The sequence below is a fragment of the Cervus canadensis genome, chromosome X, assembly GCF_019320065.1.
Source record: "Cervus canadensis isolate Bull #8, Minnesota chromosome X, ASM1932006v1, whole genome shotgun sequence".
NCBI lineage: Eukaryota > Metazoa > Chordata > Mammalia > Artiodactyla > Cervidae > Cervus > Cervus canadensis.
This window is the reverse complement of record NC_057419.1, coordinates 119,153,475-119,264,662: the sequence shown is the minus strand read 5'-3', so window position 1 is coordinate 119,264,662 and position 111,188 is coordinate 119,153,475. Positions and strand designations below refer to the sequence as shown.

Genomic DNA, 111,188 nt, shown 5'->3' with positions numbered 1-111,188 from the left:
CTGCCCTTTCATCTATACAACAGCTGTTTGAAGTTGATTGCTTCCCCATCCCAACCCTCTAAGCCAGGTATTGCAGATGTGAATACTCCCTAGGTTGACAAGGATGCCCCTGTAGATCGCCTGCATTTAATCAACCCTAACTCTCCAGCTGTTGTGTATATGATGCCCCTCCCAGATGCCCTCTGCATCCTCTTCACCCCCCTTTGTTTCAAGGTGGCCCTGTGGTACCCCAACCAGGATAGGGTGACAATTCTCTCACCTTCTTGTTCAGAAACTCTATATCAGAGGCACTTGAACCTAGTGGTTAGTAGCACGGACCTTGAACCCAGACCAAGCCTGTGTTTAAGTCAGCTCCATTACTTCCTAGCTGTGTTGGCGTACACAGTTTGCTGAACCCCTCTGAGTCTTGGCTTCTTCCCTGGAAATGAGGATAACAGCAGTGGCTGCTTTATAGGGTTGTTGTAGAGCCCACTGCCTGCCACATAGTGTTCTTATTTTCAACTGGATGCATGTGGGTGTCAGGGAGAGGTGAGAATCAGAATCATTTGGGAAGTTTTCCAAATTTAGGTATCGCTTATCTAAACTCTTACTCTCTCACAGCAGGATTGTACCCATTTGCAGAGTGACGGATGCGTTCATACATGTCTGGGTCGCACCAGCCACAAATATTCCAACCATGATCATCTAGCAAATTAGAATCTCTTGGGATGAGGTGCAAGTGGGGGGCTGTTCTTTGTGAATGCAGTCTACAATGACCTTAGTGTCTATGGGAGCCCTGGATCTGCCCTATGAAGATCTCACTATTTGTAGAATACTCCCCCTACCCCACAACACACACACACACACACACACACAATACTCCTGCCCCACCTATTATACTATACATATCTTTGCTATAATAACCCCAATTTAAACTGCTTACCCTGGTTGGGGATGGCGGGGCCTGTGGTGGCATTAAATGTTTTGGAAGTGCCTCCTGTTGTGCTTGGCAAAGAACAGTGCTGGGCAGATGTAAGCGGGCCGCCCCTACCTGGGATGGAAGCTCCCAGGTGCAAGGGACCCTGAGAGCTACTATCGCACATCTGCTCAGAATGCCTGGCACAAAGCTCTGGGCAGAGAGCTCCATCCTGGGTCCTGTTTGCCAGCCCATTATCAAGTTGGAGGTGGCCTTGTTCCCTGAACTACTGACCTGGATCGCTTTTTCAACTGACGGCTTTGTGTACCTGGAACAGAAACTATAAAATACAAATGTGTTGCCCGGAAGGCAACACCTATTAAAAACGTGTTTAGGGCCCATTAGCCAGCTGGGGCCTGACCTAATGGGACCGGGGCCAGGGCAGTCTGCTGGGACTAACGTTCCGAGAAGGCAAGTGCGGAGGAGGGAGCCCAGGACCCCCTGAGTGGACACAGCGGACCAGAAGAGAGAGATCTGAAAAGAAGCCAGAGGGAAAGGGCTGAAAACCCCTCTCCCTTCTGTGCCGGGGGCGGGTCGCCCCGCTGTACTTCTCTCGAGGTCCTTTCACCCCCTCCCCCACTCCTCTGCCTTCTCCGGGCCTCGATGAGGCGGTCGCGGCGCCCAGCGCCGGGCTGAGGTGGCTGCCTTTGAAGACTCTGCGGTTAGTGTGTGAGCTCGGCTCGCGGCCCGGGCTGAGCAAACAGGAAGCCTGCACATCCTGCGCGGGCCCGGGACGCGCGCTCGCGGCGCGGGCCGGGAAGGTTGGGCCAGCGGCTCCTCCCCGGCTGCTCCGCTCCGGCCGCCCGAGCCCCAGGTGCCCCAAGCCCCGCAGCCGCGGGTCCCGCGTCCGGCGCCCCCGATCGCCGTCCCCCAAGGCCCGCCGAGTCCCCCACACTGCGCACCGCGGCTCGGCAGTTCCCGCGGCCCGGGGTCGACCTGGGAGGGACTTTAGGGCTGGAAAGCGCAGGCCCCGGGGAGGGTAGGCGAAGGAGTGCGAGCTGGGGGTGCTGGTCTTTTTGCGAGTCTACCGGGAAGGCTGAGTAGGAGGGAGCCAAAGAAGTATGCTTTCAGCTTGGGGGGGGAAGGACCTAGGCTTTCCTGAGCTCACCCCCACCGATGGATGGTGGGAGGGCATAGGGCAGGCTGGAGAGTAGGGGGAGGAAGTCAACAGAACATCTTGGGAACAACCTCGGATTTCACAAGTGCCCCGTAATGGAAAGCTTTAAAAGGGGCACATCTTTCCCCCCAAGGATTCCCCTTCTGAAAATGTATCCTAAGGAAAAAATAAATAAATATTTCCTTTAAGGATGTACGATGAAGAGTCAAAATATCAAGCCAACATAAATTCATCTGTAGAGGCCTGGTGAAATATTCGTGGTGCATTATGCCTGGGTTTCCCGGCGGCCATTACAAATCACCTCTAGCAGAACGTGCATAGCACCAGAAAAATCTTGATACTGTGGTCAGCTTGACAAGCAGATACCAATGCATTGTGTGAAGTGGGACTTGAACTTTTGAAAATTTAAAAACAACTTTATTTAGGTATAATTGAACTACAACAAGTTGCACTTTTGAAAAGTATACAGTTTGTTGAGTTTTTACATTTGTATACAAGGATGAACCATCTCCACGACCAAGAATGTGAACTATCCATCACCCCCCAAAGCATCCTTGGGTCCTTCCTGATCTCTCCCTTCTTCCCCAACCTCCCAAACCACTAATCTGCTTTCTATGCAAATTGTACTGCAGAGAGAGAGAGAGAAAACAGAAAAGGATATTTGAACTTTGTTCTTTTTGTTTATCCTTCTTTTCTAAATTGTATATGATGCATATGAATCGCTTTTGTGATAAGATTTTCATTAACGTTATTAAAATGTCTGCCACCAAAGACCCACAAAGTGAACATTCTAAACTTAGCACATAGACGTTCGAGAAATGCCTGCCAAAAGGGACGTTTGTTGGTGGTGTGGACTGACTTGCAATTGCTTTTTTTTTTTCGTGATGATGACTTGGTGGTGATAAATATAAGTGGTGATGGCCAAGGGATGTTGACTCTGGGTGTGACTGCTCTGATGAGGATGGCTGGAGGTGTGCCGGTGGTGGTGGGGATGACAGCTGCAGGGTGATGATGAGGGAGGGTATGTAGCTCTAGGAGTTACGGTTGTAGGGGTGAGGGCATCACTGGGCACGACTGGCTCTAGTGATAGTGTCTGGAAGGGTGGTAGCTAAGAGGATGATAGCTGCATGGGTGACAGTGGCAGTCGGGAGGCAGATACAGACAGATGACCCAGGTATGTTGACGGCAGGGATGAGAGCCCAGAGGTGTTGGCTGCAGGAAAGTGGTCATGGTAGTAGAGGTGATGGTCGTATGGGGAAGAGTGTCATGGGGATGACTGGTTGTAATGTCTGTAAGGGTAATAGCTGAAAGGATAACGGTTGTGATAGTCACAGAGGCAGTGATGATAACTGTAGGGGTAATGGCTGTGGTTGTTCTAGCAATAATGGCTGTAGATGTACTGACGGCAGTGGGGATGACTTCAGGGCTGATCTGTAAGGTGATGGCTGTAGATAGGAGTGATGACTCTAGGGTGATGGTAGAGGTTGTGATCGCAGTGATGATCTTGGTGATACAAGGTGACTGGGAGCATTGGCCCAACACCAGCAGAGAGATGGTCCCACTTCCAGTATCTGGATTCTGGTCAGTGAGATAAAAGGCTTGAGTAGGCTGTATAACATCAGGTTGATTGGCCGAAGGACTGGCAAGGATTGCCATGAGATGGCAGGGTAGGGACTTTTCTCTGCTTGTTCAACCCAAAAGCCGTCTGCATCAGAATCTCTGGAGACTGAAGCTGGGACTTCCTTCCTCCCCAGGGGCCGGCAGGGGCTGCGATTGCTGTAAGAGTAGGTCACGTGACGGGGCTTCCTGTATGCCGCTGCCGCCGGGTGTCCATGGCCCGCACCCCCAAGCTGCCAGTGCGGCAGTCAGAGTGGCAGCCACAGGCTCAGTCCATGCCGTGCCCCCTGGACGGTACTGGCGAGGCTGAGCAAGAGGCCTCCGCGTCTCGACACCTAGGAGAGCAGGCACGGAGTATCACCAGGATAGAGGACCATGTTGCGCCGTAAGCCCTCCAACGCCAGCGAGAAGGAGCCTACTCAGAAGAAAAAGGTGAGGAGCATCTTTGGGAATTGTTGCTTCCTTCCCTCTGCTCTCTCAGCCCATCCTCTCCAGAACCCACAGAAGTGGGAAGAGCCAAAGACCTTCTGTTGAGTCTGTAGGTGAGGACCATTTTCCCAAGGGCATGGGACTAGTAACAGAAATCCAGGAGAGACTTCCCAAATTGTAGAGAAACAGATTTATAGAATACACTCTCGGAAGCCTTGAGTTGCAGGATTCAACCCTACCATGGTAAGAGACTTAAAATTGGGGACTAGAATCCTAGACTAGAATTTAAGAATTACAGAATACAATTCTCAAGTTGAAGCCTAAGACTGTATTTAGCATAGTCTCTCCCCTACAGCAGTCCCTCGCGAGTCTGCCTCTCAGGAGCCATCTCACTCACAGGGCTCCGCTGGGCTGCCCAGCCAGGAGCCATGATGCTCCCAGAGCCCTCGCCCTTTGGGCCTAGCCTGAGCTTGGCCATCTTCATTCAGCTTTGTTGTAGCTCCTGGGGGCCCATAGGAGAGGGGGCCACCTGAAGATGCAGCCCAGATTTCCAGATTCAGGGAAAGGGCCTCCAAACCTGCAGTGGGTTGCAGGGGGCATGCAGGTTCTTCCAAGCCGGGGAGAAATTATTTGTGAAGAATGAGAAATGAAGCTGCTGAGATGAGGCGTGGGAGTGAGGACTGAGGGGGAAAAATTCTGTGGGCGGGGAGTGGGCATATTTTAAAGGCCAGGAAGAAAAGCAGCTGCTCATCTTCCTGGAGTTTTGAGGCCAGCCTAGAAGATTCCTTGAAGGCTCTGCCACATTTAGGTTTCTTTAGTTGAATTTGAGGATTTCTAGACTTCAATCTTGGACTCAATTGTCAGATTCTCCCCAACTATCAGCAGGTACATCCCACACACCCAGCAGGATCCTAAGACCATCCCAACTAGGCCTGAAGCAGGTCGGAGAGGCTCGGCATAGCCACAGGCCAAGGTCTAGGGCCTCCAGGCCTCCATGGTGCCCTGCTGCTTTCCCCTGGAGCCTAGCCCAGGTGCTCCGTGGGGGAGCCCCTTTGTCAGAGGAGCGGCTCCCAGGCAGAGACCGAACCAGCTGAGAAGCCGAGCCTCAGGGCACTGGGGTGTATATCCTGCTCCCCCTCAAGTCCTGGGGTGGCTGCCACTTCCGGCTGTATTCTCCCCCACCCCAGCCGCTTCGCTGAGGTTGCAGTGGAGGTGGGTGGGTGGGAAAGAGAGTCACCACTCTTCACACAGGCTCTGTCACCCCTGTCCAAGCCCTACACGCCGCCAGCCCTGGCAGACTAACCTGGCAGACTTGCCATTGGCTGACCCTCCTCAGCGAGTGGGTCCACTTCCCCTTGCTTTTGGGCTGATGGGGGTGGGAAACAGAGACCGCCCGAGACACTGCTGGGCCTCAAACCACAGGGGAGCTGAGTGGAGAAAAGAGTCTGAGAAAGAGCTGACACTTCCACACAGGCAGCCTGTGCCGCCTCAGGTGGAGGTGCCTGGAGGCTCACAGGAGCCAGAAGTCCCGTTTTTCCTCCCCACTTCCATCATCCAGATTCTGGGTTTGGTGGGTTTCTGGGATTTCCCACAGGCCTCTCCCAGGAGAGTCCAGGCTGTCACAGCCCTCTGAGGGCCATGTCCCCTAGGGCAACATCGGCCTGGCAAACACCGCCTCAGCCCAGCAGAGCCTGGGCCAGCCCCAAGAGCCACTCTCCCAGCCGCATCCCCTGGAAGCACTCTTAGACAAGCCAGCTTTCCAGAAGGTGGGCACAGCAGCTTCCCCAGGCCAGGAGGCAGCGGCATAGCTCCAGCTCTGTGACTTGGGCACGTCCCTGCCGCTCAGAAGCCAAGGCGACGTGGTGGAGGGAATAGCGCAAAGGCTAGTGTGGAGAAAGTGAAGGATGTGCTGGGGACCTTGATAAAGAGGGATAGGTCCTGACCTCCCCACCTCAGGAGGTTGAATGGATCACCTGTACATACAGTACATGCGAGTACAACAGTACATGCGAGTGTGCTATCACATGTGTGCCTGTGCACACGAAGGGGTGCACGCTGAAGCCGTGGGTGGGGGCAGAGAGCCCACTGCCAAAAACAAGCCTCTGCCCCAGCCCTGAAGTGGAGAAAACAAGACCTCGTAGCTCACCAGATGCTGGGCGCTATGCTGTACACTCATCTCTTAGCTCGTTGGCTCTTCACAACAGCCTTGTGAGGTGGGGGCCAGTGTTGTTTTTACTTTGCGGCCAAGGCGCAGAGAGGTGAAGTGACTTACTCAAGGACATACAGCTAGGAAGCTGGGAGTGAAGCAGGGAGTGAAGCAGGGAGTGAAGCCAAGATCTGTCAGTGTCCAGAGTCTTAACCCCTTCTCCCTCTACTCTTGTCTCCCTACTGATCTCAAAAGCACTGGAGAAGTCTGATGAGCATAAAAGACTCAACCTATCAGCAGAAGGGCTCTGCAGGGCGGGCCCAGATGGCTATGGACTGAGTGACCTTCCAAGGAGCCCCGAGCAGAGTCAGGAACAAATCTTCCAGGGTAGTGGGGTCAGGATGTATGTGTCATGAAGGACTGAGGAGATGCCCAGGTTGAGGGAGGAGGGAGGTTGGGGGAGGCAATACCCACTGGCTGTCTTTTGGAGACTCTTGCCTCCATCAAAGCATCTCTTTGCACTCTCTCTGATCTGTTGGAATGTAGGCAGTGGAAAGGAGTTTGACCTAGGACCTGCCTCCCCTAAGGATAGTCCTACCCCATCGCACACCTACTCTTCACTACATCCCAGACCTGCCACCAGGGAAAATGGAGAGGAATCAAGGCTCCCAACTGAGGGGTCACTTGTCCACTCCTTCCAGTCTCTCCCTGCCTCTCTCTTCCGCAATCCTGGCACATTACTTTTGCTGGCTTCCTTCCTACAGCACACCTTGGTGTGCCACCTCCCACCCCTGCCACTAGCATGCACTTCATATGTCCCATGGCTCCTCATTGCCCACAGGCTAACACCATGGCTGGCAAGGGCCTTCCGTGGCCTTTTCTGCTCCACCATTCACCCCATGCACTGGCGTACCCAACATTCCATCATCACTCTTGACCAAACCCTTCCCAGCTGCACCTGGAGCAATCCTGGATCCCCAGGACAGCCCATCTTAAACATGCCTCCTGGAGCCCTTCTCCCTCCATGCTCCCACCTACTCTCCTCGTAGCTTCTTCCAAATCCCACCTGCAATCGTCATTACCCTTAATCCACTTCTGTATGAGGGGGCAACTTCATGAGCTCTGAGCACAGAAACAAGCAGAAGCTTCCAGACTCGCAGACATGGGTTTTACACTGGCCTCCACCTACTGTGTCACTCCATCTAGGATGCTTCATTTCTCCCAGTCTCAGTGTCCCCAGCTGGAAAGAGTGGGTGTAAGACGGGGCTGCAGGGAGGCTGAAGTGAGTGGACACACACACAGTGCTTGGCAAGGCACCAGGCATAGGGGAGGTGCTCGACCTCTCGTTACTGGATCCCACACATGCACAGGCCAGTGTCCAGAGCCCAGAGGGTGCTCAGTATGTGACCGGTACGCTGAAGGAGCAGAGAGCATAGCAGCAGAGACACCTGGGATGGGGTTGGGGGGATACTGGAAAGCTGCGCTTGCTTAGAAAGCTGGGAAGAAGATGCCAGGCCCAGCAGGGTGAGGCTCTGAGGGGGCGATGGGGGAAGCTTCCTGCAGGGGGGCGGCACCTTTAAAACTAGATTTGAAAATCCTTTTTATTGAAGTATAATATCCATACAAAGAAGTGTGTACATCACAAACGTAACACTCGACGGATTTCTGTAAAGTGAACATCACCATGTAGGCAGCCCCTGGATCACACGGAACACTTCCAGCACTCCAGAAGTTTCCCTCATGCCCCTGCCAGTCACTGCATGCCCCCTTTCCCCCAAAGGTAACCAACCACTCTCCTGACTTCCAACTGCATGGATTAGTTTTGAACTTTCTGTACAGGGAACCATATAGTGTACCCTGGTGGCAGGTCCCTTCTGCCCAACAGTGTAGCTCTGAGCGTCACCATATTGCTGGGGAGAGTTGCACGAAGTTCATTGCCGTGTGCTATCCCCTGCTACAGTTCACAGGTCCTCCCTACAGCTGATGAGCGTTTGAGCTGTTTCCAGTTAAACTGGGTTTTGAAGGATGGGAAAAGCTACGGTTGATTGTAGGGAAGGTGAGGGGTAGGAGCCGTGAGGAGCTGCCGTGTCCCATGCTCACCCCTCTCCGCCTCACAACAACCCAGTGAGATGGGTGCTGTGATCTTCATTTCACCCAGGAGGAAACAGAAGCCCAGAGAAGTTGAGAAATTCACCCAGCTTTACACAGCTGCTCCATGGCAGAAGCAAGATGTGAACTCTTGCCAGCTGACGCCAAATAAAGAGACTGAGGTTTGGGGAAGATAAAGAAACTTACCGAAGGTCACACTCAGCAACGTGTGACGCCCAAACAGTAGTTCTTTCCGAGAGGCCCACATACTCCCCTTAGACATGAAAATGGGGCTTACAAAAAAAAAAAGAAAGAAAGAAAATGGGGCTTACAGTGTACGGTACCACCTCCTGCCCAGGACCCCCAGGAAGGCCTCATTCTAAAGGGAGGCCAGGCAGAAGATCCAAAAGGGCTCAAGGATTTCCACTCATACCTGGGTAGGAGATCACTTCAAACTCACTGAAAGGCATTCAGGATATTTGGGGCGCTCCTGAGTTTAGAGGTAGTCCCCTGAAGAATTTTTCTAGTCCTTTCTGTGTACCCAGGCCAGGGTTGAGGAGCAGCCGGCCAGGCACACGTTCCAGCGCGGTCCCCATGGGCCTTTTAGATTGTTTTTTCCCATTTCGAGCTAAAGCTGGGACAGAGGTCCCAGGAGCCAAAAGCCGCCCTCCCAGCCACCCCCAAACCCCGACGACGGCAGATTAATGACAGGAAAAGGAAAGAACTGCAATTAGAGGGCAGCCTGGCGGTCAGCTTACTCTTCTTCAACAAAGCCCACTTCCGGCCCCACGCCTTCCCTGCTGCGGGCTTTCCAGGCTCACTGGTCCCTGGGGCTTCAGGGGCGACTCTCAGCCTCCTGGTCTGCAGACCAGACTCGGGCTTGGTGAAGGGAAAGCCACAATAGGCCTGATCGGCCTAAATATAGGCGCCCAGCCTACCCTCCTTGGGCCCAGGCCAGCCTGGTGCCCACCCTCTCTCTGTTCCCTCTTTTCCAGGCAATAAGAGGAGGAAGTTATCCAGGCAGCTGCATCCTAGCTATACAAGAGGGGGGAAATGAATGGAAGGTGGAGGAGAGAAAGGGAGAATGAGGGAGAAAAAGAGGAAAGAATAGTGGGTAGGGAAAACCAGGGAAGGAAGATGGAGGAGATGCATGGGAATAGGAGCGGTCACCCCACCGCCATGCCCTGTACCACTCAGTCCCCTTTCCCAGCTCCCCAGCATCACATGCAAGGGGCTTTCTCCCTAAGGGTGCAGGCACCTCACCCAGGAGGCCTTCATGGTGGTGGTATCTGCTTGACCTGACCGCTGACTTGGTTTCTGGTCTGCTAGCTTGCTGTGACCTCTTGGAAGATGTGACCGCAGCTTCTGATTACCGACTTGCTCTTGGTCAAGGCCAAGGGAACTGAAGTGTTCCACTGTAGTCCCTGGAAGCGGGGGACAGATTGTGTGTATGGGGGGGTGTGATACTGCCCCTGCCCTGGGGGATTGTCACTGGACCCCCCTTTCGTAGGAAAGAGGATGTGAAACTTTCAACTTTGTGCAGGTTTGGGGCTTCGGTTCCTCAAGCCCTTATCTCTGGTGTCTGCAGCCGACCCCACTCTATCTGTCTGGCCATCTGTGAACCCTGGTTCCTGTGTGCACCTCTGGTCTTGACTGTTGATCTTGATTCGGGTTCAGCCTCCCCTTCTTGTGTCTCAAGTCGGCTCTCCTTACCTGGCCCCACTTTCTCCTGCTATCTCACCATGTGCATGCATGTGCAGTTAAGAAAGCTCATTTCCTGAAAACAGGCTTATCAGCGCTGTTGACTGAAAAAAAAAAGCATAACCTAAAAGTTGAGAATTATGGTTTATTGAGTGGACTTTCTGAGGACTTGGGGGGATGTTGGGGAATGGGGGGAGCCTCTCAGTTCCGAAGGACTGCTCCCAAGAGGTAAGGGAGGAGCCAGAATACAAAGGAGTTTTGTAACAAAGATCAGGTAGTCAGAATATCAAAAGACTACTGTTAGTTAAAGGAAACTAGACAACCCAAGTAAATAAATTTAGCACTTCTCTGTGTTATGGGAAGATGCAAGAGTCTGTGCTTATTGAAATCATTCCCTTGCTATGCAAAGATAAGGGCCAGTATTGTGTTCTTTCCCATCCTGTGTCCCCTCAGGGAGCATCATCAGTGGTGGCCGAAGGGGCTAAGGGCCTGGCAGCCGGCAGCCAATCTCCATCCTGGTGCCTTCAGGCTCACCATGGGGTGACTGATGGTTGGATGACCACTGCATCCTTTGTTTGCTGATGCAGGGGAGATGGGCGACAGTTTACATTCACAGCACAAACAATAGGTTGAGCCTTGGACAGAGGAGCCTGGTGGGCTACAGTCCATAGGGGTCCCATGGGGGTCACAATGAATCGGACAGGACTTAGTGACTAAACAACAAATCTGAACACTGGCAAGTGCGTAGATTAGCCAGCTCATTAGCAGCTGAGATTAAAAGCAGAGATGAAGACAGAAAATGGCAGCGTTCTTTTACTATGTTAGAAACAATCATTGGTGTCCCAAACCTTCTCTCATTCAGTCTGTACCATGGCTTTCTAGAACTCGTAATGCCAAGTCTTACTGGCCCTTGGATGGGACACCGATGTGTCACGGCCCTCTTTCTTCTTGGGACACTGATGTGTCAGGCTGGAGGCCCCAGTGTGTTTCCCACGATCAGTCACAGGAAACCACGCCTGGGGAAGAGAGAGCCTGGAGGCCGGGCTGCGGGGTTTTGGAGGGTTTGCTCTACTATATGAATAGAGGTGATGCTGTTGTACATGAGGAGGTAGGTCTCCAGTAGTAGACACGCATTTCCTCAGACACATTTAGTCTTTTACTACAGGGTTGTGGGGACCAGAATGAAGGTACTGGTAGAACAGTGGGCTCAGCCTGTGGACCGGGTTGAGGCTCCTGAGGTGAGGAGCCTGCTTCAGGGGCCCACTCACTGCTGACGAGCAGGATGAGGACTTGCAGCGTCACCTCCTCAGCGCTGGGCCCAGCCCTGGGTTACACGCGCTGTGTTGGGAGCAAGAACAGCTCTGTGCTCCTTACAGATCACAATTGTAATGCAACACAATTTAACTCCTGGCAACACCTCTGCTTCTCCCAGCTCTCCCTTCAGCGCTCCAGCAGCTTCAAAGATTTTGCCAAATCCAAACCCAGCTCCCCTGTGGTGAGCGAGAAGGAATTTAATCTGGATGATAATGTGAGTTTCAGAGCCTCCTTGGGGGATCTGGCTGCGGGCCCTGGGTTGGGGAGTGGAGGGGAGGAAGGGAGGAAGGGAGGAAAGGGAAAGAGGATTTTAGGATTGTGGAGGCAAAGTCTTTTTAAATACAATGGGCCTACCTCCGCACCCACCAAAATTCTGGGCCCTAAAGCTTCACCTGCATTCTTTTCATTTGCAAATTGACAATTTAAATATGAATAAATAGGGCCAAGGATAGGTCTGGGGCTAAAATAAGGATGGGGACCTCTCCTTCCCACCCCTCCAGGGTCTACCTGGACCCCAGGGCCTCCTTCTGCTCCCAAGTCATGGACCCAGACATGGCCACCTGGGTTCCCAAATCTCCACATTTCTTGTCACAGATTCCAGAAGATGAGTCAGGTGTGCCAACCCCAGAGGATGCCGAGAAGAGCGGCAAGAAGCTGGGGAAAAAGTGGAGGGCAGTGATTTCCCGAACCATGAACAGGAAGACGGGCAAGAAGATGGTGAAGGCCCTGTCAGAGGAGATGGTGAGGCCTGGGACCCAGGGACACCGCGGGTAGGGGGGGCCACAAGGACAAGCAGCGGTCTAGTAGGGGGTGAGCATGGCTGTCAGGAGAGCCGCTCCCTGGGCACACTGCCTGGCCCTATACAAGCAGGAAGGTCACCATGGGAAGGGAGCTCCCCCAGTCAAGCAGGAAGGCATGGTCCTGAGGGAGCAGGAGTGGGGTCTGAGGAGGGATGAAGGTCTGGGAAACAAAGCTTCCTCGGGAGACAGGCCTGAGGAGATGAGTTAGTGTGGGGCATATTCATCCACCACGAAGTTTTACTTGAAACGAGCCACTGGGATTGGGAAGGCTTGATTCAAAGAAGCTCGAAGAAAGAAAATTGAGAAGGCTGGCCTTGGGGAGGGGGTTTGGGGTAGAATACATTTATGTATAGCTGAGTCACTTTGCTGTCCACCTCAAACGATCACAACATTGTTAATTGGCTATATTCCAACACAAAATAAAAAGACTTAAAAAAAAAAAAAAAAAAAGGCTGGCCTTGGCCCAGGGAGGGAAGGCAAGACAGACAGCTGTGGGGCAGGCACATCCAAGTAGCTGAGGTCACACCAGGCGTCTGCTTTGCTCCTGGCTCTCGGAGGAGACACCCCGGCAGCAGTGTGCTGGAGTTAGCTCCCGCTCGCGGACTCCTGCCAGCTCAAGACAGCAGTTGCTCAAAGTTTCAGTAATTTCATGAGCCAGGTGTGAGATACAAGTGAGCCAGGTGTGAGATACAAGCATTATTGAAAATTAATTTATACCAACTTAGAATTAAATCAATTATTTTAAGAAGAAATAGAGTAAAGTCAGTTTTCAAAATTCACTTCCTAACTCTTGTCCTACCTTTCACTGTGCTCTGTGCCCTTATCCCAGTGGCTGGTGGGTGCAAATAGCCAATGCTGCTGCTCATGCTGGCTTCCCTGGTGGCGCAGTGGTAAAGATTCTGTCTGCCAATGCAGGAGTCATAGGAGATGCGGGTTCGATCCCTGGGTCAGGAAGAACCCCTGGAGAAGGGCATGGCAACCCACTCCAGTATTCTTGCCTTGGCTATCCCGTGGACAGAGGAGCCTGGTAGGTTACAGTCCATGGGGTCACAAAGAGTTTCACATGACTGAGAATGCATGCACGCGGCTCATTTAGGGCCCACCACGGCGGTAGATCTGTTGGCCACTGTGGGAAGTATTTGCAACACAGAAGCTGGCAACCCCTACAACTCAGGGCTTTTATTCCCACTCAGTCACTAGTGAAAGAGTTATAACTGCACTGAGGACTGGGGAGGTCCAAGAGCTGTGGAGTCAGGCTGACTGGGCTGTGAGTTCCTGCATGGCCTTGGGAACGTTCCTCCATGACTTCTCACCTGTCAGCTTGGGAGGACCAAGCACCTGTCCTCGAGTGAGGATGACCTGAAATCCTCTGTGTCGCACACAGGAACATAGTTAAAAGTAGTGAGTCTCTTCAGCACTGTGACCTGCCTGGCTATGCGCTAGTAATACCTCTGAGTTCAGACTCCAGCACCGAGACTTTTTCTGTGTGTACATGGGCACTTCAGGCTGACACGGCACATTCACATGGCACCAAGGGAGCCTCATTCCATGGGCAGAGCAAGCACTCTCAATCCCACTTCACAGAAGAGGAAACTAGGGCCCAGAGGGTGCCCTGCAGCCTTGCAAGAGGCATGGTTGGGGTGGCAGCCAGACCCCAGCTCTCCCGGGAGCCCCAGCTCACTTCCTCTGCACTGGGGGTGGCCCCATGGGCACCACAACTGAGGCTACTCAGGGCTTCCTGCCTCTCCTCCCCTCCAGGGAGATACTCTGGAGGAGGGCTCAGCATCCCCGACGTCTCCAGACTGCAGCCTGGACAGCCCCGGCCCTGAGAAGATGGCGCTGGCTTTTTCTGAGCAGGAGGAGCGGGAGCTCCCAGCTCTCAGCCGCCAGGCATCCACAGGTGAGTGTGGGAGGTGGGGGCACACTTGCTGACCCTGGAGTAAAGGACAGGGTGAACACCATACAGGTGACTGTCTGGGAGGGAGTAGTTAGAGAAATGAATCTTTCCTGTTAATCTGCTGGGACCTTTCCCAGTCTCTTAAAATTAAATCTTCCTAACAATCTCATGTGGAGAAGGCAATGGCACCCCACTCCAATACTCTTGCCTGGAAAATCCCATGGACGAAGGAGCCCAGTAGGCTGCAGTCCATGGGGTCGCTAAGAGTCGGACACAACTGAGCGACTTCATTTTCACTTTTCACTTTCATGCATTGGAGAAGGCAATGGCAACCCATTCCAGTGTTCTTGCCTGGAGAATCCTAGGGACAGGGGAGCCTGGTAGGCTGCTGTCTATGGGGTCGCACAGAGTCGGACACGACTGAAGCGACTTAGCAGCAGCAGCAATGATCTCATGGGGCAGTACTATTATTATCCCCACTTCGTTGATGTGAAAACTGAGGCTCAGGCAAGTTAAGTGACTTGCCCAAGGTGACCCAGTCTTGAATTTAGTTCTGACCTCCAGGAGCCTCCACTAACTGGAAGAACCTTATTGCCCTCTTGGTCTAGGCCTCCCCCACCTTCCAAGGGGAGCTAGAGGCTATGGGCTCCCTGGGCCTCTGACATCCCAGGCCGGGGGTCAGGGTATTGGCTCTCCTGCTGTGAAGACTCCACCTTCTGGACACGAGCCCTTGGTTTGCTGGGCCAGGGGCTCCACTTGGCATCTTCTAGATGTCCCTGGAGCTGGACAGGAGCTTTCAGCAGCCCTGCCTGGACAAGGTTCTGCAGGCTGTGGGCTGCAGACCTACAGAGGCACTGCCTTTCTCACCCTTATGATTAGTTCCAAGTTCTCTGATGTTTCTCTTGCTCCAAAGACACCTCCTTACCCCCACTAAAAGTCACTTCTGCCATTCATCCTGCCCTTCTCAGAAAGAATCTGAGTTTCCATGTGATGATGTAGCTAGACACCGAGTCTTACTAAGTAGACAAAGAAAAAATGTTGGTGCACGCCGTGGCTTCTTGGTGGGAGGTGACTTCCAGGAACCCTGGAGTGGGAGTCGGGAAGCCTAGAGTCTAATAGACCCAGGGCTGCCAATTATAAGGTGAGACACCTTGGGCAGTTCACTTAGCCTGTCTGGTCTCAGTTTTCCTCATCTGCTCATTGGGCTGTTGGAAGAGTTGGTTTCTAGAGACCGTCCCAATTTGCCCAGTCTTTGATCCTCTTATGGTCAACTATTTTCCTGCCTGGGGCCCCTGAAGCTATGCTCGTTAGGGTGGCGGAGAGGTTGGCTCAGAATCACTTCTGCAGTGTGAGACTTCTTGGAGCTCAGTTTTCTTCCCTTGGGATTTCTAGCCAGACCCCCTGGAAGGTACCAGCTGGGCACTGCCCCAGCTGTCCTAGGGACAAAGATGACCTTCCTCCCCACCCCATTTCCTGCAGGCAGTGAACTCTGCAGCCCCAGCTCAGGTCCTGGAAACCTTGGGGAGGAATCGACTGCACCGCAGTACACGGGCCCCTTCTGTGGCCGGGCACGAGTGCACACCGACTTCACTCCCAGCCCCTATGACCGTGACTCTTTGAAACTGCAGGTAGGTTAGCATTCAGGCCTCTGCTGAGCCTGACAGGCTGTACCCATACAGGAGGCTGCAATGAGCCAGGGTAAGGTGGTGTCAGCAAGAGGTCAAGGGGCCTCCTCATCCTCCATCCGTTCTACTCTCCTTTCCTCCCACAGAAAGGAGACGTGATCCAGATCATTGAAAAGCCGCCCGTGGGCACATGGCTGGGTCTGCTCAACGGCAGGCTGGGCTCTTTCAAGTTCATCTACGTGGATGTGCTGCCCGAGGAGGCTGTGGGACCTGCCCGCCCCAGCCGCCGACAGAGCAAGGGCAAGAGGCCCAAGCCCAAGACTCTGCATGAGCTGCTGGAGCGCATCGGCCTTGAGGTTTGAATGGGGGCCTGTGCGCATGTCTAGGAGCAAGGGATGGGGGCCAGGGCAAGTCAGTTCCAGTTGGAGAGATGGGTTCTCGGTGGGGGTGGCTGGTAAGTGACCTGCCTCTGCCCACAGGAGCACACATCCACCCTGCTGCTCAACGGCTACCAGACGCTGGAGGATTTCAAAGAGCTACGGGAAACACACCTCAATGAGCTGAACATCATGGACCCGCAGCATCGGGCCAAGCTGCTCACGGCTGCCGAGCTGCTGCTGGACTACGACAGTGAGTGGGCTTAGGAGTGGGGGGTGGGGGGTGGGGGGCGGGGAGGCCTGTCCCAGTCCTGCCCTGGTGCCCCTCTGCAGTGGGCAGGCACTTTCTACACTTGAATTCCCATCTCTGGGCAGAGCTTATGAGGAGAAGGGGTTTTAGGCCAGTTGAGTTTTCTCGACCTCTACAACATCCTGTGAGATCAAAGGGAGAGACTTGGGGCCAGAAGAGGTGAGGCACAGACTCCAGGCCTCAGCGTCGGGTAATGATGGGGCCAGGATGCAAGAGCAGGCTTCCTGGCTACTAGCTCAGTGCTTAAAACGTTTGCACTCCTGGACAGGAGAGCTGGCCTGGACAGTACTCGGGGCAGGGGGAGGGTGGTGGTTGGCCCCCAAAGGGAGAGACAGCCTCCAGTGGGCTTCCCAGGGTCTCTACCCACAAGGGACCCCTGGGATTTCTGAAGCCCCCTCGCCACTAAAGCCTGAGCAACCCCCCCAAATTCCTCTTCCTCCCTGGCCTCTGGCAGCTGGCAGCGAGGAGGCAGAAGAGGGCATGGAGAGTGGCCAGGAGCCAGCGGTGAGCACAGTGGCAGAGCCCAAGGTGGACATCCCACGCGACTCTGGCTGCTTCGAGGGCTCCGAGAGTGGGCGTGATGAGGCAGAGCTGGCGGGCACCGAGGAGCAACTGCATGGCCTCTCCCTGTCTGGGGCCCCTTGAGGCCGGAGCGGGGATGGACCTGGCCTCCCGTGGTGGCCCTAGGCCGGAGGACTGGCACTGATCCCTGCCCTGCTCCCCCAGGGGCCCCTAGGGCAGCAGAGGCTGGTCGGGCCTTACAGATGCAACTGGAGTGCATGACAGGCCACACGAGCCTGGCCGCCTCCCTCCACCAGCTACTGACAGCACAGCTCTTCCAGCTGTGGCCAAGGCAAGGAGAGGGGGACCAAGAGGCCACAAAGGCCTCCAAACTCTCCTTGCCTCCACATCATTTTCCTTTGTTGTGATGATCCTGAAAAGGGGGCCAAGCCAGTGGTTCAGGTCCAATCTCAACACCCTGGGAAAGGTGACCATTGCAAAGGACTCTTAACTGATCACAGATGAATCCAGATTCTCAAAGGTTTGAAGAAAGCCACATGTATCTTTCCTACTTTCCTTCACCTTAATTTTCTTACAGGTTTAGCCACTAAATCATTGTGCCACTTGAACCGAGTGCTTTCTTCAGTCTCGGTCTAGGATGGGTCAGGATGAGAATGTATAGTTTCTGAGGGCCTTGCTAATCTGACATTCTGTGATGGTTAAATGTCTGCTGTCCTGTTACTATGGCCCAGGACACCAGTGGGGTTTACTAAGAGGGCTGGAGGGGCTTTGGGCTCCCAAATGAAATGGCTCCAGCTCATCCGTTCCATACCTTCCCATATAACTCAAGCCAAGCTGCAACTGCCCCAGCTTAAGTCAATGCCCACACCCCAATAAGCACCCTCCCAGGCCCTCAAATGACACTTCCCCAAGGCTGAGCCAGACCTGGCTTCCAAGGACAGACTGGCCCCTCAGAGGTCCGGGCCCAGATTTGGCCTCTCACTTGGGTCCTTACAAGCAAAGAAAGCACAAAGCTTAATATTGTGGAGTCTGCTACTCCACCTTTACTCTGCTAAAGGTTTTGATGGACCTTGAGCTCCAGAAGGGAGAGAGTGTCTGTTGGTAGGGGGCCTCCCTTGACCCCAGTACCAAGTTTGTGCCCAGAATTCCCAGAGTAACTTTCCCAGGGCCCAGCTGGCCTGAGAGCAAACACCATGTCTTGAACTGTATGCAAAGCAGACACACTTGGACCCAGAACCAGAAACTCTGGTAGAAGCCATCTTGGGGGGATGGTTTCAGTGTAAATATGAGGGAGGTGGGAGGGGGGTGCTTCCAAGGTGCCTCAGTGGTAAAGAATCTGCCTACCAATGCAGGAGACACGGGTTTTGGTCCCTGGGTTGGGAAGATCCCCTGGAGAAGGAAATGGCAACCCACTCCAGTATTCTTGCCTGGAAAAGTCCATGGACAGAGGAGTCTGGCGGGCTGAAGTCCATGGGATTACATGACTGAGCATGTGTGCACAAGGGTGGAGGGAAATGGGTTGGTAGCAATAAAGTGGTAGAACTAAATTACTGTCTCCTGCTGTCTTTCCTATGGAGGAGGTGGGAAGGTAAGGGGCAGGGTGTCGGGGGATGGAACAGATCAGTCTCTTTCAAAGCTGGACTCAGCAGAATTTCCTTCACTGTCAGGGCCATCTGTCCCTGCCCCAAAGATGCTCATGCCCTTGATCCTGCTGATGGCTAACCAACCCTCCTCAGAGCCCAGGCTCCTGTGGCCACCAGCCTTGCTCAGGTCTGAGGGTGGGGGGCAATAGCTCTCCTTCCTAGAACTATTCATTCCCCACCCCCAGTGACTGAGGAGTCTGTCCTGGGGGCTGTCCAGGGTCCAAGAGGGGGAGACTGGCAGTCAGCATGGCCTTTTCTCCAAGGTCACCTCTTCTCGGGTCCTACCATGTACCCACTGAAGCTCCACTGTCCCCTGGGAGGTGGACTGGAGAATAGGACCCTTGGCTTTGCTTCTCCAAATTTAACTGCTTTAGGGATGGCAAACTGGAATGTGAGCTCCCACCAGAGTGAGGATGAGGCCACTCTGCTTCCATGCTTTGTTCCCAGCCACATTCATCCAACTACTGTGAGTGGCTGGGCAGCCCAAATGGCCTCACCGCCCGAGGGGTACTGAATAGTTGCTGTCATTTCGAAAGCAACACGGGCTTTGCATGCATCCTCATGCTATCCCCTCCCTCTGAGGGGATATCTTCCATCATCTTCCCAATTTACAGAGGAAACAGGTTGAGTGGGAAACCCAACAAGCTTTCAAAGCCTCACCAGCCCTCCAGAGGGCAGTCTATCCTCTGTGATGTGCCTCTGACATCCTTTGACCCAGCCATTCCCTTCCTAGGATTCCAAAGAGCCACATGAGTGCCACAGATATATGGACAAAGATATTCATGACAGCTTCATGTAAAAAATTGGAAACAATGCAAATGGGGAATTAGTTAGATATATTATGGTTCATTCATTACATCATTAAACACAGTGTTGTAGAAAAATATTTAATGACACAGGAAAAATCTTTGTGATTTTTTATTGTTTAACTTGAAATGCTAAAATTATACAAATAACGTACAAACGTTCTTGTAAAAGAAGTCTGTGCAATATCATGGGGGGAAAGTGAGTAATAAACCTTATTTATAGAGTGATTCCATTTTTATTTATGAAAAGGAAATACACACAAGAATAAAGACCAGAAAAATCTGCACCAAATGGTTAACCAGTGGTGATCTTGTGAGGAGGGTGGGTGGGATTAGGGGAGTGAGCAAGAGAGTATTCACCTAATACATTCTTGTCTTATTTGAATTTCAAAACAATGATTTTTGTATCTATAAAAAAGGACCAATATTTTAATTTTTGAAAACAATGGAACTAACAGGCCTAAGCCTCCAATTTAGGGTAGCAGCAAGTCGTTGCCCTGCTGCCTTTCTTTGCAGGCTTTTGGAAAGATGGGGAGTGGGGGTGAATAAGACCCAAAGTACTTAAAATCCACATACACCAAGGGGAGCCTATCAGAGGAGAGTCTTACAGTTTTCAAACCCCCTATTAACTCCCATCTGGGGAAAGGAAAACTTCAGAAAAAGAGGAATGACTGAGAACATGATGTTTTGAAATCTTGCCCCGCCCTGGAGTGGGGGATGGGAAGATGTCTCACAGCTACTGGGCTTCAGTTTGGTCTGTAAGCCGAATATAGGCTGAAAGTAGGTAGTTGTGCAAGGGCTCCAATGATCATCAGATTTAGGGAGCGGGCCGTGAAGAAGGGCAATGAGGAAATGTAGACTACAGGCCAGGGCCTGTGGGGGAGAAAGGCAGTGCACCTCTGTAGGTCTGCAGCCCACAACCTGCAGCCCCTTGTCCAGGCAGGGCTGCTGGAAGCTCCTGTCCAGCCCCAGGGACATCTAGAAGATGTCAAGTGGAGCCCCGGGCCCAGCAAACCAAGGGCTGGTGTCTAGGAGGCGGAGTCTTCACAGCTGGAGAGCAGATACCCCAGCCCAGGATGTCAAAGGCCAAGGGAACCATAGCCTCTAGCTCCCCTTGGAAGGTGGGGGAGGCCTAGGCCAAGAGGGCAATGGGGTTCTTCCAGCCAGAGGAGGCTCTTCTAGGGCAGAACGGAGAGTACTAGTAGTTAGCAGCTCTGGCCAACCTGACTTCAAGTCTTGGGTCTCTTACTCATTAGCTGGATCATCCTGGACAAATTGTTAAACCTCCTTGAACCTTACTTTCCACATCAGTACAGTGGGGATAATAGTACTAGCCCCCATGATGGGGCTGTTATATAGATTGAATGAAGTAGTGTATGCAAAATACTTGGCATAGTGTTGCACACAAAATTAATGCACAATGAATGATATCATGTCACCATCCTGTGACCTCCATTTCACTCCCTTTAAGGCCCATCTCTCCTTGGACCCCTAGTTAGTGCAGTGACCCAGAGCAAAGGCTTTGGAGTTACTTAAGTGTCTTCAAATCCTGGCTCCACCACTTACTAGTTAGTTACACAATTTGAGGTAATTACATACACATACATTTCTTTTCTATAAAATAAGAATAATGATCTATATTGTGATAAATATATCAAGTGAACATTTTATACACCTTAAACTCACACAATGCTACGTGTTAATTAAAACTCAAATTTAAAATAATTTAAAATAAATAAAAATTAAATTTAACAAAAAAAGTGAGCTAATAATACCTACCTCTTGGGGTTGGCAGAGAAAGAAATGAGATAGTGTATAAAGTTCCTGGCACATAGTGACAATAAATCGTGGAGTTTTAGTTTTTTTGTAACCATCAAGGTACTGAGCTCAAGAATGGGCACAAAGGCCATGCTGACATGTGCTTGTCTGCAGGCTAACTGCTGTAGCTCAGAGACAAGCTATCTCGAAGCTTCCAGAGGGTGCTAGCATTCAGGGTAGGGGGTTCCAGCTCTGGTGTGTGGAGAGGCTGGTGACGGGAGAAAGTCCACCTGGGAAGCCCGGGGCAACCCTTGCGGTGCCCAGCCCATAGGAAGATGATTAGCCCTGGGTACCAGCCTTACTTTAGGCAACTCCCTTGGACGTCCATGTGCTGCCAGAAAGAAGTGGATAAAAGCCAGATTCAAAAAGAAAGACCATCAAGTCCAGCCAGCTCCTCCTTAGTTGAGGATTAGAGGCTGAACAGCTAGGGGAAGCAGGCGGGGGTATCAGCACGTTCCTCCTAAACCATCTCCCCTGTCACTCGCCACCTCTCTTTCCCAAGGTAGGTCCTGATCAGCTACCCCCCACCCCCACAACAGCTCTTGCCTCCACAAATTCCCTCTTTTGTCCCTGCCCAGACCCTAGAGCAAGGTAGTCTGACACTGGCCCCAGCTGCTGTTTCTGACTCTCACTCACAGGAACCCTGCCAAGGCTTTTCACAGAAGTGGAGGCCTCAGTGGAGCCATGGGAGACCACGGGCAATAAAACCAAGCTAACAGAGGTCTGTTAAGGGAAAAACGGGTCCTGATCACGGTAGTCTCAGTGAGGTTCACCGCCTTCCCACCAGCCTCCCAGGCAGGAAATTCAGGATGAGGTATGAGGTTTCCCAGCTGGGGAAAAGAAGTGGCTCTCCCACCCCGCCTTCACAATAAAGGCTACCTTCACTTCTCACACAACGTCAGCCACATTCTATGTTGCTTGGCCAACAAACAACACAATCAAGTGGGAAGGAACTGCCTCCCCTGTAGACCCAGCCGACACTCCTCCTCCAGGAAGGCCCTAAATAAACGCAATTCTATAGCACTTGATATGGAGACTTCACCTTTTCCTATAACTTCACAGTTACCAATATAGCATTTGTATACCACTGCCTCTGGGACCTGCCAGGGATAGCGTCAGAAAGGGCCCGGGGCAATGGCCCTCACAAAGGGACAGGCGATTTGACTGTGGGAACCCGACTAGGCAACTTCCTGACTTTCTGTGCTAAAGAAACCCCACCATCAGTTCAACCTAAGTGCAGGTGTCTGAAGAGAGATTTAAGAGATTTAAGTTTTAAAAAAAAAACCCAACAACTACCCCCAGACCAGCTCGACTATATATAGTCAGCCCTCTGTCTGCCTAAAATGGAGAGATCATTGGTAAAATTCATCCAAAATGGCAAAAAAAAATCCTAAAATCATTGCTGCTTCTCAACTCTCAAGAGAATGGGGTCAACAATGCAATCTCACTCAAAGTTAGCCCTAGAATGTGGTCAGTTTTCAATAAGTATTTATTGAATGTTAAATAAAGGAAAGGCTCATTTCATTTCAGTGACACTTGGAATTATTCAAACCGCTTTCTCTGTCTACACCTGCTCGACTGAGGGGTAGGGGGTTATGTTGGAAAACTCTCTGGACTGGGACTGAGGACATCTGGATTCTGGTTTACCAGTAACTGTCCGTGTGACCTTAGATAAGTCATGGTACTTTCGGCTGAGAGAGAGAGGGCACACAAAAGTGAGCACAAGCAATATGAACTACAATGATTGATTTGTGTTTTCCTTTCAGGAATGTCATGGACAGAGGCCAGGTTTTATGACAACCATGTCTCTAGTTGGGGCACAAAACTACCACCCACGCAGGCAAGTTGGAATGGTCAGATAGCTGAAGACAGGCAGTGGCTGGCAGAAAAGGTAGTTGTGGGGGGGCTTGAAGAAAGTGAAGAGACATAGAATGTTAGGGTGGTAAATCTATGCTGTATTCCAGAGTTGTAAAGACACTTTTAACTCAAGGCTCCGTTACTTCCTGGCCTATGGTGGAGGATGAGCTCCAAGCTTCCATTTATTAATGACAACCCAGTCCAGTACTCTTGCCTGGAGAACCCCATGGGCAGAGAAACCTGGTGGGCTACAGTTCAAAGAGTCACAAAAGAGTCGGACACGACTTAGTGACTAAACAACAAGAAAAACCCCTAATGGCAGAAGAAAGATAAACAAAGGACTTAGCCAATTCACAGAATAAAAATGGCAAGAAACATAAGGCAGAGGGGAGGTGCAGAAAATGTTTTACCTCATTATTAACGGAAGAAATAAGAATTAGGAAATGAAGGCATGGAGATACCAGTTAATAACTAGCTATCAGATGATCAAATGTTTAAATAAGGTGTGTTGAAGGAGGCTCTCTGATACAGAGGTGGTAGGACAAACTGGGTCAGCCTTTCTGTAAAGTAATTTGGCCATATTTATCAACAGCCATTGGAGGAGGAAATGGCAACTCACTCCAGTATTCTTGCCGGAAAAATCCCATGGACAGAGAACTCTGGCAGGCTACAGTTCATGGGGTCACAAAGAGTTGGACACAACTAAAGTGACTGAGCATAGCACACATCAGGAGCCATCAAACTCAGTTAATTCCACCTTTAGGAATTTATCCTAAAGAAATAATCACAGATATGCCCATATATAAGGAAGTTCATCATAGCAATATTTATAATAAGGAAAAATTGGAGATGCCTAAAAAATGTCTGATAATAGGGGAAAGATTATATATATATTATATTATGGAGTCATTAAGAAACATTTTCAAATAATTTATAATGGTATGAAAAATACTAAGTAAAAAAAGCTGGATTACAAAACTATATTGATAGTTGAATTCCAGTTATGTTCAAAAATATGTATGTATATATATATATAAATATGCACAAGAAAAAAGACCAGAAAGAAATAAACCAAAACATTAACAGTGATTAATATACTTGGTGATAACTTTATGAGTGATTTTTTTCAATCCTCTTACATTCCTGTGCTTTCAAAATTTCAACATGTGTTACTTTTAAAATTTAAAAAGCACATTAAAGGTATAAGGGGATGAGGGGCATTGTTGATTTTCTAAATTTTCCAAATATGTAGAGGTAGAAAGGGACCTTTGAGACAATCTAGTTCAGGGGTTTTCAACCCTCCCTTGGTATATATAATATTTTGTAATATACCCTTAGCCTGAAATGCATTTCATAGTTAATATAAACTGCTTATACACATAATTTCCAGAATAGCAATATAATACACTAACTATAGTATAAAGAAGAAACAAAAGGAAAGTCATTTAGAATCAGATAACTACACTTCAGATGCAAATGCCTGCATAAGACTATACTAAAAGATCTAATAGTCCAATGCTTCCACTATACATTCAGATTCACTGCAAATGCAAGTGCTACAAAGGAAGACTAAATATTGGAGATTTAAAAAACCATGAATGGCACTCCTGTTGGTGACCTGATTTTCAAAAGACACAACTCTTGGTAAATTTCTGAATAAAATAAAGGACCATCTTTACTCAATTTACACAATTGCTGCATTACTGGAAATTCAGTGTATAATATTAAAGCTGTAAAAATATGTTTTGTGTTTATTTGTGTAATGATTAGGCCCAGATAGTTGTACTAGGTTTTTCTACCTATACTGATGTCCTATAGGGCATCTGACGGTTTACAGAAGATTTCTAGTTCCCATTTCCCTTTCATATTTATCCAAAATATGAAATCCACAATGACTCCCTTTTTAGGGAGTAGGCCTTACATCCTTTAAAGCTAATGATATTTGCAGTTGTAGCCTTTGAAACTATTTCTAAAGCATATTGCCAAAGAACAGCAAGCAATTCCTAGAATGTGTTCTCAAAAGTGACACAAATGCTTTTTGAATCATTGGAAGCACTGGTCTTCTTTAGTAGCACCAAGGCACAAGAGAAAATTATTTAAAAAAAAAAACAACATTTACTGTGATCCCTTGGTGATTTTCCCTAGCCCAGCCCCAAGCTTCAGAGGTATAAAGTGAACTGAGCTGGAAGAAAAGGACTAACAGGGCCAGGCCTTGGGGAGAGGGAGGGGAGCTAGGTTGCTAGGTTACCGCTTGAGCCAATCCAAGTGGTCCCAGAGGGGCACCAGACACAGTACAGGTCCCTCTCTCTGCCCCACTAGGCTGAGGGCCCTCTAAAAGGGAGGGGGTCAAAAGGTGGTGGAGGGGTCTGGTCATTCACACTAGGCACAAGTAAAGAAATGAGGCAGAAGCACAAAGAAACAGACATCCCTCTATTTCTACAACTATTCAGGTCTCCTTCATTAATTGGCTTCCCCCCGAAAGAAGGATTTCTTTATTAAGAAAAACCAGAGAGTGAAAATCCCACCATACACACACAACACACACACACGCACACACACACACACATTTGTAGGCTCACACAAAAGTGCTGAGATTTACATATTAAATTGCATTTAAGTTAGAAAACAGATTTAAAAACAAAATTATTTTTCCCTCAACAAGGTAACGAGATTCATTCAGCAAGAAAAAGGGACTTATGGGTAAAGGCAGGAAGGTCAGGACAGGAAGAATGGAGTTTAGCTGCTATAGATTTAGAACCTACTGCTGCCACTGGTGAAAAAAGCAAAGTGGGAGATGGTGTTCTCATCTAGGGCGAAGGGGGCCCCAGGGCCAAAGGGACATGAAAAATAAAAAGGCCCGAAAGAGTCAAATTCCACCAGCCCCCAGAGGTTTTGGATTCATTCCAACCATCCCGGCCTGGGGAAGTGAGGAACATAGGAACTTAAGGAATGGGGAGGAAGGGGAGAGGTGGAAAGAATGTCAGCCATTGAAAAGAGTAAACAATTTAAAGCCTATTCCCCTGGGAAGGACCAATTCATCAATCTCCACTCTGATCAGAACTCAGACTAGGAACAGTCCCAGCTGGTGCATGGTATGAATGGACAGATCTTCAGGCCAAGGTCTTAAATATAGAAGATTTATAAAGGAAAAGAACAAGGGCAGGGAGTAGGGAAAACCAGAAGCTTTAAAAAAATCATTTCATACTAGTGATAAGGGGTTTCCATTTTGACCCTTCACCACAGGAAAAGACAGCTTCTCTAATGGACCCAAGGGTCAACAGAAGAGTGGCTGAGGTAAATTGGAGGAGGAGAGAAGACATGGGCTGAGACAAGATGGGCTGAGAACTGACTAAAAACAGTTTCATCTGAGTGGCAAGCTAACTGAAAAAAATCTAGTATCTTCCCAACTTTCCAGGCTTGGCTTTATTTTGAACTGACTAAAATCTAACTACAAGGACAAAACCGAGAGAGCCAGAAAAAGAATGGGAAAGCAGAGGCAGATAGGACAGGAATCAGAGTCGGTCACAGTCCCAGTCTCTCTGTCTCTCCAAGGACTGCTAACCTCAAACCCTGCTACAAGGAAAATAGGAAGACAGAGAAAAATCTGGGAGCAGTCAAGTTTCATTACTTTTGATTAACTGGGGAGAATGAAACAGGAATTGGTAAGGAATTTTGATTAGAGACCATTTAAAAAGAAATATATACCATCACTCGTAAAAGATCACTAACAAAATATTTCCGGGGGCAGGGGGCTGATGAGCCTGCTTTAATAACCAAGATTCATCTGCAATTAAAACCATCCATCTGCATAAAAACAATATCCTAATAAAGAACTTGTTCTGTTACTTTAATATAACCCTTGACCCTCCCAATCTTTCTAACACTGTCCATGGCCTTGAAAGGCTTTTCTTCATAGTTCAGAATAAGGTAAACTTCAACCCAGAGTGTAAAAGAGATCAGTGGAGAGTTTGGGAGCAATCTCTCCAACCCAAGGGTCCCCTGGAAAAGGGAAGTATGGGTAGTAGTAACAAGCAACCCCTTCAACCCCCACCCCTCAACACCGCCACACAAAGATACTTACACCCCACAGTGGTTCCTGAAGTGGAAGGGGAAGGAGGAGGCAGGCAGTTTGCATTAGACACAGTTTAATCACCTTCAAATAGATTAAAAGTTCTGGTTTACACTCCCCCCCTCCCCAGAAGTCATCCAGACAGGACCCTGGCTTAGAAAGAGAAAAACACAGGTGCTCTAGGAAATATAGCCACATATAATACATAAATTTTCTTCCCTGAAATAGAGCAGGTCCTGAGCAGAGCTGACTGGGGGCCACAACCCACCCCCAGGGTGAAGCGACTCTGGGACTCTGCCGGTGGAAGTGCTGGAAGAGTGGGGCCTGGAGGAAGCCCCTGGTGTGGTTACCAAGCCCGAGATGGGCCAAGGCCTTGGAGTGGGTTACCCGGGAGGGCAGCAGTGCGGGGCTTTCCCTCCTCGCTCAGCCGAGGCCTAATGGAAGTACTTGTTATCCTCTTTTTTGTATTATTTTTTTTTTCTGTTTTGAGGGGATACAGGGGGAGAGGAGAGGAGAGGAGAGCCTCTCTGTGCCTTGGTTTCCCCATTTGTGCATACAGGGCCTCTACAGGCCTCACACAGGGAGTCTGAGGGGGTAGTGTTTAAGTGAGCACTCAGGCTTCCTCTGAGGAAAAGGAACCACCAAAGTGCAGACTTTTATTACTGCCGTTCCTGCTCCCAACGGGAACAAGAGTCAAAAGGAAAGCAAATTAAAAGGGGCTAGTGAGAGAGGAGGAGAGATGAGACAGAGAGTGCGAGGGACCATGCCGTTGGCATCTCATAAGTTCTTATTGAGAATGGCACAGGTAGTAAAAAGTTTCTGGGTAGTCTACAAGAAATGTAAATTGTTATCTATACTGCAACTACTTACATATATCTCACGGGAAAAGAGTGGGGCTTAGGTGTTAAGAGAGTGGACAGGGGACAAAGGAGAAGCTACACGAATAAATACAACAACTGGAAGCTACCTGCCCCGTTCCTGAAAGGATTTGCTGGCAATGTTGGCACTTTGGAGCCGTGAGAATCCTCCAACCCTACTCTCCATCCTCCTCCATTCTGAAGGCCTCGAGAATCCAGGTAGAATGCCCTGGCCAGCAGTCTCTGTGACTGCCTCTGGACTCGTGACATGCAGCAACTTGAGGGGATTTGAGCCAGTCTCAAGGAACTTTACCCCAGGATTGGGCCAGTGACCCCAAGCAAGAGAGCTGGGATCTGGAGGGAAGAGAGGGGAGTCCAAAGAGACTCCGTGGCTGAGGCCATGGAAAACCAGTGCCAGGGCCCAAGGGACCCATTTGTCCAGTTACCAGAGGTGACTGACATCTTCTGCGACTGCTTAGAGTCCAGAAATTAAAAAAGCTTGCAGCAAGAAAATGCCAGTTTACAACAGGGTGAATAAAGACCAAAGAAAAACAGTGAGAGGAACAGCTTACTCTCTCTCTGTCTCAGGTTTACCTTCTCCCCTTAAATCTCTCACAGCCCTAATCAAACACAAAAGTCTCTTCCATAATAGGCTACTTCTCAGCTTCCATCACCTCCTGTGGGGGCTCTGGGGGCTCTGGGGGTGGCATCTCTTCAGGAGTGCTGGTGTCCTCTGGCATCTCATTGCTTAGATGGTCTATTGGAGCCTGAGAAGGAAAAGATATCAAAGTCAATACAAAGGTCTCCCACAGAATCCAAGTGGAGATAATCCATTGACACTGAACTCATCCTCTGAACCCATTAACCACACTGATGGCTAGAGATATGCTCCCACCAGCCCGAAACTCTGAACCAAAACTAGACTATTGCCTTCTCAACAGAAGGCAATTGAAGTCTGAGTTCTACTCTTAACTGCCTGTTGTGGACAGATGTTTCCATTATTATTCATGATAATAATAAACAGGACCACAAATAATTACACAGATCACCTTCCCTCTTTCACAACAGAATATTATAACATACATGTCTCACAAGGTCTGACACAGTGGCTCTCAATCTTCTTTGGGCCCTAATAGGTGGCTCACTAGAACAGTGATTCTAAACCAAAGAGGGTAGGGTGGCTAAATCTTCAGATGGTATATCTGCTTTAAAAATATCTCCTGAATGATACAGTTAGGGAAGTCTCCAAAATAATTTCATTTATATTATGTGAAAGTGAAAGTCTCTCAGTCGTGTCCAACTCTTCGTGACTTCATGGACTGTAGCCCGCCAGGCTCCTCTGTCCATGGAATTCTCCAGGAAAGAATACTGGAGTGGGTAGCCATTCCCTTCTCCAGGGGATCTTCTGAACCCAGGGATCAAACCCAGGTCTCCCGCAGGGCACGCGGATTCTTTATGACCTGAGCCACCAGGGAAGCCCATTTATATTATAATAACATCAAAAAGAATAAAATACTTATGAATAAGGGTAACAAAAGAAATATAAAACTTATACTCTGGAAACTACAAAACATTGTTGAAAGAAATTTTAAAAGACCTACATAAATGAGATTAAAGCCCATATTATTGGCTCAGAAGACTTAATCATGTTAGGATGATAATATTCTCCAAATTACTTCCCTGGTGGCTCAGACGGTAAAGCGGCTGTCTACAACACGGGAGACCTGGGTTCGATCCCTGGGTCAGGAAGATTCCCTGGAGAAGGAAATGGCAACCCACTCCAGTACTCTTGCCTAGAAAATCCCATGGATGGAGGAACCTGGTGCAGACTACTGTCCATGGGGTTGCAAAGAGTCGGACATGACTGAGTGATTCAATACAATCCCCATCAAAATTTCAGCTGGTACATCTGCAGAAATTGAAAAGTTGATTCTAGGAGTCATATGGAACCACAACCAAAACAATTAAATAAAGAATAAATTTGGAGGACTCACACTTCATAAATTCAAAACTTACTACAATGCTACTGTAACCCAGATAGTGCGATATTGGCATAGGAATAAACTTATTGATCAGTGGAATAGGACTGAAAGTCCAGAAACAGATTCTCACATTTATGATCAACTGATTTTTGACAAGGGTACCACAACAATTCAACAGAGTAAGGATAATCTTCAACAAACTGTGCCAAGACAACTGGATATCCATATGCAAAATAAAGAACTTGAACCCTCTACCTCATACAATATACAAAATAACTCAAAATGGATCAAAGACCTAAATATAAGAGCTAAAACTATAAAACTCTTAGAAGAAAACAGAGTATAAATCTTCATGACCTTGGATTAGGCAATGGTTTCTTAGATCTGACAATGCAAGCGCAAGCAAAAACAACAACCAAAATAGATAAATTAGACTACACAAAACTGAAATCTTTTGTGCTTGAAAGGATACCCTCAAGTGAAAAGACAATATATAAAATGGGAGAATCTTTGCAAATCAAATCTCTAAGGGATTTACATACAGAATAAAGAACACTTACAACTCAACAATTAAAAAAACCCAAACAATCCAATTTAAAAATGGACAAAGGATCTGAATAGACACTTCTTCAAAGAAGAAGATACACAACTGGCCAATAAACTCATGAAAAGATGCTCAATATCATTATGCATCAGGAAAATGCAAATCAAAACTACCATGATATATGGCTGCACACACACAAGGATGGCTAGAATCAAAATGGTGGATGATAATAACAAGTGTTGCCCAAAATATGGAGAAACTGGAACCCTCATATGCAACTGGTGGGGGTGAGAAAATGGTACAGCCACTCTGGAAAACAGTACAGCCGTTCCTCAAAAGGTTAAACATAAAATTATTATATGACCCAGTAATTTCAATTTCATGCATATAGCCAAGAGAAATGAAAACATATGTCCATGTAAAAACTTGCATACACATGTTAATTTCAGCATTATTCATAATAACCAAAAGGTGGAAACAATCTAAATGTCTATCAATTGATGAACGTATAAGTAATATGTGGTCTATCCATATAATGGAATATTATCCAGCCATATAAAGGAAAAAAGTAATGCCACAAGCTACAACATGGATGAACCTTGAAAATACAATCCTAAATGAAAGAGGCCAGTCACAAAAGACCACATATAATACGACTGCATTTACATGAAATATACTGAACAAACAAGTCTACAGGAAAAGAAAACAGATTAACAGTTGCCTAGGGATGGGGCTGAGGGAACTAGGGGGAAAGGAACAGTGACTGCTAATGGGTACAGGGTTTTGGGGGGGGAGGGAAAGGCAATGAAAATGTTTTAAAATTGATAGCTGTGATGATAGCACAATTCTGTGAATATATTACAAACCAGTGAATCCTACATTTTTAACTGAGATTTTATGGTATCTGAATCATATCTCAATAGAGCTACTATTTAAAAAGAAAGTTCAACTAATAACTTTTTAGGAACATATGTTATTAAAGCATATCTGAGCAGCATAGCTGGGAGAGTTTCCATAACACCTGCATATTCCAGAGAAGAAGCCCCCTTCTATCAAGGTAACCACACCACTAACTCCAACCCACTCCCCTGACCACTATCATTGCTCCTATAGCATTTTATTCTTCCCTCATCAAGACACTTGTCATTGTACCAATAGCCTGTTTTATTGTCTCTCATCCCCACTACACAATGAGGTCTGTAAGAGCAGGGACATCGCGTGCCTTGTTCATTGGTGTATCCTTAGCACACTGGCTGGCACAAAATGTTGGAGAAACGACTAGATCTTAATCTATGTCAAGGGCAAGAATATCTTAAGAAAATGTCAGCACAGAAGCAGACACAGGGAAGCTGGAGTGATTGGACACAAAATTGCCTAATTATATCGCTAAGGTATAAATTTAGCCTATACCCTCTACCACAGAATCAGTCTTAAAGTCTAAAAGCTTTAAAAAAAAAAGTCAGGAACACTTACTGGGCCCTGAGGCAAAAGGCTGGTACTCGCCTCTTGAGTACTGGGGGGTCGACTTCCGCTTTCCTCCAGTGGCAAAATACCCCTTCGATCCAGCACACTGAAGGAGATAGCAGAGTTAACAAAACACTTTGCATCCACCTGTCCATCCACCCACATCTGCTTTCTGTGTGCCCTTTGGCAGTCTAGCCTGATCCAAGCACACACCTCCTGCCTTCCATTCACTTCTTTCTTCCACAAATCATAGAATACCACATTAACAAAGGAATAAACAGATGAAATAAGAATGAAAGGTCATTCCTTCAAAACAACCAGCCTGTGGTCTATGGTCCATGTAGATATGGCACCCAGGGACAATCCCTGGGAAGCCCTCTTTTGACACCAAGAGGCCATGTTCAGAAGAACGCATCAGACCAGGTGACAGGATTGGGTCTAACTGCTTGTCCCAAGAGTTCCAGAACCTTCCAGCCCTTTGAGTACCTGGGGGGCAAGGGGCCACACAGCACTTCACAGCAGTTCTTCACAATGTTGCCATGGCTATAGGGATTCTGGACACGATTCTTCCCTGTCCATGAGCCTTTGATCTGAAAGATAAAAGCCAAGGCTTACATTAAACATTATGTTGAAGAAATACATAGAGCATGGGAAGATGGAAAAGTTCTAGAGATGGATGTTAGCAGTGGTTGCACAACACTGTCAATGCACTAATGCCACTGAATTGTACACTTAAAAATGGCTTAAGGTGGTGCATTTTATGCTACATGTCTTTTACCACAATAGAAAAAAAAAGAAATATATGCATAGCCATGGAAAAGTATTCACAATAGAGTTGAAAATGCAGATACCTGAGCGTTATATATTATTTCCATTTAAAAATACATAATATTCATGTCAATGTATGGCAAAACCACAATATTGTAAAGTAATTAGCCTCCAATAAAAATAAATAAAATTTTTAAAAAAAGAAAAAAAAGAAATCCAGACTGAAAAAAAAACATAATATACTCACATAAACAAACATGGGAACAAGTCTAGACAAGTCTAGAAGACTACAGATCATACCATAACAATGGTGAGGCCTAGGAGGTAAAATTACAGGGACTTATTTGCTATTATTTGTTTATCTTTAGTTTCTGATTTTCTACAATAAATATGGATTAATCAGTAACTTTTTAAAAGCAAGGATGTAGGGATTTCCCTGCTGGTCCAGTGGCTAAGACTATGAGCTCTCAATGCAGGGGGCCCAGGTTCATTCCCTGGTCAGGGAACTAGATCCCACATGCCACAACTAAAAGATTTCATGTGCCGCAACTAAGACCCTGTGCAGCTAAATAAGTTAAATAAATAAAAATAAATATTTAAAAAAAAATAAAATAAAAGCAAGGATGCAATTCAATGCAACTGTCCCTCTCCATTCCAAACCCAGTTAGTTAACTTTTAAGGATGTATGAACATCTGAAGACCTGTGCCTACCCAACCATTCAGTCTCTTCTTCCTCATTCCCTATGGGCATTCAGCTCCCAAAAAAGCAGTCTGCTTGTTCTTCTACACACCTGGTTTAACCATCTCCCACACCTGGCTTCTGCCTGCCTCAACCTCCCAGACCCTGGAGACAGTTCTCTAGCAGGTAATTAGAGAATAGGCTTTTGGTAGAAGAATATGTGATGAGGAGAGGAAAAGCTGACTCACATCTTCATTGGTTGTCTGGTTGAGAGCCACAAGGAAAGTGTGGAATCCAGTCAGTCCCACGACGGACCAGAGCGTGAAGAAGCAAATGAGTACTTCTAGAACAGTGAGGTGTTGTTAAGGAATGTTGAAGAAGCCACACCAGGGGATTTAATGCCTCGGCCCATGCTCATGGCACCAATCACACCATCTTTACCCCTTGGAACATACATCACAAATATATATCCACTTATAACAATGGATGAATTCTAAACTCACTGGCTCTATCCCTCATGAAAAGTAACAGACTCCTGTACACATTACAAGGAGCTCTCTAACAGATTTAGTGTATTTAGATGTTTGTCTGTTTATTCATCACTGGCTCTTTGAAAGGGACATTTAGGAGGGGTCCAAAGCAAAACAACGATGGTCATCTCTGCCACCAGAAAACAAACTCTATAAACAAAAAATTGGTGGGAAAAAAAACCAGAATGTGATTTCTAGAAATCCCAGTTGAATCTCCTTCTCAAAAATGTAACTGCTGTACAAAATAAGCCTTAGCTGTAACAGGAAGGTGGGACTTCTAGTGACACAAGAGGTCTATTGAGAGCAAAGTACAGCCCACTAGAGAAGGCAGGGCTGAGCCTGGGATCAGAAGGACTTGGGAGGGAAGCAGTGGAGGCAAGGGTGAAAAAAAGACCTCCCTTTCAGCCCCAGCCATTTTCCATTCTGGTTGCTACCACTAAGACTACATTTTTCAATTTTAGACATTGGCAGTCTCTGACGTCTGAAAAATGAGATGGTGGAGAACTGCAGACAGAAAGCACGCTGAAAAGTAGTTTAAGAGGGCTGCACAGGGACCTACTGCCAGGGGAGGATATGTTCCAGGAGTTTCTTTCAATGTCTCCAGGAAGCCAATTTTCAAGGATTCTGTGAAATTGGGAGGAGGAGTAGAAAGATTAGTAACTTCAGTAAAAAATACCCACATACTCTAGTGCCTACTCACTTTCTTCCCCCCCTCCCCCCATCCTTGTTACAAGCTGGCAAGAGATAAGCCCTCATTCAGGTAAGGGACTCACCTACAAGTTGGTGCTCTCTTGACTAAAGGGTTCACCTTTCCAACGCAGGACCCAATACTGGACTAGAGAGTCAGCCACAAGCCCAGCATCTGGCTCCCCTCCCTTCTCCCTAACCTCCAGCTATGGGCATGGAGGGGGAAATGCATTCATAGGTGAAAGAAACCAGGAATATCCAAGAAAAATCCTCTCTTCACCAATCTATATCCCTCCACTGTCCAAAACCCAGCTTAGCACTCATCTCTTCCCAGGGAGCTACCCTGAGAAAGACCACTCCTTTAACTCCACATCCTGTCTGTCCTTGGGTTATTGGATGTGTGGGGATGTGTGCATGTGCAGACGTGCACAAGTGTGTGTTTTCTATCTTCCAAAGCAGACCATGAGCCACTAAGACATTTCTCTGGTATAACCCCTTCTACCACGTGACACCAAGCAGGTCTTATGAGGCAGAAGAGAGGACACATACACCAAAAATACATCCCCAGCCTTTGGGATCACCTGGGACATGCCAGGTACTCTAGGGACAAACCAGTAATTATGGTCCCAATACCCAGCAGAGGGCCACTGAGAAGGCCAACATGCTCAGTAAATCCTGAGGTTTGGAGCTCTGCTCAGGAGCAGACAGTAGTGCTCACTTATAACTGGTCCTAAGGTGCCTTTGCAATGGGAAAGTCCCCCCAGGATATGGAACCACTCCCCTAAGCTGTCCTCAAGTCTTCTCCCCCCACCCACCCTTCCAACAGACACTACCCTGTATACTCACTGAGGGCCACATAGACGATGTTGAAGGCGAAGACATAGATCGTGAGGAGGGAGAGAGATAGGATGAAGAGGTAGAAGTAGCGGTAGTTCCTCTTTCCAACACAATTCCCCACCCAGGGGCAGTGATGGTCGAAGCGCTCTGTGGGAGAAAGAGACAGTCCAGTGCCAAAGCCTCCAAAACGAAGCACAACATCCACCATCCACTTCATACCTAATTCCCAGACCCCTAGGATCCTTGCGTACTGCAACTGTAAAATACTGGTTTTTATTTTTTGCAATGTTTTCACAGCCATCTCCTTCGATCCCCACAACCACCCTGGAAGATGGGCAAAAGAAGATAATCTTTTCTCCATTTTACAGATAAGGAAACTGGGATACTGAGGGGTTAAGTGATCTGTCTCACTGTCAGTTAACAGCACAGAGCTCGTTTTTCCAAAGAAAAGTCTTAGTATATGAGTCTACTAAGTGCAGGAAGAATAAATCAGTATAAATAGCCAAGGGAATTTTGAAAAATGAGTAGTGTGGTTTTTCTTAAAACTCCAGTTAGTAAAAAATTATACACCTTAAACGGTGTGGCATAGCTTAATGGAATGGAAATCGCCCAGAAATAGAATATATAAAAATCTTCTGTCTGGGAAAGGCAGTGCTACAAAACCAGTGGTGAAAGTGAAAGCGATGAAAGACAGTACCATTCCATAAACAATTGGTTACTTGACTGAAAATAAGGTTCAATCTTTTTCCATCACGCTATTTATCAAAAATAATTCTAGATGAATTAAAGAGTTAAATGTAAAAACAAAGTGAAACCTTAAAAAAAACAAAAATACTAGGTGAACATTTGTCTCCTGAATGGAGAAGGGCTTTCTAAGCATAAAAGTAATAGGAAAAAACACAGATGACAAAGAAATGGTTTAACTTCATACACTTTAAAAAATATTTCCTATATGTTAAAAATGCTATCAGGAAAATTAAAGAGGAAGAAAACCCAACAGGAATATATTTGAATTTTGTAACTTAGTGTATTAAAAGTCCTTATAAATCAATAATTAAATACAAATACTCCTTCAAGAAAATAGTCAAAAAGCAAAACAGTTAATAATACCACATTAACATATATTTAGTCATAAGCCAGTGCAATACTAATACAACAATAAGAAAGTTTTTGCCTATCAAAATAAGGATATATAAAATAATATTCAATGCTAGTGAAAACAGGGTAAAATGTATAATATACTGTTTGTGGAACTACAAATTGATAGAACCTTTCTGGAAAGCAATTTGGGCATATGTATCAAGAGCCTTAATAATGTTCACCTCCCTTTGGCAGAATAAATCTATTTTCAGTAATTTCTCATAAGGAACTAGAGAAGAGCACAGGAATTTAGGGTCAATACTTTTTCATTAAATTTTTTATTGTGGTAAAATATATAAAACATACAATTTGCCATTTTAACCTATTTTAAGTGTAAAATTTACTGGCATTAATTACATTCACAGTGTTGTGCAACCATCACAACTACTTATTTCCAAAAATTTTCATCACCCCTAAACAGAAACTCTGTACTCATTAAGTAGTAACTTTCCATTTTCCCCTTCTCCCAGCCCCTGGTAACCTCTAATCTTCTTTCGATCTCTATGAATTTGCTTATTCTAGATATTTCACTTAAGTGGAATCATATAATATATGGCCTTTTGCGTCTGACTTCTCTCACTCAGCATGTTTTCAAGACTCATCCATGTTGTAGCATGTATCAACACTTCATTCCTCCTTATGACTGAAAATATTCCATATGGCTATACCACATTTTTGCTTATCTGTTCATTTGTTGAGGGACACTTGGATTGCCTCCATCTTTTGGCTATTGTGAACACTGATGTACAAATATGTTTGAGTTTCTGTTTTTCAATTCTTTTTGGTATTGCTACGGACAGAATTGTGTCATCCCCCCCTCCCTAAAATTCAGATGTTGAAGCCCTAAGCTCCAGTGTGACTGTATTTGGAGATATGGCCTCTAAGGAGATAACTAAAGTTAAATGAGATCATAAGGGTGGGGCCCTAATCCAATAAAACTGGTAGCCTTATAAGAAAAGGAAGCGATACCAGAAGTATGTGAGCACAGAGAAAAGGCCAGGTGAGGACACAGCCAGAAGGTGGCCGCCTGCAATCCTCACCAGAAATCCACCAGTTGGCTCTGTGATTTTGGACCACTAACACCCAGCACTATGACAGAATTAATTTCTGTTATTTAAGTTACTCAGTCTGTGGTATTCTATTATGGCAGCCCAAGCACACTAATACAGGTATATATCCAGGAGTGGAATTGTTGAGCCATATAATTGTAACTTTTTGAAGAACTGCCAAAGTATTCTTCACAGTGGCAGCACCATTTTACATTCCCACCAGAAAAGTATGAAGGTTCCAATTTCACCACATCCCTAAACTTAATAATTTTGATTAATGTGTTATAATAATAAATGAAATAGGATTGTGAATAATATATACTGATAGCAGATTGCCTAAATAGACTAGAATATAGCCATATGATGGATTATGCAGTCATTAAAATAACATATTCCAGGACTTCCCTGGTGGTCCAGTGGTTAAGACACTGCCTTCCAGTGCAGGGATGTGATGTGGGTTCAGTCCCTAGTTGGGGAACTAAGATCCCACAGGCCATGCAGTGAAGCCAAAATAATAACAATAATATATTCAAAAAATATTTATTAAAGATGTAGAAAAATGCTCAGGATATAACATTAAGTGACAAAGGCAGGACTAAAAACTCTATCATGTATGATCCAATTTTACAAATGAGAGAAAGACTAGAAGGAAATACAAGAAAATGGAGAGTGAGTTTGGGATTAAGTTTTATTTACACCTGTACTTTCCATCTTTTCTATAATGAATGTGTATTATTTTAATGAATCAAAAAACCCCACAAAGAATAAAATACATCATTTTTAAAGCACAATGAGCTGTGTACCCGTCAAAAAAATAAGTGTTAAGAATGGTGCATCTCCTAATTAAAGGGCTGCAGTATCTTTTCAGAAAAAGGAATAAAGATAGCCTTACTTTAAACAAACCTGCCAATAAAAAACATTGGAAAATACATATTTATACAGATATATTTTTACTATATTAAAATCACACTTTTTTTTAATAATACAACTAGTACATGCTCATTGTAGAAAACTTGAAAATAATTTTTTTCTAATGAAGGAAACAAAATCCCTTATAACCCCACAACCTATAATAGACAGTAAGCATTCTGGAGTACTTCCATGCATAATTCTTTATATATACTTATATTTTTTCAATGGGTAACTGAGATCACACTATAAATGTAGCCTATCTTCTATTTTATTTCATTCCTCTCTCTAGGATGAGCTTTTCCCATAGACAGAAGTCTACAGTATGAAAGTCCCACAATTTATTTGACCATCTATCTACTGGTGAACAATAAGGCTCTTTCCAATTTTTCATTATTATAATAATCTGGAGGTAAATATGTCCATACCTAAATCTTTTACCACATTCCTAATTACTTTTCTTAGGATAGATCCCTAGAAAGCAAGTTAGTGGCATCAAAGAGTATACATGTTCTAAGGCGTGAATCTTACTAGGTTGCCTTCCAAAAAGTTTGTTCCAATTTATACTCTCACCAGTGTAGGACGAAGCATTATCAAGTTATCCTTGATGAATTTCTAGATTTAAAAAGATCTTGTTTTAATTTTTTTCTTTGATGTTGAGTAGAGATGAACACTTTTTTCAGGTTAACTAAGTAATTGCATTTCCGGTTTTATCTGCTGTCCATATTTCTACTGAAATATTGGGGGTTTTTCTTAAAAAAATCAACTTGCATGAGCTCTTTATGTTTAAGAATATTAATAAGGAGAGGAAATTCTTTCCGAAAACCGTCACATCAGACTTTCTTGAAGTATCAAGTTTCCTGGTTCACTTAAAATGTTTCAATTTATAAAAATCCTTTTACCATTTAAAGTAAGATACATCTTCCCACCCTTAATCTAAAAAGAACTGGCTGATAAGAGGAAAGCAATGTACTCAGGCATACTCCGTGGCGCATGCAGAGAATGCTGGAAGAATTGATAATATTGATAATTGATAATATTAGATATTAATAATATAAGGAACTGCACACACCTGCCTTTCAACAGACTATTTACTGTCTGTTTTCGATCTTTCCCAGGGCTCAGCATACACTAGGCAGTGATTACAATTAAGTCACATATATATGCAGACAGAAGCACAGACCCCTATATTATGCACACATACACCTGCCACACTTGAAGCAGAAGCAGAGAAAGAACAAATGAGGATTTTGGAATTAGACCCTTTCCAGCTTCATACAAACATACACAAAGGTGCTTCACCTATTTCCTCATCTGTAAAATGGGGATAATATCTATCTTATGGTGTTTTTATAAGTCTTAAATGAGAGAAAGGGAAAGCACTTAGCACAGTGCCTAATATATACGAGAAATTCGATCAGTGCTAGCAACTTCTTTCTTCTTGGGAACACCACTTCTTATTTAGCCCTTCCTTCCTCGATGCTGCCCTCCAGTGGACTAGGATTCTCCTCCCCCTCTGTAAGGTGGGTTCCACTTGAAACAGATTCAGCAGAGGAAAACTCAGATTTGACAAACAGGTAAAGTTTATCTCTTCATTTACAAGAGGTCTTTTTTTAAAATTTTTAGACTAGAGGATATTTAAATTATGATCTGATCTACAGAAGTACAGTTGATTTACAACTGTTCAGAAGCTTGTTTCCTATCTCAAGTTTCTTAACTAAATCTAGCTCATTTTCTATCTAAATCTATCTTCCCATCCCCACTGATTTTTCCTGAGAAAAACCACTCTGATCCTCTTCAACTCAGCCTTTTCCCCAGGCAAAGCCCCTTTGGTTTTACTCACCCACACAGTTGTCACAGATGCTGCAATGAGAGGCCCGGGGAGGCCGGAAGATCTTGCATGTATAACAGTATTTCAGTTTCACAATCTGGTTGTTTATCTGGAAATTCTTGATACGAGGGGGTGGTCGCTGGCCTTGGGGCACTGCACCATTGGTAGCTTCTGTAGATCAGTAAAGACAGGTAATATCATCTCTCCAAGAGCAATGAGAATAATCAAAGGTTCCCTAGGCCCACTGTCATCTCCAGACTAGACTCTCAACATCACAAGAGTATCTTCCCAAAACTCCACTGAGTGCCATGCAATTATTTTGTTTACATGTTAAAAAGTGTTTCTTCAAGCTTTTTGGCTGATAACAAAGAAAAACATTCATATAAGAAGAAATAAAAATGGCTAAAAAATATATGAAATGAAAACATCCAACTTTACCTATAACCAAAGAAATAAATAATTAACACAAAGTTACCATTTTCACTTTCTATATTAACAAATATTAGAAAGAAAAATACTCAGTGTTGGCAAGGATGGGGAGGAGGTACCAGTAAGCAATATGGCAATGACTACCAAAATTTTAAATGTGTATACTTTTGACCCAGCAATTCAACCTCTAGGAACTTACCAAATTACAAAGAGATATACAAATGATGTTAATGCAGAGTATTTGTCACAGAACTCCCTTTTAATAGTGAAAGACTGAAAATAACATCAATATCATAGTAGTAGATTGGTTAAGTAAATTATGATACACACATGGGATGAAATATTATGTAGCCATTTTAAATGATGTATGCATTTTAAATGACACAGGAAAATGTTCACAACATACTGAAAAATGAAAATGTATGCTAAAAAGAAACAGGTATAAAGGATTTTATCTTGCAAAAGTAAATATATGCATGAAAAAACTGGCAATATTTAGAATCATAAAAACAATTATTTAAAAATACATGCTTATTGCAAAAAAATTTGAAAAAACAGAAAATACAAATAGATAAGAAAAATCACTGAAAATCTCTCAACTCAGGGATCTTTATGCATTTTGGTGTATTTCCCTCTATTCAACAGATAAACATTCATAATTTTTTAAATTTGAGATTATATTATAGATACAATTTTATACCTTGTATTTTTCACTTAACATTATACAATGGGCATTTTTCCACAGTTGTCTTTTTCTGAAAACATCATTATCTATATTGTATCATATGCATGTACTGCAATTATTTTAACCAATCCATGTTATTGGGCGTTTAAGCTGTCTCTGGAATTTTGCTATTTAAATGATGTTGTATGCAAAAACTTAAAACATTAAAGACAAAGCTTGTTCCCTTTGATCTCCACCCTAATCACAATCTCCTCCTTTTCCTCAAGAATATGCTTACGAGTTAAAATTTATTGCTAAAGCATAAAGAAAAAAAGGAAAACCTGTTGAAGTCTGCGCAGTAATACATTAAGTTGCTGTCATTAAAATAGCTAGGAAAAAGAAAAAAAAAATGATGCATTAAAAATCCTTCTACGAGCTGGCCGGTTAGCTCAGTTGGTTAGAGCGTGGTGCTAATAAAAATCCTTCTACGATTATTTGTGTACATCCCAGATTATTTCCTTTAGCTAATCCTGAGAGAAGTGAAATTACTGAGTCAAAGGGTAAGAACCCTTAAAGCTCATGTCACTTATTGCCAAACTGCCTCCCAGACAGATTGTATCAATTTAATGCATGCCCACCCATCTGTAGCATGTGAGAGTGCCTATCTCATTGCACCCTTGCTGTGCAGGGTAATTCTAAAAACAGATTTTTTTCAATTCACTTTGATTTTAAAAATATCTGCCATATGGAACTTTTTTCCTTTTTTTGCAGAGTGGGGTGGATGCTGTGAAATCAAACAATAACAGTGTGACATAAGTCTTAAAAGAATGGGGAGAGCTATTCATTAGAGGATGATATAAGTACCAGCATGTCACCTTAACATTCCTCTGCAGGTGCTTTGCATGAAGGCACCTGGGAGACAGAGTTCATGGCTCACCCTCCCCGTGAGGCGGGCTACTATGCAAGGGGACCACATGTCTTCTTCTCTCCCCTACCCAGCCCCCACCCACCGCATACCTAGTACAGGGCCAAATATAAGTTGACAAAAACTTGTTAACATAAACCTATGTATGAACTCAAGAATACACTCTACTATTGAGAGAAACATGCTAAATGCAGAGGTAACAACCTGACAGCTCAAGACTGGGCCCTGGGCCCAGCAATCTGGCAAAACAGAGCTAACCTTGCTAACCGTCTGCTGTGAGAGGCAAGATCACGTCAAAGTACTGCCTTGACCTTCAGTTTCTCCACATGTGAATGAAAAGAGGATGATAAAAGAATAACCCAGAGAGAGCAAACCCTACACTCACAACTGTCCCTTCCTATCTTGCTGCTAACTAGCCCAGGTCTTCCCCAACTCCAGTTGTGCCAACAAACCCCACCTGTTTCCTTCCCACAGCTCCCACCCTCACTGCATCCCTAAGTAGTCTGAGCGCAGATGTGCGCAAACCTATGTCCCCTTAGCACAACTAAAACAGGCTGAAATTTTTTGAAAAGAAATCCACTAAGAAGCAAGATAAACACAGTTAAATAAACAAAAGAAATACAAAAGCTGGAAGCTTTCCAAGCAAGAATATCTAATCAAAACATTGCACATCTTAAACTTACACAATGTCACATGTCAATTATATCTCAATAAAACTGCGGGGGGGAAGAAGCCAACTAGAACTGGGAGAAAACATTTCCTTGACAACAGCACGCATATAAACATTAGGAATAAACTCAGGATGAGAAGTACAGAAACTAAATTAAAAACAATAAAAATTGTATCAAAGGGTACAAAATTCAGTCTGAAAATACAGAAAAATATACTATCCTCTTGGAGAGGCATATAATATTTATACAAATATAAGTTCTCTCAAAAATAAGATATAAATGCAATATAATACCTATTAGAACTCTAACATGTTTGCATCTTTTTAATTAAATAAAATAATATTATTATTAATAAAATCCCAACAAATAAGCAACAATAACAACAAAGCACCTGAAGGAACTAAAGGCTAACCATGGATTGGTGCTCCATTGCCACAGCTTTTAGTCTTAGAAGTCCTGGGTCCCTTTCTTCTACTCTACGTGACTTGGATGCTGACTCTAGCTACTTGAGTATCAGACTTGAGAACAACTTAGGCAGGCACCAACTGCTATTGGATCTGGTGGGCTCCCAGTCTCTCTGAGTACTGGCATCAGAGCCTTCTTTTGCAGTGTGAGCTCCTAGGATATCCCCTCCTCGAGTTCTGGAATGTTCTGTTTCAATTCATGAAGGCACCCTGGCTAGCTCCTGGTTAGTACAGCACTTCATCTCTGTCCCAAAGAGCCCTACCCTGAGCTGCAGACTGCACTGTGATGAGCTTGTAACTACTTCCTTTACCATTTCTAGAATTCTCAATGGTTCCTGGCACCATAAATGTCCCCTTTCATCCTGTGTTTCCCTAAAGCAGGAATTCTTAGTTAGAAACCTGTGCGAGTGCTTCAAAAGATCTATGAAGTCCTGAAATTATATCCAGGGACTTCCCTGGTGGTCCAGTGGTTAAGACTCTGAGCTCCCAATGCAGGGGGCCCAGGTTCAATTCCTGGTCAGGGAACTAGATCCCACATGCCGAAAACTAAAAAGATCTTCCGTGCCACAACTAAGACCCAGCACAGCCAAATAAATAAATAAAAATAAATATTAAAAAATTGTATGTGTATGATGCATATAAGAATATTTTTATGACGAGAAGGTTTATAGTTTTCATTCAAAAATATCAAATGAATTGATGACCCCCAAAAAGTTTTTATCTTTTTAATTGAAAATAAAATCCTCTGGGAAAAAGTGTAGCAGGACCTTGGTAAGAAATCCTTCCTGAAATGCAACCCAAAAGAGGGAAGAATGAAGTTCACATTCTTTACTGAGTGGTAATGATCTCAGATTCAGGATCTCTGGGGGAAAAGACTGGAAGTGAGTGTTAATCTGCAACTATAATTATGATTCCACTCCCTTACCAATCAAAGCCACTCATTGTACAGCATCTTGCCAGCTGGTCAGAAAACCCACCTATCTCCATTTCAATGAAAGCTGCTTCATCTGGTAGGGCCCGAGGGATCACTCCAGGATCACTGAAGCTGGTCCTCAGCAGGGTCGCCATGGAGAACAGGAATAGCATGGCAGCGAACACAGGGATGGCAGGAGACAGCTGAACAGCCAGGTAGCGGCATCTGCAGAAAGCAGACAATTGAACACTTGGTTATTCCTACCCAATACTGACCTCGAATTATTACCAGTATGTCACTCTGGTCTCCACAACAAAATCACAGTACTTCAAGGGCAGGGACATATTGTTTACTTTTCTCAAATTACCAAAACCTCCTAACATATGGTTCTGCACATACTAGGAGCTCAACAAATACATCATTGATTGATGCTACCTATAATATACAGGAGATAGTTTAAGGGATCTCTGATACCCCCAAGCCCAGTCCCTCCCATCAGCCTGCTGGGAGCCACATTTCCTATGCACTTCAGCAAAGGCTCATACCTGTTAAGGTCCGGCATGTAACTGAACCTGGATTGTAAGCACCACAGGTTGCTCTCACTCTGGGAGTGTCTAGAGCTTTTTGTACTTACTCATCTGACATTGGGCCTGAGCTCAAGGAGGGGGAAGAAAAGATAAGGACCGGCCATGAAGCAGAGTCCCAGTGTCAAACAGATGGTATGTCCAGCGTGTTCAAAGGCCACTGAAAAGCTTCAGAGATGCTGCCTGACTCTGCAACATCCACTCACTCCTCTTCCTTCCTCAATTAGCTCAGCCAGTAGGTGACCAGTGACCATAAGCAAGTGAATAAGAAAACTGTATCTCTTTAGCACCCCTTCTCAATATCATATTTCTTCCCCTCTTTCCCCTTAACTCACCTGGAAGGCCATTCCTCTCCCTCTCTGGATATCCCAGCTCTACTGGCCTTTCAGATCCAAAGCCAGCAATGCCATCATTGTCACCATTACAACCACAACTTATTGAGCACACACCATATGCACTTGGCTCTTCAGATGCACTGTAGCATCCATTTCTCACACTACATCTGTGATAGCTGAAGCATCTGAGATTTAGTGAGGTCTTGCCTCTTCCAAAGGCCTATCCTAAACTGCACTGTTTTTCACTACGTTGACTTCATCTCCCCCAATTAAACTTCCAAAGAGCAAGAACCTTGCCTTTTAGGAGTGGGAACGCCTGGGTTTAAATTCCGGCTCTACCAGCTCCTAGTTGGGGTAACTGAGTTAACTTCTGTCTCCTTACCTATGAAATGAAGATGATAATAGTAGTATTTCATAGGGTGGTTGTGTGACTCAAAAGCATGAATATAAATAAAATGCTTCGAACTGCTCTTGACACATAGTAAATGCTAAGTAAATGTCAGCTATTAGCATTATCATCATGGATCTCTATCTCCCTGAGCCTAATACAAGTATGGGAACAAAGAAGCTATCAACAAATACTTGTCCAGTTGAACTGAATATCAAACCAAATAAATGGGAATGTGTGATGAGAGTTATCACTGACCTATTTTTATTCTCCTTCTCCTGATGCATATTTCCTCCTTCAACACAGAAATCTTGTCTTGGAAGCTAACTATAAGTAGATGAACAAGGACCAGAGGGAGAGTGAAGAAAGTAAGCTAAGGAAAAAGGCTTACCTCATCATCATGGGGATTAATTAAGCACGCCGCTGTCCACTCGGAGTAGACCTTTAACCCCAGGCTGTACCTTCACTGCACGTTTGGAACAATCCCCATGAGATCCTTCTCCTGCCTCCCTGCCACACACTCAACTGCATAGCGGGTGGGAACCAACCGTACTGCTTGGCTGAGCAATTTGCCATGAAGGTGAACATACGGAGTGAATTTGCAAACGATTTCTGTGGCTTTTTGTTTGCTTGCCTGCTCGTTTGTTTTTTAACAAAATCCTTGCTCTCAGCTTGCTTTTGTATGATTTTCTTTCTTCTCCTAAAATCCAAGGGTAGGGTCTGGCTAACTGAGTTCAGGGTAATGAGGGTCCTTGCATAGCACGAGCTTGTGGATTTACCCTCTTTTCCACTGCTCCCCTTCACTAGTACAGATAATCAAGAAGTGAATTCAGAAAAGTCATCAGCACTCATCAGGGACCCAAAAGGACACAGGAGAAACACAAGGCTCCATCTCTGAGACAAGCCAAGTGAAATTACCACACTGGCAGAAAATAGCCATCTTCCTCATCACTGCCCATCTCTAAAATCACTCTTGAAAACAAAGAAGTGACATCTCCAGAATTCAGACTGCCCTGGGTGTATCATTGCCAATGAAAAGCCTTAGAAAAATCAGAGCCATCTGATTGGCCACCAAAGGGAGTTTAAACTGTTTTATTCGAGGGAAAAGATACAGAGAGAATAGAACACAAACACACACATTAATGATGCCCCCACACCCTGAAGGACCGAGCTTAACTAAAGTCTCATTTCAACACCTGCTTGTTGATCGGACAAAGGACAACTTAGATTTGAATTATGCTTCACCATCCAGGATAAAGGTCTCTGTAATCTCCACACAGAATATCTTCTGCACCTGCTAAAACAATCCACTCTGTGTGTCAACAAGTACACAACAGGCCCATTGTATTGTTCTTCGGAGACAAGGCTACTGGCAGCCAGTAGTGAGCCAGTTGTCACTAGTGAGTGGGTGTGACTGGGAAGGCAGATGTGGGACCAGCAGGCCTTTCTACCCAGAATAAGAGGAAATAAGAAAGCCAGAGGCTAAGACCACCACAAACTACAACCCATCTGTCTGCCTTTAATACCCACCTGGGTTAGTCCCATAATTGCAGTAAGCTAGCGATCTCTCTTAAATAGGAATAAGCTATGCAAAGATTTGGTGGTAATTCCCAGTATCAACCTCAAAAGTCAGGAGTATCCTCAAACATCACTAATTTGTCCTAGAGAAAGACTGGATCTATCATCCACAAATATAAACTGTCTTTGAAACCCTGTGGTACTTTCTATCTATATTGATATGGATAATGATATCCATACACTTCTTGAAACAGAACTCTCCTTTGTCTTCAGAATACCAGGCAGTTAGAAGTGACTTTTCTCCCTTGTGAATTTTATAAATGCAACTATGTCCCCACCAAATCTCCATTTCTGCCACCTGCAGAGACATCATCACTTTAAGCCATCTTCTTTCAACCTCTTGATCGGCTTCAGGCTTCCACAGCTGGACTACATGACAGGACTCCCATATGTCTCATGGGCCACATGATGGTACTGACCAGCAGTAACCAGCAGTGCCAGGCTGGGCTGGTGTGCCATATCCCATCCCCCATCTCTAGCACACCAGAGTTCATTGGAAGGACAATCATAACAACATAGACTTCAATTCACACAAAAAACTTCAAAAGAGATTCATGAGTGGAAGTTGTAAGAAACCAGACAGATTCCACGACAGGGCTGCCTCACAGACCAGCAGTGTGCACTAGTGGTCTGTACTCTGATTCTGTCTCCCTAATGGTTTACTTGCTATGTTTTTTGCTGCTGTTCTTTTATCAGCACAATCAGCCAACAAGTATTTATGGGTCTAACAAATGAAGAACAAGAGAAATGGAACTTAATTTTGTTGGGGAAACATAACTAACATATGAAACAGCTAAATAAGATAAGACCAATAATCAAGTGTATGGATGGTGAGTCAGACTCTAAGGACTGTAAGTGGTCAGAGAAGAGCTCTCTTGGGAATCTGGGGGCTGCTTGAAACTGCTCCCATAGCAGTCATTAAGGGTGGCTTTAAGGAAGCTTGGCACAGCAGGAAGTTCCAAGGATTAGAGCTTCACAATGGCCCTTGAGCCCACATAACAGAAATAAGCCTTTGCTGTAAGTCCTCCCTGACAGGGGCAGCCATCTGTCCTTATACATATGTTCTATCTCTAGAGCACAGTAAACATGTAGAGCCACCCATAGGACCAGTTCAACATTCTTGCTGATGACATTCAGAGTTTGCTAAGAGGGACAAAGTTTCCTTGGACACTAAAAACATAATTTAATAACAGCTTCAAGATTTACTGCTATGTGAAGGTCAGAGTTTTGAAAATGTATAACCCTGTTTTGCTCCAGCAGCAATGGGAAAATTAAGCAAACAAGGACATTTTCAATTCTGAGGCAATGAGCCATCCTCTCACTGAGGAAGGCCAAAATATCTATAGAGGCAAACCTAAGTAGTTGCCAAATTTCAGTTGTAATAATAAATTTCACATTTCAATTATAACAAATATAACCAATTTCAAAAATAACAAGTAACAAATTTCAACTGTAATATCTTTCTGATAAAGAACTTAGAACAGTTCCCTGCTACCTACTATATGAAGCCCCCACCTCCTCAGGCCAGTATTCTGAGGCCCTCCTTTAACTGGCCTTATCTAGTCATCATCATAGGTTCTTTCTTGCCTCTTCCTTGCTCCATTCCAGACACATCTTCCTCATTAACCTGAATGCATTAGCCTCTTGCTACCGCAGGAGGAGGCATAAAGGGTCTTTTTTGTTGTTAAACACAATACCAGCTCTGGCATCTCTGAGGAGGAAGATTTAAGACTCCTTTCCCTCAATAAACATCTCAACTGTTGTCCGCATGCTAGGGACACCCCTGTCCTTTGTGCTCACTTTTCCCAAAGTAAACGATCATTATACTCAACTAAGACATTCTCAAAAGATGGGAGTTACGTTCAGTGGAGACTGACGGTGTGAACCTCATCACCACAAAACGTAGTAAAGGCCAAAAACACACAGATGAATTCTGAATGACAGAAGCATAAAGAATTGTTAAAGGGAAACACATTGTTCAGGAGACATAGCCCAATCCTTCTCCAGGAGACATGCTTTATCAGGAAGTTGAGTTTGGCTAAGTACTGAAACAGATTGATATCAAAGAGGCAACTGCCTTTCTAAAACTGTCTTTGGTTGGCAGAGTCACAGAATAGGGCTAGATAAGCACAAGACTGAACCTCCACAGGGCAATTCTTCAGAGAATACTCTCTTGATTAGAGATCATGATAAAGTCACTTTTGCTCTTTCTAATCTCACCTAAGGAATTCAGGAACCTGGACTTTGTCACTATAGACAGGGATATTCCTCCATGTCAGAGTTTGGCCTTGGTCTACCTAGCCCTGTGTCTCCTCAAACCTGGTAACTTTGTTATCAGACTGCCTCTTCCCTTCTGTCTGACCATGGGGACACGGTGCCCCTTTCATCACCATCACCCACAGAGTAACATGGTAAGGAGCACACATTGCCTAATATTTCTCGGAGCTGTCCTCATCTTGGAAGCAGGGACTAGGAGCAGCAACAGGGGTGATGATCCCTTGTAACGCAAAAGCTTACTCTCTTAAGTTCACACTTAAAGGAAGGAGTTCCTTGTTCCTGCAAGGCTACCAGAATGCCATACTAGAATACAGTCAGTTTTCCACAAACATGCCTTCATTTTCTAGTGAGTGAAATCACTCAGTCGTGTTTGCCTCTTTGCAACCCCATGGACTGTAGGCTACCAGGGTCCTCTGTCCATGGGGATTTTCCAGGCAAGAATACTGGAGTGGGTTGCCATTTCCTTCTCCAGGGGACCTTCCCAACCCAGGGATTGAACCTGGGTCTCCAGCATTGTGGGCAGATGCTTTACCATCTGAGCCAGTAGAAGCATGAGTTAAGGATGCCAAGGTAACCTAGAATCCACTAAGGCAACACAAACACCAGCTAGCAAGACCCCAGAGTATGCCAGCCCAGCATTTGGCACTATGCACAGCTTTAGTAATCTGCATGTCTTCAGGATTCCGTACTCAAAAGGTAACAATGAGATGAAAGGTAGTGTCGTATAAAGGCACTGGCTGACCGATTGACCTTGATGAAATCTATTTCTGTAGACCTGGTTTGATCACTCGCAAAAGGATGGGGATGGTCTCCAAGGCCCCTTTCAGACCTATCATTCTATGATTCTGTGAGTCAAGACTGCTACATTTTAAGTGCATCCAGAATGTATCGATTCAGCTACATTTATTGATCACACACTCTAGTAAGGCCTAGTAGAAGACACTGTGGGGGCCACACACACACAGGATAGTCCCTGACCCTGAAAGAACACAAACTGTAATATCCACAGAATTAAAAAAATATAAAAATGTCATGTAATTATGTGTTAAATGACTGGTATGTACAATTAGTCCTATGAATGCAGAAATTACTAGAAAAATTTCAGGAAGGAAGACTCAAGAAGGGACTTGAAAAAGAGGTAGAGTCTGAATAGGCTAGAAGTGGGACAATTACTAAGCAGTGCTACAAAGCTTTTTTCAGTTCATCCAATTCAATGACTCCTCTGTACATCAGAAGCACCCAGGAGGGTCAGTCCAACAGGGTTTGATAATGCCTTGATACGATTTCCGCTAGATATGGCACAGTGAGGCATAAGCACTGATCACAGCAGTAAACGCCTTCCTACTTCAGGGGTCAAGAGTCACACAATCATTCATGCCACAAGAGACCTTGACCCCAGTAGTGATCTGGTCACACAGTTAAAAGAGAAAGCTAGGAAGCCACTTTCAGAACACAGTGCACTTGGTCTTTTCCCCAAGCTTTATCAGAAAGTTGAATTTGACTAAATACCACAATAGCCTTTCGGTAGTTGGACAGTTCACAGGTTGTCGGTGTCAGTCCGCTATAGTGTCCTGACATTCCTGGCCAAGCTGTTGGTTATGTGTTCATCACACAAGCTGGACAGAGTTTGGGCAGAAAGGACGGAGAATGCTTCATGTGCTTAAAGCTCACATTTCCTAAATACCTCATCCTAAGAATACATTAGGAAATTCCTCTTTTTTTTTCTAACTAGAATACTCTTGATTAAAGTATAGCTGATTTACAATGTTGTGTTAATTTCTGCTGTACAGCAAAGTGATTCCATTATATATACATTCTTTTCCATTACGATTAATTCCAGGGTATTGAATACAGTTCCCTGTACTATATAGTAGGACCTTGTTGTTTATCCATTCTATATGTAATAGCTTACATCTGCTAACCCCAACCTCCTACTCCATTCTTTCCCCAACCCCATCCCCCATGACAACCACAAGTCTTTTCTCTATGTCCCTGAGCCTGTTTCTGTTTTGTAGATAGGTTCATTTGTGTCACATTTTAGAGTATATATATATAAGTGATATCATATGGTATTTGTCTTTCTCTTTCTGACTTACTTCACTTAGTATGATAATCTCTACTTGCAAGGAAATTCTTTTTTTAAGCACTGTACAATGTATACTCTGCTTCTAAATTCAAATACATTTACTATAGATACAATAGATACAATTACATTTAAAATACAGCTATCTACTGGTAATCTTCTATCCTCTCCTTTTCTATGTGTGTATTAGAATCTCCCAGACAGACACAAGAGTTATATAGAATTTCAGACTCTCAGAGCTGCTAGAGGCTTAGTGATAATCTAGCCCTATTTCCCATCCGGGGCAGGAATTCACTCTGTGACAGCAGCTCTGAGAGATGGCTACCCAGCTTCTTTGGAAACACTTCTAAAAATACAGAGCTAATGAGCACCTGTATGGACCACCTTTTCTCATTTTATGTAGTTAACCTACTGTCTGTCCACTGAAAAATCACAGGTCCCTCCTTTGAGAAATCTAAACATGTAAAAGCGAAATCCAAAAATAAAAATAAAAAGATGTCCACTGACACTACTAACACTGCATGTTTTTCATCAAGGGGCGCCCACACGCCTGACCAGATTTCTCAAGCCATCTGGCCGACCCAGGGCTGTGCCACAGGGGGTTATAAATCACCTCTCACTCATTCCTCCACACCTGCTGCAAGCAGGACCCTGTTACTAAAATGCAGGTCCAGATGTGCCTCAAGATCTGAACTTTCTTCCTCAAGGCCAAAATGCAGCAGCCAGAGAATGTACAGTCTATGCTCCTAGACAATTTAAACATGAAAAGAGACAGTCCTTTGTCACTGCTGGTTCAGACACCCTCAACTGCCTGAAAGCAGGGGACTAACCAGGTGAATTCCTGAGGTCTCCGTAAGTTCTCATACTAGCAAAGGAGCCCATATTCTGCCCCCAAACCCTATCCTCCACCGTGTGGTGGACAGTAAATTATAGACCCCAAAGAAAAAGGTCGACCAGAAAGAGACTTCATTCCTCAGAGGCAGGCTGGTGTCCTCTGTACAGCCTGTCAGTGGCTAGGCTCAAGGCAGCCGCCACCTAGAGTGCCCATGTGTCTACATTTGACAGACAGATGCATACATGTGCACACATATATGCACACACACATACACGCTCACAAACACAGATTCCACCATTCTTAGTAAGGATTCATTGTCGGGGCCCTCTCCCCTTTGGTCAGATGTAAACTTCCCCATTCCACTTCTCAGCTAACACTTTTACTTCCTTCTCCCTTCCCCCTTTCCTACTCCCTCCCCCAGCCCTACCCTCAAAACTATTTACTCTAACACACACACAGCTGGAACCCAAGGCAGTTTACAAACAACCTCACCCTTCATATTTGAGGGCAAAGCGCAAGAAATAACTTGGGGGAAAAAAGTCATCTCACCAGAAAACCCAACCTGCCTCTGTCAAACAGTAACTTGGTTAATTATAAGCTTCATCCCATAGGCAGTTTTCTTCAGAGGCCTTCAGGGTCGAAGGGAACACATCCAAATCATACTCTGTCTGGCTCCCAGATACAAAAAGGGCCAAATGCCAGTAGCTCCAAATTTCAACTTGCCTTGGCCAGTCAAACCAGAGAGTTCCTGGGCCCAGAATTACCAGCTCACTCAGGGCCTGGAAACAAATCTCATCTCTGTTTTGAATGGTTTCAACCACAAAAATTTAGCCCCGAGTTGGGGAGGGGAGAGAGGCAAAAAAAGCTAGTGATTTAGCAGAGGATGGAGTGAGGATGACAGAAAGCAGAGTTCAGCTCTGCATTTCCATAAACAAGCAAGGAAGGAACAAAGCTAACTTGGAGACAAGAGTGAGGAGTGGGGAAATATTTTTTTAAATGTTATGCTTATGCCTGCCCGCTTGCACACGCTCACTTATACCACATAAAGTATACACACACACACACACACACAGAGTTTCAGCTATGAAACTCTGACTGGAAAGCAGCTAAGAAGCCATGATCAACTTGTCTGATTTTGCCAAATATTTTATAACTTGGTAGCAGCAGCAGCAAAAAAAGTGCCTTTGACAAAAAGGTCCTCTGACCTTACTTTCCTGGCCCTGTTATAAACTACATCCCCCTCCTTCCCCTGCTGTTACTCAAGCCATTTGCACTTATCCCAAAGTCTGGCAAACCAGCCCCCCAAAAATCACTCTTGATGCACTGGGAAAGCCTGAAGCCCTTACAGAAGAAAGACAAAAATGAGCCCCCAAAGATCAGAGCTGATTTTAATTATCCACAAAGGCAAGCCAAGAAGCCCCCTCCTCCATCCCATGGCCACGCCCCCTGAGGGGAGTTCCATTTCCAGGTCACTGGAGTGCATGAACTGTGGCAGGTTCATATTAGGTGTGGCTCACAGTCTACAAACACATCTCTTGGTTCCTTCAAGGCCTTCCTCATAATAATCCCAAACCAATTAGCATTGCTCTCATCCCTGGAGTGTACCACATTCTCAGCATACCCAGGAGTCCTGCCACAGTAGCCAACTGGTCACCTCCCTAGAGCAGTGATCAACACAGATTTCAAACTGCCTCTAGTACTAGCTGTTACATCACAGAAAAAATAACTCCAAGGCTGGTTTCAGGCACACACAGAATAGAGAGTTGTTTATGTTGAGTGATTTTGACTGAAAGAAAGAGCAACTCACATTTAATAAGCACATATGTGCCACACACGCAGCTAGACTGTGGCACAGCTGAGGCTGGAACCAATCTGCAGGTTCCCAATTCCTTTGGCTTTTCAATTTAACAGCTAGCTGAGAGCTGAGCCCTAAGGAAATAGGACCCAGAATAACAGAATAGGTGAGTATCATGGGGTGGAGTTACGACTACAGGGAGTGCTCCTAGGCTCAGGAGGGGTGGAGAAGAGGCAATCTGTCACTAACCACCTAAGTAGACCACTGAAAAGGGGAGGGGAGTGATGAAGATGAATTCTTTTATTTTCTAAGTGTTCCAGGGGTGGCCCCAAATCAGTGCTATAAAATTGGTTATCAAACATCTTGGTCTTTTTTTTTTTTTCTTTTTTTTTTTCTTTTTTTACCTCCACCACCACCACCCAAACAACAGTTACATCTTGGTCTTTTAAGGAGGCACATACAAAGCAATGAATTCAGTTGACATGATCTACAGACACTGCTCAAGAGGACAGTGACAACCATCCAAGGACTAGCCACAAACTCCCCAGAAAGAAGGTTCTTCCCCTGGACCCAAAATAACCATAATCAGGCAACAATACTCAATGGAAACTCACTCGAAGGCGAAGAAGAGTGTACATGTCCCCAGGATGAGGAAGAGGGTCAAATAGAAGATGCCCTTTTGCCGGGCCATCATGACGCGGCCATCACAGCAGAAGGTGTTCCTGCCTGGGAGTTTCTCCCATTTCCGTGTCACCTTCTTTCTCACCACCATCACAGACATGATTGGAATTCCTGGTCCAAAATGGGTTTGTGATTATAAGAGGGAAGAAACAGAAGCTGAGCCCAGCTTCGAAATCACGTTGTGTGCTATTGCTGCCACTGGGTCAAACATCATCAGAAGTCCAATTTCTAGCCCTAAGGAAAAACACAAAAAGAAAAAAAATGAGGCAGGAACAAGAGAATGCAGTTCAATCTTCCTTTCCCAGAGGCAGATGAGCACTGCCTCAAGGGTTGAGAGTGAAGAAATGGAAGAGTTTATTTCCAATCTGTCTTTGTCCCCTAAAAGAAGAAAAGGTTAAAGATTCTCAAAAAGAGAAAGAGGCTAGTATATCTTAAATATATCCCTTTACTTCCAGTATAATACTGATGATTTGATTAGCACAGAACTAGGAACTAGAAGAGATTTTATAGGTGACAGCCCCAATTACTTTGTTTTGGAAATAAGTAAACTGAAGACTGAAGGGGGGAAATCACTTCTCTGGGTCACAAAGCCATGAAGCTAAGCCAAAAAAACAGGTCTGCTGACTTTCAGTCCAGGGCGCTCTCCACTATACCATACTGTTGTATAATCATCATGAAGAAGACTCTAAAAATAATAGTGGAATTTCTATCCTTACGGGCCATTCCCTCCCCTCCTCCACTTCTTCACCTTCTTTCTTCAATCAGCCACTGGAATCTGAATCACACGAGGGAACAAGTCATCCTTTGGGAGAGCTAGGAGGTTTTGGACACTGTACACAAACCCAGGTTGTATTTACTCAAAACAGATTTCCCCTAATCAAACCCTCCTAACTTCCTGAGTCTGGGAAATGAACCAACTTTTCCGGCCTAGCCTAACATTTGTGGGAATCTTAATGAAACCACATCACAGACCTGTAGGTGAAAGGCTGACTTAAGCCAGAGAGATTGTTATATGGCTGGGAGGAGGAGGGGCCCGACAGGGGGTGGGGGGTGGCAGCAGTTAAGAGAAGTCATAAGGGTGCTTTCTGGGACATTTTAGAAGTACCATCTCCACTTAGCATCCTGAATCCCCAGGCCCAGCCTTTCTCACCGCTGTCACCCGTCTCCTCTCAGGTGTGGTGCTGTGGCCTCTATTTACCGATACCACATGCCTCACGCTGGCAAGAAAGAGGCGGAAACCTGCAGCCCGACTGACTGATGAGAAATAACCAACTGGGCTGGAGAGGGCAACGGTCCAAAGAGAGACTAGGAGCTGAGCAGGGAAAGGAGAAGGTGGAAGGCTTGGGAAAGGGGAGGGGGCATCGGAGGTGCAGGGAACACTTCCTTTGTGTAAAACTAACCTGGATAACAATCTTCTCCTGATAAACCGCCCCAGCGGGAGGAGAGACCAGGAAGGGGAGCCGGGCCTGGGAGAACAAAGATCAAAATCCGTCGAGAACCAGCGACCAGCCCAGCGGCCCGGGGCCCGAGGCCCGAGTCCCGAGTCCCGGACGGGCGGCGGGCGCGGCCTCGAGAGGCCCGCCCAGCCTCAGCCACGCCGCCGACCACCGCCCCGGGCAGGATGGGACGCGCGCCACCTCCGCACGCTCGTACACACTCACACACGCCCCGCCACGTGTAGTCACCCCCGGCCAGGGGCTCGGCAATCGCCGAGCCGAGAAGGGCAGAGCAGGCTCCGCGCGTCCCGGTGCAGCCGAGGGGGCTGCAACCCACCACGCGGCCGAGCCCCAGAGACCCCCACCCCCACCCACCCCCTTGTTACCTGAACCCCGGAGAGCGAACTCGGCCGGGAACGGAAGCCAGGAAGTGCACTGTCCCAGGGGACCGCGTCGGCCGCCAGAGGTGGCAGCGGCTTTTCCCCAGCCCGGAGGCTGCCTCCTCCTGACAAGGGGCCCCAATGGTCGGGGCCCTAAACCAGCTGTGGCAACCGCCCACCGCTGGCCGAATGGAACGCTCCTCACGTCACCAGGTCGTTCCAGTAGTTGCTAGCCCTCTATTGGCTGATCCGCCTCGGCGCCTCCGCCCCTGCCACCCCTGCCCCGAGCTACCATTGGCTGCGCATAACGCCACTCGACGATGCCCCCGCCCCATTCCCCCACCCATCTCCCCGCTTCGTGCCCACCTGCCAAGCCTTTGCCAGCCTCCCTTTGGGGTCTGAGCACCGATGTGTGAAGTGTCGCTTTCTATTAATATAGTTCCGCAGGGACTGGGATGAAGCGTGGTGTCAATGGGACTAGGAGGAACGGGGGACCTGCCGCCCCCCACCCTCCCCGCCACACATACCATGAGACGCTGAAGGAATCCTGGCTCACAGATCCCGGTGCTCACCCCAAACTGGGTCCTCCTTGGGCCTCTCCAGCCTTACTTACATGAAATCAATTGCGACTTGGGATTTTACTCTGTACCCGCGTAAAAATAAGTCCTCTGCCTCCCAAGTCCTATTCACGAGGTAGGGGTCCCACCTCTGTTCCAGTCGCCCTGGCCTGCATCTCTGGCTTTAGGAACAAAACAGATGTAAAAAGGAACTTGAAAGGGATAACTGTCCCCAAGAAGGTAGAATCATTTTGCAGTAAACAAAAAATTGACGCTGAAACTCTGCTGACAGGACATAAATTCTTTCAGGGAGGTGATGAAGTAAAGATTGCTTCAAAAGCTTGTAAATGACTATTAGATTTGAAGAGCTTGTGATAATGAGGTGCTGAGTGGGGCTCAGAGGGGAGCGGCAGAAACTCGACCCACCAACCACATTGATTCTATCTTTCTGCCACCTCTCTGACAGGGCAGTTAATTACCACAATGAGCCACTGCTACTGCTCTGAGTGAGTCGCATCCTTTAGCATAAGATTGGAGTGGGGAAAACAGTTGAAAACCACGGCATCGATATTCTACAACAGACTTTAAAAGACACTGGGTCTGTTTCCGCTAGTGTGGCTCTTGGCTTCCAAATATAAGGGGAAATATGAGAGAGGGTGGAAGGTGGTCTTTCCTTACCTGTCACACCGTCGGGGAGAGCGCCCAGACTGCCAGCTATTTTCCTAATCTTGAATAAAGTTTCTCTGGGGTGAAGGTATTTGCAATGAATACAAAAGAGACTGTCAAAGCTCTTCCCAAGGCAGTATTTTTTTGTGTTAGTTGAAGGACCACGTGCCTGGTCAAGAACTATTTCTCCTTTTATGGGATTTGGGTCCTGTGTGCTATGAAGCAAAATTCTACCTAATGATAGTTACATTTGACACATTCATGGTACCCTTCAATCAAAAATTTTAAGGGATTAAAAAATCACTAGGTAATTCTCTTATGAGAGATGTGTTATAATTCATTTGTAGGAGAAAGTACATCTTTATAAAGCTTTTATTGTTCCCCAGCACTCATGCTGATTATAATCATCGGTGTAGTTTTTATGAACCGTGTGATCAGTATCATTGCCTCCAGTTCTCCCCTTTAAATCCTGGAGGCTGCTGGTATTGCATTCACTTGGTATGGAAAGGAGAGGAACAGCCCATCAGGCCCTGGGTTCCCAAGCCTGTGTGTACCAGAGGCCTTTAGGAGTCTCACAGTCACCCCAGTTGTCATCCTCCCAATTGGGGAGTGGACAAAAATAAACCTCCACAGCACCCAAACGTCTCAGGTATAGGTAAAGTCCTGGGAGTCCTGGAATGAGTCACAGCAACACATTCCTGAGCTCTGCCCCTCCCTGCTCTGGGTCACATTCCCTCTGGGATTATCAAGTGACTGTATAGGTCAGGCTTGCTTTATTACAATCTGTTATCATATGTGCTCACCTCTGAAAGAAAAATAAGGAAAATGGATATGAACAAACACTCCATACCAATTCCTTCTATATCATTACATCGTTTCATGTTATCCCCAAGGTGTTAATACATATCCCTAACTACAGTGTGACTATAAATGAAGATTGTTTTCTCTTTTTCTCTTTTCCACAAACGTCTAGACTTTAGGCATCCAGAGGGGTGTTGGCTTCTTTGAAGCTGAGTTGCAGTCACATGGTGAGCACTCGAAACGGCATGGAATAAAGGTGTAGGCCTCCATTGTGTGGTCACACACATTCTGGTGTGCTTTTTTAAAAATACCTGTCTCCATATTGACAGTTCCTGCGTGTGTTCATGGTGTGGAGGTGTCAACGGCCTCAGATCCTGAGTGCTTCCATGGAGTTGCAGCTTGCCTCTTAGTGTTGCTCCAGACATCTCTCCTGTGAACACCCAGAGACCCCTTCAGTACTGTATCCAAAACAGATCCCCAAACTTAGTTCCCATCCTGCATTTAAGCTCTTGTTGGCCCCATTTTTGTTTTTTTGTCTGTTTACTTTAGCTTCAACCCTTTCAGGCCGCCTTGCCCTCCTACCCGTATCCCTTCCCAGCTCACCCACCTGGCCTGCTCTCTTCTCCTTACTTTCTGGCTATAAATAAACATGTATTTGTAGAATGAATTGATGAACAAAGGAAAGAACCACAGGCATCCTGTCCACAGGGACCAACTTAGTGTTCTTAAGCAATAGCTATTTCCCTGGGGGCTGGGCTGCTCTCCCTGATGCAGAAGAGGCAAGATGGTATGCATAGTAGAAAGCTCCAAAGCTTTTTTTTTTTTTAACTGGAAAAACATCTGTTTTAAAGCCAAGTAGGTGTGATTCTAATCATTATTATATATGACATAATCCACACAAAGAAAGGCCAAGCATCTTAATTTTGTTCAGTACTTAGGCTTGATGTTGTCCTAGGAAAAACAGTGATAATTCAATGACTGTGTTACACATATAACTAAAAAGTCCCCTTCTGCTTTATAGCCAGATGGACTTAGGTTCAAATCCTGACTTTGCTACTGAGGAGCTCGTGTAAATTATGTCAAGTAATTTCTCATTTCTGAGTCGATTTCCTCAGCTATAAAACAGAACTAATGCCTACTTCAGAGTTATAAAGGGAGTGGGAGATGATGTGTGCTAAATGTCTGGCATATAGGAGAAACACAATCAATGATGTATGTTCTAATCTTATCTGTAGGTAACTGCCATTTCCCACCTCCCTCCTTTATCTGCACTGATGACTGGGGGTAGAACTGTAAGAAGAAACAGACCCATTCTTCACTTTGTCGAACCCTTGTCATCCATGTGCTGTGTGTTTACAGACCCTCTAAATCTGTCACTTGAAATTAATCCATCTCTGACTGGCCCCTTGGCTTCCCAATCCCCGGGGAACCTTACTACTGCTTGGGAAAAGCTTGGGCTATAATCTTGGTTTAGTAGAGTGGCTGTTCTGTAGCACCATCATCTCCAGTGAATCCTCAATATTGCCTGAATATTTTGTGTTTCAATAAGTAAGAGACCACTGGTATCTCTGTCATTACACACCTTCTGTGTTTCACATCACTGTGTTGGGATTGTTGGCTCCTATCAGAGACTGAGAAGCACCTTTAAGATGCCACCATGTGAAAACCAAACATTTTACAAATAGGTAATATTTGTATAACAAATACAATACAAAAAGTCCAGTAAAAACTGCCTGGGTGCCAGGAAGATCCTATCACAATGCAACTAAACTGCTCAAACCCAGTCTCTGCTCCTGCCTCTGATGCCTGTCTGCTCTTGCTGGTTTTGAATTTTATTTCATCTCTAGATTTTGGATCTTTGACTCCACCCAGAATGATTTTAGATGCTGGGCCAGAGCCCTCAACACTAATCCTAAGACTTCTTGTTGTTGTTTAGTTGCTCACTCGTGTCCCACTCTTTGTGACCCCGTGGACTGTAGCCCACCAGGCTCCTCTGCCTGGAGGATTTCCCAGGCAAGAATACTGGAGTGGGTAGCCATTCCCTTGTCTAGGGGATCTTCCCAACCCAGGGATCAAATCCATGTCCCCTGCATTGGCAGGCTGATTCTTTACTGCTGAGCCCCCTTTCACTAAACTGGAGTCATAATCACATCAATGGAGACCATTTATTAAGGACCTCCTCTGAGCCAAAGATTGTGCTAGGTGTTCACAGCTTAGGTCCCTAGATTATGGTCTAAACTTGATGTCTAAGTGAGAGCATCTGATACAAACCCAGCACAGCCCTAGCCTCCTGCTCTGCCCAGCCCTCTCATTCCACGAGCTGACCTCAAGGGATTGTGTTAGCCCAAAACTATAAACTGGTTTATGGTCAATCATTAAATTGTGGCAAGCACCCACAGTTTGCTCAGCCTGTACCAGGCACAACGGGAAATACCAAAGAACTAAACGACATGATCCCAGGCCCTGAAGAACTTTGAGTATTCTAAGGGAGAACAGAGTAGCTCATGTGAAGTCATTAAAGATAAACATGAAACAGGGCAGAGTCCAATTCTCAACCATGCACCACAGTTTCCAACCTTTTAAGGAGAGCTTGCCTCAGAAGGGTGTACCCTCTCAAATACTGTTGATAGAAGCATAAATTGGAAAAATCTTTCAGTAGGGCTGTTCAATAGTGTCTCTTAATATTTTCATATTGTATAACCATTGACCCAACAATCCTACTTCTATTAAGAAATACTAGCACATGTGTTCAAAGATATATGTACAAAGACATTCACTATAAGATTGCTTGTCAATGAAAAAAAAAAAAAAAGATTGCTTGTCAATGAAATAGTTAGCAGCAACCAAAAGTTAATTAACTGTATACACAAGAAAGAGGAGACTATCATCTTCCTGTAGGTATATATATATATATTTCAATAACAATTTTTACATTAAAAAATTAAGCATCTGCTGACTAGCAAGAATGCCCAATATATATTAAGTTTAAAAACCAAGTATCTAAACTTTTCCAAAATACAAACTTTGTAAAATAAAAAACTCATTTTGTATGTGTATGGCTTTATATATCATATGTATAGTTTTTAAAGTCTGGAAGGATATTTACTGAACAGTGGTTGTCCCTGGCAAGTGGGAGTGGTGAACAAACTTTTAAGTTTTACTTTATACATGTCTTTCATGTCTGAATTAGTTACAAAAGAAAGATTTATATTATAAGGCTGTATACCTCTCATTCAATATGGCAGAAAGACCACATGCATTTATATCCACTCTCTCCTAAGACACTATTATAATTATAATAAAGGGATTGAAAAGGCATAAGCTCATAACAAAGAAGAGAAGGACTCAGATGACACTGTATTTTACAAATGTTTGGAAGACAGAAATTGGAGGAAAGGATATTGACTGAATACACGCTGATTTGGAACCAAGGAGTCCAGAAAAACACCATAGATAACAGAAAAAGAGGCATCCAGGGAAAAGGGAAGTTGGAAAAAGAGATAATATGGTTAAGAGCTAGGAAAATTTAGGATACAATAAAACCATAGAAGGTAAGAAATAATCCAAAAACAGGCAATGAAGAAATCCAAGAAAAACAAAATCTGTACAAGAAGTCATGGATCAAATGTGAAGAATCAGATAGAATTAACACAGAAAGTGGGAATCTAGATGAATAGAATTTATTCTGAGCACTAGACAAAATGAGAAAGCTGGAGAATAGAGATATGGTAAAGACAGCACATGTTTAGTCAACTCACAGCAAAAAAAAAAAAAAATGGGGGCAATAAAAAATTCAACAAAAATACAAAACTGTTTATAAATGTCATTTTCCAATAATGATGACCAACTAGAGCATGGAGTGATATAGAATAATTGATGGAAGTTGTAACATGAAAATATAATCAAGGCCCATTTCTTAGCTTTACACTGAAAAGTATACAATCGTAATGATACAAACACTATCTTTATTGCTTTTCAACCTTTGGAATCCAATCTAGAGACAATCACAGGAAACAATTATAATGACAAAATGTAAGATAAATGTTAACAAATAATTTAAAAGCATAGTATACAGAAATTGGAAAGTAGACAAATTTAGGGGAGGTGGAAGGATGCATAGAGGCACTAATATTCTAATTTTAGAAAGTGTAGAATCAAGAGATATTATCTATAGATGATGGAACAAGAAATATTTATGTGTCTTATATAAAGGCACAAAGATAACCAAAAAAGATATGTGAACATCAAAGATACACACTAAAATGGTTGTCAGTTGAGAGGGGAACTAAATAAAGGAACTCAAAAGAGTGATGCATTAGGAGAAAAGAGAGAAGTGGTTGCTGCAGTTTAAGTGAGTTGTGTGTGTGCTTGGTCACTCAGTTGTGTCAGACTCTGCGCAACCCCATGGACTGTAGCCCGCCAGGCTCCTCTGTCCATGGGGATTCTCCAGGCAAGAGTACTGGAGTGGGTTACCGTGCCCTCCTCCAGGGCATCTTCCCAACCCAGGGATCAAACCCAGGTCTCCTGCATTGCAGGCGGATTCTTTACCATCTGAGCCACCAGGGAAGCCCATAAGTGAGCTAAATTCCCATTTGTTAGACCAGGAAGTCACTAGATAGATGATGTCTAGAGCTGGTAAATCAAAGAAAGGCATATCACTAAGAGAAAATGGATTACACCCCCCTTACTGATCTCTCTGCTTTCACCCTTGTCTCCTTTTAGTCTATTTAATGCAGCAGCTAAAGAGGCTCTTTTAAAAGTTAACTCAGCCCTTGCCAGCTGCAGCTTGTCCAATGGCTTCCCATCTGTGAAATAACAGAAAAATTTGTATTGGTATCTGTCTCCCAGTTCCTGGCAAAGACTTCATAAAACTCATGTAAATTCCTAAGTGGTAAGAACACTAGGAACATCTTTCATTTTAATATTTGGCTTTTGACCTCAGTTCCTGACACAGAGCTCCTGAAACCCTTGTCATTTCCTGGGTGATAGGAATGTCTTTTGCTCTAATGAGGCAAATCTGGGGGGCTCCTGGAGGAAGACTGGTCACCAAAAAGACCACATCATGATTAGAAACTTGGGGTTTTCGGCATCACCTCCCATTCTCTTGAGAAAGGAGAAGGGCTGAAATTGGAGTTAGTAATCAATCATGCCTATGTGATCGGTATCTTTTATCACATACTTGTATAATAAACTGGTAAACATAAGGAACATGAGTTGTAACTGCTAGAACAGTTCTGTGAGCCGCTCTAGCAAATTAATTGAACCCAAGGAGAGGGTCATAGGAACCTCAGATTTACAACCCATCAGACAGAAGGAGCGGAGAAGGCTATGACAACCCACTCCAGTACTCTTGCCTGGAAAATCCCATGGACAGAGGAGCCTGGTGGGCTGCAGTCTATGGGGTCGTGAAGAGTCGGACACAACTGAGCAACTTCACTTTCACTTTTCACTTTCATGCATTGGAGAAGGAAATGGCAACCCACTCCAGTGTTCTTGCCTGGAGAATCCCGGGGATGGGGAGCCTGGTGGGCTGCCGTCTAAGGGGTCGCACAGGGTCGGACACGACTGAAGTGACTTAGCAGCAGCAGCGGCAGACAGAAGGAGAGGTGACAACCTGGACTCGCCATCTGAATTTGGCGGGGGAGGGCGGCAGTTTTGCGGGACTGAGCCCTTAACCTGCGGGATCTGATGCTCTCTCCAGGTAGAAAGTGTGGTCTTGAGTTCATGGGTAGGACTCCCAGACAATGGCACAGAGCATTGCTCATTGTAGGGAGACCCACATGCACACAACTGGTGTCAGAAATGTTGTGAGTGTGGCAATCATGTGACAAATAAAGGAGAAACACAGGGAGGGAAAAGGTTTTTCTAACTCACCATCTCACTTGGAACAAAAGCCAGTCATTACACAGGCTTGCGAGACCTCACCCAGCCATCTGTCTCAGCACTCCCCAAGCCCTGCATCTCCTGCTACACCCCTTGCTGGTGCTGTGTCAGCTCTCTCTGCCATTCCTTGAGCTAACTGGACATGTCCTCCTGCAGGACCCTTTTGTACCAGCTCTTCTGTCTGCTCTTTCCCTAGATATTTGCATTTGTTGTTTGTTCAGTCACTCAGCTGTGTCTGACTCTTTGCGACCCCATGGACTGTAGCTCGCCAGGTTCCTCTTGTCCATGGCATTTCCCAGGCAAGAATACTGGAGTGGGTATTCTTCAGATACTTGCCTGGCCTAATCTTTTACTTTCTTCAGGTCCTTATTCAAATGTCCCCTTCTCAGAGAGATTTTCCCTGCCTAAACTATTTGAAATTGCAGACTCTGCCTCTAAGAGCTCCCTAGCTCCTTTTCCTGCTTTATTTTTCTCCACAACAATTACTGTCATTTAACATACTGTATATCTTAATTATCTTGTTTATTGTTGCTCTCTGCCACCAAAATGTAAAGTCAATAAGAGCAGGGAGTTTTGTGTTTTGTTCACTGCTCTATCCCAGGTACTGAGAACAGTGACTGGCACACAGAAGGTGCTTGGTATGGACTCAGTTGCATGCTCCCAAAATTTACATGTTGGACTCCCAAACTCCACTGTTTCAGAATGTAACCATATTTAAGGACTGAAATTCTGAAGCTCCAGTACTTTGGCCACCTGATGCGAAGAGCTGACTCATTGGAAAAGACCCTGGTACTGGGAAAGATTGAAGGCAGGAGGAGGGGGCGACAGAGGATGAGATGGTTGGATGACATCACCGACTCAATGGACATGAGTTTGAGCAAGCTCCGGGAGTCGGTGATGGACAGGGAGGCCTGGTGTGCTGCAGTCCATGGGGTCGCAAAGAGTCAGACATGACTTAGTGACTGAACAACAACAGTATTTGAAAATAAGGTCTTTAAAGATGTGATCACATTAAAACAAGGCTGTTGGAAGAGTCCTAATCCAAGATGACTGGTATCCTTATAAGAAGAGGAAGAGTCACCAGAGGTGCACATGCACAGAGGAACAATCCCATGAAGAGGCAGCAAGAGGGTGGCCATTTTTAAGCCAAGGAGAGAGGCCTGGAACGTATCTTTCCCAAGTGGCCCTCAGAGGAAACCAAGCTTTCTGGAACCTTGATCTTGGACCTCCAGGCTCCAGAACTGTGAGAGAACAAATTTCGGCTGATTAAGCCTCCCAGTCTGTGGTATGTTGTTATACCAGCACTATTGCAGTGTTCGATAAATATGCAGTTTGAGTGAATGGATAAACAGGCTGATGGATACAACAGGAGCATTAGAAAAACTCAAACCAGAAAGAGTTAGAGTGGTAACCGTCAGAGGACAGGACCACAGGGAGGGAGGAGTGTGGCAGGAGATAGTTGCATTTTATTATAAGGAAGTCCTTTGGCACTACTTCATTTTTGTCCACGTGAATGTATTACTTTGATAAACATTTATAAATGGTAATTTTTAAAAGGGGGTTTTTACAGAACAACAAAAAATGATGTTAAGTTCATGAGGCTTTATATTATCAGGTCCCCACTGGTGATGATTTTGCCCCAGGGGACATTTGTCAATGTCAAGACATTTTTAGTTGTCACAAGTGGGGGTGGGGTGCTACTGACATCAACTGGGCCGAGGCCTGGGACACTGCCAAACATCTTACGATACAAGGGACAGTGCCTCCTAACAGGATTATTCCCCCCAGAGTGCCAAGAGTGCTGACAATGAGAAACTGATTACATAAATGTGTGGGTGATAGATCCATAACAAGTTATTAAGGAAAGTTATGGCTGCTAAGGAAATAGAATTAACCTCAACAATGTTAATAGAAATAACCAGTAGAAGAACGTACTGGGGGGAAACTACCATACTATTCTACAATCTATTCTTTGATACCTCTGTGAGAGAAAAATTCTGGACTGAATGATGGCAGTGCTAGGAACATGGAGGGCTTAGTAACTATAGAGGGACTGACTGACCTCTGCCCATAGATCCTCATATAAAACTTCACTACAAACAAACACAAATGGCCATTCATCCTATATTTCCTCACTCTCACTGCACTGCCTTGTCCAGCCAGTTCAATCCATCTTCTCAGCTCTTCACAAATCACCATTCAACATTTCCTTCTTTCTTTTATCCCAAACTCCAATCTCAAGATTTCCCCCAGACCACAACTCTTGCTGGAATGCCTTTTCTGCACCTTCGAGGCAAGTTTCTCCCTTCTGTCATTTACACAGCACCTCTCTGATGACACCTCCTCCATCCCTTGGAAAAGAGTGAACAATCTCTGACTGAGTCCACACTGCATAAAAACAGAAGCTGCTCAACAGCTAGCAAAAGCATCTACTTGTTCACATACATAACTAAGTAAATATTTAATATATGAATCTGTTAGCTGTTTCTGTTGCTGTGTATTTCTGATAAATGCATCTGTGTTAGTGTTATGTCCAGTTAGAAGTAGTTTGGACAAATGTGATCTGCTTTGAGTGTATGGTTTCCCAGGAGGGATATGAGAAGGAGCACGGGCAGTCACCATTCCATGCTACTACTTAGAGCATCACTTTCCACCTCAAAGCACAACATTTTCATGCTGCCAGGTACTGAATGCCAGCTAGAGAAGGGGAAAGATCTGTTTCACCATCAATGCACTGTGAAAGATCTATAAAAGGAAACACAAGAGGCTGGTAACAGTGCTTGCCTTCAGGGGTAGAAACCGGAGAACTTGTATAAGGGTGGGAATTTTCAGTATACACTCTCTTACTGCTTTGGAATTTTGCTCCATGTGCATATATTACCTATACAGAAATTTTAATTAATTTTTACATCAATATACTGTACAAAACTACAATACTTGGATCTCAAGCCAAAACTCTACCCAGCCACAAATGGATATAAAATTATCCCATCTTTTATATTCAGAACTGAAGTATTATGTATATATTCAGACAACCTGTTAGACTGAATCCCACACCGAGAAAAAAACTAAAAAGAAATTAATGTCTGCAAAGATATGTTCCCTGTTGATATGATTTTTCTTTAAATTGCCCTGAAATAGGCAGAAGAAAATTGTCTGTAGTAAACTATAATGTTCATCTACCTCACTAAAAAGCATTAATTTTAAGGATATTTAGAGGTCTGAAAAAACGCAGTGACAAAATTTTAATTACATTTTAATAATATGTAATTGATTGGCCAGGAGCTTTTAGCACTCTGTGTTGGTTATAGATGACAAGAGAAGGCCATTCTATCCAGGAATAAATAGTCTCTGCCTTGTTTTAATTAGGATATAATAATGATAGAGACCAAATCCCTTGGGATGAGAGAATGCTTTATTGAGAACTTCATTTCCTGAAAATTTCCACATTACCCAGGGACTGCAAAACCAAACGTCTCAAGTTAAAAACGAAACAAAATAGAAACGTCCCTTGTCCAAACTGAGCCTCTAGTATGAAGATATACTCCTTTTTTTATCTGACTTCTAAGATCCTTCTGGATTTAAGAATGTCTACCAGATCTCTGGCCATCCAAGGTAAATAGTCTTTACTATTCTGATGTATCTTCCCCTGGAAACTCCAGGAAATTGACTTTCATTCCCACTGAGGAACCTCTTCCCCACTGGCAACTCCTATCACATCTTGCTTCTAACCCCTGAAATCTTTTGCATACAAGGTAAACTGAAGATTAATTTTCAAAAGGTGATATGAGTGTGTTTTTGAAAAAAAAGAATACTGGAGTGTGCTTCTTAACTTCTCTTCTAAATGGGGAAGGAATCAGGCCAAGCTGAATCAGCTGAATCAGGCTATCTAACTACCTGGAGTGATTCAGTCTATCTCTGCCCTTCTACTCTCTGTGTTTCTGTTCTGGGTTGAATAATATCCCATTAGTTACTATATTTATCTCTAGAAATTTGATCTCTGCTATTCTAAAATTTAAAAAGGTATCTCTTCACTCTTACAAAGTCTGTTCCTACATAACAGTTTAATTGGTTGTACATGTCACTCTGGCATGTTCGTCTGCTCAGCCTGCCATAACAAAATACAGAGACTAGGTTGTTTAAACACAGAAATTTATTTTCTTACAATTCTAGAGGCTAGAAGTCCCAGATCAAGGTGCCAGCTTGATTAGGTTCCTGGTGAGAGCTCTCTTCCTGACTTGCAGACAGCTGTCTCCTTGCTGTGTGCTTACGTGGTCTTTTCCTCTCTGGCTTGCAGAAAGAGAAAGAAAGAGAGGTGCAGGGGCAGGGAGAGATCTGGTCTTTCTTCCTCTTCTTATAAGGATGCTAGTCCCATTAGACTAGAGCCCCACCCTTATGACCTCACTTAACCTTTATTACCTCCTTAGAGACCCTGTCTCCAAACATAGTCACAGTGAAGGTTAGGGCTTCAACATGTGAACTGAGGGACTTCTCTGGTGGTTCAGTGGTAAAAATTTGTCTGCCAATGCAGGGCATATGGGTTCAATCCCTGATCCGGTAAGATTCCACATGCCATGGGGCAACTAAACCCACGTGCTACAACTGCTGAGCCTGTGCCGTAAAGCCTGGGAGCTGAAAAGAGAGGCCATGGCAATGAGAAGCCCAAACACTGCAACTAGAGAGTAGCTCCCACTCACCATGACTGGAGAAAGTCTGTGCAGGAATGAAGACCCAGTGCAGCCATAAATAAATAAATAATTAATTTTTTAAAATGTGTGAATTGAGTTGGAGGGACACAATTCAGATCTTAACAACTAGTTTAACACTAAAACAGACTGCTTCGTATTTTAGGAAATTATCAGTTTATTGGAGATATTATAGGGAATATGTATCCACCTTGTTTAGTTGCTCAGTTGTGTCCAACTCTTTGAGACCCCGTGAACTGCAGCACGCCAGGCTTCCCTGTCCTTCACCATCTCCTGGAGCTTGCTCAAACTCATGTCCATTGAGTTGGTGATACCATCCAACCAGCTTATCCTCTCTAGTCCCCTTTTCCTCCTGCCTTCAATCTTTCCCAGCACCAGGGTCTTTTCCGGTGAGTTGGCCCTTCACATCAGGTGGCCAAAGTATTAGAGCTTCAGCTTCAGCATCAGTTCTTCCAATGAATATTCAGGGTTGTGTATTCAATGTATCTACCTACATATATACACACATTGAGACCATTACAACTGGCCAAGAGGCAAAGTGAACAAATTGTTTTGGAATTGGTCAAGATGGTGCATAGAATACATTTAGAAAAGGAAGAATAAGGATGTTAGGGAAGAATGGAAAAAGTCATCTGGTAGAATAAGAAAGGAGGAGGGGCAGCAACTATACTGGCAATCTTTAACCAGGGGAGTGTTGAGCTGCTAGCAAAGCCTTGCATCAAAGCAAACAAATTCCACAGGACTGAATAAACTGCTTTGAGTACACAGTCTTCCCAATATTCACAGGGGCAAAGCTCTGGCTGGCAGGCTGGACTATGAACATTGGCCTAACCTGTCTCATCCTGATTGCAGGCTCACGGAAGAACAGCAACTGTGTCCTTTTAACTCACTTTCTCCAGCATTATTGGGCAAAAAAGGCATTTAAATGCTTTCAATGGTGATGATTATAGAGAAAAATGGAATATAAATGGCTACTGACATGTTTCATTGTAACAACTTTTATAACCCCATTATTAAGGAGATGAATATCTTCATATTCCTAAATAAGAGGTAATCACATGTCTAAAGGCTCTTCGCCCCTCACTTATTTTGTTAAAATGCTATTCTCATTTATTTTCCATCTTTTCCCCTGGTTGTGCATTAGTTACTATGGAAACATTGGGATGCTATAGTTGAGCATATCAACATTCCCAAGTTCTGTTAAAGTATGAAGCCAATTTACATCAAGGTTATTGGGAGAGGGAGTTATTGCTGAGGGTTATAAATGAATGCAAGACAGAATGAAATGTGTGGCACTATCAGATAAACACGGTCCTCACTTAGCATCACAGAAGGGGTAAGGCTCATCTCCTTGGCCCACTCTGTGTACAGAAATCCAACTGTAGTTATCAATGAGGTTGTCTAGGTCCATCGGTGTTGCTATAACAAAATATCATAAACTGAGGGACTTTTAAACAACCAACACTTATTTCTGACAGTTCTGGAGGTTGGGAAATCCAAGACAGGGAGGCAGTATATCCAGTGTCTGGTGGGAACCTGCTTCCTTGACAGTTAACATCTTTTCACTGCATTCTCACATGGTGGAAGGGGTGAGGGAGCTCTCTGGAGTGTCTTTCATAAGGGTACTAATACTTTTGTTTGTTTGTTTGTTTGTGCCACATGGCTTTCAGAATCTTAGTTCCCCAAACAGGGATGGAACAGGGATCGAACCCCAGCCACAGCAGTGAAAGCAGTCCTAACCAGTGGACCGCCAAGGAATTCTCTAGGGAACTAATCTTATTCATGATGGCACCCACCCAATGACTTAAGCACCTCCCAAAGGTCCCATCTCCTAATATCATCACCTTGGGGGTTAGGTTCCAACATATGCATTTGTGGGGGACACAAACATTCAGTCTATAGCAGAGATCTACAAAGCGAAGATATTTAACAGTAGCATGGGTTCTTTTCTTTGTTTGCTTTAAATATCATGTATTTGTAAACATTTTGCAATTTGTTTCATTTCCACTTTAATCCAAGAGTTCTTAGACAAGTCATTTTAAGTTTCCAAGTGGTCAGATTTTTTTTTTTTGCTATAGTTTTACAGTTAATTCTCTTTTTAACTTTATTGTGGTAAGGAACTTTGACCACGTGTGTGTGTGTGTGTGTGTGTGTGTGTGTGTACCTAACTATACATTCTCAACCACAATGCACCACATATGATTAAAACTGAGTTTATCATTTTCTCTGGAACTAGATACTCCTCCATTTTCCTTATCTCAGTTGTAATGCCACATGCATCCAATCACTCAAGACAAGAAATCTGCAAATCACCTTTGCCTCCCCTCCTCCCTTATTCACTAAATTAAATCAATCACCAAGCCCTGCAAATCTTATCTCCTAAAAATTCTTCACATTTGTCCCCTCCTCTATATTCTTCTTTGACATTACCTATTACATAATGCAATGAAAGACGAAGATTAAGTTCACTTCCACCACTCCCACTTCCCATCCATCTTTGCAATATAATTTTCACATTATTATTATTTCCTCTAATGATTATCTTTTTTACTTTAAATAATATACTTAAACATATATTTCTCATTTGACTGAACCAGAGGTATCTCCCTCCCTCACTGCACTTTGCAAGATAAAGGCATTAGTCTCCCTTAGTTCCCTCTACTTCTTTCACTCTTATCTCTCAATCTATGTCCATTCTCTTACACCTCTATTTTCACACGTGTCCAAGCCATCATCTTATCAAGCCTCCTACCTAGTCTCCTTATTTCCATTCTTGCCCCCCTTAACAATAGCCAGAGTGATCTCTTATGAGTTTAATGCAATTTCTGCTTCCATCAGTGGTGAAACAACTTGTTTCAGACTAACCATCTCACTGAGAACAACTACAAAAGCTGATCAACACATGAAAAAACCTTTTTTGGTCATTTCGAAGGGCCAGCAAGGCAGCAAGGAATTGAGAGTGCAAGATTCTGGAGAATCTAGATAGAAATGAGCTAGACATCTGGCTGCATTTTTGCTTTTAGGGCATTTGCCAGTCTGAAAGCTGTTAACTGAGAAGCTAACAACCCAAGCAGAAAACAGTGCAGAAAATAGTGGTTGGGAGTCTGAGAAGCTGAGCAGAGACTTCAGAGACATCATGGACCAGAGAGGGGTAAAAGAGGGGAGTGGAGAGGGGAGGGCTAAGACTGGAGTTGAGTGCCCATGAAGGAGGAGGAGCCCTGATAAACACCACAGAATTTCAGCTGATTCCCCTAAATAGCCATTACCTAGGGGTAAAAGGGAATGGGAAACCGATCAACACTCATAAAGACGGAAGGTCACTCTCAATCTCTAATCTAATTAAGATGATCCATCTCTACCTCGAGCACTTGCCAGAGCGAAAAAATAAATCCCTTGTTTACAACATCAAGAGTGAAGCCTGGTGTAAACTATGGACTGAGAATAAGCAGCTCAAAACGTGTTTTTGTCCCTGAAAGTGAAGAATTGCTCAAAGAAAGATGGGGAAACATCAGTAGGACACAGAAGTTCCCTAAAAGGGCTCCCACTGGCTAAATTTGAAAATTACAGTAAATAATGATAGTATTAGATTAAAACCGACTGAATAAAGTAAGAAATTGTGAGTCCATACTGATCTGAATGAATGAATAAGTAGTTTGATTAGGAACTGGGGCTAAATAGATGTGTATAGCCCAGAAGATACCACCTTAATGTAATGAAAGATCAAAGCATCACTTCAGTGATATTCCTGCCAAAAAATTATAAACTAATATGATCATGAAGAAATATGAGATAAACCCAGATTGTGGGACATTTTATGAAACAACTGGGACATTTACAAAATAATAATCCTCAAATGTCAAGGTCATGAAAGTCAAGGAAAGAGAGGAACTGTTGCAGGTTGAAGAACACTAAATAGACATAACCAAAAAATACAATGCTTTTTTCTGATTTGTATTCTTTGGCTGTAAAGGACATTATTGGCAAAATCAGCAACTTGAACAAGATTTGAATACTGGATATTAATGATGTATCAATGTTAATTTTCTGATTTGATTGGTATATTTAGTTTTGTAAGAGAATGGTCTTTGCTTTCTTTGAAATACACATGGAAATATTTTGAAATCATGTCAATGACTTACACATAAAAGGTTCAGGGAAAAAAGTTTTTGTAGTGTACTTGAAACTTTTCTGTAGGTTTGAGATTGTTTCAAATTTTTTTTAAATGTCTGGGTTTTAAAAAAAACCCAGTGAATTAAAATTTATGACATTAACTGCACATGACAATAAAGGGAATGAAGTGACTTAAAATGTTGAAAGGTGCTTACACTAAGCAGTGGTAAAAGTACTAATTGCAGGTAGGCTTTAGTCAAGAATGCATGTTGTAATTTTTTAGGGTAACAACTAAAAGAGTAATAAAAGAAAGTGTTGCTAGGAGAGCGGCCAAGAGGGCAGAGTAGGAAAACCCCAAGTTCACCTCCTCCCACACGAAAATTACAACTATTCACAGAGCAACTATTGATGAGAAAGACCTGAAGACTCACAGACAAGATCTTCTAAAACTAAAGCTATAAAGAAGAAACCACAGTGAGATGGGTAGGAGGGGCAGAGATGCAGCATAGAGGATAATAAGAATTGCAGAGGTTCTCCTAAAGGAGTGAAGGATCTGAGCACCACATCAGGCTCCCCAGTCCAAGGGTCCTGCACTGAGAAGGCAATCCCCAGAATGTCTTGCTTTGAAGGAAAGCAGAGTTTAATTTCAGTAGAGTCAGAGGGCTGTGGGAAGTAGAGATTCTATTCATTCATAAAGGACACAGACAAAATTTCATCGGTTCTGGGACCCAGGGCAGAAGAAGTAATTTGAAAGAAGCCTGCGTGGGACCTACCTGCTGATCTCGGAGCACCTCCTGAAAAGGCAGGGGACAGCTGCAGCTCACCCTGGGGACATAGACACTGATGGCAGCTATTTAGGGGAGCTCATTCTATCATAAGGACTCTAGTGCAGGCAAGACCCATTCGTAGATCCTCCCTCCAGCTTGTTACCAGCCTGTCAGCACCCAGTACTAGGACAACTCAGGCCAAGCAACTGGCTTGGCAGGGACATAGCCACACCGACCAGCAGGCCTGCTGGCTTAAGACCTCCTGAGCCCACAGCTGCCACAGGACCAGGTCCCATCCACTGGAGGACCCAGACACAGCCCTACACACCAGTGCACCGGCCTAAGCCCTGAGACATCCAGGGCCCTGCAACCAGAGAACTTGTGATCCAGTTCAGCCTACCACTGAGCCAGCACTAGTCTTGGGACCCGCCTCACCCATTAGTGGGCAGGCACCAGCTCCAGGACCTCCTGGGCCTAGCCCCACCCACCAGCAGGTCAAACAACTCTGGGACCACTAGGACCCTGAAGCCAGAAACCCTGGGACCAACTCCACCCTCCAGTGAGCTAACACTAGTCCTAGGACACCAGCTTCAGTCTCGCCCACCAGTGTACTGATGCCAGCTCCAGGGCACCTGGGCCTTGCAGCCAGAGACCGCAGGACCAGCTTTGCCCACCAGTAGGCCAACACTCAACCTAAGACCTGATCTCACCCACCAATGGGCAGGCATCAGCCTCAAGACCACCACAACCATGCAGCCTGCCATGTCAGGAACTAGCCCAACCACAGAAGGCCTGAGCACCAGCTCTGGGACAACTTGGGCCCCTCAGACAGTTGCTCTGGAATCTGGTCCCACACACAAGTGGGCTGACACTAGATCCAGGACACTTGGGGCCCTGCAGAAAGCCACCTCATGACCTGAGGCCACCCACCCAAGGCTAGCAAGCCTTTGCACTAGGCACAGCAGTAACTAACCAGAGTGGGGGCAGACACATCTACCAGACCATGCATAATAGTATAGCTCAGCACAGCAGAAGGACCCATGCAGCCCATATAAGAGGCATTCTCTGGTGAACAGAGAGGATTGTGCTGTTAGAACACATAGGATGCCTTCTACAAAAGGTCACTTATCCAAGGTCTGGAAGCATAACCAACCTACCAAATACACAGAAATAAAAACAGCAACTTAGGCAAAATGAGGCAACAGGGGAATATTTTCCAAATGAAAGAACAAAACCCCAGAAGAAGAACTAAGTGGTGGAATCTACCCAATAAAGAGTTCAATTATTGTAGAGATGTTCAAAAATTCAGGAAAATATTGGATGAACAGAATGAGAAGTTAGAAATTTTGACAAAGTGTTAGAAAATATAAAGAAGAGTAAAACAGAGATTAAGAATACAATAACTGAAATAAAATATACACTAGGAGGAGGAATCCATGGTATATTAGATGATACAGAGGTACGGATCACTAAGCTGGAAGACAGGGTAGTGGAAATCATGGATGCTGAACAGAAAAAGAGAATAAAGAATAAAAAGAAATAAGGGCAGTTTAAGAGACTTCTGGGACAACATCAAGCATACTAATGTTTGCATTATAAGGGTCCCAGAAGGAGAAGAGAGAGATAAAGGAGCAGAAAACATATTTGAAGGCATAATAAACTAAAAATTTCCTTAACTTGGGAAAGAAAAGAGACATCCCAATACAGGAAGCATAGAGAGTCCCAAACAGGATCAAACCAAAGAGGACTATAGTATGATTACAGTATAATTAAAATGGCAAAAAATTAAAGACAGGGAATATTAAAAGCAGCAAGGAAAAAGCACAAATCATATACAAGGGAACTCTCACAAGGCTATTGACTGACTTTTCAGTAGAAACTCTGCAGGCAAGAAGGGAGTGGCATGATATATTTAAAGTGATGGAGGGGAAAAGCCTACAACCAAGAATACCCTACTTGGCAAGGCTTTCATTCAGACTTGCTGGAGAGATAAAAAATTTGTCAGAGAAGCAAATGCTAAGAGTTCAGCATCATCAAACCAGCTTTATAAGAAAAGTTAAAGGGACTTCTCTACAGGAAAAAGAAAAGATCACGCTAGAAACATGACAATTATGAGCGGAAAAATTTCATTGGTAAAGGCAAATATATAGTTAAAGGTAGAAAATCAACCATGTATAAAGGTATTAGGAAGGTATTAGACAAAGGTAATAAAATCATCTATATCCACAGCAAGTAATTAAGGAATACACAAAACAACAAACATGTAAAATATGACATTAAAAATATTAAATGGTGCAGGAGGAGGGAGTAAAAATGCAGGAGGTAAAATGCATTTGAACTTAAGAAATCAGTGATTTAAAATTTTCATATATATATGTGACACCAAAACCAAAGGTGTCACAAAAACAGAAAATTGCAAGCCAATATAACTGATGAACATAGATGCAAATATTCTGAAATTTATTCCAGGAGTGCAAGGATGGTTTAACACCCATAAATCAATTAATGTGATACACCATATTAACAAATTGAAGGAAAAAAATCATATGATCATCTTGATATAGAAAAAGCTTTCAACAAAATTAAACATCAATTTATGATTAAAAAATAAAAATCAAAAATAAACAACTCTCTTGGGCTTCCCTGGTGGCTCAGTGGTAAAAAATCCACCTGCCAATGCAGGAGACACAGGTTCGATCCCTGATCTGGGACAATCCCACATGCCGTGAGCAACTAAGGCTGCATCCCACAACTATTGAGTCTGTGCTCCAGAGCTTGGGAACCACAACTACTGAGCCCACGTGCTGCAACTACCGAAGCCTGAGTGCCCTACAGGCCCTGCTCCACAAGAAGAGAAACTACTGCACTGAGAAATTTGCACACTTCAGCTAGAGAGTAGGCCCTGCTGTCCAGAACTAGAGAAAAGCTGTACAGCAACAAAGACCCAGCCCAGAAAAAAATAAAATATATTCAGTTAAAAAAAACTCTCAACAAAGAAGGTATAGAGGGAACATACCTCAGCATAATAAAGGCCATATATGACCAACCCACAGCTAACATTATACTCAACAGTGAAAAGCTGAAAGCATTTCCTCTAAGATCAGGAACAAGACAGGGATGTCCATTCTCATCACTTTTATTAAACATAATATTGGAAGGCCTAGCCATAGCAAACAAGAAAAAGAAATAAAAGGAGTCTAAATTGGGAAAGAAGAACTAAAACTGTCACTGTCTTCGGATGACATGATACTATACATAGAAATCCTAAAGATGCCACCAATAAACTACTAGAATTCATGATGAACTTAGTAAAGCTGCAAGATACAAAATTAATGCACAGAAATCTGAGACATTTCTATACACTAACAACCAATAATCAGAGAGAGAAATTAAGAAAACAATTTCATTTACAATTGCGTCAAAAAGAATAAGATACCTGCGATAAACCTACCTAAAGAGGTAAAAGAACTGTACTTGGAAAAGTATAAGGTACTGATGAAAGAAATTGAAGAGGACTCAAATGAATGGAAAGATGTACTGTGCTCATAGATTGGAAGAATTAATATTGTCAAAATGATCATATTAGGCAACCTACAGATTCAATGTAATCCCTATCAAATACCAATGACATTTTTCACAGAAGCAGAACAAATAATTCTAAAACTTTTATGAAACAAAAATTACCCTGGAAAAAAAAAATTTACCCTGGATAGACAAAACAACTTTAAGAAAGAATAACAAAACTGGAGGTATGATGGTCTCTGATTTCAAACTATACAACAGTTACAGTCATCAAAACAGTATGATACTAGTACAAAACAGACACACAAGTCAATGGAATAGAATACAGTGCCCAGAAATGAACCCACACTTATATGGGCAATTAATCTACAATATAGGAGGCAAGAATATACAATAGGGAAAAAAACAACCTCTTCAGTAACTGGTATCGAGAAAACTGGACAGCTACGTGCTAAGGAATCAAACTGGACTACTTTCTCACACCATATGAAAAAATAAATTCAAAACAGTTTAGGACTTAAATGTAAGACCTGAAACCATAAAACTTCTTTAAAAAAAGCAGTAAGCTCTTTGACATCAGTCTCAGTAATTTTTTTGTGTGTGTATATTTCGTTAGGCAAGGGAAACAAAAGCAAAAATAAACAAATGAGACTACATCAAACTAAAAGGTTTTTGCATAGTGAAGGAAACTATCAAGCAGCAAAGGCTACCTACTGAATGGGAGAAGATATTTTCAAACGATATATCAGAAAAGGGGTTAATATCCAAAACATACAAAGAATTAATGTAACTCAACACCAAAAAAGCAAACAACCCGATTAAAAAATAGGTAGAGGATCTGAGTAAACATTTTTCCAAAGAAGACAAACAGATGGCCAGCAAGCACATGAAAAGACACCAGTCACCATGTGTGCATGGGTGCTCAGTCACTTCAGTCACGACCAACTCTTCGTGACCCCGTGGACTATAGCCTGCCAGGCTCCTCTGTCCATGGGATTTCTGAAGCAAGAATACTGAAATGGGTTGCCATTTCCTTCTCCAGGGAATTTTCCCGACCCAGGGATCGAACCTCTGTCTCCTGCATTGGCAGGCGGATTCTTTACCACTGAGCCACCTGAGAAGTCCTCACTAATCATTGCGGAAATGCTAATCAAAATCACAAAGAAATTACACCTCACACCTGTCAGAATGGCTTTTATCAAAAAAGACAACAAATAACAAGTATTGCCAAGGTCATGGAGAAAAGGGAACCCTTTTGCACTGTTGATGGGAATATAAATTGGTGAAGCCATTATAGAATATAGTATGGAGATTCCTCAAAAAATTAAAAGTAGAACTACCATACAATCCAGTAATTCCACTTCTGGGTATTTCTCTGATGAAAACAAAAACATTAATTAAGAAAGATCTACACACCCTTATGTTTATTGTGGCATTATTTAAAATAGCTGAGACACAGAAGCAACCTAATTGTGCATTGATAGATGAATGGATACAGAAGATGTGGGGTGTATATATATATATATATATATACACACACACACACACACACACACAGTGGAGTGTCACTCAGCCTAGAAATGAATTAAATCTTGCCATTTACAACAATATGGATGGACCTAGAGGGTATTATGGGCTTCCTTGCTGGCTCAGTGGTAAAGAACCTTCCTGCCAATGCAAGAGTCGCAGGTTCAATCCCTGTGTCAGCAAGATCCTCTGGAGATGGAAATGGTAACCCATTTCAGTATTCTTGCCTGTGAAATCCCATGGACAGAGGATCCTGGTGGGCTACAATCCATGGGGTACAAAAGAGTCGTACACAATGTAGCAACTAAACAACAACAAGAGAGTATTATGCTAAGTGAAATGTCAGACAAAGACAGACAAATATTGTATAATTTCACTTATCTGTCAAATATTAAAAAACAAAATACATAAACAAACATACCAAAACAGAAACAGTAATAGATACAGAGAACAAACAAGTTGTTACCAGAGGGGAGAGGGATGGGAGGAGAAAAGAAATAGGTGATGGAAATTAAAAGGTACAAACTTCCATCTGCAAAGTAAATGTCATGGTATGACATGTACAGTGTGAGGAATACAGTCAATAACTCTAATATCTTTGTATGGTGACATATCATATCAATAACTAGACTTATCTTGGTGATCATTTTGAAATGTTCCAAAATAGTGAATCACTATGTTGTGTAACAGGCAGTAACATAGTGTAGTAGGCCGATTATGCTTCAAAAACAAACTCATAGAAAAAAGAGGTCAAATTTGTGGTTACCAGAGGCAAGGGGTGGGGAAAGAAGGAATTGGATAAAAGCAGTCAAAAAGTACAAGCTGTCAGCTGTAAGATAAATAAGCACTAGGGATGTAATGTCAGCATGGTAAATATAATTAACATTGCTGTATATACAAAAGTTAGTTTAAAAAAAAAAGTTAGTTAACAGTGAATCCTCAGAGTTCTTATCACATACAAAAAAGTGTTTTTCTAATTCTTTAATTTTGTATCTATATGAGATAATTGATGTTCAATAAATTTATTGTGATAATCATTTCATGATGTATGTAAGTCAGATCATTATGCTGTACACCTTAAACTTATACAGTGCTATGTATCCATTATATCTCAATAAAACTTGAAGAAAAACATTTAATGGTTAAGAAAAAGAATATATTACTAGTAGACTAAAAGACGGAAACTAGAATAATAAAAAACACATCATACTTAGTGACTCACTTTAAAATACTAGAGCATGGGAAGGGGAAAAAATAGTAACTTTACTGTGGAATAACCTGACAGGCACCACCTTAGTCAAGGTTAATGTTACCAATGATAAGTCATGTTGATAACATGTACCCTTTGATATGATGTGATTAGAAAGGCATTTCATCTCTGAGGTATTCTTTCCCAAAGCCCAATATCCCAATCTAATCATGAGAAAAACATCAAATAAACCCAAAGTGAAGGATATTTTACTTAATAAATGACAAATTCTGCTCAAAATTGTTAAGGTCATGAAAAACAAAGGCTGAGAAACTGTCACCAATTAGAGGAGATTAAGAAGGTAGGATAACTAAATGCAATGTGGTAGTGATGATCGGATCCTGAAGCAGATAAAGAACATGAATGGAAAAACTAGTGAAATAAGAACAACATCTGAAGTTTAGTTAACAATGTTATTTTAAAAATTTCAACAAATGATAGCATTACAGGAATTTGAAACTGAGTGAAGGGTGTATGGAAACTTTCTGTATTCCTTTGCCACTTTTCTGTGAATTTAAAATTATTCTTAAATTAAAAGTTTATTTAAAAGAAATTTCATAAATCCAAAAGTAGACAAGAAAAGGAAAAAAAAGGAAACAATAGATATGAAGGACAGGAAACAAACAGAAGGATGGCAGATATAAACTTTAATGTGTCAATAATCATAGTTATTGGATTAATATTCTTATTAAAAATATAGTTCAGTTTATGAAAAAGTCAGCCACATGTTGCTTGCAAGAAACACATTTCATTTTATTTGCAAGAAACACATTTTAAATGACATGGTACAAAATGGTCAAGAACAAACAAATAACAAAACAATATCATCCGAACAACAAATCAGGATAACTATGTGAGTATCAGACAGAATAGAGTTTAAGGGAACTGGCATTATAAACAGGGACTTTCCATAATGACAGAAGATTTGGTTCAATAGGAAATGATAGCAATCTTAAATTTATATGTACCCTAAATAACAGAGTCAGAAAATATATAAAAAGTGACAGAACTAAAAGAAGAAATTTTAAAATTTCACAATCAGATTGGGAGATTCATACACATCTCCCCCAGTAATTGGCATAAAAGGCAAATAAAAAAACAGTTAAACATATAGAAAATTGAACAACATGATCAATCAACTTGACCTGACAAATATACAATCTTACTGGCTCAAAGTGTTTAAACAACATCTTGGACCAATAGTTGGCTGCCCACTAAACTATGGTGACCCAAGGGTTAACTCTAGGTATCTAGGCTTAAAAATGAGAACAAGGGAAAAAAGAAATTAAAAATAAGAACAAGAATTAAAAAAAAAAACAACTGAGCACAGATTACAGTTCTCACACACTACAGGGGAAATAGACACTACATAATTAGTCCAAACACATCACTAAACAAAAACAAAAAATTAAAATTAAAAAACAATCAAACAAGAAGCAGCCCTTACACGGGGAAAAAAACAAAAAGGAAGCTTATATAAATTGTCTCTAAGAGGGCCTAGGTGATAGATTTAGTACATAAAGACTTCAAATTGTTGTCATTGTTGTTGTTTAGTTGTTCAGTCATGTCCAACTCTTTGGGACCCCATGGACTGTACCCTGCCATGCTCCTCTGTCCATGGGATTTCCCAGGCAAGAATAGTGGAGTGGGTTGCCATGTCCTCCTCCAGGGGATCTTCCTGATCCAGGGATCAAACCTGTGTCTCCATGGGGTCACAAAAGAGTCACAAAAGAGTCGGACACAACTTAGTGACTAAATAACAACAACAGCAATCTAACGAACAGAAAGTAAAAAGAATGAAGAAAATTGAAGAACCTCAAAGGCCACTGAGACACCATCAAACACACCACTCATGCATAATGAAAGTTCCAGAAGAGGAGTGGAGAAAAAAGGAACATAAAAGGTATTTGAAGAAACATTGGATGAAAACTTCTCAGATTTCAAAGATTACACATCCAAGAAGCTCAATGAATTCCAAGTAGCACAAACTCAGATATTCACAGCTAAAGAGGTCATAGAAAAACTACTGAAAGCCAAAGCCAAAGAGAGAAGCCTGAAAACAGCAAGAAGAAAATTATATGCCTTATATAAAGAAATCACAATAAAATTAACAGCTGATTTCTAATCAGAAACAGTAGGGACAAGAAGGCAGTCTTATGACGTAGTCAAAGTGCTGAGGGAAAGAAATTCAACCTAGGATTCTAAGAATCAGTTCACCATAGCAACAGCTCATGACAACACTTTGTCCTCCCCAGCTTCCGAGTGTCCCTTCAAGTCTTCCGCTGTAAGCTGTGCTGAGGGGAATGGCGTGGCAGAGCTCTTGAGCGGACACTATGGGGGACGAAGGAGGTGACAACTTCGCAGGTATTAGCACTGACTGCCTTAAACTGGAGTTATTGGAAGAAATCCATATGAAAGACTTAGTGCAGATCTCAGTACTTGAAATAAGACAAAAGATAGAGGAACTGGAAGACAAACTCAATTCTAACCATGAAGAGAGTGAATGGAAAACCCGTTATGAGGCACAACTTGAACTGAATGATGAACTAGAAAAGCAAATTGCTAGTCTCCAAGAGAAAATGGAAAAAATCCGTGGGAATCCTTCAGATAGACTATCTTCTATTCGTGTCTACGAGCGGATGTCAGTGGAATCATTAACTACATTACTTAAACAGCTAGAAAAAGAAAAAAGGAGCCTTGAAAGTCAAGTGAGAGAGTATGCACTTAGACTGGAACGAGAATCAAAGGCTTACCACAAGGTGAAGGATGAATGTCGTATGAACCTAGCTAAAATGTCTCAGCTCTCTGACTCACACCACTCTCTTAAAAGACAACCAGTGAATCGGAATAGAATGAAAGAGAATCCAGTGAAAACAGGAAGATACAATCCTGCTAATCAGAAGATGGTAAATGCCAAGAGAGAACCAGCAAAAAAGATTACAAGATCAAATCATCTTCCAAAACTAAATCCATGATTCCAGAACTGGATGGATTTCTCTATTTTTTCCCTTTTTTCATTTGTAATATTCAAACTGTGAAGTTACTGTTCAACACATTTTTCAGGGAACAAGATAGATAAGAAAGAGCTATTAAACCTCTTTAAGTTCCTCTTCCAGTAGTGTGTTCTTTTGTCTACCTAAAAGAAATTTTCTTAGTAATTTAGTCTAGTTACAAAAATTATTTTAGAAAGTAATTTTAGTGACCCTAAAATATGTAGCAGCACTGTTTGTGATTCATAAAATATCCTAGGAAACCTGAATGCTGTTATCTTACACTTGATTTTAATAATATATCCCTTATCTACTGATACTAATATTGTTATTATATTTGGTTTCTAGTTGGCTATTAGCTTAAAAATGTGAGTTCATCAAAACTGTGTGCTATTTTAGGCTATATCATGCTCATTTTTTTGTCCATTTATTTTTATTAGTTGGAGGCTAATTACTTTACAATATTGTAGTGGTTTTTGCCATACATTGACATGCTCATTTTTTAAACCCAAGGTTTAAGCAAAGCTACAAACCAAACGCATTTTAAACTTTGACTTGAAGCATCATGGTACTGTGGAAATAGTCTCCAATCAGGAGTCAGCTTGGCTATAGTCCCCTTCTACTGTGAATTTATGAGAACTTGGGAAAGTCTCTTCACCTCATCTTTATTTTCTTTGTGACCCCACGGACTGTAGCCCACCAGACTCTTCTGTCCATGGAATTCTGCAGGCAAGAATAGAGTGGGTTTCCATTTCCTTCTCCAGGGGATCTTCCCAACCCAGGGATCAAACCCAGGTCTCCTGCATTGCAGGTAGACTCTACCAACTGAGACACCAGGGAAGCCATAGTCCCCTTCTGCTGTGAAATTATGAGAACTTGAGAATGTCTCTTCACCTCGTCTTTATTTTCCACACCTGTAAAATAAATGAGGCAAACTATGCAACTTCTAAGGCTTCTTACCATTCTAGAAAACCAATACTTATTCAACTACTGCAAGGACTTGCCACTTAGTATATGGTGGGTGATATATGTCATTTTGGGATGCTTATTAATTCATAGTGATGGCCTAGATTTTTGGAGCAAACTTTGCAAGTGTCCACAATATTCAAGAAGTGGAGATTGAATAAAGATAGGAAAAAGTTTCTTTTAAGGCATTTAGAAAATATATTGAATTCTCTTATTCATGTTTAGACTATTTTTGCAATTGTCACATAGGTCTGCAACATAAATATAATTTATTCTCCCAACTTAATAATAAACAAAACTGTTAGCCTTTAAATTTCCAGAAATCATCCAATGGTAATTATAGTTTCTAGCTTATGTTGTTCTCACCTGATATCCTAAAACCTAAATTCTTTCTATTCAGAATTGCCAGTATTGACTACCAAATACATTTCTATAACTATCTCTATAGATGTTCACTTTCTTTCTTTAAGGAAGAATGCATAAATTTCATACAGCCAAGTAATTCTTTTATATGACTTTAAAATGCAATGCAGTGAAATATAAAGCAACTTCCTATAAATTATTCCACATTGGAGTTTTTGGAAATATTTCTCCATTCTTAAGCTAACTACAGATATTATATATTGACAGCAAGGAGATCCAACCAGTCCATCCTAGAGGAAATTAGTCCTGAATATTCATTGGAAGGACTGATGCTGAAGCTGAAACTCCAATACTTTGGCCACCTGATGCGAAGATCTGACTCATTGGAAAAGACCCTGATGCTGGGAAAGATTGAAGGCTGGAAGAGAAGGGGACGACAGAGGATGAGATGGTTGGATGGCATCATCGACTCAATGGACATGAGTTTGAGTAAACTCTGGGAATTGGTGATGGACAGAGAGGCCTGGCGTGCTGCAGTCCATTGGGACACGTCTGAGCAACTGAACTGAAACGGAACTGAACTGATGGGTTAGTCACTGTCGTACCCAGCTCTTTGTGACCCCATGGACTGTAGCCCGCCAGGCTCCTCTGTCCATGGGATTTCCCGGGCAAGAATACTGGAGTGGGTTGCCATTTCCTTCTCCAGGGGATCTTCCCGACCTGGGGATTGAACCGGGGTCTCCTGCATTGCAGACAGATTATTTACCATCTGAGCCACCTGGGAAGCCCACTATGACCTATATTATTAAACAAATACTAGATTTTTATGTTATATATTATCTTTCATATCATTAGCAGCAAATTAATACTCTGAATATTAGTAATAAGTATAACTACCACAGATCATCACTGAAGAATTAAGAAGCTTGTTTCTATTAATATCACACAGACAGAGGTAGGCCATTGTAGTGATTAGATTGAGGAACATTTAAAATTATCTCAATCATTGTGATGGTTGTATTAGTTGAACATCTTATCATGGGGACTCTATCACATTTAAGTGTTAGCTCTGCAAGAGCTATGTTGAAATACTTTCAAATGTGACAAATTATCTTTTTTTTTTAAGTCTCTGTCTTAACCAGAGTGATGAGATGCTGGTGGGATAATATAAAGAACTGAAATGGGAGACTCTGTCAGATCTGTGTTCTGGTATCAGAAGTTAGAAGTTTTGCCACTTTTAAGCTTTTACTTTGAGTAGATCGTTTTTCATTGACTCACTTTTATCATTTATAGAATTGGGAGGGAATATTTACTCTAACTACTGCCTTGTAATTGCAGTGCAGGTCAAGGGTATTTAGTAAATAATTATCTATTTCTTTGTAACTTTTTTCCCACTTTAAAAAAAGTGAGTTAGCTTTTACTAAATTTTGAGGTATAAAAACAACACCCATAAGACAAAAGATGAAACTAAAAGTTTTGCAAGAATTCAAGATTGAGAAAAACTCTCGTTTCAAGGTTTCTAGCAGTCAGTACAAAGAAGGAACAAGTTACACAACTCTCTCTTTTTTCTGTAGAAGGAATATACAAACAAATGAAAAGTTTAATCTAGTTCTAATTTCTGAAGATAATTTTCCATGTGAGGTTTTATAAGAAAATGCAGTTATTTACTGCAATAATCAGAGCAGGGGCCAATATAGGGGAATGGGATTAAGAGATACAAAGTACTATGTGTAAAATAGATAGGCAACAAGGATATACTGTACAGTACTGGGAATTAAAGCCATTATTTTGTAATAAATATAAAAGGGAGTATAATCTATGAAAATATTGTATCACGATGTTCTATAACTGAAACTAATATAATGTGGTAAGTCAGCTATATTTCAATTAAAAATAACAGTAATAATCAGAGCAAAGATGAAAATTTGGGGTCCTTTTGGCTTAACACTGAAATGTGTATTAATATCAGTATTTAAGCTCAGAATTCATTAAGCAAAAAATCAGTTAATATTTAATATATTTCAAAATCTAAAATATCTAAATGTATCACAGGATATCAAGAAATATCATTTATAAAACAAATATTGCTATAATCAAAAAGATAGGTAATAACTGTCTTGGCGAGGATATGGAGAAATGGGAGCTCTTATACATTGCTGGTAGAGATAGAAAATGGTAAAGCCACTTTGGAAAACAGTCTGGCAATTCTGCACAAGGTTAAACACAGAGTTAACACATGACCAGGCAATTCTACTCCTATGTATACAGCCAAGAGAAAAAACTATGACCACATAAAAACTTGTCCACAAATGTTTATAGCAGTATTATTTATAATAGCCAAAAAGTGGAAACATCTCAAATGTCTTCTAATTAATGATTAGATAAACAAAATGTAGTATAGTCAAACAATGGAATATCACTCAACAGTAGAAAGAAATGAAGTACTGGTATATGCTATGACATGGACAAACCTTGAAAGCAATATCTTAAGTGAAAGAAGCCAGTCACAAAATACCACACATTGCATAATTCCATTTATATAAAATGTCCAGAAGAGGAAAATCCATAAAGGCAGAAAGGAGATGAGCTGTTGCCTGGGGCTGGTAGAATCATTGAGAGGATGAAGAGTGACTGCAAAGGGTACAGGGTTTCTTTCTTGAATGATGAAAATTTCTAAAATTGATTGTGGTGATGACTGCATAACTCTGTGAATATACTGCTAAAAACCATTGAACTGTACAATTTAAATGGGTTAATCATATATAATATGATTGATGTCTCAATAATTCTGTTATTTAAAAAGTAATTCTATATGCAGAAAAATAACCCTTAAAAATCAAAAAGCCCCACAAACAAAGACAGTCTCAGGGGAAAAAAAAAGCCTAAGAAAACAAATTGCTATCAGACTTGCTTGATCAGGCTGAAGAGGAATTATAACTGAAGTCCCCACAAAGAAATAGAGCACCAAATGGCAACCCACTCCAGTATTCTTGCCTGGAGAATCCCATGGACAGAGGAACCTGGCGGGCCACGGTCCAAGGGGTCGTAGAGAGTTGGACATGACTGAAGTGACTAAGCATAAGCAATGTTAATTAGGGTTTCCCTTATGGCTCAGCCGGTAAAGAATCCACCTGCAAAGCAGGAGACCTGAGTTCGATCCCTGGGTTGGGAAGATCCCCTGGAGAAGGGAAAGGCTACCCACTCCAGTATTCTGGCCTGGAGAATTCCATGGACTGTAGAGTCCATGGGGTCACAAAGAGTTGGACATGACTGATCGACTTTCACTTCAATGTTAATTACATAGGAAAACAAAATACAAATATATTTTTCTTTCCTTCTCAAAACTGGATTAAAAGATATCTGCATGAAACAATATTATTAAAACATTGTTCAGAAATTAGTGGCAGAGCCAGGGGCCCGAGTTTAGCTGTGGGGGGTGAAGGTGGTCAGGTTAGGGCCTAAAAAATAGTGTTGAGAATATATAAGATGTAGTGTATATGACAATAACAGCACAAAGGAGGGCAGAGGAAAGGGAGCAATGTTAGAGCAAAGTTTCAATACACTACGAGAAATAAATTAGCATCAATGTGAAGTACATTGTTTTAAGACATCTACTGCAATCCTCAGTGAAAGGAGGATCCTCAGTGAAACCCAATCCTCAGTTGTGTCCAACTCTTTGAGACCCCATGGACTATACAGTCCATGGAATTCTCCAGGCCAGAATACTGGAGTGGGTAGCCTTTCCCTTCTCCAGGGGATCTTCTCAACCCAGGGATTGAACTTAGGTCTCCCACATTGCAAGCAGATTCTTTACCAGCTGAGCCATAAGAGAAGCCCAGAGCAACCCCTAAAAAATAATTCAACAAGAAGAGTAAACAATGGAAACTAAAATGGCACACTGGAAAATATCTGTTTAATGAAACAAAGGCAGTAAAGGAGAAATAGAGGGAAAAAATACATGACATAGAGAAAATAGCAAAATGGCAGCTATAAATAATTATATTTATATTATAATCAATAATTATATTACATGTAAGTGAAATAAGCATTACAAAAAATAGATTATCAGAACTTCCTTGGCAGTCCATTGGTTAGGACTCCACAGTTACACTGCAGGGTTTATAGGTTCCATCCCTGGCCAGGGATCTAAGATCCCACATGTGGCTCAGCCAAGAAAAAAGAATAGATTATCAGACTAGATTACAAAATAGCATCCACCTGCATGCTGTCTAGAAGAGACACACTTTAGATTTATGACACAAATAAGCTAAAAGGATAAAAAATGATTTCCAATGCAATCAGCAACCGTAGGAGAGCTGGAGTGGCCATATCAATGCATTAGTTTTCTATTGCTATGTAACAAAGGATCACAATTTTAGCACCTTAAAATGATACCCATTTATTAGCCCATAGTTCAGTAGGTCATGAAACCAGACAAGTCCTCTGCTTAAGTCTCAAGAAGCCAAAATTAAGGTGTGGACAGGCTGTCTTCTTATATGGAAGTTCTACAAAAGAATCTGCTTCCAACAACAAAAGGGCATCAACTGCCACAGTTCAAAGAATTTGCTTCCAAGTTTAGGTTCTTGGCACCAATTCAACAGCTATTCCTTGTAGCTGTGAAGCTGAGGTCCCCATTTCCTTGATACATGGACCCAAGTACCTTCAAGCAAACAATGGAACATCAAATCCTTCTTGTGCTTTGAATTTCTAATCACCTCTTCTAGCACCAGCCAGAGAAAACTCTGCATTTAAAGGGCTGACCTGATTGGGTCAGGCCCACTGGATAATATTTGTATAGTAAGTTTAACTGATGTGGGACTTTAATCATATCTGGAAAATTAATCACTTTGCGTTAATCACATGGTATTTGGTTGAATAAGAAGGAAACAAGAATCTTGTGGAGCCATCTTTAGAATTCTGCCTACCACAACTAATATCAGATAAAACAGACTTTAACACACACAAAAAGTGTTACTAGAGGGAAAAAGACATCTTGCAGTGAAAAGGGGTCAATTCACCAGGAAGACATAACAATTGTAAATACACACCTAACAAAGTGGCCCCAAAATAAATGATAGAAAAACTGACAGAAGTGAAGGGAAAGTAGTCTCCAATATCTTACTCTCAACAATAGACAAAAGAACTAGAGGAGAATATCAGCAAGGATAAAGAAGACCTGAACTTGACCTAAATTATTTCTATAGGACATTCCATCCAACAGCAGCAGAATACACAATCTTTTCAGTGTCCATGGAACATTTTATATCATTCATGTTTATGGTTTCTGCTAGGCCATAAAACAAGCCACAATAAATTTAAGAGGATTGAAATCATATAGTGTATATATCTGACCACAATGGTATTAAATTAGAGATCAGCAACAGAAAGAAATTTAGAAAATCCAGAAAGATTTGCAAATTAAACAATACATTACCAATAACCCATAGGTAAAAGAAATCACAAGGGGAGTTGAAAAGAAATTTCAACTGGATAAAAACTAAAACACATATTAAAATGTATGGGATTGAGCTAAAGCCATGCTTGAAGGGAAACTTATTGCTTGAAATGACTATGTAAGAGAAGAAACATTGCAAATAAATAATCTAAGTTTTCATCTTAAGAATCTAGAAAAAGTAGAGCAATCTAAACACAAGGCAAGCATAGATAGGAATAATAAGGGCTTCCCTGGTGGTCAAGTGGTTGAGTCTGCCTTGTAATGCAGGGGATAGCAGTCCAATCCCTGATCTGGGGAGATCCCACATGCCACATGGCAGTTGGGCTGAGCCCATGCTTTAGAGCCCACAAACTGCAACTGCTGAGCTCATTCATGTGTGGCAAGAAATGAAGTCAGGCACCCTGGAGCCTGTGTTCCACAACAAGAGAGACCACTGCAGTGAGAAGCCCATGCACCACAACTGGAGAGGATTCGCACACCGTAACAAACACCCAGCACAGCCAAAAATAATAAGAATAAATAAATATGCTTCTTAAAAGATAAGGATCAACTTCCAGCAGAAATCAATAAAATAGGAAATGGAAAAACAGAGAAACTAATGAAAACAAAAGTTAGTTCTTCGAGACCAACAGTGTTGATACACCTGTAGCTAGACAGACAACGAATAGAAAAAGATTTAAATTCTTAAAATCAAGAAGGAAGAAGCAGACATCACAACTGACTCTACGGCAATAAACAGTTTATAAGATGGACATCGCTGGTGGTACAGTGGATAGGAGTCTGCCTGCCAATGCAGGGGACACAGGTTCGATCCCTGGTCCAGGAAGATTCCACACGCCACAGAGCATCTGGGCCTCTGCACCACAACTATTGAGTTCACATGCTGTAAGTGCTGAAGCCCCTGCCCCTCAATGAAGAGTAGCCTCCTACTCACTATCATTAAAGAAAGCCCACACACAGCAACAAAGACCCAGTGCAACCAAAAATAGATAAATATGTAAATAAATATTTTTTTAAGTTTATAAGAGAATATTATTTAACTACTTTATACCAGCAAATTAGATACCTTAGATGAAATGGACAAATTCCTGGGAAGACATAATTTACCAAAACTGACTCAAGAAAAAGTAGAAAATCTGAAAGATTGTAATAGGTAAAGGAATTAAATTTGTAATTTAAATTCTTTCCACACAAAAAACCCAAGAACCAGATGAGTCCACTAGTGAATTCTATCAAACATTTAAAGGATAAATAATAACCATATTCTAGAAAGTACTAAAGGAAAGAACACTTCCCAACTCTCTCTACAAGGCCAATATTAGGTCACACTAAAGCCAGACAAAGGTAGCATAAGAAAAGAAAACTATACATCAATATCCCTCATGAATACAGGCGAAAATGCTTTTGAAAATTAAACCAAATTCCCTGGTGGCTCAGGGTAAAGAATCCACCTGCTTTTTTGGGAGACCTGGGTTCGATCCCTGGGTTGGAAAGATTCCCCTGGAGGAGGGCATGCCAACCCACTCCAGTTTTCTTGCCTGGAGAATTCCATGGGCGGAGGAGCCTGGCGGGCTACAGTACATGGGGTCACAAAGAGTTGGACATGACTGAGCGACTAAGCACAACAATATATCAGGAGCATTTTACACCATGACTAAATGAGATTTTTTTCCCAGGAATGTCCAGTTGGTTTAACATTCAAATATCTTAAGGGGTGGGCTTCCCAGGAGGCGCAGTAGTAAAGAATCCTCCTGCCAATGCAGGAAGATGCAGAAGACCTGGGTTCAATCCCTAGATTGGGAAGATCCCCTAGAGAAGGGCATGGCAACCCACTCCAGTATTCTTGCCTGGAGAATCCCATGGACAGAAGAACCTGGCAGGGTGCAGTCCATGGGGTCACAAAGAGTTGGACATGACTGAGCAACTAATGCTTTCACCTAAGAAAGCTGTGCATATTTGATATTTTTACATATGTGTGAGACATGATCAATAACACAGAAGAATGGAAATGTATATCATGTTTAGAGAAGAGTGAGCAGTGTAATTTAAATAGGGTACATGATATATGTGTGTGTGTGTGCTTAGTCGCTCAGTCATGTCTGACTCTTTGCAGGAGGGACATGTTCTATTGTTTTTTCCAAGAGCCCAACATTGTGCATTTTGAGTAGTGAAATGTGTGCCTTGGCTACTATTAATACTGTTGATAATGAGTGCTGAGCTCTTGGCAAAGCCTTATATTGTGACCTTGGAAGGAAAGTTATGACCAACCTAGACAGCATATTAAAAAGCAGGAACGTTACTTTGCCAACAAAGGTCCGTCTAGTCAAAGCTATGGTTTTTCCAGTAGTCATGTATGAATTTGAGAGTTGGACTACAAAGAAAGCTGAGCACCAAAGAATTGATGCTTTTGAACTGTGGTGTTGGAGAAGACTCTTGAGAGTCCCTTGGACTGCAAGGAGATCAAACCAATCAATCCTAAAGTCCTGAATATTCATTGGAAGGACTGATGTTGAAGCTGAAACTCCAATACTTTGGCCACCTGATGCCAAGGGCTGACTCATTTGAAAAGACCCTGATGCTGGGAAAGATTGAAGGCAGGAGGAGATGGGGACAACAGAGGATGAGATGGTTGGATGGCATCACTGACTCAATGGACATGAGTTTGAGTAAGCTCTGGGAGTTGGTGATGGACAGGGAGGCCTGGCGTGCTGCAGTCCTGCTGCTGCTGCTGCTAAGTCGCTTCAGCCGTGTCTGACTCTGTGTGACCCCACAGACGGCAGCCCACCAGGCTCCCCCGTCCCTGGGGTTCTCCAGGCAAGAACACTGGAGTGAGTTGCCATTTCCTTCTCCATGGGGTCGCAAAGAGTCAGACATGACTGAGCGACTGGACTGAACTGATCTGAATATATAGAGAAATGTGATTTTATATTTTGGGTATCTGTGAGGTAAGATTTTCCAGAGTTCTTTAATCTGACAGAGATGATTTTTAGACAATGCCCACCAGTTTATAATAAATTTAAAGATGGAACTATTTGCTAGCCAGGGCATCCAGTGCTAAAATGGCTGCTTGAAGTTTGGCCAAGTGCATGGTTTGGGGAGTCCTGTCCTTTTTTAGGGCCATCCTGATTAAGGGATAGAAAACAGCAACATTCCATTGAGCTCCATTTTGTAGGATGGTTAGCAAGGCTATTTGCATAGTCTGCTGTTGCTTGTACAGTTGATCCCAAGGGGTTTCCCAGGTAGCCAAGGGCCTGGGGGAGGGGTGACTTCCTCTAGCACCCTGGAATCTGGCAAGGGACTAAGGACAAAGGAAGCCATCCCCTCCTGCAAGTAGAACATGTCACAGGGCCCAGGTACGGTGGCATCTTGATTAAGAAGGCCCCCATAGCTGTGCTGAGTTGGTGGGGTGCTCTTTCCATGACTCAAAGCATAATGGGCAACTGAGTATGGAAAGTCACAGGCTCAAGATCTGTGAGGACCTATTTTTAGAAAATCCCAGTAGGTAGCCAGGCATTTTTTTCAGGGGCAGTATATTGCAGCAGAGGGCTTCCCAGGTGGCGCTAGTGGTAATGCCTGCCAATGTAGGAGACATGAGATGTGAGTCCGATCCCTGGGTCGGGAAGATCCCCTTGAGGTGGGCATGGCAACCCACTCCAGTATTCTTGCCTGGAGAATCCAATGGCCAGAAGAGCCTGGCTTGCTACTGTCCATAGGGTTGGAAAGAGTCAGACACAACTGAAACAATTTCACGTATGTACATATATTGCACCAGAAACCCTTGGGCCACCTATGGCCATCAGAAATGGTACAGACAGGACTTCCTTGGCAGTCCAGTGGTTAAGACTCCGCACTTCCACTGCAGGGGGGCTTGGGTTCCATCCCTGGTAAGGGAACTAGGACACCACATCCCCTCAAAAAACAAGTTGTGCAGAGATGATGGGAGGTATTAGAAGAGGTTGCTAAAGTCCCTTTAGTGAAGGCACTTGCAGGGGGGGCATTAACAGGAGTACCTGTTGATTTTCATTTGGGAGTAAAATTTGTAAATGAGATATATGTTGTCATTATAACCCAAGAAGGGCTAAATTTATATTTGAATTTGTATGTCCTTAATGAGTGTGTCTAAAGAATTACTCTGGAGGAGCATGTTATCAATGGGATGCCATACCTGTGCTCCTGGAGAAAGGTGGATGTAGGTAAGATCTTGTCTGTAAGGACTGTGTGTCATGGCAAAGCTTCTGAGGTGCCCCATGGGTAGGCTGGAGAAGATGTATAATGTCCCTTTAGGGTAAATGCAAATGACCACTCAGAGGCTGTTGAATGGGCACTGGACAGAAAATGGTAGCCAGAGCTAAAGAAAAATATTTTTAAAAAATATTTCCCAGTTGTCAAATGAATAGAATCAGTGATTTTGATAATATTGGATAACTTGTATGGGGTCCTTGGTGGAGGGGCCCACAGCATAAAGGTAGTGATAATCCACCTTGAGGTACATCCCCTCTTATTTTTTTTAGATTTAAAAATGGGCAAATTGGGCTATCAAAGGGAGAAGAAATGGGGATAACCACTCCTTTATTAATTAGCTTTTCTCACTAATAAGTTTAAATAATAAGTTTTAATCCTTGAGTTCCTTGTTTTAACTTATATTGAACCAAGTTATTTTATCTGGGGGTCCATGGGTCCCATTTTATTAAGCCAAATTGTAAGTTCTCAAAGACTTACTTTAGTTTGAATTTATTATGTTGCATCGAGCATCTATGCCCAATATAGAATATTTTAGGGCAATAGGTATTGTGACTGGAAATTTAGCCAAGGCTACAATTAGAGTGAGGTGTACTCATTTTTTCTTCATTTTATATTTAACTACCTTCTTTAGATTTTTAGGGGACACAATGTGTAAATTTACTGGGATCCCCAGGCACAACTGTAATTTAAGCCCCATCTGGATTAAGTTCATAAAAGTTCTTGTCAATTGATGTAGTTTAGCAAATGTTAAACTTAATTTAGAACCAAGGCTATAGAGGCACAAAAGCCAATCAGCATTGTTTCTATCATTTTGCTACATAAATTCTTTAATACATAAATTTCAAATTTCCAATTGGGTCAAATTGTGGGATTTGGTTTTAATTTAGCTACATATTTTATATATCCACAATTCATATATTATATATTGATATTAAAATATTATGTTTACCTAATTTAATTACCTTCTATTTTCTCCTCCTGTGTCTAGCTAGGGATTTGTTTCAAAATCAATAAGTAATCTAGTACTAGCATTATGCTTGTTAAAACTGGCGTTTGCTTAGTACATAAGGTTTAAAGTTCCCCTTTATTTTCCCTCGGGCTTGTAGCCACATAAAGCAGCAGTCTTTTTTCTTTATCTTTTTTTCTGTCTTCTGTTTTAGGCTTGTTGCCACCCAACCAAAGCTACAGTCTAGTTTTTGCTTCCAACTGAGAAGAGAGAAAGAGGGGAGAAAAAGGGGGCCTCTTGTATCTAAGCAACCTCTCCCTGGGACCACCCCTATCCCCACTGGACTCTTTTTTTTTTTTTTTTTTTGAATGGTCTATAGAATTTATAGGCAGCTAAACTTCTCCCCTTCTTTTTTCTCTTCTGGATATTTACCTGGTAAGCTCTTGGTGATCCCCAGTAGCCTCTGCTGTGAGCAGTGGCCTCTCTTTCTAGGGTACCCCACCTCAAAGGGGTGACATCTAGGAGAGCAATGGTGACCTCGGCTTTATCGTTTCAGTGTTTTGTTTTGTGGTGGTTTTGTTTTTTTGTTTGTTTTTTATTTTTTTTCCATTTATTTTTATTAGTTGGAGGGGTGGTTTTGTTTTAAAGAGGAGATTCAGCATATCCATAAGCAGCCCAAGCACATGGACCTGGACATTTACCATCTCCTACTCACGTGTTTTATAGGGAGTGGGATTAAAGTGCCCCTTTTCCTTCATATCTCCTTTTTTAAAACAAACATTGAGCCACAGGTCTCCAAGGATAGATTTCTTACATCCCACGTAGTTGAAGAACAAATATGACAGCAGCAAAGCAAGCAACAACAAAAGGATTTGCCTTTGAAATGAACTTTAAGGTTTGGGGCTTCCCAGGTATGCTAGTGGTAAAGAACCTCCCGGCCAATGCAGGAGACGTAAGAGACACGGGTTCAATCCCTGGGTTGGGAAGATCCTCTAGAGGAGGGCGTGGCAACCAACTGCAGTATTCTTGCCTGGAGAATCACCATGGACAGAGGAGACTGGCGGGCTAGGTCCTTAGGTTTGCAAAGAGTCGGACACAACTGAAGCAACTATACACGTATACCATGGTTTGCTGTGAAAAGGAACCCTGAGCTGTACTGCCAGTACATCTGTAAAGTGTACCAAGGACCAATGCCTAGAGTCTACTCATTTATTGGGAGGGGAGACTTCAGCCCACTGCTGACTTCAGCCCTGCTGGGTCAATGGGTCAGAGTGACACCCAACTTGGTCTCATCAGAGGAAGTCTTTCTTCACTCCCTTGGGCAGGGAGCTGGATCTTCTAAATTAGCCAGTGATCCTAATCACCCCCAATGTCACTGCCCAGGACTTAGATGTGTCAAACCAGGGAAATCAGGTTTGACTCAGTGGACCCAGCTATCCAAGGTAAGATGACAAATATGGAATTTTGGCAACAACCAAAGCAAACTTCAGCACCTGAAACTAAGTGAGGAGTACCATAGAGGCCTTTGAAGTCCTCTTAGATTTAGTTGGTGGATCATGGCAGCACACAGCAGATACAGCGTGAAGCAGTGGCAGCAAGAGTGCCAGTGTGCCAACAGTCAGCCATGCCTTCCCAGGCAGTACTCACTGTGTGTATGCTCAGTCATGTGACTCTTTGCGACCCCATGGATGGGTAGCCTGCCAGGCTCCTCTGTCCATGGGGTTCTCCAGTCAAGAATACCAGAGTGAATTGCCATTCCCTTCGCCAGGGGATCTTTCCGACCCAGGGATCAAACCCTTGTCTCTTGCATCTCCTACATTGCAGGCAGATTCTTTACCACTAGCGCCACCTGGGAAGTACTCATTGTTTGGTAAATCCAGTTAGTAAACCAAGAGCAGTCTAGAGGCAGTCCCTCTCCAATGAACATTGAGTCACCTTGCACACTGCACCAATGGTTCTCTGCCCAAGTCTTAATTCATAAAGGTGACTGAGTGTTGAGGGAGGAATAGACATCGGCCACAGCCTTTATTGGGATTTCTGAGGGAAAGGCAAGACAGGGCAGGGTAAACAGTTTCCGATTGGCTAGTTTGAATAATTTTGGCGGGTCCTAAACTATAGGGGTGATTTCCAGTTGCTTAGTATCCAGCCCTGGGATGATTAAGGCAGAGGACTATTGTTTCTTGTTTCTAGAGGAACTGTAAGTAATATTAAACTTTTCCTTCAATGGCATTGTCCTCTCCATGCCACCATTCAGCCACCTTTTTTTTTTTTTTTCATTCAGCCACCTTTATAAATGAAGACCCAGGCACAGAACAATGTGATACTGACTGGGATGGCACTTAGGAGAAAAATAAAAAGGGAAAGAAAGAGAGAGAAGAAGAAGGTCAGGGGAAGAAGGAGAAGAAGAAAAGAAGAGAGGGAGGGAGGGAAGGAGGAAGAGGAGAGAAGGAAGGAAAAGAAAATAGAGTGTTGGCAAGGATTTAGAGAAATTAGAACCTGTGTCATTGCTGGTGGGAATGTAAACTGGTGCAGATGCTGTGAAAAATGATATGGCAGTTCCTCAAAAACAATTAAACATAGGTTTACCATACAATCCAGCAATTCCACCTCTGTGTATATATCCAGAAAAATTGAAAGCAAGGACTCCAACAGATATTTGTATACCCATATTCAAGCATTATTCACAATAGCCAAAAGGTGGTGCTGTGGTCTGAATGGCTGTGTCCATCGCCTCCCTCATTCATATTTAGTAATATTCATTTATTAGTAGATGAACCTTTGGGAGATGATTAGATCATGAAGGTGGAGCCCTCATGAGTGATATCAGTGCTTTTATAAAAGAGATTCCACAGTGATCCTTAGTTCCTTTCACCATATGAGGACCCAGAGAAAAGGTGCCAGTTATCACCAGGAAGGGAGCCTTCACCTAGACATACGTGGACCTTGATGTTGGACATTTAGCCTCCAGAAATGTGAGAAAGAAATGTCTGTTGTTTATAAGCTACCTAGTTTGTGGTATTTTGTTACAGCATCCTGAATGGACTCACAGGGGGCAAGCAAATCAAGTATACATCAACAGATGAATGGATAAATAAAATGTGATATATATACACAATGGAATATGATACGGTCTTATAAAGGAAGGAAATCCTGACACATGCTACAATATGGATTAACTTTGAAGATACTATGCTAAGTGAAATAGCCAGTCACAAAAGGACACATAAATGATTCCACTTATACGAGGGACCTAGAGTAGTCAAAGTCCGTAAAGACAGAAACTATCAATAGAACAGTAGTTGTCAGGGGCTTGGGAAGGGGAAGTGGGGAGTTACTGTTTACAGAGTTTCAGTTTAGGAAGAGGAAAAAGTTCTGGAAACAGATGGTGATGATGACTGTATGACAATGTGAATGTACTTAATGCCGGTGAAGTATGTACTCTCAGTTCAGTTCAGTTCAGTCAGTCACGTCCAACTCTTTATGACCCGATAGACTGCAGCACGCCAGGGTTCCCTGTCCATCACCAACTCCCAGAGCTTGCTCAAACTCATGTTCACCAAGTCAGTGATGCCATCCAACCATCTCATTCTCTGTTGTCCCTTTCTCCACCTGCCTTCAATCTTGCCCAGCATCAGGGTCTTATCCAATGAGTCAGTTCTTATCAGGTGGCCAAAGGATTGAAGTTTCAGCTTCAGCATCAGTCCTTCCAATGAATATTCAGGACTGATTTCCTTTAGGATTGATTGGTTTGATCTCTTTACAGTCCGAGGGACTCTCAAGAGTCTTCTCCAACACCACAGTTCAAAAGCATCAATTCTTCAGTGCTCAGCTTTCTTTATAGTCCAATTCTCACATACATACACTTAAAAATGGTTAAAATGGTAAATTATATCTTATGTATAGTTTACCACAATTATTTTAAATTATCGACAAAGAATAGGAAGTAAATTTGTCAAACTGATAAAGGAGATGAGAAAACTCTATAGCTTACATCATAACATCATCTTAGCATCAACAATGAAAGAGTGAATGCTCTCTAAGATTAGAAACAAGTCAAGGATGCCCACTCCTGTCACTTACATTAAATACTGTACTGGAGATTCTAAGCCAGGGTAATCAATCAAGGAAAAATAAATAAAAAGCAACCAGATTGGAAAGGAAGAAGTAAAAGCGGCTTTTTTGGCAGATAACAATCATTAATATAAAAAGTTGAATGAAAGCCACAAAAAACCTATGAGACTAATGAGTTCAGTAAGGATATGAGAAAAAGCTAAAAAAAAAAAATGAATTGCAATTCTATACACAAGCAATGAAAATGTGAAAATAAAAAAAGAAAGATAATTCTATTCACAAAATCATCAAAAAGAATAAAATATTTAGAAATAAATTTACACAAAAACTATAAAAAATAGTGTTGAGAGAAGTTGAAGATCTACATAAATAAAGAGACATTCCATGTCATGAAAGATGGCAATTCTTACCAAATTGATCTATAAATTGAAATCAATAAAATGAAATCCCTATAAAAAGTCCAGGACTTCTCTGGTGGTCCAGTGGTTAAGACTCAATTCTCCTACTGCAGGGGGCGTGGGGGTGGGTTCAATCCCTGGTTGGGGAACTAAGATCCTGGATGCCGCTAGGTGTGGCCAAAACAAAACCCCTCAAAAAAGTCCACTAGGCTTTTTTATTTTCTTGGAAATTAATAAGCTTACCCTGAAATGTATATGAAAATGCAAAGGATTCAGTATAGCCAAAACAATTGTGAAAAGGAGTCAATGGGAGAATTTTCATTTCCATATTTCAAAACTTATTATAAAGTCACAGTTATTGACAGTATGATAATATCATAAAGATAGAAATATAAATCAATGGAACAGAATGAAGAGTCCATAAATGAACCCTTATATAATGGTCAATATATTTCTGGTCAAGGTGCCAAAGCAATTCAATGCGGAAATAACAGTTTTTTCAACAAATAGTGCTAGGACAATTAGAGATTCACAAGTAAGAAGATAATTTTAGGCCCTTATCTACACCATACATTTAAAAAATGAAGTCAAAATGGATGAGCTAAAGTAAAAGATAAGGTCATAAAACTTTTATTTTTTATTGAGGTATAGTTGATAAATAATGTCATATGTTTCAGGTGTACAACACACTGATTTATAATTTTAAAGGTTATATTCCATTTATAGTTATGAAATATTGACTATATTCTCTGTGTTGTACAATATATTTTTGTAGCTTATTTATTTTATACATGGTAGCTCTACCTCTTAATCCCCTACCCCTATCTTGCCCACCACTTCCTCCTCCACTGGTAACCATTAGTTTGATTTCTATATCTATGAGTCTGTTTCTTTTTTATATTCACTAGTTTGTTTTATATAGTTTTAGATTTCACATATAAGTAATGTTATTATTTGTCTTTCTCTGTCTGATTTATTTTATTTAGCATAATACCTTCCAAATCCATTCATGTTGTTGCATATAGCAGAATTTCATTCTTTTTTATGGATGAGTAGTATTCCTGTGTGTGTGTGTGTGTGTGTGTGTGTGTGTGTGTATCACATCTTCTTTATCTATTCATGTTTTGATGGACACTGAGGTTGCTTCCATATTTGGCAATTGTAAATAATGCTGCTGTGAATACTGGGGTTCATGTATCATTTCAAATTAGTGTTTTTTGTTTCTTTAGATATATACCCAAGAGTGGAATTGCTGTATCACATGGCAGTTCTATTTTTAGTTTTTTGAGAAATCTTCATACTGCTTTCCACAGTTGCTGCACCAATTTACATTCATACCAACAGTGTACGAGGGTTCCTTTTTTTTACATCCTCCCCAGCGTTTGTTACTTGTGGTCTTTTTGATGATCACCATTCTGACAGATGTGAGGTGATATCTCTTTGTGGTTTTGATTTGCATTTCTCTGATGATTAGTGATATTCAATATTTTTTCATGTGCCTGTTGGCCATCTATATGTCTTCTTTGGAAAAATGCCTATTCAGATATTTTCCCTATTTTTAGGGAAAAGGGTTGTTTGGGTTTTTTTTAAATTTATTTATTTTAATTGGAGGCTAATTACTTTACAATATTGTAGTGGGTTTTGCCATACATTGATATGAATCAGCCATGGGTGTACATGTGTTCCTCATCCTGAACCCCCCTCCCACCTCCCTCCCCATTCCATCCCTCAGGGTCATCCCAGTGCACCAGCTCTGAGCACCTTGTCTCATGCATCGAACCTGGACTGGCGATCTGTTTCACATATGATAATATACATGTTTCAATGCTATTCTCTCAAATCATCCCACCCTCATCTTCTCTCAGAGTCCAAAAGACTGTTCTATACATCTGTGTCTCTTTTGCTATCTCGCATATAGGGTCATCATTGCTATCTTTCTTAATTCCATATATATGCGTTAATATACTGTATTGGTGTTTTTCTTTCTGGCTTACTTCACTCTGTATAATAGACTCCAGTTTCATCCACCTCATTAGAGCTGATTCAAATGTATTTTTTTAATGGCTGAGTAATATTCCATTGTGTATATGTACCACAGCTTTCTTATCCATTCATCTGCCGATGGACATCTTGGTTGCTTCCATGTCCTTGCTATTATAAACAGTGCTGTGATGAACATTGCGGTACACATGTCTCTTTCAATTCTGGTTTCCTCGGTGTGTATGCCCGGAAGTGGGATTGCTGGGTCATGTGGCAGTTCTATTTCCAGCTTTATAAGAAATCTCCACACTGTTCTCCATAGTGGCTGTACTAGTTTGCATTCCCACCAACAGTGTAAGAGGATTCCCTTTTCTCCACACCCTCTCCAGCATTTATTGTTTGTAGACTTTTGGATAGCAGCCATTCTGACCGGTGTGAGATGGTACCTCATTGTGTTTTGATTTGCATCTCTCTGATAATGAGTGATGTTGAGCATCTTTTCATGTGTTTGTTAGCCATCTGTATGTCTTCTTTGGAGAAATGTCTGTTTAGTTCTTTGGCCCATTTTTTGATTGGGTCATTTATTTTTCTGGAATTGAGCTGCAGGAGTTGCTTGTGTATTTTTGAGATTAATCCTTTGTCAGTTGCTTCATTTGCTATTATTTTCTCCCATTCTGAAAGCTGTCTTTTCACCTTGCTTACAATTTCTTTCATTGTGCAAAAGCTTTTAAGTTTAATTAGGTTCCATTTGTTTATTTTTGCTTTTATTTCCATTACTCTGGGAGGTGGGTCATAGAGGATCCTGCTGTGATTGATGTCAGAGAGTATTTTGCCTATGTTTTCCTCTATGAGTTTTATAGTTTCTGGTCTTACATTTAGATCTTTAATCCATTTTGAGTTTATTTTTGTGTATGGTGTTAGAAAGTGTTCTAGCTTCATTCTTTTACAAGTGGTTGACCAGTTTTCCCAGCACCACTTGTTAAAGAGATTGTCTTTTTTCCATTGTATATTCTTGCCTCCTTTGTCAAAGATAAGGTGTCCATAGGTGCGTGGATTTATCTCTGGGGCTTTCTATTTTGTTCCATTGATCTATATTTCTGTCTTTGTGCCAGTACCACACTGTCTTGATGACTGTGGCTTTGTAGTAGAGCCTGAAGTCAGGCAGGTTGATTCCTCCAGGTCCATTCTTTCTCAAGATTGTTTTGGCTATTCGAGGTTTTTTGTATTTCCATCCAAATTGTGAAGTTATTTGTTCTAGTTCTGTGAAAAATACCGTTGGTAGCTTGATAGGGATTGCATTGAATCTATAGGTTGCTTTGGGTAGTATAGTCATTTTCACAATATTGATTCTTCCAATCCATGAACACGGTATATTTCTCCATTTATTTGTGTCCTCTTTGATTTCTTTCACCAATGTTTTATAGTTTTCTATATATAGGTCTTTTGTTTCTTTAGGTAGATTTATTCCTAAGTATTTTATTCTTTTCATTGCAATAGTGAATGGTATTGTCTCCTTAATTTCTCTTTCTGTTTTCTCATTGTTAGTGTATAGGGATGCAAGGGATTTCTGTGTGTTAATTTTCTATCCTGCAACTTTACTATATTCATTGATTAGCTCTAGTAATTTTCTGGTGGAGTCTTTAGGGTTTTCTATGTAGAGGATCATGTCATCTGCAAACAGTTGAGTTTTACTTCTTCTTGTCCAATCTGGATTCCTTTTATTTCTTTTTCTTCTCTGATTGCTGTGGCTAAAACTTCCAAAACTATGTTGAATAGTAGTGGTGAGAGTGGGCACCCTTGTCTTGTTCCTAACTTTAGGGGAAATGCTTTCAATTTTTCACCATTGAGGATAATGTTTGCTGTGTTTGTCATATATAGCTTTTATTATGTTGAGGTATGTTCCTTCTATTCCTGCTTTCTGGAGGGTTTTTTATCATAAATGGATGTTGAATTTTGTCAAAGGCTTTCTCTGCATCTGTTGAGATAATCACATGGTTTTTATCTTTCAGTTTGTTAATGTGGTGTATCATATTGATTGATTTGCAAATATTGAAGAATCCTTGCATCCCTGGGATAAAGCCCACTTGGTCATGATGTATGATCCTTTTAATATGTTGTTGGATTCTGTTTGGATTCTGTTTGATTTTATTTATCTTCTCAAAGAACCAGCTTTTAGCTTTGTTGAGTTTTGCTATGGTCTCTTTTGTTTCTTTTGCATTTATTTCTGCCCTAATTTTAAAGATTTTCCTTCTACTAGTCCTGGGGTTCTTCATTTCTTCCTTTTCTAGTTGCTTTAGGTGTAGAGTTAGGTTATTTATTTGACTTTTTTCTTGTTTCTTGAGGTAAGCCTATATTGCTATGAACCTTCCCCTTAGCACTGCTTTTACAGTGTCCAATAGGCTTGGGGTTGTTATGTTTTCATTTTCATTAATTTCTATGCATATTTTGATTTCTTTCTTGATTTCTGGGCTTTTGCTGTTGAGTTGTATGAGCTGTAAAACTATAAAACTTTTAGAAATAAACATAGGAAAAATTCTTTGTGACCTTGGGATTTATTTCCTGTGACTGTATGACTGAGGGTCATATCAATTTGACCTATTGACCAACTTAACCAAACTGATGTCTATCACTCCAACCAACATAGCAGAATACATACATATTTCTAATGCACATTAAACATTTACCAATATACACCATATTTGGGGCCAAGCGGATTCTTTACCAACTGAGCCACAGGGATGGCCATCATTAGTCATTAGGGAAATGCAAATCAAAACTGCATTGAGATACTGCTACTGCTACTTCATACTCTCCAGAACAACTATAATCAAAAACAAACAAGAAAGTTTTGACAAGGTTGTGGGAAATCTGGAAACCTCATACATTGCAGAATTGTGCAGTCACATTGTAAAACTGGTTGGCAGTTCATTACTGTATGACCTATGAATCTTATTCCTAGGTATATACCCAACAGAAGTGAAAATAGAAGTCCACACAAAAACCTGTACACAAATGTTCATCATGTATATAATGTAAAAAATAATACCATCATGATACATCATAATAGCAAAAAATGGAAGTAATCCAAGTATCCATCAACTGATGAATACTATATAAGTAAAATAGGGTAGGTACATCTATACAATGGAACATTATTCTGAAAGTAAAAAGGAATGAGGTACTGAGACATGCTGTAACATGGATGAGCCCTGAAAATTATTCTAAGTGAAAGAACCCAGTCACAAAAATACCACATATTGTATGGCTCCATTCATATGAAATGTCAAATAGAGAAATCTATAGAGACAAAAAATAGGCTAAGTGAATGCCTACAGCTGGAAGGGTCTGGGCCAGGAGTCCAGGTGTTTTTTCCCACACCATCAAGCAATTTTCCAATTATCAGTAGATACTGACATTAGTAGTAGTGTTAGTAGCTCAGTTGTGTCCAACCCTTTGTGACCCCATGGACTGTAGCCCGCCAGGCTCCTCTGTCCATGAGATCCTCCAGGCAAGAATACTGGAGTGGATTGCCATTCCCTTCTCCAGAGGATCTATCTTCCTGACTGTGTGATCGAACCCAGGTCTTCTGTGTTGCAAGCAGATTCTTTACCATTTGAGCTACAGGGAAGACCTGGATACTGAAAGGGTGTCCTACAAATTTAACTCAGTTCTGACACTATCTACCTTGAGGGAGTGTCAGATCCCACATGTTAAGGGCTCAGTCCCACAAGACTGTTCCCACCCCACTTTAGCTACCCATCACAAACCCAGATTGTTACTTGTGCTTCTGACCACTGACTATAAGTTGAAGGTTCCAACCCCCTCCTCAGGTTCAACTCATTTGCTTGAGGGACTCACAGAACTAAGAAAATCAGTTTACTTACTAGATTACTGGTTTATTGTAAAAAGGATGTAACTCTGGAATGGGCAGATTGGAAGAGATGCTATGTGCCAGGTATGTGGAAAGATGCATGGAGCTTCCATGCTCTCAGACACACCCATCTCCCCACATCAACCCAGAAGTTCTCTAAAACCTGACCTTTCAGGGTTCTATGGAGACTTCATTACACAGGTATAACTGATTAAATCACTGACTCTTGGAGATTGAACACCATCTTCCAGCCCCCGTCCCTTCCCCAGAGGTCAGGGAGTGGGGCTGAAAGTTCCAACTCCTTAACCATGGTTGGTTTCTTGGCAACCAGCCCCCACCTTTAGGTTACTTAGGGGCTTTCCAAAAGTGGTGGCTCAGATGGTAAAGAATCTGCCTGCAACACAAGAGACCTGGGTTTGATTCCTGGGTCAGGACAATCACCTGGAGAAGGGAATTGCTACCCACTCCAGTATTCTTCTCTGGAGAATTCCATGGACAGAGGAGCCTGGCAGGCTACAGTCCAAGGGGTTGCAAAAGTGTTGGACACGATTAAGCAACTAACACACTTCCAAAAGTCATCTCATCAACATAAACTCAGGTATGGTTGAAAGGGTCTCCTTATGAATGGCAAAAGGCATTCCTATGGCACAGAAAATTCCAAGGACGTTGGGAGCTTTGTGCCAGGATCCAGGGACAAAGATCAAATACATTTCTGATTATACAAGGGGATGATAGCTAAAGGGTACAAGGTCTGTTTTGGGAGGTGATGAAAATGTTCTAAAATGTATTGTGATGGTGACTGCACAACTGTGTAATTTTATTAAAAACCATTGAATTACACATTTAAATAACAAAAAGAAATGAATTACTGATATACAGAATAATCTGAATAAATCTCCAGTGAAAGAATATAAACCCAAGAAGTTGCATCCTATATAATTCTATTTATATAACATGGGGTTGCAAAGAGTCAGACACGACTGAGTGACTGAACTGAACTTAACTGAACATCCTTGAAATGACAAAATTATAGCAATGGGGAGCAGACTAGTGATTGATAGGAGTTAAGGAGGAGTCAGGGGTGGGAGGAAAGCTGGTATACTGTAAAAAATCAACATAACTGATAATTGTGGTGATGGAAGCTTTCAGTACCTTGGCTATATCAATATCATTATCCTGGTTGTAACATTGTATTAGAGTTTTGCAAGATATAACCATTAGGGTAAACTGGGTAAAGGATACACTGAATCTTTGTATTACTTCTTGCAACTGTATGTGAATCTATAGTTATCTTAAAATTCAAAGTTTAATACAAAAAATATAAAATGGCACAAGGGATATAAGAGCACTGTCTTAGTTCATTCAGGCTGCAAAACAAAAGATCACAGACAAGGTGGCTTATTAAGAACTGAAACTTATTTCTGGCTATTCTGGAAGCTGGTAGTCCAAGATCAAGGTGCCATCATGGTTATGTGAGAGCCCTCTTCCTGATTCAGGGCCAGCACCTTATCACTATGTCCTCACATTGTGGAGCAGGGCAAGGGAGCTCCCTGGGGTGTCTTTTATAAGGGTACTAAACCCATTCACAAGGGCTCCACCCTCATGACCTATTCACTTCCCAAAGGCCCCACCTCCAAATACCATCATATTGGGGATTAGGATTTCAACATATGAATTTGAGGAGACACAAGCATTCAGACCATAGCAAGCACTCTGTAAATCCTAAAGTTAAAATATTATTATTATTATTATACATCTTTTACAAGAATGAATAACATGGACTAGCATGAATTTTTTCATTCACTAATTCAAAAACACTTATTGAGCCCCTACTATATTCAAGGAATAGGTTAGATGCTGTAGGGCACAAAACATCATGAATTTATGGTAAAATCACAACTGTTGGCCATGTTGCAAGTTTTGAGTGAGCCTGGGTCTTTTTTTATGAAATGTCAACCAGTTGAAATACAAACATACTTGTGCATGGGGGTGGTATACTTTTATTTTACTGATAATCACTAATAGCTCTAATCAAGATCAAGTGTTCTTATGAGAGTTCTCTGGTGGTCTAGAGGTTGGAATTCGGCACTTTCACTACTGTGGCCTGGATTCAATCTCTGGTCAGGGAACTGAGATCCTATCCTCTAAGCTGTGTGGTACAGCCCACCACCCCTCAAAAAAGATCAAGAGTTCTTGACTAATTATCTTTCACAACTTTTCTACCTAACTACACACTTGATTTCTCCACTTAGATATCTTGCTCTCAAACCTCAAAAGTACTAAACTGAACTTTTGGTCTCACTCGACAAATCTGTCTCTCCATCACTAGTCTTCCCCATCTTAATAATCTACTGGACTTGTTCAATCCAGTAATGTAGGCATAATCTTCCTTTTTCCTTCACCTCCCACATGTCTCTGGTGAGCCCACCAATGACTCCATCTCCACAGTTACCACGATATTCCAAACCATCATCCTCTCTCCCTATACTACACCATAGCTTCCTGACAGGTCTCTCTGCTTCTACTGGTGCCCAACTCATCCATTCACACCCCAGCTAAAGTGATGTTATCAAAATTTAGATTATGTCACTCTCCTACATAACCCCTTTATTTGTGACCCATTTTATGTAGAGTAACATCCAAATTGTCCCATAGCCTACAAGACCTGGACCCTGACTACCTCTCCATCTGCTGCTATATTTACCTTTTTTTTTTTCACCACCATTCAGTCGCACACTGGCCTTTCAGTTGCTAGAATATATAACAAGCTCTTCCTAATCCAGAAGTCCTGGGTATACACTGTTTCCTTTGCCCAAACACTCATCTTCAGGTTCCCGCAGGGCTGGCCCCCTCTCCTCCTTTAGGTCTCAGCTGTGCCATAATTTCACATAAGAGGGAAATGGGGCAGCAATCTGGTTAGAGCTACAAAAGAGGAGTACCTAGGGGACTTGTCTCAAAGCTGCATTTGCATAGCAAACACACTGTCTTTACTTAGATTAAGTATAAATCAATAAAAAATGTCAATGTTTTCTTAAAATGCTTCTATTCATACTTTATGTAAGATTAAGAGAGCATCATCTGCCCATAAAAATATAATTTGAATTGGCTTGGGGGAAGGAGCAAGCAGTTCCAAATAGTTGAAGAAGTAGACAGGACTAAAGAGTTTTTTCATTTTATCTTGAAAGGGATGAGGGTCTATTTGTATTGTTTAAGTAGGGGCATGACATGGTCCAACTTATGTGACTAGATGAGGAGAGACTAATGACTGAAAAGCCAGTAAAACATAATTGTCCTGTACTGTGCTTAGTTGCTCAGTCATGTCCAGCTCTTTGTGACCCCATGGACTGTAACCTGCCAGGCTCCTCTGTCCATGGAGATTCTCCAGGCAAGAATACTGGAGTGGGTTGCCATGCCCTCCTCCAGGGTATCTTCTCAACCCAGGGATTGAACCGAGGTCTCTGGCATTTCAGGAAGTTTCATTACCATCTGAGCCACCAAAAAATTAATTATTAGAGTTAATATTTATCAAGCATTTTAATGTGACAGGTACTATTCTAAGGGCTTGCCATTTATTCCAGTGCTTTATGTATACTAATTCACTTAGTCCTCACAACTATCCAATGTATTATTAGAATTCTCACTTTAAAGATGAGGAAACAAAGGCTTAGAGAGATGACTTACTCAAGAATTACAAAACTAGCAAGCGGCAGAGATAAAATTCAAACACAGAGACTAGTTCAAAACCCATGCTCTTCATCAGTGTGATTTAAGCTCCCCTTTTCTACAACAGATTACAGAAATACCACAGGCTTGAAATTGCAAGGGTCTGACACAATGGCAATATCTAGATTTCCAATGGTAGAAAGGTGGTGAGCTGCATGAGAGAGATTTAGGAAGTAGAACTGGCAATGCAAGGGAATCACTGTAAATCATCAGGGAGAGAGGAATCTAAGGTGACTCAGATTTCAGATTTGCCTAACTGGATAGTTGATGGTGCCAGTCATAGAGATGGGAAATACAAAATTCTGATAGAAAAGAGAGAAATCACCAAATACTTCACAGTTGATGTGCCTGAGGAACAAAAATAATTGCCAGATTGCAATCTAAGATACTAGTCTGGAGTTCAAGAAAGAGATCTGGGCTAGAAATGTAGATTTTTGGAGTCCTGATACAAGTGCTGATACAAGTCCTGATATGAAGCATCACTACGAACAAAGCTAGTGGAGGTGATGGAATTCCACTTGAGCTATTTCAAATCCTAAAAGATGATGTTGTTAAAGTGCTATACTCAATATGCCAGCAAATTTGGAAAACTCAGCAGTGGCCACAGGACTGGAAAAGGTCAGTTTTCACTCCAATCCCAAAGAAAAGCAATGCTAAAGAAAGTTCAAACTACCACACAATTGCACTCATCTCACACACTAGCAAAGTAATGCTCAAAATTCTCCAAGCTAGACTTCAACAGCATGTGAACTGAGAACTTACAGATGTTCAAGCTGGATTTAGAAAAGGCAGAGGAATCAGAGATTAAATTGCCAACATCTGCTGGATCATAGAAAAAGCAAGAGAATTCCAGAAAAACATCTTCTTCTGCTTCATTGACTACACTAAAGCCTTTGACTGTGTGGATCACAACAAACTGTGGAAAATACTTAAAGAGATGGGAATACCAGAACACCTTACCTGCCTCCTGAGATGCAGGAGATCAAGAAGCAACAGTTAGAAGTGGACATGGAACAATGGACTAGTTCCAAATTGGGAAAGGAGTACGTCAAGGTGGTATATTGTCATCTTGCTTATTTAACCTAAATGCAGAGCACATCATGTGAAATGCCAGACTGGATGAAGCACAAGCTGGAATCAAGATTGCAGGGAGAAATATCAATAATCTCAGACATGCAAATGATACCACCATTATGGCAGAAAACAAAGAGTAACTAAAGAGCCTCTTGATGAAAGTAAAAGAGGAGAGTGAAAAAGCCAGTTTAAAACTCAACATTCAAAAAATTAAGATCATGGCATCCGGTCCCATCACTTCATGGCAAATAGATGGGAAACAAAGGAAACAGTGACAGACTTTATTTTCTTGGGCTCCAAAATCACTGCAGATGGTGACTACAGCCATAAAATTAAAAGATGCTTGCTCCTTGGAAGAAGTGAAAGTCAATCAGTCGTGTCCGACTTTGCAACCCCATGGACTGTAGTCCATGGAATTCTCCAGACCAGAATACTGGAGTGGGTAGTCTTTCCCTTTTCCAGGTCCATGGAAGAAATGCTATGACAAACCTAGACAGCATATTAAAAAGCAGAAA

At 42.8% G+C, this 111,188-nt stretch overlaps 3 protein-coding genes and 1 non-coding gene across 5 annotated transcripts; 3 read left to right on the top strand and 1 right to left on the bottom strand.

Moving 5' to 3' along the window:
- Positions 1–3,835: 3,835 nt before the first annotated feature.
- Positions 3,836–18,440, top strand: SASH3 (SAM and SH3 domain containing 3). The gene is made up of 8 exons (XM_043458343.1): positions 3,836–4,121; positions 11,486–11,581; positions 11,962–12,108; positions 13,926–14,067; positions 15,544–15,692; positions 15,836–16,045; positions 16,169–16,319; positions 16,831–18,440. The coding sequence occupies exons 1-8, from the start codon at positions 4,065–4,067 to the stop codon at positions 17,019–17,021; spliced, it is 1,143 nt and encodes a 380-aa protein (XP_043314278.1). The 5' UTR covers positions 3,836–4,064; the 3' UTR covers positions 17,022–18,440.
- Positions 18,441–27,150: 8,710 nt separating this feature from the next.
- ZDHHC9 (zinc finger DHHC-type palmitoyltransferase 9) lies at positions 27,151–57,015 on the bottom strand. 2 transcript variants are annotated; one of them, XM_043458344.1, is made up of 11 exons: positions 56,813–57,015; positions 56,391–56,456; positions 54,924–55,224; positions 44,499–44,659; positions 40,381–40,539; positions 35,449–35,586; positions 34,491–34,539; positions 33,634–33,736; positions 32,425–32,528; positions 31,948–32,044; positions 27,151–28,715 (listed from the first exon to the last, which is right to left on the bottom strand). In XM_043458344.1, exons 3-11 carry the CDS (start codon positions 55,088–55,090, stop codon positions 28,602–28,604), a joined length of 1,092 nt encoding a protein of 363 aa, XP_043314279.1. In that variant the 5' UTR covers positions 55,091–55,224; positions 56,391–56,456; positions 56,813–57,015; the 3' UTR covers positions 27,151–28,601. The 2 variants fall into 2 exon arrangements, with proteins under 2 accessions (XP_043314279.1, XP_043314280.1); XM_043458345.1 differs by lacking the exon at positions 56,391–56,456.
- Positions 43,974–44,046, top strand: TRNAG-CCC. The gene has a single exon. It is a non-coding gene; the product is annotated as a tRNA-Gly (tRNA).
- Positions 57,016–82,830: 25,815 nt separating the features above from the next.
- On the top strand, positions 82,831–83,569 carry CCDC169 (coiled-coil domain containing 169). Its single transcript, XM_043457767.1, has one exon. It carries the CDS (start codon positions 82,928–82,930, stop codon positions 83,567–83,569), a length of 642 nt encoding a protein of 213 aa, XP_043313702.1. The 5' UTR covers positions 82,831–82,927.
- Positions 83,570–111,188: the final 27,619 nt, after the last annotated feature.

What these genes read in the sequence shown, in the direction of transcription:
- SASH3 (XM_043458343.1), top strand. Translation starts at nt 4,065, where the DNA reads ATGTTGCGCCGTAAGCCCTCCAACGCCAGCGAGAAGGAGCCTACTCAG. An exon ending in AGGCCCTGTCAGAGGAGATG is followed by an intron (nt 12,109 to 13,925) that starts GTGAGGCCTGGG and finishes CCTCCCCTCCAG; the next exon opens with GGAGATACTCTGGAGGAGGG. An exon ending in GTGACTCTTTGAAACTGCAG is followed by an intron (nt 15,693 to 15,835) that starts GTAGGTTAGCAT and finishes TTCCTCCCACAG; the next exon opens with AAAGGAGACGTGATCCAGAT.
- ZDHHC9 (XM_043458344.1), bottom strand. Translation starts at nt 55,090, where the DNA reads ATGTCTGTGATGGTGGTGAGAAAGAAGGTGACACGGAAATGGGAGAAA. An exon ending in CATCGTCTATGTGGCCCTCA is followed by an intron (nt 34,540 to 35,448) that starts GTGAGTATACAG and finishes CCAATTTCACAG; the next exon opens with AATCCTTGAAAATTGGCTTC. An exon ending in TGTGGCCCCTTGCCCCCCAG is followed by an intron (nt 32,045 to 32,424) that starts GTACTCAAAGGG and finishes TATCTCCTTCAG; the next exon opens with TGTGCTGGATCGAAGGGGTA.
- CCDC169 (XM_043457767.1), top strand. Translation starts at nt 82,928, where the DNA reads ATGGGGGACGAAGGAGGTGACAACTTCGCAGGTATTAGCACTGACTGC.